General features: G+C 37.0%; 1 protein-coding gene across 1 annotated transcript; it reads left to right on the forward strand.

The window, feature by feature from the left end:
- Positions 1 to 52,432: 52,432 nt before the first annotated feature.
- LOC131074136 (V-type proton ATPase subunit c''2-like) lies at positions 52,433 to 111,062 on the forward strand (the record flags this gene model as incomplete). The annotated part of the gene is made up of 4 exons (XM_059218896.1): positions 52,433 to 52,569; positions 52,676 to 52,753; positions 110,275 to 110,445; positions 110,698 to 111,062. Coding segments are annotated over 4 exons (558 nt in total), but the record flags the coding sequence as incomplete, so codon positions are not given.
- Positions 111,063 to 144,179: the final 33,117 nt, after the last annotated feature.

Below are 144,179 nucleotides of genomic sequence, written 5' to 3' on the forward strand. Positions count from 1 at the left end.
CTTATTTTTTTCTAATTTTTATATCCATTATAGATGACACACACACACACACACACACACACACACACACACACACACACACACACACACACATATATATATATGTATGTATATATATGTATGTATGTATGTATGTATATACTGCATGAAAAAATAAAATTAATTTTTGATGTATATTTTCTTTATTATAGCTTTTGGAAGTCAAATATGCTAGAATTTGATAGTTTTTGTCTCCCACCACAATTTGTCTATTCAATTTATGATAATTGAAAAACTAAAAATACTCTTTTGGAGAAGACTCTCTTGTAGTGAACCATATTTTTTTCAATTTTTTTTGAAGTGATTCGATATTTTTTTTCTTTTTCAAACCAGCCTATTATAGAACAAAAGAATACCTAGTCATAGTATTTTTTATTTTTTATATATTAAATTTAATCAAAACATTATAAAAATTATATGAGTAGAATCATGACTTCGATCTCTACAAAGGGTATTGTATGGGATTGTGTACATCTAGAATCATAAGGTCATTGACAAGTTTCATTCACCAACCCAAGGAGCACCAACCCCTACACCGAGCTTCAACTCAGTGATTACAAAATCATATTTTTTATACACAAGTTATCTTCTTGTTACAAAAGAACTTTGTAACTCTCATGCATGTCTCTCCATCAGTTCTCATCGCTTCATATCTTTGTCGGTTCTCTCTTTGCCTTTTCTCTGCAGGAACCTTATCTTATGTTGCAACCCACTCTCTCTTGCACCTTTCTCTTTGTTGTGCCTTTGCTGATTCAACCTCTTCTTCTTCTTTGTTGGTTCTACTTTATGTCAGTTCTTCTCTTTGTCAGTTCTCTTTTCTCTCTGTCACACTATTGTTATTCACCATCGGCCTTAATAACTTAGTCAGATGTCTACCATCTGATTCCTTTCGGTTCTTATCCTGCGTTCACTATAATCTTTTACAACTCTTCTTTGTTGGTTTGGTAATGGTGGAAGACTCATTTGTCTAAGTGACAAACCCTTCACTCATCATCTGTCTCGGTAACTCATTATGTCTTCCAGGCTGATCTGGTGCACATCCCTGATCTCATGCACCTAAGGCAACTTAGTGTTTTCCCAGTTCATCTGGTGTGAGCCTTTAATCACCTGCCTTCTACTCTTCTATGTTACCTCATAGGACTATGATGCATTCCATGCATAATAGGAGATAAACTCTATTTACCGGTGGGAGAGGATCTTTGTCATATGCTCTTGACATTACACCAATGTGGATTCCCTGTTTGAGCAGCATATCTTCAAATAGGAACATGTGATCAAGTTGGGCATACTCACTGTCAATCATCTCTTCATTAGGTGACTACAACATTATCCGGTGGGAGTCCTGTAGATTCACATCCACACATCATACCCGTGGCCTGCACATACTTCACCTCCAGTGTTGATACAATTCTTGATAACATTCCCCCTCTTCATCACAATCAATATCCCAAGATCTCCTCCACTTACAAATGTCATCATTTATCGTATGGATGTCATCATTTACTGGTTGTTATATCATACCGGTCTCCTATCCATATATTCAACACAAGTCAAACACTAACTTGTGTACTAGTGACTCCAATGGCCATTGTGATAGGTGACCTTCTCTTCCTTGTCGATAACACAACATTTCCAGTATTCATCAATGCCAGCACTGCTCATCAATCTCCCATACTAGTTGCCATCATATACCAGTCGACATCAATGACAACTCAATGCCAACATAACCCAACACTAACTACAATTAAATTTTAACTCTAATAGCTTGTGTATATATATTGATAATTATAATAAAAAAGATAGCTCAAAATAATTAGCCAATATGATGCATCTTGAACATTCAGCCTCACAAGCAATCCTAAATCGAAACAAAAACAAGTTACATATTCAGGTATTTTTTTATTGGTGTAGGTTGGGGCTTCAAGAGCGACGTTTGGATTGTTGAAAGTTAAAATATTTATTTTATCAATACTTGGCTTTCATTGCAAAAATTAGAGCAACATAGGGTGTGTTATGTGATTTTAAAAGTATAATATTATTCAATATCAAAGTTTCAAGGATTAAAGGGATTCATTGACATATCATAAATTGAAAATGAATTGAATAGGATATTTTTAATAAGGAAAGTGACATTTGGTATGTTGATTCACCCAAGAGATTGTGTTTTAATCCAAACCACAAGCCTTCACCAAAAGAAATGAGAAGAAATCATAAGTTATATCACTTGTCAATGTACACAATTGATTGATAAGAATGAGATGTTTACAAATGTACAAACTTGGTGCTTATAAAGAAAAAATTGAGAGATTAGAATACAAGTCACGAGGACAAATATCCAAATCAAGAAAAAGAGTAGGTATAACCACTATGTCACAAAGAATGATATACCTAATGTATGCAATTGTATGCATCTAGGTAGAAATGCTAATTCCTTTAAAGTAAATTTAATAAATTGTGCACAACACAAAAGGCATACACCAAAACCCCAATTAAATTTAACTTGGAGAGAAATATGCAAGAGCTACAATTAGAGAATGAAAATGCAATATGCAATATGAGATGCAAAATGGGTATTGGCCACATTGTCATATTAGGTAACCATGTACAAATAATCATGCAACTAATCTCTTAGAAATGGATAAATGAATAAAAAGTGAAGGGACAAAACTCCTCTAAAAAAAAGAGACTGCAAATAAAGATAAGTGATAGAATGAGTGATGAATGGATGCCTCAACATTGATACCCCTCAAGAACTACATCCATCATGAAGATACAAATGATGTCCCCCCCCATAGGAGGAAAGGTGAGAGATTGTGTAGTCCCTCCATATTGAAAAAACACCTAGAAGAATGGTAACTATTTGTAATAAAACAAGATCCAATTTTTACAAACCACGTGTCTCCCCTTAGGAAGAAAAAAAGCAATCATAAATGTAGATATGCTTTCCATTTTGGATAAAAATTGATAGCAAGTGAAATCCAAATGTATGATGGCATCTCAAAACACTTCTCATGTGTCTCCTTGTCCATGAAAAATGATGATGCCACAACTCATTCAAACAAATAAGAAGGTGATAAATTGAAACTAACAAAAAAATGATATAAGACTTCTCCTATTTCAGTGTCATAAGATAGTTTCTTTGATAGTAAAGAGGGAGAAATTTTTAATAAAATGAGAAAGAATGATGGGGATAACAAAGATTCTCTAGTGGGCCCATCCCTTAAAGAGGGTGATTAGGAAGGCTTGAGGTTTTCATTAGATTCTCACCTTGAGACAGGACATGATGGGAGGTCCTCCTTCCCTCATGCCTTGAACCATGATTCCAACATATTAAATTTTGATAGGGAATACCCTTCAGACCTTCTACTTGTGGCAAGGAATGTGGTTGTTGATAAATTTAGACTAAAAATGTTTTTCTTTCATGAAATTAATGAGATTAATATTATTATTCGAGGTGTCAAGAATAAATTGGACAACTTGAAGGACTTGAATTTGAACTGGCTAGAGAAGGAAGGAGATAACATGGTTGTCTCCTTGCAAAAAGATGTAAAGGATATAGAATATATGAAGGAATATTTTGAAGGGAGAATTATGAGACTGGAAACAAACTACAAGAATATTAATGATAATGTAATTACATTTGTCAACTTTAGCTATAAGGTTATCAAGTCCAGTGCTAAAAGTGTTAGAGTTATGATAGAGAAGCTTGAAAGAGCTCAAGAAGCCAAATCTTTCTTCATTGATATTGATGATGTTGTGAAAGGTAAGCAAGCCACTCAGGTTGAGTGTAAAGGCTCATGTACATGTACTAGAGTGAGGAAAATAAAGACAGTGGACCAAGCAATGCAAGATGTGAAAGATATGAAGAAGTTGTCGATGAATTTGTCTTAGCTTGAAGTGGAAGCAAGCCCTTAAGAATTTGAATTAGTTGTGTTGTCTTTTTCAATTTTGTTGTGTTCTTTTTTGGTCTTTTGTTTGTCTTAGCTACTTGTTTTCTAATGGTTTACTTATGGTTTTTGGATGGTAGCTTTTTGTAAAAAAGGTTTTGGGCCCCTTCAAAACCTGGTTGACCCCTTTAATCAAAAACAAAAAATAGATATGGAGCAAGATCCAAAGATGAAGATGAAGATTCCATGAAAATAGGAATGCAATGACTATAATCAAAGAGGAAATAAATCCCCTCAAATGTGTCTCCCAAAGTTGCAAAATGAGACTTGAAAGACAAGTTTTAATACCTTCCAAATGCTCATCCAACAAGGAAAGATTTAAAAAACTAATAATGCATCTTCCATCCAAGTCTAAAATACAATTATGTTCCTACTCATCAAAATTGATATAAGTCTCAAGTCACTTTGATGAATAATTAAGAACCTCGGAAGCAACCTCATCCTCATCTAAAGTCTCAAAATGCTCCAAAGTAGAAAATTCCATAATAGTAGCATAATTAGAGGGTGTATTCTTTCAAAAATGAAGAGGCACACTGCAATCTGAAAGAAGATAATTTGGGAATAGCCGAAAATCACAATCTCTATATAAATCCTAAATTATAGTCTAAAGAGCATGAAGACACTAAAAGCCAATAATAGACTCTAAGATGTCATCATCTACATGCATACCAAAGAATCCTTGGACATGATCCCTTTTTCTATTCAAATCAAATCTCTAACAAGATGTACAAGGTGGAGGAACAAGGTCATAGAAAAATGGAAAAAAATTAAGCCATTGAAGATGGGTGATAATTCCATTTCTTCATATAACATAGTTTCTCCTATTCAAAACAATCAAAGATGAATGGAAATAAAACACCACTTAAAATGATGATGCTTCAAAAAATGCTCAAAGGCAAAGCCATCGCAAGAAATTGAGAAACTCCCAAATGCAATTAAACTTTGGTGAAATAAAAATTTTAATAAAATTTGAAATCCCAACAATCGACCTCATCTGAAAAAAGGTGGTGTACGTGATAATGTTAAAAAAATTTGAGCAAAAATATGGGGCCCTTGATAGGGGATGATGGCTTGAAGTGTTGTAGTTTGAGATTTGGGCACAATGGCAAACATTCCAACACAAAGGTGGTGGGTAAACTGCACTGAAAATCACCAAATGTTACACCAAGAGACCGGCCAAATCACATGGTCAATGCACCATGTAATTAGGATCCAAGTCAACTTGGCACCAACCTATGTCCAAACTTGTCAACAAATACATAAATCACTAATGACCAAACTAATGAGAGAGAGTGACTCAAAGATGTATGTGAGCCTAAGATCACATTACAAAAGGTGAGAGTCGGGCTATATGAAGCCCAAAATACTTTCTCATGCCTTAAATGTGGGATTAGAATCCCTCAAGGCAATGTCAAATCTCTTTCAAAAGGGATGCTTACAAATGTAATACCTTGATGCTTATAAAGTAGAAATCGAGAGAGTATAATACAAGTCACAAGGAATGATGTCCCAATCAGAGAAAAGAGTAGGCATAACCGCATGAGCACAAAGAATTGTATGTCTAACTTGTATAATAGTATGAATCTAGAATAATTCTAATTCCTAACTAAAATTAAGAACTTGTGTAGAACATGAAATGCATACACCAACATGGCATTCCATTCTTCTATTATTATTTCACTTTAGGTGCCTAAAATAAAGGGAAAATGTGGTGATTTTTGAGAAAATAATTAAAAACTCATTAAGTTATAAAAGAGCACAACTTGGCTCTTATTTTTATTCATTTTTCAAAGGCACAAATATTTTAATGGCATCATATATTGTGCAATTATCTTGGGTCATATTTAAAATCATTTTATGATGAATTTCAAAAAAACAATTGGAGGTAAATGTAAGAACAAATTCGGGTGCCTCTTTATTGTGCCCCACAATGGTATTAGCCTCTATAAAAAAGAGATATATTGCTATTTAGAGAAATAGATAAATAGAAGCAATTTTGGGGAAAGAAATTGTAGGTTGCTCTGGAGAATCATATAGGGAAGAGTGTAGGCAATTAGCTTAACAATAAGCTTGCCAATAGGAGAAAGACAAAAGAAGAGAAAGAATAATTCATATGAATGGTTTTTGTGTTAAAGTAAGCCATAAGAGATTTAGGATGAAGAAAAATATCACATTTCAAAAGAGGAATGAAGCCAAGAAGATGTGAAGGATTGAAGATTCAAAGACTTGTAGGCATGAAATGCTAAGAAATATTATAAGACTTTTTAATTTTATCTCTTGTTGAAATCGTTCATAAGTGTTATTGTTAGTGAATAATTTTATCATATGCATGCATATATGGAGGTTGAAATAAAGATAAGTTTCATATTTTATTTCAATATAGTGTTTTAGATGAGATATTATGTCCATATGATTCAGTAGTTTGATAAAACTCCTAATCTTGTCTTTATGAAAAGGTATCAACAGTAGAAGATTGCTAGCATGGTGAGAAGTATGATAGAGAGAGATAGAGGGAGTTGTGAAAGATTTTTCTTGCTATAGGAATGAAGTAATTTGTTGTTTTCAACACGAGAGTGAGTCTGTAACTTCTATCCTCTAGTAGAGTTAAAGTTAGGTAGAAGGTGTGCAAAAATTTTTGCCATAAGGGAGTTGGTAGAAGGGGTTTTGTTAGATACATATTCTAGAATAATTATTGGGTAGAAGGTAGTGTAATTTGATATTTTTTATTTCATGGAGGACCTATAATTGTATAGGATGAAGGAGTATTTAAGGGAATTTTAAAACTAGAACTGTATGTGTTCAAAAGTGAGGATGAGATGGTCATGAAGACACCCATGACAATTTTGTTTTTGGAACAATTTTGGAAAGAAGAGAGAGAAGAAAGTCTCCATGAATAATTAAAAAAAGTCAAATAAGAATTAAAGAAAATTGAAGCAATATTGGTTACCCTTGAAAATGGGATGAAAAAGAAAGTTATAAATGAAAAAGGAAACGATGTTAAAGAAGAGAAAATCCTTAGGAGCTTTGAGGGTCCTTGTGACTTTGGCAGAGCTACTTGTTTCAAATCCTTTCCCGAAAATGCAACTACCTCTCGAATGACTTAAATCAATTTGCACCTTATGAAACCCTTTGCCCTTTTTTGTTTCAATCTCTAGATTCTCTAGGGTTTCCTTGTCCTAATCTATATCTACATAAATTTTTTCTTTTGGCTCCAATTTTCTAAAGAAAAACTCCTCTACTCCTAGAAAAGAACCCAACACTTCATCTATCTTGATAAGAGCCTACAAATTCCACTATTTAGAGAGTAGGTCCTCTGACCTTATCCATCACAAGAATTTTCTCATTTTGTGTTTCCGTAGATCAAAATTCAGTTCCCAATCCATGCAATAGAAGCTAAATCCCTCAAAGAACATGGGTTTTCCAAAAATGATTTCTTGTTCTAAGAATTTGTCCATAGATTCTATGAGGAAAAAAACCATTAGAGAGTGATCTGATACTTACCCTACCACCATAACTTCTAATCCATCAATATGTGATCCGCTTGAATAGGCAGCTCATACCATACTATTTTGCAAAGAAGGTGTATTTGTTGAGATGATTCCAAGTTGGTGCTAGGGTTTTGGGTCAAATGAAAAAATCCTTGCTCCATGTGAGAGCATGTTTTTACCAGCATTATTATTTTAATAAGTACACATGAGTTTTTTGTATAGGTATGGAGGATATTTCTCTATAGGTATGCATGAAAAATCATAGGATATCATCCATGTCATCATATCTTGGTTCTAGATAATCACTATTTTTATTTTATTGCATATCTTACTTTAACATGCATCTTTCATGCAATTTCATATGCAGTCCAAAGTGGGGCAAAACATAAGGGATTAAAATGCATACCCCACACTTTCACAACTTTATAATACACCACTTTAAGTAATATCATAAGCACATAGAGTGACACCAATTTTGAAGCTAAAACTTAAAATATCCTTATCCATTGCCTCAAACATGATCATTTTGATCCCATAATAATTTTTCCTTTCTAAGTTGGGCCACGAGCATGACCCTATCCCTAGATTAGGATGTACCCCATAACTTAGTCCACTAAATTCAAACTTGAAATCTCCTCCTCTTTATGTCACTTTTATAAAATTTGTTCATTACCTTGTCAATTGACATGAAAAATATCTCAAGTTGAGAGATTAAGATCACACATTTATAATACTCATAATCCATCATTAAAATAAATAATTACTTACAATTATTTAGTAAAAAATAAATAAATATAAAATATAAAAAATTTAAAAATCTATAAGAAATATAATGTTCCATAATAATAAGAGATGCAAAGCATCATGTTCCTACCATTAGTTTACAGTAGATAAAAGTAGAGATACAAATAAGAAGATTAATAGAGAGAGAGAAAGAGGTAGAGGGGGAGATAAAGGTATATATATATACATATACATATATACATATACATATACATATATATATGTATATACATATGTATATATGTATATATACATATATATATATATATATACATATGTAGATATATATATATATATATATATACATATGTGTATATATATGTATACATATACATATACTTATATATATATATACATATATATACATATATATATATATGTATATATGTATATGTATATCTACATATGTATATATACATATGTATATGTATATGTGTATATATGTATATGTATATGTATATGTATATATGTATATGTGTATATATGTATATGTATATGTATATGTATATGTGTATATATGTATATGTAGATGTACATATACATATACATATACATATATACATATATATATGTATATGCATATGTATATGTATATGTATATGTATATACATTTATATGTATATATATATATATACATATACATGTATATATGTATACATATATACACATGTATATGTATATATATACATGTATATGTATATGTATGTATATATATATATATATATATATACAGAGAGAGAGAGAGAGAGAGAGAGAGAGAGAGAGAGAGAGATATGTTATTTGATTTTATTTAAATAACAATAGTGAGTGGAGGAAGTAAGGAAGCTCATTTGGTAAATAGATTTTTATATGAACTACAATTTGTTAATCTTTTGAGATGTTAAGGCTATTGTTTTATTCATGCATATTGTTAGTTGTTCGGTTGCGTCTCATTATATAATTTTTTCCTTTGCTTAAAGTGTCAAGTTGCTGCCATTAGTGTGGTTAGTTTAGAGTAGGTAAAAGTAGAGATCAATATAGAGGAGGATAGGAAGAGGGAGATAAATAGATAGAGAGAGATAGAGATAAAAATAGAGATATAGATGTGTTTGAGCTCAAACAGGGTTTAACCCAACAACTTTCCTAATATTATAAGCCTAAAAACATAAATATAAAATCATTCATTTTTCTAACAAATATAGTTTAAAGTAAAGTGTAGATATTATTACACCCTTGAATTGTATTTACACTTTGCATTACATTTTTTTATATTAAAGAATTTGTATATTTTTGTTTTCTTTTAATATAATACTATCAAATATTCTTTAAATGATAATTGATTTCATAAGATTGTTCGTGCAGTTATATAAATCCAAGTATGCTAATAAAATTAAAGAGATGACCATCAATTATATGAACATTCCCTTTCTACATAAAATGCATGATATAGAACATACAATTGATAATAATACTTTAAACATAAATATTAAAGAAGACTAATGAATTAAAATGTATGAATATTTTAAGGTTAAAAATATAAAAAAGTATGCATATTAAGATCTAAGTAATTTAAATATTTATTGTGTCATATTTAAATTTAGGAGATAATGAGTTTTGAATTTTAAAGGATGAAGTTAAAGACATTAATTTGGAGGATAATATTGAGGTTGTCCAATTATAAACGTTTAATTTTGAATAATATCTTAATAATGTCATCTTGCGTCTACATTATAACCTCTCAACTTTAAATAGTAATAAAAAAAAATTAACATTATCGAAAGAATTTTTTTATTATAATTTTAAATATTAAAATATTAAATAAGTGATCAACAATATTTCAATGTTTTTATTTTTTGGCAAAAGTGGACAAGCCACATATATATATATATATATATATATATATATATATATATATATATATATATATATATATATATATATATATATATATATATATATATATATATATATATATATATATATATATATATATATATATATATATATATATATATATATATATATTATAATTATAATAGACTTGTTCAAGAGATCCTAGAGGAAAGAACCAGCTAAGAAAACCTCCATTCCTCCCTCAAGATTACAATGTATAAAAGGAGGCCAGCACTAAGGGTGAAGACTGCATATCTAGCTATATAGAAGTATAGAACATCTGAAGAAACCTAGATGATGATCAAATTTTTACCTGAGTAGCACCAAAAATATCAATATATCCAAGGACTAACACAGTCCAAACATTACAATTCAATAGTGATCATGAGTTAAACAGCCTAAGTAGACCATTCTAAGACCATAGTAAAAGCACCAGATATTCTGCAATTCTAACATAATTAATATTTACAAATATTATCTCCCTTCTTCATACTTAGCAAGATTGGGCTATCGAACAAAGCTGAGAATAGGCATAAAATATAACACAAAAACTATATGAAAACCAAGATTACTCTTCCATAGGCTTTATGATATCAAAGTGGTGGAAATTCATCATGACTAAGAAAGAACTTCTTGGGGAATAAACCTCCAACTTTTGCTTGACCATTCCCTAGATCATACTAGCGAATGGCTTCCAAAAGTTGGTTATCATCCAAAAAATCTATGTGAATCATTTTATGGATGATGTTATTTAAGGGAACCCATGACTGCAACATATCAACTACATTGGAAAGGAAGATAGAAACCAGTTGGGAGGGAAAAATAAACCTTCTCTCTTGCAAATACAGGATTTCTTCACCAATAATCCTCTTAATGTTGCATTTGCAATGTTGACAGGAGATGTTGAAGGCGGTTCCCAATTGGTCCTCTGTGATATGATCCATAAACATCATCTCCCAAGCAATGACTTTCAAGGGCACTCTATAATTTCGTGGAGAAAACTCCATTGTGCATCAAAACAGGTCAAGCTACAGAAGAAAAATGAAAGTATCGACACTTGGCAAAAAGTAGTGGTTATCTTGAAAATAACATTCCCTACCAAAATCATTACAAATCTCCATATGATGTGAAATGATTAACTAGTTTGAGCGACATGCGTGAAGCTGGGTTTTGTAATTATATTGCAAAGTATCAGGTGATGCCGCATGTGTGAGATCAAATAACGTTGATCTCATGAGGCTCATATGATAGGCCGCCATCATACTGCCAGCAAGGAGGATGAATGAAAGAGTGACACTCACCAATTAGGCCGCCATCATATTGCCAGCAAGGAAGAGGGATGAAAAATCAAGCAGCACGATGTAATAAAGGCAAACATGGCATCTGTCTGTAGGCTCATGAGGCAAAGTGATAATCTTTAAATCAACATGCTGCAAATTGAGAATCATCATTATCTGCTCACTTGAGTAAAAACAAAAAGTTAATTCATTATGTAGAGATCTTGAATAATAAAATGGAAAATGCTCCATTCATTTAAATATTTATTTTTTTAGCATTGACAATGTTTGCTAGTTGAGGAAAATTTTCCATATTAAAATTTGGAAGTGAAGAGTCCACTTCCAACTTGTCACAACCCAAATTTGCTAAGACATTTGTTGCTCTATTACCTTCCCTGAATACGTGAGAGATTCAACATTCCTCAAATGACTCTAGTTACAACCATGCTTGATTTAAAATGTAGGAAATTTTCTAGTTAAATGAACATCTGGAAATGCACCTTTCACTATAATAAAAGAATCTCCTTCTACATGTATCATAGAGAACCTTAGTTTTTTTGCCAATGTCAATCCAGATAATAGAGAAAGAGCTTCCACTAGATTATTTGTTCCAGGAGGAATAGGAGAAGATTTAACTGCCACGAGAAGACCTAAGTGATCTCTAATACAAACTCTAATCCTTGAATAACCAGGGTTTCCTCTAGATGAACAATCAAAGTTTAATTTGACAAAGCCAATTGGAAGATGCCATTTAACTAGATTTATGTTGATTGAATGATTTTCCTGGCCAAATGTAGCATAAAAAGAAGGAATAGTTACACCTTTCCAAATCTTGATAATACGACCATCCCAAGATGAAAAATTAAATTCGCTATTTGTGTTCTTGATATAAGCATTAACTTGTTTTGAAGTATATTTCTCAATTCCTTCTAGAACCAATTGAATTGGAGATTCTATCCATCTAAAAATTCTTTTATTTTTTTCCCATCAGATTTACCAGATGACTATTTCTGAAATACATTTCCAAATGCTTGCAAATAAAGAGTTTGTGAATAAAGTAGGCCAGGATTGGAATAACTCCCATAAAGTATAGGACAACGACATAGATAGATTCAGTTTTTCCAAAACATGAATCCAACATTGTTGAGCAAAGGAACATCTTAGGAGTAAATGATCCACAGTTTCAGTTTCAGCTTTGCATAATACACAAGTGAAAGAGTTAGCAATATGTAAACTTTCCAATTTATCACTTGTTAATATCCTCTTTCTCAAAGCTAACCAGGCAAAGCAACCTGCTTTAGGAAGCATGACACTATTCCAACAAAATAAAAAGGCTCTACTCTTAACTTTTTGGTTTTTCATATGTTGGGTGGCCACATAACCATCTTTTACTAAATATTTACCATCATGAGCTAGAGCCCATAACAATTTGTCCTCTTGATTTGAAATATACACTCTTCTTTTTGTCAATATTTCCTGAAAATAAATCCTCTGATCATCTCTAATCGATAGATCCAAAGGGTCTTTCCAAATGGCTTTCCCTAAAAATATTTCCACACCAATAACATAATCTATCCAAAAAGAGCCCCAACAATTTATTATAGTTGGAATAGCATCCATTAGAAGCTTTGAAAACTTTAAAGGAGGCAGACCATTCCACAAGTCCCCCCAAAATTGAATGCTCTCACCATTGTGAACCTCCCAAGATACATATCTTGTAATAACCTTCCTACAAGACATCATGAAGTTCTGAACAACTGACCCTTTTGGAGGATCAAGAGTTGTTATGACTCAGGAAGGGTTTAAAGAATCCAAGTATTTTTCCTGCATGATTCTGCACCACTTAGTGTCTGGTTTGGAAACCATTTGCCACACAAGTTTACCCTCAAAGGCAATGTTTCTTTTAGATAAGTCATGTAGACCGACTCCCCCTCTCCCCTTATCATGTGCCATTTCTTGAATTTATATAAGTGGGATCTTTTTTTCTTCTCACATATTGTCCCTCCATAAGAAACCTCTAATGAGTTTCTCAATCTGTTGAATGACTCCAACAGGGGCTTTGAGGACTGACATGTAATAATTGGGAATGGCAGACAAAATTGTTTTTATTAGAAGTAATCTACCTGATAGGGACAACCAATGGTCCTTCCATGTGGAAATGACATTCTTAATTCTGTCTATAATAGTTTTCCAATAAGATGACTTATTAGCACCCACAAAAAAAGGAATGCCAAGATATGTGGTGGGAAGGCATTCTTGTGAGAAACCCAGAGTATCAACAATTTTCCTTGTGACAACATCATTTGTATTAAAAACATATATCTTTGATTTATGAGCATTAATTATTTGTCCCGAAACTGCCATGTAAAGATCCAAAGTTCGTCAGATCTGCTTCGCCTACTGAACATTTAATTTTCCAAACAACAGTGTGTCATTAGCAATTAAAGCATGTGTAACTGGCACAGATGTTCCTTCAATATGAGAACCCCTCCAAAGGCCTTGACCATGTTTAGACTTAATGATTCTGTTAAAATCTTCCACCATGATTATAAATAGAGATGGGGATAGGGGGTCTCCTTGTCTCACACCTTGTGAGGCAACAAAGAAACCAGCAGGAGCACCATTAATTAACACTGAAAAGTGAGCTCCTGAGATACATGCCGATGTTAGATTGTGAAAAGACAATAAAATATATAATGAACTAAAAACTCTTTATTTAATCATACACCTTCATCTATTTCATATATAATATTTATAAAAAAATATTTCTTATAATAAAAACAATTTATGTACTTTTATTTTATTTATTATTTTAAATATTTAATTAATATGACGAAAAAAACTTAGTGTGTATATATTAACAATAAAACTAATTATTTTGGATGATATTAAATAATCCATCATAAAAAAATTAATGTTAACCTAACACATTCTCTATACATAAAACTAGTATGAGTCACTTAAGTGCTTGTAAAATGCAGTCTTAAATTTATCTAGTAACTTAACTCTTCTCGATACATAAAACTAGTATAATATATGATTTAACGAATTTTTAACTAATATAATTTCAAGATTATATTCAGTTAAAACTGAAACGATTTTTGCAGTGAAGTTATTAGGGCCTTAAATATAAAACGCGAGCCCATTATTGTTTTGTGGGTCCGTGTGGGAAAAAATCAATAGAAGGAAAAGTTGTTTGAGATGAGAGGTCAAACCGTAAAGTTTTGGTATGATTCCCATTTCAATTTCATCCAAATTCGTCAGTGTTCAATGTTACCTCAATGGTCGCTGCTGTTAATTAAGCCGAGAGGCTTCCTACAGTCATATATATGGATGTCAGCCATGTTGTTAATTAAGCCGAGAGGCTTCCTACAGTCGTATATGTGGATGTCAGCCATCTGTGGACACACTTTCATCTCCTTAAACGTCACCGATTATATAGAATGGATAGCCCCATTCATCTAATAAATCGTTCAGAAATATTTGCCACCATTCATTTAGCAAAAGCATTCATAACCAAGCGAGCAGTTATTAGACGTGGCAATAGAAGTGCTTATTTGGAGAATGTCATTCTGTAATTCAAGCTAAATAATATTTAAGCGGTTAATTGGAAAATGGGATAATTACGGCATATATTAATTTTAGCAGCTAATAAAATTTCAACAATGCAAGTTGTCTGTCGTGCTATAAAATAATAATACAATGTAACATGAAAAGTGGGTGATTACTTAAATGTTATTTAATAGTTAACCGCTTTATAGATACTATAATCTTGGAACCACTTTTCAAACGGTTTACTTAATACGATATAAAGAAAATGTCTTCAATGTGAATTGTTAGATAGTCCAGTGATAATTTTTCTACAGGTATTTCTCATTAGTTTTCTTCGCAGTTGTTTCTAGCTTCAAATTCTTATTGTTGTCTTATAAAATTTGCTTCAGATTTGGTATTTAGATTCAATTTCTGCAACATTTAAGCTTTTTCTAAATGTGCATCCTTTGATTTTGAAAAATGTTGGGGTTTGAAAATTCTGTTTTTTTGTTTTTTTTTCCGTTTCAGGATATTTTGCAGTTCCTGTTCTAATCAATTTGTTGTAAAGTTCGCTTTAGATTCTCTTTCTTTACATTTTTTTCAAACAATGATCGTTTTATTATTTGCAAATGACAATTATCGTAATTTTTGTAAACAATAGTTTGTTCCTTCCAAATAATGGGTACAAGAAATGATGAAATAGTTTTTTTGAGAGAGGTTTTAATAATATTGTGCAAGCTTTCAGTGAAATATTCAAAATATTTGCTATGGTTACTGACAATTTTTTGTTTCCTTCTGTTTTAGACAGACCGTATTTGTTTGGATACGCATCCTAACAGTGGAAAACAACTCAATTGAATGGCTTTAGTACTGTATTTGATAAGAATTGAGTATACAACGGACTGGTAAGATAAAAAAGGAAATACGATTCTTCAGGTAGACTTCATAGTGCATGTTTCGGATTAAATAAACTTTCTTTTAGGGTAACTTTACAATCACGAAAGCAATATTTAGTGAATGAACTCACTGTCACCGAGCGCAACTACTTTTAGTAATAGTTATATTGCAGCGTTACACATTCCATTTGCTCATATATTTCGTGAGATTTAGTGAACTGCGTGCAAGAAAAGAACTGCTAAAAATATTGGGGTTTAAGAACTACTAGATTCTTGAGCATTTGTGGGTACAATTGTTCTCACATTTTATATTTTCTTCCATGCTTAATTTTTTCTCTTTGGAATCTCTAAGCAACCGGATCATTTTCTGTTGTTTTTTATTTCATTCTAAAACATTTCTTCTAATCTTTCCCAAAAATTATCAACCAAAGCACAAACGAAAACAAAACAAAGTATGCATTTCTTCATATCTCTGGCTTTATCAATTTTGTGGTATTTAATTTAAATGAAACCTGTGGATATTGTTGTAGTGCTTGGCACCAAATAAGCTTGTTTCCAATAATCTTAATAATTTATTCAAATCCCATGGCAGAAATCAATGAAGGCAGTTCAAAAGTGATTGAGATTTCTTGAAAACCATTATTTGATATGCATGAAAGAGAAGTGTCCTCAACTATTATCCAAACATTAATTATATATTCATTTGAGAACTGCATTAACCAAAATGTAATATGCCAATTTTAATCAGATGATCTTATCTATAATTTCTCTTAATGAATTTTGTCTACATTAGTATAGTCACTCATTTTGGTTACATGGGAAGGTATTTTCACTCTGTGTCATTATATAATATATAATGAAGGCAATGGAGCCCCATCATTCAATTTAATATTTTGTTATTTTTGTTAATAATCTAAATAATTTATTTAAAATCTCATAACAGAATTCAATATTGTCATGTTTCTAATAATCTTTCAATTTTTAAAATATCAATATTATTTTGTTAAAATAACAAGGTTGGTATATTTTATTAATATACATCATACAACATATACAAAAGTATAAGAAATATGCTTGAATGTAAAACATCATCATGTCCATTGTCCATACAACTAAAATTATTAGGAAAACCAATAAGACAAGAAGGAATTAAAATGTAAAAGATAGGTCTAATTGATTAATAACATAATACAACATGTACCATCAATATCATTTTGTAAAAAGCAAAAGGTTGGCATATTATACAAGATGTACCATCAATACCATTAAAAAAGAAAAAGGTTGGCATATTTGATTAATATACATCATACAACATGTACCATCAACATGAACCAAAGTATAAGAAATATGCTTGCTTGACTATCTTCATAATTTGGTTTATGTTAAATTTTAATTTGGTTCATAATTTGGTTTATGTTAAATTTTAATTTGGTTTATAATCCCAACGGTAATTCTGGGTCTCTATTTGATTTCCTGAACTAAATTGAAACTCAATGTTGAACATAAATTGTTCACCCAATCGTCAATAATAAAGCTAATTTCATAAATTGTTCACCAAAGCTAATAGTAAAGCTAATTTCAGTGAACCCTGACCCTAAACCTAATTAAACATATTAACCATTGACTAGGGTTAGTTTTAGGGTTCAATCAAGATTATAGATTTATAATGGTTAGATTTTTCTTTAAGTTTGCCTTTAGTGAGGGTCAACCTAATTTTTTTAAATGTTGAAGTAATCTTATTGAACATAAATTATTTAGGTTAAAAAAATTACTACATTCTATTAAATTTAATTTAAAAAATTTATATGACATTTCTTATTAATGTTAGAAAAGTATTATTTTTATTATTTGTTAATTTAACATATAAACATTTAATAAAGTTTAATTTAATTATTAAAGTTACAAGAATATTATTGTTTTAAATTGAATTTTCTTTTAAATAAAATATTTTTTCAGTTATAAATTATTATATCATTATAATCTATTTAATTTCTTATGTATTATTCTAAAGCTAGCACTAAAAAAAACTTAATTAATAATATAATTAATTGATCAATTATTTTTTAATGGTTGAGATTAAAATATCATAATAAATAATAGGGGTTATTATTTAATCGGGATTAATTCTTTTAATGTCAACCCTTACTATATTCCAAGTTGAGCCCTAAGGCTAATCCTTCCACTAAACCAAATTGACCCCTAACACTAAACCAAATTAAATCTATATCTTAAATCAAATGAAAGCTAACACTAAATAAAACTAAACCCTAATACTAAACCAAATTGAACCATGATTCTAATCCTAAAACAAATTGAATCACAACCCTAAACCTAAACCAAATTGAATTGCTTTAGCATTAGTGTTCAGTATTAAACTTAATTGAATATTAAACTAAAATTATACAAAATTAAAATTTAACCTTGAAGATAATTGAACACTAACCCTAAATAATAATAATAATAATAAATAATAAATAATAATAAAATAAAAATAATAGGAATAAATAATAATAGATGAAATAATTAAAGTGTAAAAGAAGGAAAAACTAAATATAAGTTATAATTATAAAATGTATGCTAAGGTAAATAATAATTATGGATATTAATTAAAATTCAAGATGAAATATAAAATAATTATCATAATAAATAATAGGGGTTATGATTTAATCAGGATTAATTCTTTTAATCTCAACCCTTACTATATTAAGAGTTGAACCCTAAGGCTAATCCTTCCACTAAACCAAATTAAATCTATATCTTAAATCAAATTGAAAACTAACACTAAATAAAACTAAACCCTAATACTAAACCAAATTGAACCATGATTCCAATCCTAAAACAAATTGAATCACAACCCTAAACCTAAACCAAACTGAATTGCTTTAGCATTAGTGTTCAATATTAAACTAAACTGAATATTAAACTAAAATTATACCCTAAAAAACCATATTGAATCTTAACCCCAACCCTAAACCAAATTTTACCATAAACATAACACAACCAATTTTACTGATAATCTCAAATCAAAGTAAACCCTAACACTAACACTAAACAAAATTCAAATTTAACCTTAGAGTTAATTCAACACTAAACCAAACTTTTCTCTTACCATAAACCTAATTAGCCACTATACTAAATTGAACCCTAAACCTAAAATTAATTAAATCCTAACCTAAACACTAAACCAATATCCTAATTGAATCCTAACCCTGAACCTAATTGAATGGAAGACTAGATTGAAATTACCCCAACCTAGACCAAATGGAACCCTAACCTTTATATTAAACCATTTATAACCCTAATTGTCAACCTAATTAAACCTCATCTATAAGAGTAAACCTAAACACTCAACCAAATTGGATCTCAACCCTAACACTAAACCAAATTGAACCCTAACCTTAAACCAAATTAAGCCCTAACGCTAAACCAAATTGAATAAATCAAAGTAAACATTAACCTTAAATCATACCTAAACCTAATTAAACATATTAACCATTGGATTAGGATTAGTTTTAGGGTTCAATCAAGATTATATATTTATAATGGTTAGATTTTACTTTGGGTTTGCCTTTAGTGAGGGTCAACCTAATTTTTTAAATGTTGAAGTAATCTTATTGAACTTAAATTATTGAGGCTTTAATTTTTCTATTATTCTAATAACTTAACTTTATTGCCAAAAATTAAAGCTCGATATCTCTCGCCTTACTTTATATATATAATAATATATATATGCTAGTGGTATTCAACAAACTTAATTGTTTATATAACAAGCAGTAAAAACAAGGTTACCTATTCAGGCATAATGGAAGTTGAGACAGAAATATAATTAAAAAATCATCCCTCTAATGTAAAGCTTTTGATGGGAATGAAAGTCAATGTAAGGAGAGTGATATATAGCATTAAATGATGTACTATTGATTTGATTGTACATTAGTGTTGATTTATATTATTTTTTAAATATTTTATGTTAAAAATTTTACATGTTAATTTATGAAAAGTTAAAAATTTATTTTAAATTGAAAATTTAAAATTTGATTGGTTGACAAAGAAGTGATTAATAACTATTTAAGTTATTTAAAGACATGATAAATGCATTAATATCCTACCATAACCGAAACTAAAACTAAAACTAAAACTAAAAATAAAAATAAAAATAAAAAGCAATATCACATAACTGTTAACCATTATTTCCTTAGCCGATATTCATACAGAAGTTTCCTCAAACCACGAACTACAATCACATTCACGTTAACTAACTGTGTGTTGTTTAGAGCAGTAACCTGAAAAGATTTGCATTAGATTTGTGTGTCGCGCAAACCTCCTGGTCGAATTTGGTACTTACATTTTTCTATTTTGTGATTGGCTACTTTCATTTTTCCCGGAGGTTTTCTTTTTTCCCATTTAGTGAAAATCGTCCACGATTCCAAGGCAGCCATTTTATAATTTCGCTTGCTGTAGACGTGCCTCCTGCATAGGGATGTTGTTGTGGATGTGTCTCCTGCAGAGAATTTCTTGTGGCGTTTTGCAGAGTAATAAACGTTTCTGCTGATCAGGTTCATCGATTTTTTTATTTTCTCTCTTTCAGAAACAAAACTATAATGTGCTTCGTGGAGGATTCTTCAGGCTGAGCAAAAGAGGGGCAACCATTCTTCTAGGTGATCTCCAAGACAACAGAAGAGAACGACAGAAATCCAGGTATGATTTCTTTATCGTTCAAACACTTTCTGTATCTGGCTCTAGCTAGATATCCAAATTTAGTGAATTTTTTATTTGGCTGTTTCTGAAATCCCATCTGACTTTTTCGTGCCTTCTAATGAAGATGCCTCCTGAAACCCTTGTTGTGACCATTGTTGTTCATTTGTCACTTCTCCCAGTGAAGATGCATGTTGTTGCTTTTTTATTCCTTTTTCTGGTGAAGACGGCTCCTGGAACCCTTCTGGGTCTTTTGTCCCTTCATCTTGTGAAGACAATTCAACAGAACCCTTTAGCTTTCTATGCAGTTGATTTTCTCCAATTGGCAGACAGGAACTAAAAATTTGAAAAAAGCTACAAACCCACAAAACAAGGATCCTTTCTCCATGCTTAATAACCCCTGGAACCAGTTAAAGAATCGCAGAAGACAAAGCATGTTCTGCCAGTGCTGATGAGCATATAAAATACATTGCCATTGAAACGTAAAAAACCATGTTGAATACATGTCTGAACCATAGCTCATCGTGGGCATGGCATAGGCAGTTATGCCATCTAATGCTCTCAAATGCACCAGTAACATTGGAGCCCATATTCCATATATCTCATTCTGGTGTAACTGTAAGGCCACGCTGTGCATGCAAAATGTTAGGGTAGGTTTTGTGATCTCCCACGTTATTGTTACACATCCAATTCTGCTCAAATATTATACACCAGAGACAACTCATATCCACTTTTCAAAGAAAAGCTATGCAATAAAATTGCGTAAAATGAATCTTCCCAAGTGGATTGCATATAAACAGAATTACCAAGTTCTGAATGCTAGAGTAGTATGGTGTGGTTGGGACATCAGAACTAATAAGTAGAAAATACATTGCCATCATTATTCACTAGTACTAAACATTGAATTACAACAATCTTGTGGCAAGTGCACCATAGATGAGAAAAGCCAATATTGCAGACGCCCAAATGCAGGTAAATTATACCAAAACCCATTAGCACTCGTGATTAAAGAATTATGTCATCTGTGCTTGCATATTTTGCCCCTGACCTTTTGGGACATGTAAAAGTCCATTTTCCTGCAGATAGAGACAACCAATACCAATTATCATTTGATGATTCAAAACCTTTGCTATAGATTTTCGAATTATAGGGTTTCACATATATCGATGTTTCTTCAATTTCAATCCAATAGTTACATCTTGCGCAAGAAAGATCCTGAGATTGAACCATATAGGCTATCAGGTAACAGAACAGAAAACGACTAATCAATAAATAATAAACAAAGGCGCCACGGCCCTCAAATTCCTAACCCTTAAAATTAACTGTCTGTATACCAAACACAAGAAAGCAATAAATAATTTAATTTCATAAGCGCTGAGATTTTGGCAGAAAATATAGAATTTAAGCGCTTACCCTTCTTTGACGACTTTAACATTGGGAAGCTGGGAAGATTTCATAAGTCTTGATAAGAAGTAACATAAGATGTCGATCAAAACCATAACCACAGACAGAGGCACCAACACCCAATTTCGTTTGTTAAACTTTCCCTGATCATATTTCAACATCATATGACAATTCTGAAGCATTTAACTATGCTACAGCTGCAGCAATCTACCAATCTATTCTAAGCCTCAAGCCGTGTATGACCAGACCCTGCATCTCAAGCTATATAAAGATTGTTGAAAAAAAAAAGCTGCAACGTACCTCTGTCTCTGCAAAAGATTGTAATGGTATGAAATTGGTTGATAATGTTTTAATGTTGTATTATAATTGCCAATGCACTTAGAAACAATTTTTGATATTTTATAAAAAAAACTAATAAACAAAATGACAGTGATGAACTCACCAAACTGATGTAACCAAGGCAGTTACTGTGTTGGCCAAACAAATATTGATCAATATATTACGAAGTGATACGACAATAAGCCTGTGTTAACATTCTTAAAAACTGATAAACTAAATCAGAGGGATGAACTCACCAAACTGATGTAACCAAGGCAGTTACTATGTTGGCCAAATAAATATTGATCAATATATTACGAAGTGATACAACAATAAGCTTGTGTTAACATCCTTCTTTCATTTTGATTCCTTTCACTATGACAATAAGTTTGTATGAATATCCTTGTCCCATTTTGATTCCATTTACTATGACAATTTATAGTTAATAAGTATTCTACTGTAGCCTGTAATGAGTAGAGAATTATCCATCTAAGCATTCTACAGCTTGAATGAATTCTGCTCTGCCTTATTATCTTCAGTGAAAATTAATTGGTTGCCAGAACAATATAATAGATATAGGCATAGACAAGTGGCTTAGGTTAACGATAAACGTATGCTGAGACTCAGAGAACTTTTTCCTTGAAGAAACGTTATGAAGTTATCATTCTAAAAATTTCAGAGAGGTTGGAATAGAAACCAATTCGTCTATTTTAATTTCTGTATAAATTGTTGAGTAAATGATGTCTATATAAGTTGTCAATAATAATTAGTTTATGGCCTATTAATTTGTAATAACAAGAGGACTCAGTCAGAACCCTAACCCTACCAGGAGGTCTGTATGGTTGTACTCTGGAGAACTCGAAGATAGCATAGGCATCATTAATCACAGTACCGAGCAAGGAATGAATAAGATAGAAGCTTAATTGTTAACAAGTGTAATAGAAGCAACATTTTTGAACAAATAAGCCTCTCCATTAATATAACCGTTCTGTGTATAAGGATATTGTAATGTAATTACGAGAGTAAATAAGTTTCTCTGAGTTCTTATTGAAACTTCAGTGTATCTTGTACCGTGAACAAAATTTATACACTGTTTTCCTTTATGTGTATGCCAGTTGATGTAAGTCAAGATCTCATATCAATCTCCCCCAAATCACCCAATACCCAATATAGAATTGGCATATGTGATCATAATGGTATTGATCTAGGTTGACAATCTACTCAAGGTGGCCAATACTCATCAATTAGAGTTGCTAGCCCCTCCTAGTCAAACATAACACAACTTTCTTAAGAGGAAAAATTCGATAGATCTATAGCTTTAGTAGCTAAAAAATCTCTACTTTATTTTTCTCTTGATAACAATGTTAGATCACCACAGTATTAAACTTTCTAATCCATAGCAGCATTTTTTCTTCAATAGATCAAACTTCAAAGCTGCTAGTTCCGACAAAACTCTTATTTCAAAGCATTAGTAATATAATAACAGTCCAGGAGTCCCTTTCAGCAGTTATAATTTAATTTCCTCTAGGGTGGGCTAATATTCATCCTGCAAAGAGTGCCTCCCTCTCAACTGCATAGTTTGATTTGAAGCCAAGATATCTTGAGATGCTGATCACAAAAGATCCAGACACAACTCTAACCGCATATCCGGCACTCACTGAACCCGGCTAACCATGTGATGTGCCATCAAAGTTAAACTTGACTAGCCTGACTGGGTCTTTCAACCTTCTAATGTGAGGTGCACTTTCCCTATTTATTCTTCTATGTTATTTTTTTTTCTAATATGTTTATAGATTTTAAACACCAATACAACAAAAAAGTTGGGAGTCCACTTACCATGACAAATAAGTGCCCCAATCTTTGATTGTGATTAATCACTAATTTTATTATGATTTCTGAACAGCCAAACTGATTGCAAGAGCACAAGCAATTTTATTTTTGCAGGATTTTTAACCATGTAAATAAGTTATCTCTTTCATGACCAATTTGTGTCAGTAGTCATTTCTTTTATGACCTGTCTCTCATGTACAGTGGTAACAAGCACATAGCATGCCCCATGAACATACAATCTGCTTTAAGTACTGTTAATATGAGAGAAAAGGAAGGTAGTAACGAGTAAACCTGGTAACCTTGAACCCCAGCCTGTTTCAGATTTGCAATGGTTTTGGTGCATGTAATTATTTAAAAGCTTTTCTTCTTTCACAATTATTATCAATGTCATATAATCACAACCTGAAGTTTTATTAATTTTCAATGAGTTGGATCTTCCACGCTCAACTTTTATCACATTTTTACATTTGTTTGGTTTTTACTTGTATATATTAATTCATCTCTTTGATTATCATTTTTCTTTAGAAGTGATTTCTTTTATCATTTATGACCTTTCTTATGCTATAAAAAGAGAACTCACTGATGGTTAAAAATCCAACAATGACAAAAATAACTAGTAAAAGCTGACGGTGGTACCTCCAATTGGCAATAAATTAAAATCATAGCCATCACTAATTCTTTCTATCTAATAAAACCTCAAAAATGACTCTTAGAACCATAGTAAATTAGTCAAAATCCAATTCCTAAAAGAATTTATGTGAAAGTTTATCAAAATGAATTTTCATACTTATAATGGTCAGTTAATAATATACCTTCTAATACCAAATCAAATTCTTGTTCCTTGAAGTTTGAGAGACAGATAAACATCAACGTTAACAATTAACTGCCTCTTAAAAGCAATTTATGTTTGTCTTTGAAACGACCAGCAGAAAGATATTGAAATCAGACATGTACATGCAATGCTTCCAATGCAGTTTATAAGGAAGTATAAAGTAAATTTGTTCCTATTTTTAACATAGCCAAAATTATGTAGACTGATGATATGCAATATGCATTTAAGTTGTCCCCTAAAGTTTGGCAGAAACATACATATCAGTAATACTAATGAACATCAAGGATAAAAAATAATACATACGCAATGCCTGGGCAAGTGTAGTTGCAATTTGTATCCTCATCCCCCAGTCTAGGCTCCTACCTCCTTGTGGAAGGTGATGCAGCCATCTGTCCAGAGGGTCATTCGCTACAAACTCATAAACAATATATCGTTCATTATGTTCATAGCAACATCCTTTGATTGCGACAAGGTTGTCATGACAAAGGTGTGCTATCCTTCCAATTTCAAACAAGAACTCCTCCTTCAACTTTTTGACTGCTACTAGTGAGCCATTAGGCAGGACACCTCCGTATGTTCCTCCTGTCTTTGTCATTGCCTCAATTCTCATGTTGTTCGCTTCTTCTTCTACAATGATTTTCCTCTTTATGGAGCTAGGTATTGATCTATTCCTTCTGGAACTGACTTGTGTGTGCCCTGTTCTCCCATTCTGTAGCTTCTGCATTTCTTTGTTGTAGCTGCAACATATCTCTGTCTCACCCAAAGTAAACGTTCTTTCTTTTTGTCTAATTTGCCTTGTTGCTCATACATCACCTATAATTCAACTACTAGCATTCAATCTATATCAGAGAACATGACATAATAGAAAAATAACAAAATAAAGACTGGTAGAGAGTATACCCGATTGCCCGAGCATAAAGAAGTTTCCATTTATACAGAGGTAAATGTATTTTTTTGTGCCCTAGATTAGTAATCAGATTTATATCCTTTAATTATGCCCTAGATTGTAATCAGATTTATAACATTTTAGTAACTCATAATTCAGTAAACTCAGAGATGGAGGAAGTAAACAAGAGACAAACACAAATACCCTGGGAAAACCTCCAAGGAGGAAAATCCCAGCATTAAAGACCCACAGGTCAGATTATATATTCTCCCTTAATAACACAAGTACAATACTTAGCTTCCTTGACAAATCTGAATCCTTCTTGAATGACAGATCTGCACTTCTAAGCTCTTCAAGTCTGCACCAAAGATTGCCTTTGTCCTCTAGAACAAGTTCGCATAAGTCTGGACAATTTCGCACCCTCCAAGTGTAAGTTCGCACTTTTCATGCAGAGTGAATGAATGATTTGTCTTTGCAAAGTATCTTTATTCATATGCATCTTAACCTTTATTATTGCAAGTCGGCCTCCTTCCTTTTTGGCGCCAATATTGTTATTGTGGCGTGGGGTTTTAGGATGACGTGCAAGCATAGGGCTGGGCTTAATCTTGGGGCACGTTACCCTTTAGGATAGAGCCCAGTCCTAAATGGGTTCGGATAACCCATATATTACCCTAGTTACAAACAACACTCCCTCTTAACTAGGGAAGAAGAGAATACATAATCTGAACCTTTAGAGTTCCATCTAGCACACAAGCATAGAATTACATCTTCCACCTAGCACACAATCATAGGATGGTTCTAGCACACAAGCATAGAAAGTGTAATACACAAGTGGGTCTTTACATAATTACAATTATCTATCTAGCACACAAGCATAGATTGGACACAATTCATTCTTACACACAAGCAAAGAATGATTCAAAGTACTGTAGATAGAGTCACTGAAATTGGAGCTCCCTCTCAATCAGGGTTCCGTTTTCCACAACACCAAGTCTGTCTCTGAAGTATTCGAACTTCACTCTAGATAAAGGTTTGGTAAGGATGTCCGCAATTTGTTCATCCGTGTTAATGTACTTTAGATGAATGGCGCCTCTTTGCACCATGTCCCGAATGAAATGATAGTATGTTTCCACATGTTTGGATCGGTCATGGAATACGGGATTTACTGACATCTTTATACAACTTTGATTATCACAATGAATGGTGGTAGGACCACTAGCTTGACCAAATAATCCAACAAGGAGCTTGCGAAGCCACACTGCTTCTCTGGATGCAACAGATGTGGCAATGTACTCAGCTTCTGCAGTGCTTAATGCTACTGAAGATTGCTTTCTACATGCCCAAGAGATCACTGCAGAGCCCAAGTTGAAACAGATACCTGAAGTACTTTTCCTGTCCTTGACACTTCCTGCCCAATCTAAATCTGAGTAGCCTTCCAAGAGGATTGAGGTATTAAGTGAATACTTCAGCCCATAACCAATCGTGCCACGCAGGTAACTTAGAATGTGCTTGGCAGCAATCAGGTGAACAAGTTTAGGTAAGCTCATGAACTGACTGAGGGCATTCATAGCATAACAGATATCTAGCCTGGTATTGACTAGGTACATCAAGGAACCAATCAATTGCCTGTACTCAGATGGATCTGCAAAATCAGAGTTAGCTGCAGAAACGCTTAACTTCTTTAAGTTAGATTCCATAGGAGTATGCATAGGTTTACAATCCATCATTCTAAATCCTTTCAAAATATCAATAGTATATAGAAAAATTTCATTGGGTTTTTGCCATACTTCTAACCCTAGGAAGTAATGCATTAGACCTAAATCCTTCATTTCAAATTCTGAGGCTAGTTCTTTCTTACATCTTATAATTAATTTATTTTCACCAGTGAGAAATAAATCATCCACATACAAAACCAAAATAAGCATATCATCATTATAAACCTTTAGGTAAATGTTAGCGTCAGCATCATTCTTACGAAACCCTAAGCTTAGTAAGTACTTATCAATTCTTTCATACCAAGCCCGAGGAGCCTATTTGAGCCCATATAAAGCTTTCTTCAATTTGCAAACATGAGAATCTCTTTTATGGATTACATAACCTTCTGGTTGCTCAATATAGACTTCCTCCTTAGTGACACCATTGAGGAAGGCTGTCTTAATGTCCATTTGATGCAGCTCCCAACCTTTAGCTACAACAATAGCTATTATAGATCTAATAGAAGTATATCTAGCAACAGGGGCAAAAGTTTCTTCATAATCTATTCCTTCCTTTTGAGAAAAACCACGAGCTACAAACCTAGCTTTATATTTTTCAATACTACCATCAGGATTATGTTTAATTTTAAACAACCATTTAGAGGAAACAACAGACTTACCTTTGGGTCTGAGTACAATGTCCCAGACATCATTCTTGATGATAGACCCATACTCTTCATCCATGGCAAATTTCCAAGCATGATGGGACATAGTTTCTTCGACATTGTGAGGTTCAGACTCAATGATATTACACATCACATAAATGTAGTTGGCGTGATTTTGGAATCTCTTGCTATCTCTAAAGGTTCCTCTGGGAGTAGCAAATCCTTCAGCATCTTGAATCGTGTTTCTAACCCAAAGTGGTCTCTTCTTGCAGACCACAATATCCTGAGGTATATCGGTAGAGTGCATAGGTTCTGTTGGGTCATTCTGAACTTCCTGATACGGAAGGTCAGTAGACTCCTCCTGTATCTCAGGGTTAGCATCAACTATTGAATCTTGATTTTCAATCACCATATCATTATTGTTGGATGATGAACCTTTAGATCTTTTGAAAGCAATATCTTCTTCAAAAGTTACATCTCTACTTACCTCAACATACCTTTGACCTGAAATGTAGATCCTGAAGGCTTTGGAAGATTCGCTGTATCCCACTAAGATGCCTTTCTTTCCAGATGGATCCAACTTGGTTCGTTTTTCTTTAGGCACATGAACATACACCGGGCTCCCGAATATCCTTAGGTGGCTGATGTCAGGTTTGATTCCTGTAAAGGCTTCTTGAGGAGTCACATCCTTTAGGGCGCGATGAGGACATCTATTCTGAATATAGACTGCTGTTTTGGATGCTTCTGCCCATAGAAAAGGTTGCAGGTCTTGATCATGGATCATGGCTCTTGTAGCTTCAACAATGGTCTTGTTCTTTCTTTCAACAACTCCATTTTGTTGAGGATTGTAGGGAACACAAAACTCCCTCTTAATTCCTGCATTAACACAAAAGTCATAGAAACTACCTGAGGTGTATTCACCTCCATTGTCAGACCTCAAACATTTAATTCGATTTCCTGTAGTATTTTCAACTAAGGCTTTGAATTCTTTAAATCTGTTTAGGACTTCTTCAGACTCTTTAGATTTAAGAAAGTAGATCCATGTTTTCCTAGAGAAATCATCTATGAAGATAACATAATATAAGAAACTGCTAGGAGATGCTACAAACATAGGACCACATAAATCTGAATGAATAAGTTCTAACTTTTCTTTAGCCCTACTATCGCTTTTATGAAAAGGATTCTTTACATTCTTACCCATTGCACAACCTTTACAAGCATCATCATGAGATAAACTGAGTTTAGGCATACCTTTAACCATTTTATCGAGAGTGGGAAGAGCTTGAAAGTGTAGATGTCCAAGTCTTCTATGCCATAGCTCGCATGGTTCAGAGGCCTCATGAATGAGAGCTTGAATTGGATTAGTTGCAAGCTTATATAAACTATCACATCTATTTCCAATAATACGAGCAGTTTTGAAATTAGATTTCTTAGACCAAGCGAGTACTTTCCCTTCAGAAAATGCTATTTGCAAACCCTTATCTTCTAAGGCAGAAATGGAAATAAGATTTCTTTTAATACCAGGTACAAAGAGAATATCACAGAGTTGTAAGGAAATACCAGAATCTAGTTTTAAAGAGGTAGTACCAGAACCTTTTACCGAGTATCGAGCATCATCACCAATTACCACATGACGGTTGGTGTCCTTTTCAATCAGATCTGAGAGATGCTCACGAAAACCTGAGATGTGTCTGGAGGCACCACTATCAAGTATCCACGTATCGTTGTTCGTAGGAACATCGCTGGATAGAGTAGAGATAAGAAGATAATCTTCACTTTGTTCGGCAACTTCATTTAAATTGACTTCCCTTTCCTTTGGATCATTTTGACAATCTCTGGCATAGTGACCATACTTATCACATCTAAAGCAACGAATGTGAGAGGAATCTTTTGACTTCTTCCTTGGATCATAGGAGGAGGATCTAAAATCTTTGCTTCTCTTTTCTTTCTTCCAATGTCCACCTTTCCTAGATTTAGCTAAGAGAACATGATTATCTTTGTGAGAGTTCTTGAGTTTTCCTCTTACCTCAATTCGAGATTCCTCTTCTATGCAATCAGATTGAAGACACTCAAAGTTGGGACGATCGGCTCTTCCACCAATGCTACGAATGAATGGTTCCCATTCATCAGGTAGACCATTTAATGCAATCATAACATGATCTTTATCCGAGATTTGGCAATCAAGAGTACTTAGCTTGTCCTTTAGTTCATTGATCTTCATGAAGTAGGCTATGATTGAGTCTTCTTCTTTCATTTTCATGTGAAGCAGCTGCTGTCTTAGAGCAAGAGCCCTGCTGAGGTTGTTGACTTCATACATCCCTTACAAGTGTTTGATCATTTCCCTGGCAGATACAAACTTTGATATGATAGTGACAAGATGATTCTTGACGGACTCAATTATGATCTTCCTAGCCTTGAGGGAGTCTTTCTTGAACTGTTTCAGCTCTTCAACATCTTCTGGAGGGGACAGCCCTTCTTCTTCTACGAATTTCAGCAGATCATTTTCTTCAAGGATCAATAGAATACGGACTTTCCAAGCAGCAAAATCAAGGGCTCCATCAAGTCTATCTTCAACCCTCAAATCTGACATTTTAATTTGAAAACAAACAACAACTATATGCAACAAATGATTCACTAAAATCAGAAGTTAGAGACACCTTAGCTCTGATACCATGTGATTTTTTTGTGCCCTAGATTAGTAATCAGATTTATATCCTTTAATTATGCCCTAGATTGTAATCAGATTTATAACATTTTAGTAACTCATAATTCAGTAAACTCAGAGATGGAGGAAGTAAACAAGAGACAAACACAAATACCCTGGGAAAACCTCCAAGGAGGAAAAACCCAACATTAAAGACCCACAGGTCAGATTATATATTCTCCCTTAATAACACAAGTACAATACTTAGCTTCCTTGACAAATCTGAATCCTTCTTGAATGACAGATCTGCACTTCTAAGCTCTGCAAGTCTGCACCAAAGATTGCCTTTGTCCTCTAGAACAAGTTCGCATAAGTCTGGACAATTTCGCACCCTCCAAGTGTAAGTTCGCACTTTTCATGCAGAGTGAATGAATGATTTGTCTTTGCAAAGTATCTTTATTCATATGCATCTTAACCTTTATTATTGCAAGTCGGCCTCCTTCCTTTTTGGCGCCAATATTGTTATTGTGGCGTGGGGTTTTAGGATAACGTGCAAGCATAGGGCTGGGCTTAATCTTGGGGCATGTTACCCTTTAGGATAGTGCCCAGTCCTAAATGTGTTCGGATGTTGCCTTAAGGCAATCCAAACCCATATATTACCCTAGTTACAAACAACAGTAAAGACATCCATAGGTAACCTAATTAATAGCTGAGAAGACCAGCCTTCAAGGTCAGAGGAGTGCAACTAAAATAAATGTACCTATAGACGAAAAATCAGTATCTATCTCTGGTAGGACATACATTGTTCTAAATTTTAACAATGTTGTGATTTTGTCAATGAAGCTGGAATATGTGTGCTCTTTCCTAATATGCACATCACTTCTAAATTACATTCTTTGTGGATTCAACAAAAATTTCTGTAAGAGACAAGATATCTTGATGAAATTGTTTAGCTACAAAAACTCTTCTTGGTACACCATCAGCAGGTTTGAGATACACCTTCTAGCTCCTGTGCCATTAAAGCCTAGCATATAGACTTTGCATCGACATTTTTTTTTATTTTTTCTTCTGAGCCCAATTATTTCAACTTCCCCATAGGTTGCTATGCTAATTTTTGCTCTTTTGAATCAACTTAACCCTCGGTAGTCCATTAATCTTGTAGTATGATGAATTGCACTTAAGCTTATTAAGTTTAGTTCAAATATTCATTGCAAATATTTGTTGCCCAATAAGTTCTAAGAGAATACAATTTAGCAGGTTGCCTTTGGATAAGGTTATTATCCAAAAAGCTTTGGAATGCCCAGATTTGTCAATCATGAGCCATGCAATTTTCCTAACCGTATCATACCATTGAATTGATAAAGAGAACACCAAAGCAGATCAACACATACAATAGAGAACTTAGCCTTTAAATTAAGTGAATGGATGGTAATAGAATTTTATGATAGCTTTCTAGAAAAACATGGTAAGAGATACCCCATTAAACAAAGATTGGATAATTTGTTAAGTTCTTTCAAAATTCTGTGATCAAAATAGAAGAGATAGAGATATGATCTGAAAGTTGTATTTTATCTGCTATAGCGTGTTTTAAAGATGCACCACACTCATCAATTTCGGTGTGTGCATCCTCCTCAATGTAAACATGCTATATAAGTGGATGAGGGGTTACGTAGTGAAGAGATATGTCTTCCCACGTGGGAAGACACATCTCTTCCCTACGTACCTCTCATCCACTTATATAGCATGTTTACCGTTTACTTACCCGATCGGAAGGAGTGCGACTTGTTTGAGAATCGCTTTACCACCCGATACCATGAACGGTGTAACCGTTGGTCAAACGCGATAAGTTAACTTTGGTTTTATTTATCATTAGTTAATGTTAACATATTAGTATATGTAATCAAATATATATATATATATATATATATATATATATATATATATATATATATATATATATATATATATATATATATATATATATGTCAGAAGCATGAAATAGTACGACCGACGTTACAAAATTAACACTCCCTCTTAACTAGGGAGGACACATTTCATGTTAGAGAAAACATCACAATTCATCCATTGATTGTGAAGAGAGGAGATATCACACCATAGTGATATTCAGAGATATGGTTCGACAATGAATATCAAGTCTCATGATACTCACCATAACTCATAGTTATCAAGTAAGGTATGTGCACTGGCATCAAGTCACATGATGCCTACCATACTGATAATGATTTCATGGCATGTCCACGAATATTATGTTCATAATATTCACCATGAAGATCTCTATCATAATTATGGTTTATTTAATGATATCAACCAACAGATATTTACCATAATGTCTCAGAGATATATATACTATCATGACATGTCCAGAGATATCAAGTCACATGATATCCATCAAGATAGTTAAATTGATAATTGTAAAATCGTCACCTTACAATATCAATTTGAAACAAGTGCTCATTATTGAAAAGTCGTCACCCTTCAATAATGTTCACAGAAGGCCCATGCAGTCATGGAGTCACACACATGACAAATAAAAGAGTTTACACACTAAACATCTTTAAATATATTAGTATATTAGAATAAATGAGACTCTATCTCAAAATTAAATAACATTTTCAACCATACCAAGTTTATCTCTAAAGTGTTCAATCTTGATCCTAGAGAGAGACTTGGTAAGAATGTCTGCAATTTGATCACCTGTACTAATATAATTCAGTCGGATCACATTCCTTTCCACCATATCTCGAACATAGTGATAAGGAATCTCAATGTGTTTAGACCTGTCATGAAATATTGGATTCATTGAAAGCTTGATGCAACTCTGATTGTCACAGTAGATGACAATAGGATTTAAGGGCTGACCAAACAGTCCTACAAGCAATCTCCGGAGCCATACAACTTCTCTTGCTCCTATGGAGGCTGCAATGTATTTAGCTTCTGTAGAACTTTGAGCAACTGAAGACTGTTTTCTACATATCCATGAGATCATTCCTGATTCTAAACTGAAGCAACATCTTGATGTGCTTTTCCTGTCAACTATGCTTCTAGCCCAATCAGAATTAGTGAAACCATGTAGGTCAAGTTCTACATGTTTATATTTCAAACCAAAACCAATAGTTCCTCGAAGATATCTCAGAATATGCTTTGCAGCAACCAGATGTATTTCCCTGGGTTCACACATGAACTGACTTAGTGCATTTACAACATAACATATATCAGGTCTTGTGTTTACCAAATACATCAGAGATCCAATAATTCGTTTGTAGAGTGTAGGATCTGCAAACTCAGATTCGACAACTGTTTCCTTTAGCTTGTGCAAATTTGTCTCCATAGGTGTGGTCATGGATCTACAATCCAACATTCTAAATCTCTTGAGTATATCAATGGTGTATTTTCCTTGATTAAGGATTATACCATCTGCTTGCCGCCAATCTTCCAATCCAAGGAAGTAGTGAAGAATTCCTAAATCTTTCATATCAAACTCAAAGGCTAATTCTTTCTTACATCGAGAAATACAATTATCCTCTCCTGTGATTAGTAGATCATCAACATAAAGAATAAGAATTAATAATTCACCATTGATTACCTTGTAGTAGAGATTTGGATCTGCTTCATTCTTGAAAAACCCTAATCCCAAGAGATAGTGATCAATTATTTCATACCATGCTCTGGGGGCCTGTTTCAGTCCATAAAGAGCTTTCTTTAATCTGCAAACATGTGATTCAGCCTTATGAATCACAAAACCTTCAGGTTGCTCCAAATAAACTTCTTCAATCTTACCATTCAGAAAAGCAGTCTTGACATCCATTTGATGGACTTTCCATCCTTTAGATGCTGCAATAGCCAAAACTGCTCGGACAGAAGTGTATTTGGCAACAGGAGCAAATGTCTCTTCATAGTCAATACCTTCTTTTGTGAGAAACCTTTGGCAACAAACCTTGCTTTGTGCTTCTCAATGCTGCCATCTGCTGCATGTTTGATTTTGAAGAGCCATTTAGAAGATACCACAGATTTTCTTTTAGGCCTAGGCACAATATCCCAGACATCATTTTTCAGAATTGGCTGATACTCTTCTGACATAGCATCTTTCCAAACTTGATGCTTGAGCGCATCTCCAACACAGGAAGGTTCTGCATCAATGATCTCACTCATCAAGGCAGTATAAATGGAAAATAGGTTAGGTCTCTTACTTTCTCTGAAGGTCCCCTTTGGAGCAACATAATTTTTAGCTTCTTGAAGCATCTTTTTAGCCCAAAGTGGTCTCTTCTTAGTTTCAGGATAATTTTCTTCTAAAGGTAAGCTTTGAACTTCATGCTCAGCATCTTCAGGGGTCTCCCTCTGAATCTCATGGGTGGAATCCTCATCCAAGCTTGTAGGAGGATCTTGGTGTTCTAATTCATTAGAGCTTTTGGACCTCCTGAATTCTATGTCTTCCTCAAAGATGGCATCTCTTCTTAGTTCAATTTGTCTTTGACCAGGTATGTATATTCTGTAGGCTTTAGAGGTTTCACTGTACCCAACAAATACTCCTTTCTTTCTAGAAGGTTCTAACTTTGACCTCTTTTCTTTGGGGACATGAATATAGACTGGACACCCAAAGATCCAGAAATGACTTATGTCAGGTTTGTTGCCAGTAAAGGCTTCTTCAGGGGTTTTATTGTCAAGAAGAGAATGAGGACATCTATTTTGAATGTACACAGTTGTCCTTGATGCTTCAACCCAAAATGAGGTTTCTATATTTTGGTCAAACAACATAGCCTTAGCAACTTCTACTATAGTCCTTTTCTTTCTTTCAGCTACCCCATTTTGTTGTGGGTTATAAGGTACAATTAACTCCCTCTTAATCCCAACATTTATGCAATAATCTTTAAACATATTAGAAGTGTGTTCACCCCCATTGTCTGTTCTTAAGGTTATGATTTTCTTACTTGTCATATTTTTTGCAAGAGCTTTGAATTCCTTAAATTTAGAAAGGATTTCTTCAGACTCTTTGTACCTCAGAAAATATATCCAGGTCTTCCTAGAATAATCATCTACAAATATTACATAATATAAAAATCCCCCTAATGAGGGTACAGACATGGGTCCACATAAATCAGAATGAACTAATTCTAATACATTTTTGGATTTACTGTTGCTAGAATCAAAAGACCCTTTAGTATTCTTTCCCAAGGCACACCCTTTGCAGGGTCCTTCAGATTTTTGACTTAGCTTGGGTAAGTCGATCACCATCTTCTCTATCTTAGGTAGGGCATGGAAATGAAGGTGCCCTAATCTTTTGTGCCAAAGTTCATTCAAATCTGGAGTCTCATGAATCAAGGCTAGAGGTGGAGTGGTGCAAAGTCTGTAGAGGCTCCCTTGTCTTACTCCAATGGTGTGGGCTTTCTTGATGGTGGAGTTCTTTGGCCAAGCAAGTACCTTTCCTTCCATAAAGGTTAATCTGTAACCCTTATCTTCAAGTGCAGAAACTGAGACAAGGTTTCTCTTTATACCAGGTACAAATAGAACTCCAGTCAGCTGTAGGGATATGCCTGACTTTAGGTTGATATTGCAGGTTCCTATTCCCATAACTGGATAATTTGAGTCATCACTAATTGTCACTTCTTCATTTGAACTTTCCACAAGTGTATCTAGGTGCTGACGAAATCTAGTGATGTGTCGAGATGCTCCGCTGTCAATCACCCATGTGTTGAAACTGGAGGTGACTTGACTAGAGAGGGCTGAGTAGAAGACTAGCTTCTCGAAATTACTCCCTTTCTTAATTTCTGCCATTGAAGCTTGTTGTTTGATCTTGTTTGGACACTTCATTGCATAGTGCCCGTATTGTTCACATCTGAAACATTATACTTCAGAAATGTCTCTCTTCTTCTTTGAAGACCTCTTCCCATTTGAGCTGTTGTCCCTCTTTCTCTTAAAGTTCTTCTTCTTTCCTTTCTCATGGGAATTAGAGTTTAGAACTTGAATGTCTTCATTTCCATTGTTTTGTTTTATTCCTCTTGTGACAAGCCAAGATTCCTCTTGAATGCAATCGGTTTTCAATCTATCAAACTTAGGAAATTTAGAACGAGCACTGATTCCTTGAATGAACGATTCCCATGAGGTAGGAAGTCCATTTAGGGCCATCATAGCAAGTTCTTTGTTGTCTACTAGATGTCTAATAGTGGATAGTTGATCCTATTGTGACGTTTTCACACATCGCCCCATTGCAAATGGGGACCCCCTACTTTTTAGGCCCTCCTGGTCTTTTGGCTTGCGTTTTTGGGGTCTTTTCGCAGCAGTCTTGTCAGTCTCTCTGCTTTGCAAGTGTTTGGGGGTCATATTGATTAAATCTGCTTTTCGTTTGAGCGAGTTTGGTGAAGTCGAGGGCTTGTTTTGTCCTTTTTTTAGGGTTTCTGCCTCTTGTCCTAGATTTTAGGGGTTCCTGTTAGGGTTTCGAGAAAGCTAAACATACGACTGGAATCAGGATCCTTCAAGGGACCTCCCAGTAAAATTTGAGCCCAAACGGAGCAACTTTCTATTTTTAGAAAGTCCCTATTTTTTAGGGACTTTTCCGAGTCTCGGAATGTCGCCATTTTGCCAAATATCAAACTTACTATTTTTAGTAATTTCTATTTTTAGTAAGTTTCTATTTATAGTAAGTCATTACTGCACCCTGTCTAGGGATCTAATGCTCACACCTGGAAAGTTTCTATTTTTGGAAAGTTATTACTGGTAGGGTCAATCAGCCAAGGCGACAAGGATCAAGCATTCACAGACAATTCTAATTTTGGAAAGTCAGACAGCAGACAGAGAAAGCCAAAAATGGGTCAAGTACTGAAAGTCCGTGCCCAAAATGGAAAAGGCATTCACAGGAGGAAAAATCCATGAATCCATGGACATGGTGAAAATGCGCCCAAGACTGGACTGGGGCACCAAAATGGAAAAGGCATTCACAAGTGGAAAAATCCGCGAGTCCATGGACAAAGTGAAAATGAGCCCAAGACTGGATTGGGGCGCCAAAATGGAAAAGGCATTCACAGGTGGAAAAATCTGCGAGTCCATGGACAAAGTGAAAATGCGCCCAAGAGTGGACTGGGGCACCAAAACCAAGAAAGCATTCACAGGTGGAAAAATCCGTCAATCCATGGACAAAGTGAAAATGCACCCAAGGCTGAATTGGGGCGCCAAAACCAAGATGCCATTCACAAGTGGAAAAATCTGTCAGTCCATCGACAAAGCCAAAATGCACCCAAGGCTGGGTTGGGGTGCTGAATTCAAGAAGGCATTCACAAGTGGAAAAATCCATGAATCCATGGACATGATGAAAATTCTGCCCAAGCTAAAAAATTGAAATTTTGCCTAAGGCATGGAATCCAAGGAGTCAAGGAGGAAAAAAAAAAAAAATTCCCCTTGGGCAAATTTTTGAATTTGCTATTTTTAGACACCGAATCTCGACAGAGTGTGGAAAATTTTATAGATTCGGAATTGTGGCAGAATTCTCCATCCAATGAACTGACTCCTAAATTTTAGGAGGATCCCTAAAAAATAGGGATGTTGAAAAGGAGACATGGACAATTCACAAAACAATGAATTCCTTCCTTCAGGACAAAATTCCGAGAAAGATGAAAATTTGGCTAAGTAATGGAAATTCCTTCCTTCAGGACATAATTCTAGGAAAGGTAAAAAATTGACTAAGTGTTGGAAATTCCTTCCTTCATGATAGAGTTCTTGAAAAGGTTGAAAATTTGGCTAAGTGTTGGAAATTCCTTCCTTCACGACGGAATTCTTGGAAATGTGAAAATTTGGCTGAGTGTTGGAAATTCCTTCCTTCAGGACAGAATTCCAAGAAAGATGAAAATTTGGTTAAGTATTGGAAAGTCCTTTCTTCAGGACAAAATTCCAAGCAAGGAAGAAATACACCCAAGGATGAATTGAACATAAAATTTCTAAGGCAAGGAAGGAATCAGGGATGAACTGAACAAGAAATTTCCCCTCCAGGGGAAAAATTTGAAAAATCCATTCTCGGGCATCAAATCACATCCAAATTTCAAAAGTTTTACAAATTTGGATTCGTAAGAGAATTTTCTCTCTCCTGGACCGTGGAACCCTAATTTGGAAATTTTCCTAAAAAATAGGAAATGTGCAGAATTGATGAAAAACCTTCTTCAAGCAAGGAAAGTTGAGGAGACTTCAAGAAAATTCTTCCTGAATCAAATTTTCCCTCTCCAACAATTCCAGATGTGTAGGAGCAGATATACGATAGCAGAGTCCATTTGCATGGCGAGGATCTATTGAACGCATGGCAGTATGGTGGCGCATTTATTGCCGGAATATTTGACCAATTGGCAACCTGGTCATTGCATGTTGAATTTATGGCAAATTCCTTTTGCATGCAGCCGCCGCATGTGGAAATGATGGAGCATTTATGACATAATGGGGTGATTTTTGCATGGATGAATATTCAACGCATGTTGGGCGAATTTGAAGGAGGTGGTGCATTTAATGCACAATGGATGCTATTTTGGGTACTTTTGAATTAATTGTATATGGGCATGATGGTTTATTAATTGGAGATTCCCACCTTGTTGCAACTTGAGTGGAGAATCTTTTAGGGAAAACCCTAATTAGGGTTTTGCATGTAGCCAGGACTTGAAGCCTATATAAGGGGTGATCCCCCTCATTTGTAAAGGAGGGAGCTTTGTATGAAATTGTTGCGATAAGTTTTTGAGAAAATAATAGTGAAACATTGTTCTCTGATGGTGTCCACTTGAGTTATTTTTTTTCAAAACTTGCATGGTTTCACCTTCCTCACTTAGATTAGAAGTAGTAAAGTGCTTTGATTTCAATGGAGAATGTAATGGTGTGTGATGAATTTCCATGGTTGATACTTTTTTTATCTTGCTGATTGTAAGTTGCAGTGTAAAGTTAGCCTGAGCCACTAAACTTGTGCTAAGTTCGGTTGTGGATAGTCGTTTGGATTGCGCCGTTTTGGGTATTCAGATGCACTTTCTCGATTTGAAAATCTTTCAATATCCTCAGAAGATTGCACCAGTTCTTGCGGAGTTGTAGTTGAACTTGGCAAAGCAGAGCTTGGTTTATTTGAAATTTGTCCACCAAAGCACTATTCATTGTTATCACTGCCCTTAGGAGTAGATTTAGATCCTTCTAACCCTTTCCCCTTTACTTTCAGTTCATTTTAATCCTTTCAAAGCAATAGCATTGCAAAATTGCCATATCCGATGATGGAGTTCCAACCACAACAAAGAGGTGAAGGAATGAAGCAAACGTAAGGCCCCTTGGATTACCAGCAATCACATCAGCCAACTGAGTCACGTCCATAGCATAAAGGAACCTTGGAGTCGATTGTTTGAACTTCTTGCAATCTTAGCATGCAATCGTACTTTGATCAAGAGAGAGTGAAGTGACCGTTAGGCAACTTTATTCTGTGTTAGACGCTGTCATAAAAAACATGTCAACAGATCCCTAAGCTCAGTGATCCTCAAGAAATAGGATGTAACTATTTCTCCTTTATTCATCTTTATATGGTGTAGTTGATTCTTTAGGGTGAGAACCTTGCTAGTGTTGTTGATTTCATAAATGTCAGTTAGTGCTTTGAACATCTGAAAGGCCGTCTCATATTTAGAAATGACTAGTACAATGTGGTTTCTTATTGAATCCACAATTATCTTAAGGGCCTTCTCACTGTCCTTGCTCCACTGAATTTTCTCTATATCATCAAAGGGTTCAGGAATTTCACTTTTGACATGGGAGTCAATTTTATTTTCTTTCAAAACAAGCATGATCCTGAATTTCCAAGATACAAAATTTGATGCTCCATCTAATCTATCTTCAAACCTAACTCCGATTGCCATTAGGATTATGGGAATGTGATCTTAGCAAGAGCCTGGTGAAAGTTTATGAGATCGTTACAGAATTTTAATATGATCTTCCTTAACTTCGCTCTGATACCATGTTAAGTTCTTTCAAAATTCTGTGATCAAAATAGAAGAGATGGAGATATGATCTGAAAGTTGTATTTTATCTGCTATAGCGTGTTTTAAAGATGCACCACACTTATCAATTTCGGTGTGTGTAGGATTTTGCCAAAATCAAGGGCACAATGAAAAGTATAAAAGAGAGACAATAGAATGACAAGAACAAATTGTATTCTCATCAATATGCAAATGATCAACTGGATTCATCAATACAATGAATATAGGCCTGCTTATATAGGCAAGGCCATATGGATGTACGAGCACACAATTATGACATGTGGCTCAATGAGAAATAAGGGTAGGTAAGAAATACTAGGGGTAGGTAGGAGAAATAATATAATATTCCACAAGAGGTGGATGACCCACCGAATGTGGAGTGTAACAACAAAACAAGACCACAAAAGGTGGAATTTCTCCTACAAGCTCTATCCCTATGTACACTTCCCTAATTGTCTCAAATCCAAACTACGAAGAGATGCATTATCCTAAGTTAACTTAAGTAAAGTGTAATAATATCCATAATGAATATTTATTTACACCAACACCCCCCCTTAAGTGCAACTTAGGGGAATGAAGACTCAAGTCAACAATGCAAGATGGGTCCCGGCTACTAGGCCATGATAGGTACCCATGTACAATATGCAAATGCAAACAAAACTATGCAAAACAATCTCTCACAAACAGAGAAAGGGAGAAAACCCAGTGGGAAAAAACCCCCCCCCAAAAGAGAGATGAATGAACAAAAGACTCTCAAAGAAGAAGGACAAAACTTCAAAGAGGAAAAAATCCCCCCCCCACAAGAGAGGAAGGAGAAGTCAACTGACCCCCCCTAATGACACATCCCGCACCCCCAAGAGAGCTCGCAACTGCTGGAATTTACTCTCGGTGAAAGGTTTGGTGAATATGTCAGCAACCTGCTCCTCTGTAGGACAATAATGCAAATCAATGACCTGCTCCTGAATCAGCTCTCGAATATAGTGCATATGAATCTCGATGTGTTTGGTCCGCTGGTGCTGGACCGGGTTCTTCGAGATTTCAATAGCACTCTGATTGTTGCAATGTAGAACTGTCGCCCATGGAGTGGTGAATCCAAACTCTGTGAGAATCTGCTGGAGCCAAATGGTCTCAGTCGCTGCGTTAACAACGCCTTGATACTTAGCCTCAGTCGAAGAGAGAGCATTAGCATGTTGCTTCTTACTTTGCCAACAAATGGGGCCTGAACCAAGGTGAAAACTGTAACCGGAAGTAGACTTACGATCATCAAGATCGCCAGCCCAATCGGAGTCTGTGGAACCAACCAAGCGAAGTCCTATGCCTGCTGCATAGTGAATCCCATAGTGGTGTGTACCTTGGATGTAATGAAGGATGCGTTTGGCGGATTTCCAATGAAGCTCATGTGGTTCCTGCATGAAGCGGGAAACCATGCCAACTGCAAATGAAATATCAGGGCGTGTATGGATCAAGTAGATGAGACTACCCACAAGCTGACGATACAAAGTGGCATCAATTGGTGGAGAACACTGAGCCTCAAGCTTGACTCCTGAAAGAAAGGGAGTCGAGGCAAGCTTACAATCAGCCATATGAAAGCATGCAAGTAGATCAAGAGCATACTTGGGCTGTGATAGTGTAATCCCAGAAGGTGACTGTGAAATCTCGATCCCGAGAAAGTAGTGCAAAAGACCCAAGTCAGTCATAGCAAATCTGTCATGCAAAGCAGATTTGACCCTGCTAATGATGGATGCGGTACTCCTTGTAATGATCAAGTCATCAACATAGAGCACAAGTATCAAGTGAGAGTCATCCTGTCGCAAAATGTAGACATTCGGATCGGAATGACACCTGGTGAACCCTGCTGAGAGAAGAAAGGAATCCATCTTGGCATACCAAGCCCTGGGGGCCTGCTTAAGGCCATAGAGAGATTTCCTTAGTCTGCAAACCAAGGAAGTATCTTGGATGAAACCGTGTGGCTGCTCCATATAAATCTCCTCATCAAGATCACCATGAAGAAAAGCACTCTTCACATCCATCTGATGTACAGCCCAACCATGAGCTGCAGCAATAGCAAGTGTCAAGCGAATGGAGTTCATCTTGGCTACGAGCACAAAGGTCTCAGTATAGTCAACACCTGCAACCTGAGAGAAACCTTTCGCAACAAACCGAGCCTTATACTTATCCACACTACCATCCGCTGCAAACTTGGTCTAATAGATCCACTTACATCGAACCATCTTTCTCCCCTTAGGGAGATGGACTAAATCCCATGTGTTGTTCCTCATCAAGGAACTATACTCTTCCTCCATAGCTTGGTCCCACTCAGGAACCCTTGATGCTTCCCTAAATGTCTGTGGATCGGAAGCGGTAGCAATGAATGCATGTGGTAGATCCTGATGCTGTGATTGAGTTCTTCGTGTATCTGAAGGATCCCCAACAAGAGAACCCGCGGACTCAAGTGTCTGTTGAGCCCGACGAGGTCTAGGTGGAGGTGGAGAAGGAGGCTCCTCAACTACAAGTGGACCCTGCAGAGGTGTAACCCTGCGAGTCGGAGTTGAAGGAGTCTCATCATCTGAATCACTAGCATCACTAACCACAATGGAGGAAGGTGGAGGAGGTAGAGAGGCTAAGCTAGGAGAGCTTTCCTCAAAGTGAACACTCCTCTCAATGAACACCTCATGTGTCTCAGGATCCATCAATCTATATGCCTTAACACCCTCAAGATATCCAACAAATATGCAAGGCCGACTCTGAGGTTCTGTTGACATGTATTTTGTACACTATCAAACACAGAATAAAATACCTAAAGGTACCTTATCCTCTCTTGAGTAAAGTCTCCGAATGCTGAAGATATCGCGAAAAGGATCAATCGGGATGACTTCAAGGTTCTTGTATGTAGGATCTCTACGTGTGGATAAGCTCTCTGTGGTATGATGTGATTTGCTGGAATCACAAGGGGGCTTACACTTGATGCCTGAACTTCTGATTTGCTTTGAATATTGCTAGAACACAGGATCTTACTAGCTTTGACTTGAAAAAAGGAAAAAAAGATGAGGGCGAGGAAAAGATCTAATCCTAATACTAAGAATGTAAGAGTAATGAATGATCTTTGATGAAATTCTAACTAAGTCTTGTTTTGACATCCCAGGACCATCTCCACAAGGTTAGTGCGATCTTCAAAGGAAAGCTTTATGATGTTCAAATCATCACTGCAGGCATAGACACCATCAAGTTGATGCATATCGATGAAGAAGCGACAATTGAAGTTGAGCTTAAGCTGAATGATTCTAGTTGACTACGCAAGGCAAGTCTGCAATCAACAAACTGCTAGTAGTATGGATATACGAATTTCACCATCAGTCAAGCACATTTCTTCCACTCATCTAATAACATGAAATCAAATATGAGAAGTATAAAGACCATGCAAATTGTTGAATCAACCCATAAATTTCACCATTTCTTCAATGAAGTTACAAGTCTCTTACAACAACATCTTGGCAACAATCTTTGTCTTCTCTCTCTACTCTACTCTAATTGCTATTCTATCAACTAGCTAATCACCTTCTAACTACTCTCTATCTGTCTTCTATTAACTGCCTCTAACTATATTCTAACTGCCTATCCCCTTTACAAAATGAAGAGTCGGGGTTTATATAGTGCCCATAATACAATTCGATGGCTGAGATCAATTTGAGATCAATGGCCAAGATTTTACAATGAAAACCCTAATTAGGGTTTGTTACAACCATTACATAACATTTAATGCTTGACCAATGAAATAATTGTATTGCTTGGACACATGTCCTCTCTGGAAAAATCGACCAATGGATAGCCGAGGTAGGTACATTGGAGTTTGTGCCACCTTCCATGAGTTAGGTACATTGAATCTGGACATGCTGAGGTGGACCACACTGACTGGAGAAGTGATGACTAGGATGCCACCTCGTCTGACACTTGTAACTTGGTAAATATTCAACTTGATGTTGTTGAGAAGCTAGCTTTAATTAATTCATCTGGAACTATCTGCTTCTTCAACGAACCCTTGTTCTAACTTCTTGTGTCCTTGATGTGTAGGATGATTGATGTACCTCGCCTCGGAATATTGGATTGGAGAAGTCGCCCTTGATGACGTTAGTCCAAAGAAGGCCGTCCTTGTCGATGCTAGGCTGGAGGAGGTCGCCCTTGTCCTTGCTTGATCGTCCTTGATGAGAACCTGCCGACTTGTAGATCCTCTGGGCTTTGGAGTCGCCATCTTGATACCTACACAACATTTCAAAATTAGTAATATATCTTGAAATCTAAAAATTAAACTTTAAAAGGAAGATTCAAGATTTTAATTAGGAAACTTCATGATAAATCTTGAGTTATCATTTCCTAATTAACTACGCAATTTTCAAAACTTGAAGTTCAAAATTCAAAATTTCAACATTAGGACTAGGATGATCTCGCCATACCTCCACTTGAGAATTAATTCTAAAAAAAGATGCAAAAAAAAGGTGAATTTGCTAGGCAAAATGTAGATCAAGACTCCCTTTAGTAAAATGCGCCTCCTTTAGTCTTCACAAGCATCAACTCCACCACCTTAAGTCTTCAACACTTAAGGAAAATTTGCTCCAAATAGGCCAGCTTTCGCACTTCTTCTTTGCCCTCCAAATCGCACTTGAAATAATGAGTGAATGATTTGAATAATGAACAAACACACCCAACTATATAGAGCACTCACCATTTCATTTCCCATAGGCCGACTTGACAAAATAAGCCAAAAAATAAAATATAAAAAACACTAAGAAGAAGGCCGACTTGATAAATAAAGACAAAATAATGCCTTGTGCGCTCAACTTTTAATTTTTTATATCACAAAAATTAATTTTAAATGCCTTTATAATAGAAATTCGATTTTTTGAGGCCCAAAATTAATTTATTAAATGCCAATTTAATTAATTTCTTCAAATATTTCGAAGTTGATGATTTTGGCATTTCATGCGATTTGGAGGATATTAACGCCCAAGTAGAAAATAGTAAATGCCAATAACTTCGCTCTAGTCCCTTGGAGAGGGACAGGAGCGCCTTTTCACTTTTGTCCTCAATCCTTCATTTTTTAATTGCCAATTCACATTTTGGGGCTAGCAATGATCCCTTTTGTCCCTTCAGTGCATGTTCAACTCGTTTTTTGCAAGGCAAAATTGATGTTCTAGAGATTTTCGCCCTGGTCCTTCAGTGAGGGACAGGAGGGCCTTTTGCATTTGGCCTAGGATCATCAAGTTTTTGGAGTCAAACCTTTGTTCATCATGATTTAGAAGAGCTTTCCAATCTTGCTCAACTTTGCCTTAGCATAATCTCGGAGGGAAATTGTTGATTTTATAAAAATCGCCGTGGTCCTTTAGTGAGGGACAGGAGCGCCCTTTGCATCCATTGCGCAAATTCTTGATCATATCAACCTCAAGGCATTTTAAACATCATTTCAAATTCGTGCCTTGGCTTAGATTTGTCCAAACTTGGCGAGAAGGACTGGATATTAGGTTTTTCGCCCTGGTCCCTTGGAGAGGGACAGGAGCGATTTTGCAAATCCAAGCTTATCCGTCCTTTGTTAGCCTTCCAAATTATATTCAATGGATAAATCATGTTTTCCTTGGTCTCTTCAAATCATAAAATTGTCTTGATCCTGCAAGAACAGTGCAAATTTGAAATTCAAGCTCCGGTCTTTCAGTGAGGGACAGGAGCAAATTTTGTCTTCTAGGCCAAAATGCTTCACTTTTCACCATGAAATGTCTTGGCCAAGGAAGATATCATCTTGTTACACACCATGAATAAGAGTTCAAGTCTAAGAAAGGTCTAAAAATGTGTATATAAAGAAAATCGCTCTGGTTCCTTGGTGAGGGACAGGAGCGCTTTTACCTTTGTAGACAAAAACTCCATCATTTCATTGTCTTTGATCAAGTCTGGATGCTCTATCATGCTCATTTCGTCCTCCACCATGCCTTTGATGTTCCAATCTGACCAAACAAGGCCAGGAATGACTCAAATAAGCCCCTTTCGTCCTGGTCCCTTGGTGAGGGATAGGAGCGCTTTGCCTTGGTCCCTTGGAGAGGGACAGGAGCGAAATTCGCTCTGGATCCTCAGTGAAGGACAGGAGCGAAATTTGACTTTTTGAACTCTCTATCAGGATAATTTTTATGGAATATAACATTTAAGTATAAGAAATTTTCTTCTTTCTTATACTATAAGTTATATTCCATATATACTTTCAGGATGTTTGAGAGTGGTTTCAGACCTCTAGGAGTTATATTGCAAAATCTAGTTTTTTGAGGTTTTTCAGTTTCCAGACTTAGTCAAATTTCAGGATCAGGACATTCAAGACTTAGCCAAATTTTTGGATCAAGATTTTCAGACTTAGCCAAATTTTCAGGAGCAGGACTTTCAGACCAGCAGGACCTGCTATCCTATTGATCTCCCCAACAACACTCAAAAATGCAAAAGCCAACTGACAAAACCCTAAAAGACCTAAAAAAAAAAAAAAAGCCAAACCCTAAAAAGCAAAAAAAATAGGGGTCCCCATTTGCAATGGGGCGATGTGTGAAAACGTCACAACAGGTTCCAATGCCTTGCGTTTCTGCGGAGGCATGCGAGCCCATGCTGGACACCCAAAGACTTTGAAATGTCTCACAATTTGTTTCCTACCAGCCCAAGCTTCAAAAGGAGTAATACCTTGCAAAGCTTTGTGAGGAACCCGATTCTGGATGTGTGTGGCACAACTGATAGCTTATGCCCGAAAGGTGGGATCAAGAGAACGTGCATGTATCATACAGCTAGCCATTTCTTTGAGAGTTATATTCTTGCGTTCTGCAACTCCGTTCTGCTGTGGAGTGTATGCAACAGAATGCTAAAGATCAATTCCCTCAAGTGTACAAAAATCCTCAAGTCTTTTGTTCACATATTCCCTTTCATTATCTGTGCGAAGAATCTTCACCACTTTCCCAGATTGCTTCTCCACACGAGTCTTGAAGTCCTGAAATCTGACAAATACTTCACTTCTATGAATGAGAAAGTAGACCCAAGTGAAACGGGAGTAGTCATCAATGAAGGTGAGGACATAGCGGGCCTTACTAAATGAAGGTGCTGGAAATGGACCTGCTACATCGCTGTGAACAAGTTGAAGAACTTCCAAAGCTCTCCAAGCTTTCCCTTTATCAAACTTCTCCTCAGGATGCTTGCCCATGGAACAACCTGAACATACACCCTCTGAAAAACTGATTCGAGGTAGACCTGTGACCATGTCTTTAGTGCTGAGTTGCTGAAGATAGCGGTAGTTGAGGTGACCAAACCGCTCATGCCATAGCTTACTTTCTGAATTTGAATGAGTAAGCAAGGCCCTAGAAGGTGAACTTGGCACAAAGTGGGAGAATGAATAAAGCCTTGAGTTGTCATTGACTTGTCCCACTGCTACCAAGGCATCATCATCAAGTTCCTTTACCACAACTGAATCTGGTGTAAACTCAACCTTTTTCCCATTCCCATAGTGAGTGATTTGGTAGATAGAGAGAAGGTTGGTAGACAAGTTAGGAACATAGAGAACATTCTCAAATGTTCCATCATCCATGTCAACTGAACCTTTCCCTTCAACCTCTACTTGTGTATCATCACCTATGTAAATGTGAGGTACCTTAGATGGCTCCAATGAAGAAAACTGCTCCTTTGTAGAACCCATGTGATAAGAGGCACCTGAGTCAAGTATCCACTGCTGTGAAGAACCTGTAGTAGCCACAAATGCTTGCCCTTTTCCCTTAGACTGTGAGGAAGAGGAAGGAGTTGAATCCTTTTTTGTGTAGGCAGATGGCAAGTTGATGTTGTTTTTCTTGAGAAGATTTGTCAACTCATCAACTTGCTTGGTGTGGCATCGATGCTCATCATGACCATACTTCTTGCAATATGCACAAGTTGGTTCATCCTTCTTAGGTGGTGTCCCCTTCTTGGAAGAGGATGAAAAATCGCCTTGAGATGGAGAGGATGATTGTCCTTTTTCTTGCTGTGGTTGTGACTTAGATTGCTTCTTCTTCTTGTTGGAATCTTTGCCTTGACTTCCTTGATTCCCTTGATTAGCCACCAAACCCTTGGACTTTGAAGACTTGAGAAGCCCCATGTTTAACAACTTAGATTGTTCCAATATCAACATTTATGTGAAAGCATCAAATGAAGGTATAACATAGGAGCTCCCCACTGTCAAACGATGAGTTTGGAAGCTAGACACAAATGCTGCATATTCTGGTGCAAGCTTGTCCAACAAGTTGAATATCAACTGAGCATCCTTTTTGTCAATTCCACAATCCTTAAGCTTTGCTCTTAGCTCATTTGCTTTGGTGACATAATCTTGGATTGTATCAAAACTCTTGGGATCCAAGTTGGTGAGCTCATTGTCAATCTTATACCCTCTGATTTCATCAACTTGACTATACAATTTTTGAAACATATCCTAAGCATCTTTGATTGTAGTACACTTCTCAATATGAAAGATGAGGTCATCTGATACATACTTGCGCAAAGTTCCAAGAGCCATGCAATTCTTAGTGAGCCATTCTAACTAAGCATTAGGATCAGCCTTAGGATCAGGTGCTGCTGCTATTGTTCTATCTATGTAATGCGTGAGACCTTTTTCCATTAATTTGCTCCAAACTTTAAGTTTCCATGATGCATAATTATGTGGAGTTAAAGGTGGAAATTTATGAGGACTCATTGCAACAAAAATGAAAGAGCACAAGGAAAGAGAGGCACAATCACACAAGACACCCCCCCAAATTCACTCAATCAAAGAACCCCCCCAAAAGTACAACTTCTCAAAATCTTTGAAATCTGATCATAGATTATAAAAGTAGATGAAAAAAAATGCACTTTAAAAAAAAAATGGCACCTAAAAAGGAGGTCGTATGAGCTCAAATTAGGCCTTTGAAGTTGCAACATTGGGGATTGGACAGGTACAGCTGAGAGAATCAAAAAATTCCGAAAAACCTGTGCACCAAAATCAAAAAATAACCACACCACTGTGAAGAGCACGAAAAATTAGCCCAAATAAAAAAAAATTGCACCCAAAAAGGAGCAAAATTGAGCAAGTTATGGGCCTCCAAAGTTGATCCAAAAATTCAAACTGCTCAATGGAGAGGTCTAAAAATTTTCAAAGAAAATGCTGACTGGGCAAATGCTGACTGGGCGCTGCTGACTGGGCAAACGCTGATTGGGCACTGCTGACTGGGCAGAAGGTATGATTCCAAAAATAATTTTCAAATTTTTTTTTTTTTTGTTTTCAAAAAAATCTTTTCAAACTGGAAAATAATTTTCAGAAAAAAACTAATTTTTTTTTTAAAAAAAAACCCAAAAATTCCGTACCGTACCGCCCGAATTGGGCAGAAAATTTCCTCCACACCCAAAAATCGATTTTCGCCAATTTAGGTTGAATTTATACTCGATTTTTATGGAAACGGCCTCTCGGACGCAATGGTGAGGTCGAAAACGCTCTAAGATGCCTCCAAAAAACGTAGTCCCTCAGATCCGAAAATAGAAGCCTTCCACGATGTCTCCAAAAACCAATCAATGAAGCCCCAATGGCTCTGATACCATGTAGGATTTTGCCAAAATCAAGGGCACAATGAAAAGTATAAAAGAGAGACAATAGAATGACAAGAACAAACTGTATACTCATCAATATGCAAATGATCAACTAGATTCATCAATACAATGAATATAGGCCTGCTTATATAGGCAAGGCCATATGGATGTACGAGCACACAATTATGACATGTGGCTCAATGAGAAATAAGGGTAGGTAAGAAATACTAGGGGTAGGTAGGAGAAATAATATAATATTCCACAAGAGGTGGATGACCCACTGAATGTGGAGTGTAACAACAAAACAAGACCACAAAAGGTGGAATTTCTCCTACAAGCTCTATCCCTATGTGCACACTTCCCTAAGTGTCTCAAACCCAAACTACGAAGAGATGCATTATCCTAAGTTAACTTAAGTAAAGTGTAATAATATCCATAATGAATATTTATTTACGCCAACAGTGTGTGCATCCTCCTCAATGTAAGTATGCTATATAAGTGGATGAGGGGTTACGTAGTGAAGAGATATGTCTTCCCATGTGGGAAGACACATCTCTTCCCTACGTACCTCTCACCACAGTATATAAACTAGTTACCGTTTACTTACCCAATCGGAAGGAGTGCGACTTGTTTGAGAATGGCTTTACCACCCGATACCATGAACGGTGTAACCATTGGTCAAACGCGATAAGTTAACTTTGGTTTTATTTATCTTTAGTTAAGTTAACATATTAGTATATGTAATCAAATTAATATATATATATTGGAAGCATGAAATAGTACGACCGACATTACAAAGTTAACATAATTTGCATCTTGATTGTGGATGCTAGAGAATCGCTTGCTTATCATGCTCATTATTAAAATCTAATAGAAGAACAAACCAAATATAGACCAATTCTGTGAAACTGAACATTCACAAGCTCTCAGCACAAATCGAATCTGCATAGAGATTGATCGACCAACAAAAAAGAATGAACGTTTTTAAAAGGCTTTTATGAAGGAAACAAATTTAAAATGCGAAATTGTAGTAGTACCGTGTCATACTTCTTAACAAGTATATTTTTTAAGTGACATGTCTGACTACACGTGTAACTGTGTGCTGTGACACATGTTTATGTAGTGTTACGCATATTCTGTTTTTATTTTGTTAATGAATTAGCAATTATAAAAGCAATAAACACATGTATTCCATTAAACTTAGTCATTGTTTATGTATTTCATTAAATTTAGTCATTGTTTCAATGAATCGTTGCTTGGACCATGAAACTTGTCCGTGTCTAGAAAAAATCATCTACTTTGCTTCTTGTTATTCATGCCGTGCATCTATTTATAATTCATATTTTCAATAGATCACATGCCTCTAATTATAATCCTATTTTATTTATGCGCTTCATTTCAGAATATAAGTTGAGGCACATTTAAATTTTTTACATACTAATATATAAAGATTACATTTGACATGGAAATTCATATAGTAGTAAAACCTGTTTGTTCTACATTTTTGGGTTCTAAAATGTTTTTTTTTTTCATTTTCTGTTACACATCCATACTAGGTACTTGTCTCCAAGCATAAATGATTATTTTTTAAATATTTAAGGTCATATTTGTATGCACTTACTATTTGCAAAATATTTATGTGTATCAGCTATAAAAGAGGTGCTTGAATGATCTGAATGTTTTTGTCAAAGTAACTGTTAAAAATGTAGTTTATTATTTTGACATTAGAAAATGATCTAAATTTACAACATTTGCAAACTTGACCATTAAATTCTACACTATCACATTGTATGCAAACTTGACCATTAAACTCTAAATCGTGAAAAAGTGAACAATTTCAATTTGACTATGTGTTTACAGTGTAGTACTGTATAATTATACATTAGCACAGCTAATTGTAGGGCATGCCACGAAGTTTGGATATTCTGCCAAAATGATATTTCTTCATTTCACATGTCCTTTTCTCCTAGTGCCCAGAATCACTACCTTTCACTCACCAGTTTTTAGCATAAGGCAGGGGCTACAGCTGTATCACGGCTCTTGTTGATTAATAGCTGAGAAGTGAGATTCAAGCAGGCAATGTGATTGATAAATCAAGTTCGTGGGTGCACGCGCTGGGACATATATCTCCTTACGCATATTCTGCTGTGGGCATCGGCATTGCCATTGGGATTTCTGTATTGGGTGCTGCCTGGTATATTGCTTTTCCCTCGCTTCCATTATTTTTATTTGTAAAGCTTTTCTGCGTTTTGTTCTATTTTGCTGCTGATTACGGGCCTGAATTGATGATTTACGATCAGGGGCATATTTATAACGGGGAGCAGTCTTATTGGGGCGGCTATCAAAGAACCTCGCATTACATCTAAGAATCTGATTAGGTATTTTTGTTTTTTTTCTCTGTAATTATTTTTTAGGCCTTTGGCAATTTTGTTTGGGGATAAAAGTAAATTCAGTATCTATATCAGGTTAACAAATTGTTGAATAATGAAAATATTTCTCAAGACTCTTTAATTTAAGATCTTACAGATTGTTCAAAGTGCAAATAAATCTGGACTTTTTGAACCTTAAACTAAGCCGTATGCTGGAAAGATTTTTCTTGGATTTGATCCATTTTGGCTCCAATATTGTTGAATATGTTTCAATTCTGTCTTGGCACTGTTCTGTCTAAAGACATGTTTGAACTTGATGTAAGTGCGGAAGGTTTTTGTTTAGTAACATGCTTGAATTGAATATTGGAGCTGGCCTACCTCCCACTACACTTTACAGTTTTTGTCAGGGTCTTCACATCAAGGATATATTGAAAGACAATTTCTTCACCACATCCACAAAGAGGAATTAACATCAAGACCTCTTTAATTTGGGATCACGTTTGGTGCTTTTTGAACCAGGTTCATCACTTTAATAGGTATCCTTCTCAGCACTTACTACAATTTAGTGTACTTCCCTTATACTTGTTGTCACGAAGATTGTACCCATGTTGCTTGAGCTGTAAGCTCAGAAATCTTGTGAAACATGGGATGATTTCCACGCCTGTGGGTTGTCTATGATGGAAATCAACCTCTAGATGAAAGGCTGGTTCCCTGATGAATACCTCCTACAAACTTAACTTTTGATGGGAAAAAGGATAGAAAGGCTGCTTGAAATGAAACCTATCCTAAAAGGAGGTGATGCACCAAATGCTAACTAAGACCTGCAACCTGCTTAGCTCACAAAATCCTTAACAAATAGACCTGAATCTCTCATAACTCAACTAAACATGTGATGCAGAAGTGTTTCCTAGAAAGGACTGAATTCAAAGCTTGCTTGAAAGAAAACAATGTGTTTTCACAGCTACAAACTATTAAAATCATCTCTATGACCTGCACCTACCATGTATCCTTTTACAACAAACTTTGATTAAATGAGACAAATTAAAGGATTTTGAACATAAATCACAAAAACTCATCAAATCATTCATCAATAACATGATACAAGAAGTATTGAGAAGGAATAATGCTGCTATTTTATTAAAAAATAAAGGAGTTGCTGCTACAAAACTCAGAAATTAAGCTACAATGCTTCATGCCCTCTGAAAGCAAAAGGTAGAGAGAAAATAACTAGGAAAAGATAGAAGAAAGAAGAAGTCATGTAGAATGAAGGCCTTGAAGACAAGTGAAGACGAACTGGCTGTCTCTCTTTGATCTCAGCTCCAACTGATGGTCTCCACCTTGGAATCATGTCCAATCTTGCATGAAATATCGTCAAGGGTCGAATTTGATAAAGAAGCATGTGTAAAAGCACCTCAAACTACTGCAAACTGGCTGCTCGTGACCTCAAAATGCTCCTTGACTGATGTTTGACCCATGAGGGAGTTCAAACTGAGGTGGAACCACTGTCTTCTTCTTGAAAACTCCTTATTGTCAGGCCTTGAACTGAAAGACCCACCTTTTGCTCCTTTAAGCTGATTGTGAATTGGTTGGCATGAAGAGTCAACTGATCGATGATCCCTTAGAGCATTGGGTCAGATGTAGGCCTTTATATGCCAATAAAGCCTATGATAAGCTTCAAAACTAAAACATTGTGGCTATAAACTGCTGTTATGATATATGTCAACCCATAAGGTGCTCTTAGTTTATAATAAAAGTCATTTTTGGCCTTAATCTTTCGTTTCACTGCTCATTCTTTGAGATACATAGCCAATACTCACAAACCTGTGACTGTTATTATTGTAATCCTGATCAAAAGGACTGCTTTATGAATGTAACCCGTCCACAGTGATGCTTAATAACTGCTATAATAGTATACAGACTGTCATCTTTTTGCCCACAATAATGTTGCTCTCCTCCTCTCATGTTCTATCTATCATCATTACTGTTTATATTCTACATGCCTTCATTACTCTTGACAAGAATGGTGTCTTTTTGCTTGGTGTGCTCTGTCCTATGGATTGATGTTTTCTTTCCTTTACTGGTTATCTCTCTTAAGGGACTATCAACAAATCAAGGCCTCTGTCAAAACTGTGCATACAATCTTCCCTTGGACTGTTGACGCTGTTCTTATAGCTTTTCATAGATGAAGACTGCTCTATGTCTCATTCCCTATATAACATGACTGTTATTCATGAAATAAGAGGCCTTTTTGGTCTTCACTGTTAAATGACTGTATCTTGGCTTTGACTTATTTAAGACTGTTGATCATAATCTGCTGATAAACTCTGTTTACTGCTGTAGCTTTTCTTGCTCCTATCATAGGTTTCACTAAATAGAGATGATAATCATGGTCTATATGGGACTGCAACATGCACTGTCCCTTTGACATGATAAGACTGTTGTCCTTATTATCCATTACAAGGCCAATATTGTGTTGTTTGGATGTCTCACTAATCTGTTCTAGCTCACTGTCATGTGGATTTGACTTGTTCTTCTCACTGTATGTGCTGCAAATGTGAGTTGAAGCTCCTATCACTGTATTTACTGTATTTGTTTCTTCTAGTTTGCCATATGATTGCATCTTTGACTGTTTATAAGGACACTGATCTCTTGTAATGCTGATGCTGCAAGCACAGTGATCCTCCATCATCCTTATTTGCTTTTAATCTGAGCTCATGATAGTACCAATAAAACTATCTTCAGTATATCATTTTGGGCTAGGGTTTGTGATTTCAAAAGCTTTCTGAGTTTGCATTTTGCTGAAGATATACACCCTTAAGTCTTTGTTTTGATAAGACAATTGACTGTCTTAATCATGGTTATCTTATTGAAACTTAGTAGGGACCTATCAATTCTTTTACATATCTATCATGCTCACTGTGTCCTAACCCCGCTCTAGGGTTAGATAATGTCTCCTTAGCTCTTGTGACCTTGACATTTTACTGTTACCCTCACTTACAAACCCTCTTAATCACCTTTCACAGTATTATGACAACTGTCACAACTTTGTCAGTGATCTTTGTTGTTCAACCCATGTAAGGAAATCTCCATCTTTCGGTGGCTGGTCTCATATTTGTTGATGTTATATAACCATTGGCATCCCAAGACGATTTCCATGTCCATGTCAATTATATAAAAGTCATCCTTTAATTTATATTCCCTCATAGCCAACTCCATCTGGGGTACCCTCTGAGTGCATGGGAGAGTAGTTCCTAGCCACCTTTACTTACCCTTCAATTGGAACTGTGTTCAGACCAAGTCTTTTAACTACTGCTTCATTAACATAATTATAGGTAGCTCCACTGTCAATAAGGATGATTAATCGCTGCCCTTTCAAGACCCCCTTTAGGTGGAATGCACTATAATGTGGTTCTCCCATAAGTGCAGCAAGTATGCCTCCCTCAGGTGCCTCAATTTTTTTCTGTTTCATTTTCAGAAACTGCCCCATCACTTTCCGTAGCATCATCAGAGATCACCTCAATATGATGTACTTGCCACTTAGCTCAACATCGATGCCTAGGCTGCCATGGTTCTTTATATGTGAAACACCATTTCCTTCTCCTCAATTCATTCATACTGATATCCGTTGGCTTGGATTTCAATAGAGGTATCCTAAGAGGCATTGAATTCCTTTGGAAAGGTTTTTTGGGTTGGAAAGGTATTGCTGCCTGAACAATAATCGAATGAATTTTATTCATGAATATACAACATATATAAAGAGAATTACAAGACTGTGTTCTAAAAAGAACAAACCATTCAACTAAAGCTTCAACACGAAGCTAAAAAGCCAAAACGCTTTAAAAAGATAAAAAGCAAAAAACTAAAAAGCTAACTACGCCTTCTAATATAAAAAGCAGTAGTTACACTAAACGAACTAAAAAAAGACAACTAAGTCGACAACTAAGATGCCAACTAAGATGACTATTATAGAATAAATATAATATTATTTCAATACCCTCCCTAATAGTCATCGTGCTTAATACCCTACAGAAGACATTGTCATGTCCCCACGTCAAATTTACAAATTGTAATTGTATTCATGAATCACAGTTGTCACAGATTACATATATTGATTGTATCAAATCCTACACACAACTATTAATTTCACTTATTATTGAATTCATTTTATTACAACAGGAAATAATTATTAATTATATATATCCTGGGAAATATTAAGATTTTGATTAACTCGAATCATTTCTAATTATCAATTATTAATACAAGGCCAGAAAATTAAGAATCGTTAGTTAAACTTATTAACCACATTAATAAACAGTTTCTAGTATTCTTGTTCAAATCGCACTAAGGGTCACGACTTCTTTAAGAGTCACGTCCCCTGGCGTGATGTTAATGGGAGGTCATGACTCCAGTCAATCACGTCTTTTCTATAGCGTTGTGTGCAATAGTCACAATCCATGGAGGACTATTTATGTGGCTATTAGACTTCTTTTTAAGGGTGCGATATATTTTGGAAAGAGAAGAACGGGTGTAAGGGATCATAACGAAACCGGGAGAGACGGATCAGGTATGTTCTGCATACTCAGACTATCCGGAGATTACTTGATAAGCATGAATACCCAAATCTGTGAAATAAGAACATTCCAATTTAAGTAAAATCCATTTCTTGTTAATTTCAGTATTAAATGGACATGAAACTAATGTTCTTAGGAATTACTCTCAAATCGTATCGATCTAGAGTAAATGAATTTCAATTCACATTGAGTGACAATTATTTTCTGTAGACATACTATTCAATATATCTTAATCGATTAAATAGGAACTGATGTCTATTCTAATTGCTTCCGCCTATTCTTCTTATAATTATGAAATTGTTCAAACATAGTGAGAAAACAATCCAATTACTGTTAAATATAAATATGAATAAATCGAGAATGGATATGGTAGTATAGGAATAATTAATTCCACAGTAGAATAAATTAATGAATTATATGGACAACTCTAAACATTTATTATAGTAACAATAACTATAAGCACATTCTGTAATTAATGACAGTCGAGGGAGAGTGTGGGGTTTGCAGGGGAAAGTGATGCACGCCCAAGAAGGAAACTACTGAGTTATGTCAGTAGCCCAGAAGGGCAAGTGACTGCTTTTGGGCTTGGGTCTGGCATAGTAAGTCGCCTTTGCCATCTTCTAACTCTCATAGTGAGAAAACAATCCGATTACTGTTAAATATAAATATGAATAAATCAAGAATGGATATGGTAGTATAGGAATAATTAATTCCACAGTAGAATAAATTAATGAATCATACGGACAACTCTAAACATTTATTATAGTAACAATAACTATAAGCACATTCTGTAATTAATGACAGTCCAGGGAGAGTGTGGGGTTTTTAGGTGGAAGTGATGCCCGCCCAAGAAGGAAACTACTAAGTTATGTCAGTAGTCCAGGAGGGCAAGTGACTGCTCTTGGGCTTGGTTCTGGCATAGTAAGTCGCCTCTGCCATCTCCTAACTCTCTGGGTTGGAATTAACGACCAAAAACTAAAGAACCGGGTATGCACTAAGGGAAAGACCCACACCATGGGGGAAGCCAGGAGGGCTAGTGACTGTTCCTGGGCTTGGCGAAGGGCATATGACTGCTTCTGATCCCCTGTGGGACAGCTGGGAAAAATTCCAGTCATACCGTACATTTCTTACTAACTAAAATAAATCAGTTCTTAAGATAAATAAACAATGGAGTTCATCTTATGTTTTGTTTAATAATTTACCATTATTTCTCTTATTCATTTGTCTATGTGCTGCAACTGTAAGGTTATCTCTTCTTGTTCCGATTTATTTCTGTAAATATCTCAGGCAAACTTAATTGGTATCACTACACTAAGTAGGGGACATTACAGATATTGCAGGTCTTTTGATCACAAATGAACAAATGCAAAGAACTCTCTGATGCTATGGAGACCCTCCCAGGATCTGCAGAATGTTAATGACCAAGAGTACCAGAAGCTGTCCAACCTGATGTAATCCTCACATGCGAATTATAGAATGATGACGCGCAAATTATTGAGCCCGAAACAAAGATTTTGAGGAAAAATTGGCAAACCCTCCAAAGAGTAACAAACACGATTTTAGCAAAAAACCACGAACTTTTGCAAAAGAGTACTGAGCATTGTTTGCTCTAGGAACTCCAAAACATATTGCAGGATACCACAGTTGTAGATGTTCGCCCCAGCAACTCCAGGTGCGACCCAAAATAGATTGCAACAAAGCACAATTTTTGTCCAAAAAATCGTCAAGCCCTGAAAATTGGATTTACAAATCATCGTTTTTGTGGAACAAATGGTAAAACCCAGATAACAAAATCTCATGCGAACATTGCAAATTATAGATGATAATTTTTCCTTAAAAATTATAAACTCTACAAACAATTTTTGAGGAAAAAAATTGTGAAAACCCAAGATGTCACGCCGCAAAAAAGCAAACATCACATGAAAAAACCTTGATTTTGAGGTAAAAATCAAGCAAAACCCTCCTGTGATTTTTTGTGGAGAAAAATCAGAAAACCCAGAAAAATAATTTGTGGAAAAAATTAATAAAAGATAGAAGTAATTTTTTTAAGGGGCAAATTATAAAACCCACCAAACAATTTTGTTGGAAAACATTATGAAAACCCAAACAAATTTTTTGAAGGCCAAAAAATTGTAAAACTGACATAATTTTTTTATGGGAAAAAATTATAGAACCCTAGCCAAAAATCCATAGGGCACAGAAAACTGCATTGAATAACGCAAAGATGAAAAAATCTTAATCGGCAATAAATCTTCTGGCCCAAAATTTTTAAAAAATCGGGAAATAATGGGCAATAAATCGGCAAATTTATCGAACATTTGAAAATATATAATTTTTTAAAATATTCTTAAAAAATATAATTTCTTAAAAAAACACACATATACACTAAATTTATAAAACATAATAACATATTACTGGTTTTCATCATATATAAATAGACTTTTGGATTTTATAGATTATATATGAATCAAAGAATATGAAGTCTAGGATGCCATTCAAAGCATTAAACCATCTCTTTCTCATTCGACTGAAAACATATATATGAGACTGTTGCTATACCCATCTAGTAGGTTATTGGGTATGATTAATGTTTCTAACAAAAAATATTGTAATATTCGTCCAAGTCCTATGTATTATTATTTGTCTTGTAAGAAGGTCGTATAGAAGCACTTGAAAAGGCAAGTAAGATGAAGAGCGAGAGAAGTAGAGCCATGAGCACAGTGGTGAAGGAAACGCAAGCAATGTCTTGGAAGCTTCCACAACCTCCATCGACCGTCATGTCTTCAGTCGCGCGCTTAGAAGAAATAAAATTGCCTTGTAAAAAAAAGTCGCTTTTTAGGTTCACAATAATATGTTTAAAAAACGTGATTTTTTAGGGTTTGGCTCTTGATTTTATTGCTGCTTAGATCGCGATTTTAAAAAAAAATCTTCTGCGATTTATTAGACGATTAGATCGTCTGCAAGTTCAACTCGCAATTTTGGCGATTTTTAAAGATTTTTTCATTTATGGAATAACGTGCCCTAGCCGCTGTGTAATCTAGAAACACAAAAAAATAGATTGTGTGCCCAAAATTTGTGACTTGGTTTGTTTGTGGGTTTAGAACCCGCGAGAAACACAAAAGACGAAATCCCATAAACATGCTGATGTTGAGAAATTCATGGCACCAAATATAGGTAAAAAAAAGATGTGCCACTGCAAGAAAGTCAAACATCGCTCGGAAACAAAGACAACCATTGGAAGAATCGTGAAAAAAAAATCATGGGCTGAATAAAAGCATTGAAAAAAAAAAACATGCCGCCACAAAAAAAATCCGACAAAACCCCAACTTAAGTAGAAAAATGATAAATCAAGCGCATAGAAAAGAGATTGCGTTGTGCATCCCACAAAAAACGAAGTGGAAAATCGACTGTAGAAAGCCATTGAAAAACACAGACAAAGGACAAAGGTACCTAGAGAGAGGAAAACAATCGCGGTGATTAGGCTCTGTGCGGCGGACAAAAATAAAAATCGCGCCGCCTAAATTTGGGGAAAGCCACAGCCACGAAAATCCACCCACAAACCCTACTCGAATCTTTCAGAAAACCCACGATCTGAAAAAAATCTCTTAAAAAAAATTCTTGGAATATTTTTTCAGGAGGAAGAGGTCACGAAATTCGCCAATTTTTGAAACACCCCATCGACCCACTCTGATACAATGAAAAAAAATCGAATGAATTTTATTCATTAATATACAACGTTTATAAAGAGAATTACAAGACGGTGCTCTAGAAAGAACAAACGGTTCAACTGAAGCTTCAACACGAAGCTAAAAAGCTAAAAAGCTAAAATGCTGTTAAAAGATAAAAAACTAAAAACTAAAAAGCAGTAGTTACACTAAATGAACTAAAAAAAACAAATGAGTTGACAACTAAGATGCCAACTAAGATTACCATTATAGAATAAATATAATACTAGCACTTGCACCAAAAGGAGGTGCAAGGGTTACGTTGATAGTAAGATATAGATGAATTATTTGAGATGAAGATGTTGTTGTCATATTCATTAATTAGTAAAGTGAATAGAGCTAGTTTATTGATTTTCTTTTTATTTTTTATGATTAGGATTATCCTATTTCTATTTATTATATTGATAGTAATCTATATTTGCAAACTAAAAGTTTTTAGATCATATTTGTTTTTCCCACATATTTATGATCCAAGCTTCAATACAAATTTCGTAATGTCCCCACTTCTCTAGTTGCTATCCAGATACTTAAATCCACCTGTCACCTATCTCCACAAGTGAAGTGCAGTGTTGGGAGATGATGGGTTAGCCAAAGGGGACCTATACTTAGACAAATCTTGCTTTGGTGGGCCTTAATACTAAATAATATTATAAAGTTACTTTTTCTAAATTTGGAAAAGGTAAATAAAAGTGACTTATAAGTTACTTTATCTTTTAATAAATGACTTTATATTAAAAGTCCCTTGCAATCCGAACTTATGAGGAGAGAAAAGATTCTAATGGAATCTTCCTATGATGTCCAAGGTGGATCGAACTAGGGCAAGAAGCATAAAATAAGACTTGGCGGCTCACTTTTGCATTATGTGATTGAGAATTAATTGAGAAGAAAACTATTTTGCAGGTTTGAAATGAATTTTGCAAGTGTGTGGATTGGAATTGGGGACGGAGGCCTCCATTTTTGAGAGAAAGGACGAAAACCCTTTCATATTTTGTCAATTTGGAAGGCTGGGAATGCTTATATCTATCCAACAAGGGGATTAATCGGAAGAATTTTGACACTTAGAGCAGTAATTGAATATGAGAATCAGATCTGAGCAGTTAGAGGGTAGATTTTGGTGAAATTTTGCAATTTGTGGCCAGCCATGCCTCTCCCAGCCTAGCCGTACACTTCTAGCTTGCTTGGGGTTTCAATAAAAAATAATTTGGAGGGTTTACATCTGTTTTTTTGGTGCAAATTTCATTGTTAGCATTAGGAATAAAGAATAAAATCATTCTTTCAAGTTTATGATGTCCTTGGAGTGAGTTATGAGCAAATCAGTGGGGAAAATTGGTCATTTTCAGTGAAGTCTCCTAGGAGCTTGAAGGAAATTGCAGCAGCTTCATCTATTCATGCAAGATTTGTCTTTGATAATCACTAGTTAGGAGAATTAAACTCAATGGAAGCTCCTGTAACAACATCTGGATTCATTTAAGTCTAAGTTACCAGGTTCGGCCCCCTTGAACCCCTGGTACTAGTCCGATACGGTCCGGGTTCGGGGTTCGGGTTCGGTTCGCCTGTGGTTCGAACAGGGTTCGTGGTTCACAGGCCTGGTTCGAACTAGGGCGAACCCAAGAGGACCCAAGGTCGAACCCAAGAGGACCCAAGTCGAACCCAGGGGTCTGATAGCCCAAAAATGGATTTTTTTTTTGCAAAATTTAATTTTTTTGAATTCCACCACATAAAAAATTAAAATTTCAAGAGAGAAGAACAAGTCTGTACGAAAGAACAAGTCAGAAAACACAATTCCCGTACGGGAGAATGCACCTTGATCAGAATTTTGACTTCTTTGGCGTTGTTCCTGACGTTTTAAAAAAGCAGAAAATTAATGCACGCCATGCTGCCTCGGGACCCTGCGAGGGGCGCTGCCCCTTGACCTCGCTGGGGGCGTGTTGTGACGTTTTCACACATCGCCCCATTGCAAATGGGGACCCTTGCTTTTTTGCTTTTTAGGGTTTGTTTTTTGGTCTTTTAGGGTTTTGTTAGTTAGCCTTTGCATTTTGAGTGCTGTCGGGGAAATCAATAGGATAGCAAGTTCGGCTTGAGTGATGTCCTGATCCTGAAAATTTGGCTAAGTCTGGAATGTCCTGATCCTGAAATTTGACTAAGTCTGGAAATTGAAAAACCTCCAAAAACTAGATTTTGCAATATAACTTTGGAGGTCTAAAACCACTCTCAAACATCTTGAAAGTATATATGGAATATAACTTAAAGTATAAGTAAATGTTATATTCCATAAAAGTTATCCTGATAGAGAGTTCGAAAAGTCAAATTTCGCTCCTGTCCTTCACTGAGGATCCAGAGCGAATTTCGCTCCTGTCCCTCCGAGGAGGACCAAGGCGAAGCGCTCCTGTCCCTCACCAAGGGACTAGGGCGATAATACTTATTTGAGCCATTCCTGACCTTGTTTGGACGAATTGAGACATCAAAGGCATGGTGAAGGGCAAAATGAGCATGATGGAGCATCCAGACTTGATCAAAAGCAATGAAATGATGAAGTTTTTGCCTAGAAGGTCAAATTCTCTCCTGTCCCTCACTGAAGGACCAGAGCGATTTTATTCATGTGCAATTTTAGACCTTTTTTTGGACATTAACTTTTATTCATAGCATGAGGCAGGATGATATCTTCCCTAGCAAAGACATTTCATGGTGAAAAGTGAAGCATTTGGGCCTGGAGGACAAAAATCGCTCCTGTCCCTCACTGAAGGACCGGAGCTTGAAATCCAAAATTGCCTTGTCCTTGAAAGATTTGAACGATTTCGCGAATTGAGAAGATCAAAGGAGATACATTTTATCAGTTGAATATAACTTGAAAGCGCAATCATGAGGAAAATTGACCCTAGAAGCACAATCGCTCCTGTCCCTCTGCCAGGGACCAGGGCGAATTTAAGTGATAGCTCCCGTCCCTCTCTCAAGGACCAGAGCGATTTTCCCTATAAGACACGTTTTGGGCGAAGATCAAGTAAGTCTTAAGTTTGAGGCAAGCAAAGGAGGCGTAACGAGTCCGTTGAAGATAATTTGAAGATTGCAAAAACGCCAAGTGAAGCCCGTATTGTCCTAGGCGCTCCTGTCCCTCTCCCAGGGACCAGAGCGATTTCTTCCTTAGACAAATCTCTCGCCAAGATGAAGCAAATTACATGTCAAGGATGAGTGAAGGGAAGCATCGCGGATCCATTGAAGATGGTTTTAAAAGTTAGCAAAGCATGATTGAGCCTACAAGTGAAAGTTCGCTCCTGTCCCTCAGCCAGGGACCAGGGCGAACTCAAGGTTATTTAATATTCCCTCCAAGCTTAAATCACTCCAAGCTGAGACACAAAGGGGCAATGATGTTTGGAACGCCTCGGAGAGAAAGTAAAGCATCAAAGACCGCAAAGGTGATGGAAATGCCCAAATTCGCTCCTGTCCCTCACCAAGGGACCAGAGCGAAATGTTCAAGTGTGTCCAAGTTTAAGTTGCCACTCACATTTCAAGTGTTCAAAAGGGAGTAAGGAACATCATTTTACACCGTGAAGACAGTTGCAAGTTGATATAAACAAGGATGAGCACAAGGAACAAAGGTTCACTCCTGTCCCTCACCAAGGGACTAGGGCGATATTCACTCAAATATCAAATTTGCATTGTAAAGGACGAGTAAAGTTTGCATGGAATGAATGGATAACATTGTTACTTGCCTTGCGATATAAATTGGTGATTAAAGAGACAAAGACCCAAGGAAAAAGGCAAGTTCGCTCCTGTCCCTCACCAAGGGACCAGGGCGAAAGTACTTTAAAGCGCACTCCTTCCACAAAAGGGACAAATTAAGCTCAAGATTCCCAATTAAAATGCTATTTTGGACGTCTAAGACATGACTCTGAACGTGAAAAACAAGAAAAACAAGGCCAAAATGAAGGAGCGCTCCTGTCCCTCTCCCAGGGACCAGAGCGATATGGTTAGTGTCCCTTATTCCTCCCATGCTTAGGCGCCAATATTTTCGAATTACATTAAAATGCCAAATTCGATAAAAATGTGAAAGATTTAATTAAATTGGTATTTAAAAATAGCGCATGGACATTCAATAATTAATTTAAAGCCTTTAAAAAATCGAGGTTTTTAATTACAAAGACATTTAATTAATTATTATTAAATTAAATTTTAAAAAAAGGGAGCGCTTGGGGTATTATTTTGCAAGGTCGGCCCCCTCTTTTATTAAATTTTATTTGTTTTTTGGGCCTATTTTCCAAGTCGGCCTAGGGGCAATTATCAAGATGAGCGCCTATATAAGAGGGGTGTGTTGAGCATGTTAATCCATCTTTCAATCATTTGTCCAAGTGCGATTTTGAAGGAGCAATAAAGGAGTGCCAGTTAAAGGCTAGAGGTGGAGCGAATTTTCCTCAAGACGTTGAAGGCTAGAAGTGGTGAAGTTGATAGAAGAAGCACATTTTGAAGACTTTGATCCACATTTTGCCTAGCAAACTTGCTTAATTTTGCATCTTTTCTTAGAGTTAATTCCCAAGTGGAGGTATGGCGAGATTCTCCTAGTCTCAATTTTGAATTTTCAATTTTCAATCTCAAGTGGCTTAGTAAATTTAGGAAATGATAATTCAAAGATTTATCATGAGGTTTCCTAATTTAAAACTTAAATCCTCTTTCTAGTCTATATTTCCACGTTGCAAAATATATTACTAATTTTGAAATGTTGTGTAGGTATCAAGATGGCGACTCCAAGCTCGAAGGATCTGCAAGTCGGAAGGTTCTCCTCAAGGAAAATCCAGCCAGATCAAGGACGGTCTCCTCAAGGACGATCAAGCAAGGACAAGGGCGACCTCTTCCAATCCAGCGTTCCAGGGCGAGGTACATCATCATCCTGCAAATCAAGGACACAAGAAGTCAGAACAAGGGTTTGTTGAAGAAGCAAATAGTTCCAGATGAATTAATTAAAGCTAGCTTCTCAACAACACCAAGTTGAATATTTACCAAGTTACAAGTGTCAGACAAGGTGGCATCCTAGTCATCACTTCTCCAGTCAGTGTGGTCCACCTCAGCATTTCCAGATTCAATGTACCTAACTCATGGAAGGTGGCACGAACTCCAATGTACCTACCCCGGCTATCCATTGGTCGATTTTTTCAGAGAGGACATGTGTCCAAGCAATACAAATTTATCATTGGTCAAGTATTAAATGTTATGTAATGGTTGTAACAAACCCTAATTAGGGTTTTCATTGTTGAATCTTGGCCATTGATCTCGAATTGATCTAAGCCATCGAATTGTATTGAGGGCACTATATAAGCCCTGGCATTTCATTTTGTAAAGGCATTAGGAATTAGAGAGAATAGGTTAGTTGGAAGAGTTAGAATATAGTTGATAGAATAGCAATTAGAGTAGAGTAGAGAGAGAAGGCAAAGATTGTTGCCAAGATGATGTTGTAAAAGACTTGTAACTTCATTGAAGAAATGGTGAAATTTATGGGTCGATTCGACAATTTGCATGGTCTTTATACTTCTCATATTTGATTTCATGTTATTAGATGAGTGGAAGAAATATGCTTGATCGATGGTGAAATTCGCATATCCATACTACTAGCAGTTTGTTGATTGCAGACTTGCCTTGTGTAGTCAACTGGAATCATTCAGCTTAAGCTTAACTTCAATTGTCGCTTCTTCATTGATATGCATCAACCTGATGGTGTCTATGCCTGCAGTGATGATTTGAACATCATAAAGCTTCCCTTCGAAGATCGCACTAGCCTTGTGGAGATGGTCCTGCGATGTCAAAACAAGACCTAGTTAGAGTTTCATCAAAGATCAATCATTGCTCCTACATTCTTAGTATTAGGATTAGATCCTCTCTTCGCCCTCATCCTTTTTCCATTTTTTCAAATCTAAGCTAGTAAGAGCCTGTGTTCCAGCAAAGCAGATCAGAAGTTCAATCATCAAATGTAAGTCCCCTTGTGATTCCAGCAAATCACATCATACCATTGGAGCTTATCCACACGTAGAGACCCTACATCGAAGAACCTTGGAGTCATCCTGATTGATCCTTTTTCGCGATATCTTCAGCAATCAGAGGCTTTACTCAAGAGAGGATAAGGTACCTTTAGGTATTTTATTCTGTGTTTGATAGTGTACAAAATACACGTCAATAGGGTGCTGCCCCCAGATCCCCGCAAGGGGCTCTGCCCCTTGACCTCGCTGGGGGCGTTGCCCCCAGACCCTCGCAAGGGGCACTGCCCCTTGACCCCGTTGGGGGCGTTGCCCCAAACCCCCATTAGAGAATCCATTTAATGATCAAACTTTAAATTGTTGAAAGTTGAAACAATGATACTTGAATATTTTATCATTTTGATATTAAACTTGATGTATATGATGCTGTTATGGTATGATCATGATGCTATGATTACAAGTTTATGTTGGTTTTGTTGTTTATATGATGCTATGAGACATGCTAATCTTAATTCATGCTTATAGGCTGCATATATATATAATTTACATGTTTTTGTACTAACGAACCCAAACGAACCCAAACCACTTTTCAAAATTTTGCCATACCGGCGTACCGGGTTCTTCGAACCCGAACCGGTGCTCAAACCCGAACCGGTAACTTAGATTTAAGTCAATAAAGCAACCCTCCAGGCAAGGCGTTGGACTCTTGGTAGGCCAATTTTGGCATATAATTTTTGAATTCCACTATTTATTGGCATTTGTTAATTGCTGTTAGAAAATTAGTCAATCTGAAATTTATTTCCAGTCATTAGTTTATGTTTTATTATTGTTGTTCAATTGCATTGTCAAAATTAGAAGGCATATATATTGCAAAAGCACAAAAGAAATGTATGGAACCAAATTTCCATATCGCTGGCCAAAGAAATCAGAATCAGAAAACTAAATCAAATTGCTACATCCAGTAGTCGACATCTTTTAGTGGTATCAGAGCGATGATCTTGCCAGCTTGAGGGTCATCTAAGAAATTCTATGAATTGGGGCAGATTTGGTACCTACAGGTTTTACACACGTAGGAGACCTAGAGTGGATTTGAATTTTGTCACTGAACCACCATTTGAGACTAATATGGGTGATATTCCAGAAGGACAAAGGAGCCCTCCCAAACAGGAAAGACAAAACCCACTCAATCCTGATTAGATCATGAGGAGCTTGGCTGAATCACAGCCAAGAATTGTTCAGGCAATTAATAGGTTACAAGACACACTGGATAGGATGGATTTAGGGAATCACAAAGGAAGGCGTAGGAGTCGTAGCAGGATAGTTTCAGCTGCAGGGAGTCATGGCAGCAATAGGACTCCATTTTCCCTGGGAAGCGCATCCATCTCACCACGGAGAGACAAGACCCACATGAGGACAGTTGACAGGCCTATGCTCCCTCGGTTCACTCCCAAAGATGAACCTCCCTTGGCTGATCCACATAATGGAATCACTTTCTAGGATACAGTTATGGCTGCCAACGATAAGTGGGCTCGACTTCCAGCACATGTCAGAGATGCATTTCCCTTGCATCAATATTGTATGCAATGTCGTGATTCTATGTGATGCTTTTTCATGTGATGATTAGTATTTTCTGTTAAGTGGTAATGGATGCTGATCCAGTGGTCTTTATATTTCTGATGTATTACTTGTTTATGCATATGGGTGAAGTGGAAAGGAGATATTAGGTGTGGTGAAGATCCAAGTGTTACCGGTTTATGTCTTTCACAATCATACTGTGTTTTACCGGTAGTACCTTGTTTTAGATCGGTGATACTGTTTACCAGTTAGTTCAGTCTTTGCAGTCAAAGTGGTTTAAGGAAGTTTTTGTCTATACTGATTCACCCCCCCCCCCTCTTAGTATCTGTTGAGTACTTACTATTCATCATTATTCATCATACAGGACACTGATGATGAGGAAGTGCATGTTGAGCTGCCACAAATAGAACTTGATTCTACTGATGCACAGGCTACGACCAATGTCACCATGGCCACTCTCTCGAGTTATCCTAAGTTCCATGCCTTTAGATTGAAAGGAACTATTCAGGGGCAGCATGTAGTGTGTTTAGTAGATATTGGAGCAACCCATAATTTTATTGGTCAGCACTTGGTAGAGAAACGTGGGTTGCAGATAGAGGAATTCTTAGTATTTGACGTGAAGGTTGCAGATGGTGCAGTGTTGGGATGTACGAGGAAGATTCCTCAGCTTAGTATCCAGATGGGAGACTACACGTTGACAAATGACTTTTATGTTTTGCCATTAGAGGATTATGATGCAGTCAGTGCTATGCAGTGGTTACAAGGGATTGGCAAATATGTCATTGATCACCGCAGGATGCAGTTGGAGTTCTAAGCTGATGGTAAGAAGAAAATATTGAGGGCATTGTCAGATGGAAGCCCCAAGGAGGTTTCTTCTTGTAGGATGGAGACTATCATCAGGCATAAAATATCCTTTGAGCTACACAGTGCTTTATTTTATCTAAAGCACCTTCATCTTAGGATGGCAAAACTTATCACATTGATATTCAGTAGATTTTAGATAAGCATGGGATGGTGTTCGGTGATATACCACCTGGTGTACTGCCTGATAGAGGCTTTGAGCATGTGATAGAATTAGAAGAGGGAGCAAAACCAGTCATGACCACTCCCTACCGCCATCCTAAGGTCTACAGAGATGAGATAGAGAAAACCATTAGGAACTTATGGACATGGGATTCGTTAGATCGAGTTCTAGTCCGTTTGCTTCTTCAGTTGTGCTGGTGAAGAAGAAGGATGGGACCCTATGCATGTGTATTGACTACCTTGCACTCAACAAGAAAACCATTAAGAACTGGTATCCCATTCCACGCATAGATGAGTTGTTGGATGAGCTTCATGGCTCAATTTATTTTTCGAAGATTTATCTTCGATCGGGGTACCATCAGATTAAGGTGCACGAATCAGACATTCACAAAACAACTTTCAAGTACCATTACGGTCATTATGAGTTCTTAGTGTTGCCTTTTGGTCTCACTAACGCCCCTGCTACATTTCAGTCATACATGAACCACATATTTAATAAGCATCTGCGTAAATTTGTGTTGGTGTTTTTTGATGATATCTTGATTTACAACAAATCATGGGAGGAACGTCTGAGGCACTTAGATGAGGTATTGAGCATTATGGAATCTTAGTAATTGTATGCTAAGATGTCCAAATGTGAATTTGGGCTCACTGAGATTTTATACTTGGGTCATGTGATAGGAGTTGATGGAGTTAAAGTCCATCAGGAAAAGATCCAAGCTATTCTTGATTGGCCACCCCCCAGGAGCATTTCAGAGTTGTGTAGTTTTCTTGGGTTATGTGCTTATTACAGGAGGTTTGTTAGAGGTTATTCTCAGCTTGCAGCACCTTTGACAGATCTCACCAGGAAAGGGGCTTTTAGATGGACTCAGGAGGCACCAGAGGTATTTGATAGGCTTAAGTAGGTGATGAGCACTTGTCCTGTATTGGCACTTTCTGATTTCACCCAACCTTTTGTGCTTGAAAGTGATGCTTCAAGAGAAGGTGTGGGTGCAATACTTATGCAAAATCATCATCCTATTGTGAATGAGAGTAGGAAATTGAAAGACAATGAAAAACTATACTCTACATATGATAAAGAAATGTTGGCTATTATGCATGCTCTCACGAAATTCAGACAGTACTTAGTGGGAAGGAAATTCATTTTTAAAATTGATCATAACAGCCTTAAGTACATTTTAGATCAAAAAGATCTCAATGAAAGGTAGCAAAAATGGGTCAGTAAGATCCAAGCATATGATTTTGACATTGAATATGTCAAGGGGAAAAATAATGTAGCTGCTGATGCATTATCGAGGAAGCCATCTATTGTTGCTCTTTGTTCATTGAGTGAGATTTCAGCTGATTGGAAATCTCAAATTTTGGTAGAATATTCCAAAAGTCAACATGCTTGTGAGATTATGGATGGAATCATTCAGGATGATAGGTACACGGTTGTGGATGATGTGTTTACTACAAGGGAAGAATATATTTGGTTCCGGAATCTAAACTGAAAAATCAGATTTTACATGCTTTTTATGATACTCTTGTAGTAGGACATCAGGGGTATGGTAAGGCTTATAGGCAAATTAAAGAGAAGTTCACTTGGAAGGGTCTCAAAGATGATGTTTTACTATTTTACAGCATGTAAGGGAATGTATTACTTGCCAACAAAATAAAACTGTAAATACATACCCTGTTGGTATGCTGCAACCATTACCCATTCTGGAGCAAAAGTGGACAGGCATTTCAATGGATTTCATCACTGGACTTCCCAAAGTGCAAGGGAAAGATTGCATATATGTAGTTGTGGACAGGTTGACAAAATATTCTCATTTCTTTCCCATAGTAGCAGATTATACAGCTTCACAGGTTGCTGATCTATTTTTCAGAGAGGTATTTTGGCTCCATAGTCTTCCAAAGACCATTGTCAGTGACCGTGACAATAGGTTCATGAGTTCTTTTTGGCAAGAGTTGTTTAGACTCACTGGCATAGAGTTGACACCTAGCACTAGCTACCACCCTTAGATCGATGGTCAGACTGAGATTGTGAATAACTGGATTGAGGAGTATTTACGCAACTATGTGTCAGGACAGCATCGTACATGAGTTCGTTGGTTGTACTTAAGATAGTTTTGCTACAACACGACACATCATATGTCTATTTATATGTCTCCTTTTCGTGCACTATATGGTTATGATGCTATGACATTTATGGATTTGGCACTTGGCGATAGTAGAGCACCATTGGCACAGGATTGGCTTCAGAAGAGCCAAGACATTCTTAAGGCACTTAAGGAGAACATTCAACGAGCCCAAAATCAGCAGAAGGTATATGTTGATCGCCATAGGATTGAGAGATCATTTGAGGTTGGAGACATGGTGTTCTTGCGCCTCCAACCTGTTGATGTGTATTCTGTACACGACCAAACACAGAATAAAATACCTAAAAGGTACCTTATCCTCTCTTGATTAAAGTCTCCAAATGCTGAAGATGTCGCAAAAAGGATCAATCGGGATGACTTCAAGGTTTGTTGTTGTAGGATCTCTACGTGTGGATAAGCACCAGCGGTCGTTGTATATGCTGTTTCTTCAAGGGGCCTTACGTACTTTCAGAGAAAGCTTGTCCACGTTACTTTCTTTCCAAATGCAGGAACAGGATTTTCCTAACACTAACAGATTTTCAAAAAATGTCAAAAGATAAGGGTTTTAAAGAAGAAATACTTGAACCGATCCTAAGAATGACTCAATGAAGACTGCACTTGATAAGATTCTACCAATTTCAGTTTCGCCAAAAAATTACAACTCTACTCGAATTGATGCGATCTTCTAAGGGGATTCAATAGTTTTTCAAATCATCAAGGATATAGATACTATCATAGAGATACATATCAATACTTCCAGGAATGATTGAATTCTTAATCAATCTCAAGGTTTCCAGTTGACCACACAAGGCGTCCTTACAATCAATAAGAAGCTAGTGGTTTGGAATATGAATCTTATCAAAGATCAAGCACAACACTTCGTCTTTCAAACTCAAAACTTAAATGCTACTTCAACTGAGAGTGATTCAAGAAAATAAACAATCATGAAGATAGCCACAAGTATTGCAATAAAACACCATAACTTCAATATTTTATTGATCTCATAGCCAAATGGACAACAATTGTTCAAAATTCTTTCTTCACTACTCAATCTTGCTACAACAATAACTTTCTAACTTTCTTCTCTTTAAGCTCTCTCTCTTCTATATCTTTTCTAACTGTGTAAAATGAAATGAGTGAGGGTATATATAGCATCCTCAAATACAATGAATGGCCCGGATCAAAAGAAGATCAACGGTTGAGATTTTGACACCTAAACCCTAATTAGGGTTTGTTACAAAAAAGTCCCCATTTAGATAAACATCAACAATCCATAGCCAATAAAGAATTGGCACAAAAACCGAGGAGACATAGACCAATAGGAATTAAGCTGCCACATCATCCTATAACAACTTTTCATCTAGAAGGTTGTTCCCTTTCCTATGCTCTTTCTTAGCATATTCAATGAATCTGGACACAATTCCCTCAACCTCAGCAATGGGAATCTTAGGAAGATTCTTCATTCGTTCTTCCAAGTGAAGGACTTGATCAAAAGCAGTGAGAAGAGCTGTCTCCCATCCAGGTTCAAGTTCTTTGGTCTTCTCAATCAGGAACATAGTAGTGTACATCTGATCTCGTTGCTTATCTGTGATGATGTTCTCCTCTTTGCAAAAGATGACCTTGATTCTATCCTCCAACTCTTGGATGTCCACATCTGTCTCGATCTCGATCCACCTGTCAAGAATGGTACACAACACCTCAAACACCTTATCTTGAATTGGATGAATGATACCTTCAACTCGACTGCATCTGGTGTTGATGTCTTCAAAAAGGACCTCTTTCATCTGGAGCAGAGCTGACCACTGTAGGAGGTTATGGGTTCCTCCATCCATTATCTTTTCTTGTGCCAGAATCCGTCTTGGTGTTTGTCTTATCACTTGTAAGACAGGAATGATAACATCTCTAGTGTGAGTGAATGCAACTACAATTATCATTAGATTATGGATAATCTCAAGGACCTGGATAGCTCGATGAACTGTCTTCATCATTCTTGTTGTAAATTCAACGGCTGCCGTGTGGGATTTATCAATCCAAGAACTTATAAGTTGAAAAAAGCCCTTCACCCTTTCTGCCTCACGTACTGATTCAAGAGGGAGTGCTTGTAAAGGAGATACTGTTGGATCCTGACGTCTCAAGGGCTAATTAAGGTGACTAAAATAGCCTCCAAGCACTGACCTCCCTTTCAAGCTTCTTATTCTTTTCCATTTCTTCTTTAAGTTTGTCTTTAAGTGCTTCAAATGAATCAGTTGCTTCTTCCATCGCTTGCTCAGAGGTAAGTGGACCAAGCTCAAATGTTTCTAAGTCATACTCTTCTGCAAGAATCTCATCCTCATATTTGTCCACCACTAGTGTAGCTACCTGCACTTTTCTGGATCCTGTCTCATCTCTAATTACCTTAGACATTTTTGTGGCCTTCTTCTCCATTACCTCATGAGAATTTCCTATAAGGCTTTCCAAGTCAAACACATCTTCTTCCTCTTCAACCACAACTGCCCTTGTCAGTCTCTCTTTCATCCAATCAGGGATGGCAGATCTTGTTTCCCTCACTTGTATTTCTTTAGGTAGTGGCCTATCTTCCCGGAAAGGAGATGTTGCTTCATCATCATTCTTTTCTTCGTGTTGCTCATTAGCATCAACTTGGGGAGATTGACTTGATGAATGCTGAGGTGTCTGTCCTTTCTCTTGTTTATCATTCTGTACCATGGACTCCATAGATTCGTCAACTTCATATACTATCTGTCTCTGATCTTCCCCTTGACTTGCCTCCTTTTCATGCCTAGAAGATGTGCTTGGTGGGTGATCAGGGTTTGTTTTCTGCTTCTTTTTGGAAGGTTCTCTCTTCTCAGGTCCTTCTTTCCTCTGAGCCTTTGGAATGAGAAGTATTCTCACTCACACTTGCTTCTCCTTCTTTTGGCCTTGCCTCCAAAGTAATTGTCATTGATACATTCTGCTCCTTCAATTTTTGATGCTGTACATCCACCCATCTGCAAGTGCAGGATAAAACAGGAGCTATCAAAACTCTCAAGTCTAAAACCTCGGGCTCATTCCAATCTACCTTCACTTCTTTGTCCTCTTTCTCATAGGATGACTGGAGGTATCTACCATTATCCTGGGCTTGATCGGCTACTCTATAAACTTTGCATTTCCTGATGAGATCTAAGGGTAGCCTGGAATGCATCTTTCTTTTAACCTCTAAATCACCTGGGAGATTCATCCAAAAGTCCTCCACTTGAAATTCATGCTTGTACTTCCTGCCGACTGTCTCTTCCATGTAACCATGAGGATCAAAATTCTCTCGTGAGGCAAAGGATGTGAATGAGTATAAAGATAATTCCTTCTCTGCATCTTCCGTGGCTTGAGTATTAGGACACACCTCAACTGAGCTCCCTAGTATGATGGGCACAGGAATCCCATTTCCATGCTTGTGTCTAGATGCCTTAGCATAAGCTGCCAACTGTCTAGTCACCTCAAGTAGTACTATCCTGTCTGTTGGATATCTTGGCAACATGTAAGGAGGTGAAGGACACCTCTGAACTCTGATGTAGGTGAACTTTTGAAACTGGATGAACCATGCACCATACTTCTTCACAAGCTCTTGTGCATCCAGAGACAGTCGATTGTGAATTCCTCCTTGCAATATCCTGGTAATGTTCATCGTGAAGGTGTCATTGACTAACTTGTAGTCACTTCTAGGCGGATGATGCAGATGAACATAAGAATCACAAACTCTTATTTCTTCGGGTCCTCTTCCAATCACTCCTCTGTGAGGTAGCCCTGCATACTTGAAACTCCTGATCAAGGCATAAATAACATATGAGCTCATGTGGAATGATTTGGTGGGTCTTAGCCTTCTCAACTGTACGTCCAAACAATTGCTAATGATTCTTGCCCAATGAAGCATTCCTTTTCCTTGAACTATCACTTGTATGAAGAAGAACATCCACTTCCCGAAGAAGAAGGTTTGAGAAGCACCTGTAACTCGATTTAGCAAAGTTATCAAGTCTGTATTCCTCCTGAAAGTCGATCCTATGTGGTGTATTGGGAATCTTGTTCAGACGAGGCCGACTTTTGAGCAACCAATTCTTATTAATGAAGTTCAAACAAGACTCAGGATCATCTTCATAGATCGACCTTGCTCCTTCTAAGCTTTTGTAAATCATGTCTTTATGGTCCGGAAGATGAAGAGCTTCGCCTATAGCTTCCTCTGAAAGGTAGGCTAAGATGTTCCCGTCTTTGGTTACAATCGTCCTTGACTGTGAGTCATAGTGGCGGGCACACTCGATCATCAACTCATGACACTTGACTGCTGGAGGGAAACCTGCCGCCTTGATGATGCCACTCTCGATTATCCTCCTTGCAACAGGTGATGGCTTGCCAATGTAGGGGACCTCTCGAAACTTCTTCACATTGAAGTTTCCTAAGTTGGTGTCTCCGATATTACTCCACTTGGACACGATCCTAGTCTCCAATTCGTCGCTTCTCTGATCTTCCTTGATGAGAGCCTGCCGACTAGTAGATCCTCCGGCTTTGGGGGTCGTCATTTGATGCCTACACAAAAAGTTCAAAATTAGTCTTTAAGTATCATACCTTAAAGCATAGAACTTAAGACCTTTCAAGGGAATAGTTCAGAACATTAATTTGAAAATGACATGATAACTCAAGAATCATGAATTTTCAAATTATAAATAAAAATCAGATTGCACAAGACTTAGATCTTCAAAGGATTGCTATGAGATCAAAATAAGTCTTGAATATAAACTTCAAAAGGATTCTTCATGCCTTCTCCTTGACTGCTTAACTATAAACCTTGGAAAATGGAAGAAAGAAGATTAGATTTTGCTGGACAAAAATCTAATTTCTGGCCCTCCTTGGATGAATTATGCCTTGATTAACCTTCAAAAGAGCTTCACCTTCTTTAGCCTCCAACACTTAGAAAAAATTCGCCTCTAATCTGCTGGATTTCACCCCTCCAGTCTGCTCCTCAATATCGCATTTAGAAGGAATGAATGAATGATTTGAATTTTGAAACAACACTCCTGCTTTATATAGGGCGCTCACCCTAATTTCCCTCAAGGCCGACTTGGCAAATAGGGAATAAAATAAAATAAAAACCACTAAAAAGGAGGCCGACTTGCTTGTAAAGGCAAGTAAATATGTTTTGAGCACTCACCTTTATTTTTTTTCAAATTTTAAAATTAATTTCAATGCTTCCAAGGTGGATTTTTCAATTATTTCAAGGCCTAAAAATTAATTAATTAAATTGCAAATGCTTTAATTCATGCGAATTTAATTCAACCTCCCAAATGTCTTGAATTTTACAAATTTGGTGAAATTTTAGGAATATGGAGGTTTGATTGAGGTTTAATGAAGCTTCCTGATGATTTCGCCCTGGACCCTCTCAAAGGGTCAGGAGCGATGTTTTCAATTTGGTCTTGAATCTCTCATTTCTGGACTCCAAAATCTCCTGGAAGGTGAGTTCATATGTGTCTTGACCTAATCAAGTTGTTGCATTTCAATTTTTTATCATTTCTCATGAGTAATTAGGTGAAAATGTAAATTTTGCCCTGGACCCTCTAGAAGGGTTAGGAGCGATTTGTTAATGCATGGTAGCTTATGCAAGATAAGATCTTCCTAACCTTCCTTATTTTGTTATTTATCTACATGCTTCATGTCTGATTTATATTGCATATGATTATCGGATTGTACAAACATTGCTTATCATTATGCTATCGGGCTAACAACCCGATAGCATATTAATGCCAATTAACAATTGGCATTAATATGCTATCGGGGTATTAACCCAATAGCATATTAAATGCTATAAGTTATCGGGTTAAATTCACCGATACATACTTGCTATCGGATGCATAAACATTGGCACCGATTCACATCTGTTATCGGGCTTAATTATATCGAGCATATTTGTTATCGGGTTTAATGAATACACCGCTTCATTTGGCATTAACATTGGTTAACAAATGCACCGGTTGAATTATATTCATGGTGCACTTTGAATCATCGGTGTTTATATGAACTGATTCATTAAATTGATCAATTATTATATTATGATATTACAATATGCTATCGGGGGGTTTTTGAACCGATAATCAGCATTGTGTTAATGGTATAATTGTAAAGGCACCGATCAATGGGTGCATTGATCGGTCATGCCTAAAATGCATGACCGGTCAATACACCTATTGACCGGTTGCCTAAATAATATATATGCCAATTGAATTCATTTGGAGAAGACATAGAAAATATTAAATGATCTCTCTCCTTCAGACCTGCAGATAAAAAAATCAGAATTATTAGACATTGACATAATTCCTCATATCCATATATAGCATTCATAGTTCATAACTTGTTCTTTAATTAAAATTGAAATAACTTTACATGGTATCAGAGCCAAGGTAATCGAACCTAAGGCTATTCAATTTTGATAAAATTCAAGGACTAAGTTACAAACTACATCACATTTCCATAATGGCCAACGCTATCAGATTCGAAGATAGACTCGGAGGTAGCGAAGATTTTTCAGCTTGGAAGTTTAGAATCAAAATGATTTTAAGAGAAAACAAAGTTGATTCATATGTCCAAACTAAAAGTGCACAACCAGAAGATGAAACCGAGAAATCCACATGGATCGAGGGAAATGATAAGTCTATTAAAATAATAGTGGATGGGGTAAGAAATAATATAATGCCCATCATTAGAAAGCAGGAGACGGCTTATAAAATGTTCAAGGCACTTGAAAGGACATTTGAGATATCAAATGCAAGTCGTACTCTGGCATTAAAATGAGAGATCAACCATATCAGTATGAACAAAGGGGAGACAATTAACTCCTATTTCATGAGGATATCAAGCTTAAGAGATGACCTAGCTTCCCTTGGATACGACATCCAAAGCAAAGAGTTAACACTCATTGCTCTAGATGGATTGCCTAGTGGATGGAACACATTCGTCCAAGGCATCAGTGCTAGGTCCAAATATCCTAAGTTTGAAAGACTAAGAGATGACTGTCTACAAGAAGAATCCCGATTGAACAAGGTAGGAATAAAACAGAAGAATATAGATGAAGACTTGCAAGTCCTAAATACAAACATCAATAAGAAGTACAAAAAGAAGCAATTCAGGAAAAGAAAAGCTAAACAAGGCAAGAACACTTCTAAGAAAGACCTATCACATGTTCAATGTTATAGGTGTGACAAATTCGGACACTATGTTGCAAACTGTCCGGAGAAAGGGAAGCAAGCCACATTTGCAAAAGTGAGGAAATCTAGAAGAGAAAATGACTCCAAGAACTATGTCCTCTACTCAGCACTTACAAGCCATGCTTCAAACAAATCTAACTCATGGGTGATCGACAGTGGTTCATCCAGACACATCACCGGCTTTAGAGAAATACTAGACTCCATGATAGAGAAAGATGATGAGGAAGTAACCATCGGAGACGATTCTTCACATCCAGTCAGAGGAATTGGAACCTGCACCATCAAACTGAAGACAGGCATGTCACTACGACTTGAAGAAGTACTATATGTTCCAGGCATCAAAAGAAATCTAATCTCCATATCAGCACTAGAAGATCAAGGATACAGAGTGACCTTCATGGAAAACAAGGTGTTGGCTTGGCCAAAGAGATCCTCCATCAAAGACGCTAAGGTCATTGGTCGAAGACAAGGCTATTTGTATGAGCTATGTACAGAGCCCAATCTAGCACTGATCCATGAAGCAACTAATGCAAATGAAGTATGGCACAGGAGATTAGGCCATCTGAATTATAGAGCTTTGTCAACCATGGGAAACCTTGTCACAGGTCTACCTAAGTTGAAGCAATATCATTCAGAGGCATGCAAAGAGCGTGCCTTAGGTAAAAATACCAAAAATGCATTTGAGAATAATACTAGGAAAACTAGCAAAGTTTTGGAGTTAATTCATTCTGATGTATGTGGACCTATGTTCGTACCCTCGCTAGGGGGATTTTTGTACTATGTAATTTTTGTTGATGACTACTCTAGGAAGACGTGGATCTACTTTCTGAAATGTAAAGAATCAGAAGAGATCCTAAGTAGGTTTAAAGAGTTTAAAACATTAACAGAAAATCTCTCTGAAAACAAAATTAAAACCTTAAGAACTGACAATGGGGGGGAATACACATCAGGACTATTTAAAGACTTTTGTAAAAATTCTGGGATTAAGAGGGAGTTGACAATACCTTATAATCCACAACAAAATGGAGTAGCTGAAAGGAAAAAGAGGACCATAGTAGAAGCTGCCAAAGCCATGATACTAGATCAAAATCTAAACTTGAACCTTTGGGCAGAAGCAACTAACACTGCTGTGTACATACAAAATAGATGTCCTCATTCACACCTTGAAGATAAAACTCTTGAGGAAGTCTTTACCAAGACAAAACCAGATATTAGCCATCTTAGGATATTTGGGTGTCCAGTCTATATTCATGTACCTAAAGAGAAAAGACTAAAACTAGAACCCTCTGGAAAAAGGGGAATACTCGTAGGATACAGTGAAACTTCTAAAGCCTACAGAATCTGTGTACAAGGGCAGAGAAATATTGAACTCAGTAGGGATGTAATCTTCGAAGAAGATTTAGCCTTCAAAAGGGCCCAAAATACAATAGAACCTGAAATTCATAATTCTACTCCTAACCTAGAAGAAGAACCTACTCCTGAGCTTCAGTGGGAGTATCTTGAGGAAACTATAAGTGAAACACAAGACCCACCTATAGATAATCGCAAGAAAAGACCACTATGGGCCACCAAAACTATAGCAGAAGCTCAGAAGTTCGCTGCTCCTTCAGGAACCTTCAGGGAAAGCAAGAGGCCTAATAAATTCATCAACTATGTTGCACTTATGAATGATCTCTCTAAAGCTGAACCTAACAATGTTTCAGATTCACTCAAACATCAAGTATGGATAGATGCCATGACTGAAGAATATCAGTCCATTATGAAGAATGATGTTTGGGAGATTGTTCCTAGGCCAACCAAGAAGTCTGTCGTGTCTTCTAAATGGTTGTTTAAAATCAAGCATGCTGTAGATGGCAGTATTGAAAAACACAAGGCCAGATTTGTAGCTAGAGGGTTCTCACAGAAGGAAGGAATAGATTACGAAAAAACATTTGCACTTGTTGCCAGGTACACATCAGTAAGAGCTGTCCTAGCCATTGCAGCAGCAAAGGGGTGGAAGGTACATCAGATGGATGTTAAGACAGCATTCCTAAATGGCGAGATCGTGGAAGAAGTCTACTTAGAGCAACCTGAAGGGTTTGAAATTCATGATGCAAAGTTTCATGTGTGTAGACTCAAGAAAGCTCTTTATGGGCTCAAACAGGCTCCCAGAGTTTGGTATGAAAGAATTGACACCTATCTCTCAAAGCTAGGTTTCTCTAAGAATGATGCAGATCCTAATCTCTACCTCAAAAGAAATAAAGGTGATATGTTAATATTAATTTTATATGTTGATGACTTATTAATTACAGGAGATGATCACCTGATAGATCAATGCAAGAAAGATCTATCCACAGAATTTGATATGAAAGACTTGGGGCTTCTTCATTACTTCCTAGGATTGGAAGTATGGCAGAGTTCTGATAATATTGTACTGAACCAAGGGAAGTACACCTTGGACATATTGACAAGATTTGGAATGCTAAACTACAGACCCATGACCTCTCCTATGGAAACCAACTTCCATAAACTTAAAGAAGTAGCAGCAGAATCAAGACCTACTGACCCCACTCAATACAGGCAGATGATTGGGTCCCTGATGTATCTAGTAAATACAAGGCCAGATATCTGCTATGCTGTTAATGCCTTAAGTCAGTTCATGTGTGAACCTAAGGAGATACACCTGGTTGCAGTAAAGCATATAATGAGATATCTACAAGGTACCCTAAAGCTTGGTCTTAAATATGAAAAGGTTGACATAGATCTACATGGATTTACAGATTCAGATTGGGCTGGCAGTGTGACTGACAAAAAGAGCACTTCAGGGTGCTGCTTCAGTTTAGGGTCAGCCATGATATCCTGGATCAGCAGAAAACAATCTTCAGTAGCTCAGAGTTCCACAGAGGCTGAATATATTGCAGCGTCAATGGCTGCCCGAGAAGCAGTATGGCTAAGGAAATTGCTCGTGGGATTATTTGGAGAACCTATGAAACCTACAGTCATTCAGTGTGATAATCAAAGCTGTATAAAACTCTCTGTAAATCCAGTATTTCATGACAGGTCCAAACATATTGAGATTCCATATCACTATGTACGAGATATGGTTGACAGGAATGTGATAAAGTTAGAATATGTGTTTACAAGAGATCAGACTGCAGATATTCTGACCAAACCACTTTCCAGAGTGAAGGTTGATCACTTCAGAAAGGGTTTAGGTATGATAGAAAGGTAATCTGCTTTGTAATCTATACTTACATATATTTAAGATGTTTAAGGTGTAAACTTCTTTGTCATGTTTGGACTATCTCTTGGCTTCTTGCCACCTGTGTTCATATCTAAGAGGTGACGATCTCTCAGATACTGAACACTTGTATGTAGACATCATAAGGTGACGATCTTATGATAGTCAAACCAGTAATCATGTTGGATCACTGGTAAGTCATGGATGTGCCATGACTATGTTGTGATACAATATTTGTACAAATGTTATTGCATTATCACAACTTGGATATGATGAGAACTTAAGCACTTCTCATATGGTTATCCTTGTATTGCGTGTTAGGCAATACTGATATCACGTGTAGGTGATATCTCAACCATTGATCATGTTGGATCTCTGGTAAGTCATGGATGTGCCATGACTATGTTGTGATAAACATTTATAAATGTTATTGCACTTATCACAACTTGGATATGATGAGAAACTAACCTTTCTCATAGACTTATCCTTAAGTATCGCGTGTTAGGCAATACTGATATCATGTGTTAGGTGATATCTTGAAGAATCTTACAGATCACATGTTTTGGTGATTTCTCACATGATCAGGTGATGATTCTCTTACTTTTATCACATGTTAAAATAATACTTTATGTCACATGCTCAAGTGATGTTCTTCTATTTTGTATCATATGTCTTGATGGTACTTCTCATGTATAAATGATTTTTGCTGATTGACATTATCTTAGTTATGAAAAGGAAATGTGATGCAGGTTGCCTTATCTTCCAAAGCTAAGAGGGAGTGTTAATGCATGGTAGCTTATGCAAGATAAGATCTTCCTAACCTTCCTTATTCTGTTATTTATCTACATGCTTCATGTCTGATTTATATTGCATATGATTATCGGATTGTACAAACATTGCTTATCATTATGCTATCGGGCTAACAACCCGATAGCATATTAATGTCAATTGTTAATTGGCATTAATATGCTATCGGGGTATCAACCCAATAGCATATTAAATGCTATAAGTTATCGGGTTAAATTCATTGATACATACTTGCTATCGGATGCATAAACATTGGCACCGATTCACATCTGTTATCGGGCTTAATTATATCGAGCATATTTGTTATCGGGTTTAATGAATACACCGCTTCATTTGGCATTAACATTGGTTAACAAATGCACCGGTTGAATTATATTCATCGTGCACTTTGAATCATCGGTGTTTATATGAACCGATTCATTAAATTGATCAGCTATTATATTATGATATTACAATATGCTTTCGGGGGGTTTTTGAACCGATAATCAGCATTGTGTTAATGGTATAATTGTAAAGGCACCGATCAATGGGTGCATTGATTGGTCATGCCTAAAAAGCATGACCGGTCAATACACCAATTGACCGGTTGCCTAAATAATATATATGCCAATTGAATTCATTTGGAGAAGACATAGAAAATATTAAATGATCTCTCTCCTTCAGACCTGCAGATAAAAAAATCAGAATTATTAGACATTGACATAATTCCTCATATCCATATATAGCATTCATAGTTCATAACTTGTTCTTTAATTAAAATTGAAATAACTTTACACGATTTTTGCTTATTAGGTCAAAATTCACCTTAATTTGATCGTTGACCTCCTCCAAGGCAATCTCCAGGGTTTATTTCTCTCCATCACTGGGTTAGCTCATCAAAACTTTGAAGGAAATATTGCATTTTTGGGAATTTCGCCCTGGACCCTTTGGAAGGGTCAGGAGCGAAATTCTCTTCTAAGCTCAAAATTCTCATTTTTGAAGGTCCAAAACCTCTTCAAGGCATTCCAAATAGGCTCTTTCATTGAATTCCAGGCTTAGTTTCATTCAAATTAGGAGGAAAAAGGTGATTTTAGGGTTTTTTTCCCTGGACCCTCTGGAAGGGTCAGGAGCGATTTTTCCTCCTTAGGCTCACTCCTTCATCAACTTTTGTTGAATCTTTCACTCAAAACTAGGCAATGGTCTTCCTCATTCACTCCACCCAAGTTTGGCTTGTTCTTGCAAGGTAAAATAGGGGTTTTTTAGATTTTCGCCCTGGACCCTCTGGAAGGGTCAGGAGCGATTTTCCCTCTCTGACCTAGAATCATCAACTTTTGAAACAAACATTTACTCGTAAGTAGTCTTAAAGGTCTTTTCTACCTTGGTATATCCTTGCCTTAGCACAAACTTGAAAGGAACATGTTGGTTTTATGATTTTCGCCCTGGAGCCTCTGGAAGGGTCAGGAGCGATTTCTTGGTTTTAGGACAATTTCTTCATGCTTTTCAACTTCAAATTACTTCCAAGGCATAGAACATCATGCCTTCCTCCCTTTTAAGTCCTGAAAACCAAAATTTCATCTTGAAATGCAAGGAAAACAGGAGGAATTGGAAATTTAGCTCTGGACCCTTTGGAAGGGTCAGGAGTGAATTTCCCTCTTGGCTTTAAAATTTTCATTCTTAACAATCCAATTTCACTTCAAGGCAATTCAAAAGTCTTCTCAAACCCATGTCTAAGCTTTTGGTCTAGTCCAATCTTTGGAAGAAAAGATGTGTTTTAGGATTTTAGCCTTGGACCCTCTGGAAGGGTCAGGAGCGAAAATCCTTTTCTAGGCTTGATTGCCTCTCCTTGACAATTTCAATTATCTTCAAAGGTCAAAACATACCTTCTCACACCCATTCAAGCCATAAAATCTAAAAAGTTGCCTTGTCCTTGCAAGAAAACAAGTGTTTTTAGAAATTTCGCTCTGGACCCTCTGGAAGGGTTAGGAGCGAAATTCACCTTTGGGCTCAATGCCTTCACCTTTTGACGATTTCTTCCAATCTCAACTTAATCCCAGGGGCAATTCCTTCTATGTTTCATCTTATCCCCTACTTAACTTAGCAAAATTTGATAGCAAAAAGTGTTTTTGAGAAAATTCGCTCTGGACCCTTTGGAAGGGTCAGGAGCGATTTTCATCATTTTGACCAAAATCCTTCATTTTCCACCTTGAAACTTCTTTGCTAAGTGGGATTTCACCTTTCACTATGCTAGGAATAGGATTTCATATCCAAGAAAGGCTAAAAATGGGTTTACAAGGAATTTCGCTCTGGACCCTCTGGAAGGGTCAGGAGCGAAATTGCCTTTCTTGGCTAGAATCTCCGTCACTCAATGCTATCAAACACTTCTCAAAGCAAGATCATGTCCATTCCTCTTTTCAGCAGCATAAGCGCTATCAACTATCATTATTAGTTCATGTGCTCAAAACACTTATAAGGATGCAAGATACCCAAATATTGGGATTCAGGATAATAACTATTTATCTCACAATTTAATGTTTTCAGTCAAAACTCTAGAAACTACAGAAAAATAGGAAAGAAAGTACTTTAAAGAAAATCTATTATATACAATGAGTAAATTAACTCTAAGTCTCTAACTAACAGTGACTTAAAAATAGACCTTGATCCTCTATCTGCAAACAAAACCTCTGGAAATGACAGCTACTATAAAATGTACAAATAACCGTGACCAAAAATAGCAAATTGATGTTTAAATCTCCATGGTGATTTTAAAGCATCTCCCTGCTTTGAAACATGATAGATATTCTGAAGTTTAAAAAATCCTAACTGCTATGAAACTTCACCAATCCCACTTGGTGACTCAAATCTGATACCATCCGTTGAAAAAAATAAAAATTTATTACTCCAAACCCTATGTTGCATTGTGGAAGACTTCACCAAACTTAACTGATCCATAAACTAACTGGAAACCATTGTTCCATGGTTTTCTCAAGGCTGAAAACTTTGTTAAAACATGGAGACACCCTGGGATTCTAGTCTTCAGCCCATTTTTAAACAGTAATCCTTAAATGGCTGTATATATTCATTCACCTGTACCAAACTCTAGCACCAAACATATTAGAAGTTGCAAACCTGTCATTGTTTACATTAGCAAAACTCTTAACACCAGAAATTCATAGAGAAAATACCCGTGCCTTTATTGATTTAACTTTTAGGCCAATGATAAATGATTGAAATCAGGGGTATGATTTCTGCCATCATGCGTAAATGAAATGCCCCTTCTATTGAGACCTAGAGTTAGCTGGTTATTACTGCACAACAAGAAAACACAGGGGAACTTCTGGGAATACAACTTGCCATTTATATTGATATTTCAACCTTTCAGTATTTGAAACTCATGATATAAATCTTACAGCAACTCGAATATTATAATATATGTAGAGAGAAGCTCTTTGGTGAGTGGATCTGCAGATTTGAGGTGTGAATTCCCTCATGAATAGCTCCCGACCACCCCCAATCTTGGTCACAGTGAATAGTCTTCAAATGTAGTGCACCTTTCAGACTTGTCACCTTATATGCCCAGGCCTCATGGCACATTATGAAGAGCACACGGTTATACTGAGAAGGGGGGGTGTTTGTGAATCGGTATAACAACAAATTTCACAAACTTAAACTTTTTCAACTTCAATCACAAGTATATAACTTATCTCATTAACATATTCATTGGATACCAACATTCATATGTGATTTAACTAATATGAAGACAAGTAGAACACAAGATATATACGTGGAAACCCTTATGGGAGGAACCACAGCAAAAGAATGCTTTTATATTTCTTCTTTTACAATGTTCGTAGACACCAATCTACTAGAGGCACCAACCCCTAGGTTTGTTTGTGAGCACCAACCCACTGGAAGCACCAACTCCCAAATCTGATTTAGTGAGCACCAACCCACCGGAAGCACCAACACATTGGAAGCACCAACTCCCACTTCAGAATTCGTGAGCACCAACCCAGTTCACATAAATCTGATTTTCCACCTTTACAATGTTGCTATAACGACGGATTATGGACATCTAATTTCCTTCTTTATTCTCTTACTTCTCATTTATAGGCTGTTCTATTTCCAGCATTTTTCACCACACATCTTCCCTTTATTTGTACTTAAATTTTCTTCATAAAATCCGCCTTCTCTACTTTTGGATCTGCATATACTTCTTTTGGATCTGGTTTATATCTTAATCTGATATATCCTTCCTTTTAACATAATTCACCACAGGTATAAATATGTTGCAATACACAACTTATTCTCAACTGTCAATTTGTACTTTTTTACAAACCCTCTTTATAGACTTATCAAGAAGGGTGACTTCATGAATAGATAACCTCTCAAAAGGTTACGTCTTCTTAGATGATCATTTTGTTTATTAGAAACAAATCGCACGTCTTCATTATTACAAATTATTCTTATCTTTACTCCCCTATTATTAAACTTTTTAATCACTGTTTCTTTATAATCTGTTGGACTATTGCATAATTACTTTTACGGTATTAATATGTAAACAAATAATTGCCTTTGCCATAATCGCTGCCACTTGTCATGAATGCCTGTCTTCAATGGTTTGCTGATTTGTCTTCTGAATATACAACATAAGTCTTCCCCCTAATATCAAGGTGTTTGTTGAACTTATATATACCCAAATTTGGTCTAAGGCCTTCTGGGAACTTTATATATCTCTTCGTATGAACTTGTTCGCCTATTCCTGAAAGATATGATTCACACGGTGACTTTGTTGATTGTTGACATTCCAGTATATGAACCAATCGCACAACTGGACCTGTTTTCATCTGAGGATTATTGAGTGCCATCCATTGTCTGGAATTGCCGTATGTTCAAATTGGTCACTTGCCTTAGCTTTCTCAAAATAGATCATTTCATCAATCTTTCTACATGGATGATTATATTCATCTTCATTTCTGAGCTTTATGAAACGAATTGTTACCTTTTCATGAATTCTTCTTCGACTTTGAATGGCGGTTGCTTGTGAACAATGCTGGTCCATGCTAAGCACTGAAAGAAGGATAAAGATTGTAAATGTTGATGGAAAACTTGATGAAGCACAGTTAGGGTTTACATCCTAATCTTGCAGGATGACTGAAGGCTTCGTTCAAAAATAAGAACTCACTTCTCAATAACCAGAAAGAAATTATGTTTCAGCTGTAAGGAACCCAGAAAGAACTCAGAAAGAATAACTCACTTCTCAATAACTGTTCTGAAGAGGACCTGACTAGGGCCCCTGCACCAGCTAGCCCTGAATTCCCTCTCAAAGCACTATCAGAGATTAAACCTAAGCAAATCATCAGGAGGCTGTTTACATGATCCATTTGATCATGATACTCCTTTTATGATTACTTGGTCAATACTTGGCAATAAAAATATATTATATATGAAAAATGTTGTTACTACTTAATAGTCTCTTATTAAAATCACTGTTTTTGTTCAGAGAGTCAGATCATTGATGGGTGGGAAAGAAGGCTGTATTACCATGCATTGAGAACACTGATGAAAGAAATGCAGAAAATCTTCTCTAGCAGGCTAAGGGTAGTCCCATGCTATTGCTTCCTTATATGAGCAGAATTTCAGAACAGGTGGTCATGCTCTACTCCAAGTAGAACAAACATGTAGAGAAGATAAATAATGCACAGAAAACTAAGGAAAAGGGGTATAATTGTGAAGGAAACTAGATTTCAGGAACTTACACAGGACATGTGAGTTATAGGTAGAGTGATAGTTTATCAGGAGAAAATTCTTCAGCCATATCACTGCAAATAACGTATCCACTTTTGTTGACTTAATTTTCATGGTAATAATCTTTATTTGTAGTTGGTTTTTTTATCATCTTTGACCATGGAGTCTTGTATCTGTACATTTTGTTCCCCTTACTGTGTCTTTCCTGTGTTCCCACAGTTTAGACATGTACCCATGATTTTCTCAGGATGGGGGATGGGGACATGATGTTCCCTTATTTTTTGCTGAAATTGGGGATGGCCTGGCATCCTGCTGATGTCACCTTTTAAATAGCTAAAATGTAGGAAGGCTTCTGTGAGCTCATTTTGTCTGAGTTCAAACCGTTTTAGTTATAGTAAAGAGGAGGGTAGGAATCAAGGTAGCCTTCCAAATTTGGCTCTTGGAAATTTTCACATGTGATTCTAGTCCATTCACATGTTTTCTTATTTTGTGCTGAAATTGAGGATAGGCTGGCAGCATCTTGGGGATGCCACCTTTCAAACTGAAAATCAAATGGAAGAACTCCATGAGTTCATTGTGTCTGAGATCAAACTGTTTTAGTTAGAGCAGAGAGGAGTGTAGGAATCAAGTTAGCCTTCCAGATTTAGCTCACCTGTTGGTAATTTTCCTAAGTTACCGGTTCGGGTTTAGATTCAGGTTCGGATTTGGGTACGGATTTGCGGATTTGGTTTTTTTTTTCTTGGGTACGGGTACAGGTTCGTCCGTACACACACACACACACACACACAGAGAAATATATATATATATATATATATATATATATATATATATATATATATATATATATATATGTTTTATATACATATGCCATATATTATATATATGTTCAAACATCAAAATTATAAATATATATGTTCACAGTTCAAACTTCAAACTACAAATATGAAACATACAATGTAACTTTCCCATACAATGATACATTAATGATAACAGATAAAATCATAAATCATAAATCCTTAATTGCCAATGCCAATAAATATTCTGATATTCATATATCGTAAATGTAATATCATATTCATAATTTGCAAAAAAGATAATATTCAAGTTTCAAGTTTCAACTGATTCAAATTTCAAAATGTGAAAATGTCATGACACAATAAAGTATAAAGTTAAACATTCAAATTACAAGCCATCTATGGGATTTAAATTCCATATTCATCTTCATCTGAAGCATTGTTGTGACCATTTCACACATCGCCCCATCGCAAATGGGGACCCCCTCTTTTTGCTTGTTTTTCGCTCGTTTTCGCTTTCGTTTTTAGGGTTTTGTTAGTTAGTTGGTCGTCTGGATTTAGGGCCAAGCCTTAGGGTTTTAAATTTTGCCTTTTCAAGCCAAAATCCAGTCGTTTTTGAGAGCTTTTGAGCTTCCTTTTCTAGAATGCAAATTTTGAATGCAATAAATTCGCCAAAATGGTCTAATTCTCAATTGGAATGTTAATGCAGAGCTTAAATTTGTCTAAGTGTTGACCATCAATGTGAATTTTTTTTTGTCCGATTGAATATTTTGACCAAATTTTGACTTTTTCGAATTTTGATCCTGGGCATTGGAATTGATTTGTTTTCGCCTCGTGAAGTGTTAAAATGTGAAAAATCTTGTTATTTTGGCCTGTAGGAGCAAAATCGCTCCTGTCCCTCAGTGAAGGACGGGAGCTCATTTTCAAATACCTCATCGTCCTTGCAGAGTCCAGACAAATTTTACGTTTGAAGTAATGGAGAACGACGAGATCTTTCTATTGAATATAAATTGAAGATTTTTATGAGCACAGAAATGCCTCCAGGAGGAAAATCGCTCCTGTCCCTCAATGAAGGACCGGAGCTACAATTCAAATTTCGCCTTGTCCTTGCAAGATTTCGAAAGCTTAATGATTTGAGGACGTCCAAGGGAGAATGCTTTGCCAAATGAATATAATTTGATATGCAAAAACGAAGGAAAATGACCTATATTGACTAAATCGCTCCTGTCCCTCTCCAAGGGACCAGGGCGAGGTACCTTGTAGCTCTCGTCCCTCTCCCAGGGACCAGAGCGATTTCCTTCATTTTGCAAAATCCAGACAAGGGTCAAGGCAAGTTTACGTTCAAAAACAAAGGAGAACATGAGATGAACGCATTGAATATAAATTGAAGATTTTTGGGACGTCCATAACGGTGTTAAATGCCTAGTTCGCTCCTGTCCCTCAGGAAGGGACCAGAGCGATTTTGATATAATTGCCTTTTTTTGCAAAGTTACAAACGATGTCAAGGCATGAACGAATAGAGTGAAGAAGGGCGAGTCCGTTGAATATAAACTTGGAACCGGGCAAAGTGAGATGAAGGCCACAAGGGGAGGATCGCTCCTGTCCCTCTCCAAGGGACCAGGGCGATACAATGGTGATGATACTTCCTACGCAAGTTCAAGGTCGTTCCTCCAAAGTTCAAGGTTGACACAAGTCAAGACAAGGTGGCGAGGGACGTTTCAAGGCATTTTCAATCAAACACAAGCATCAAGGTCGTCGCATTGAAGGGATTTGCACTCTAAGACCCCGGATCGCTCCTGTCCCATGGGAAGGGACCAGAGCGATATTTCCATTAAGGCATCGATTTCAAAAGACAAGCAAATATCAAGCTACCCCAAGGATCGAAAGGACGTCATTACACGCGTTGAAGATAATTGCAAGTTGATAAAAACAAGAACAAGCTCACAATGTTGAACTTCGCTCCTGTCCCTCAGGAAGGGACCAGAGCGATATTGAGTGTATTGATCAATTCATGCAGAATTACGTTGAGTCAAGGCTTCACAACGTTGTAAAGGGTTCAAGACGTCTTTTGAGGATAACATGCAAGAGTTTTGAACGTCCAAACATTATTAATCAAGCTAAGGAGTCTATATCGCTCCTGTCCTTTGGACAAGGACCAAGGCGATTATTGCAAAAACACTCATACTCCTTCAAAGGCAAGTCAAAGCGAGGATGGACGAGGTAAAGGAGGTTATTTCGAAGGCAATAAACAATGAACCAAGGTTAAACGTTACCAACTTGAGCTCAAAATGGAGAAAAAATATGGATCGCTCCTGTCCCTCTCCAAGGGACAAGGGCGATGATCCTTATAACATCGAAGGTACCTTGCAAAAGCAAGTGGGACGTGCGTGGAATGGACAAGCAATGATATTATTCGCCTTACAATGGAAGTTCGAAAGTCAAAGATACAAGATGAACGTGAAGACATGGAGATCGCTCCTGTCCCTCTCCAAGGGACAAGGGCGATGTTAGGCAAAACACATGACATTCTTTGAAAATCACGTTAAGACAAGGACGCACAAGGTTTTAAATGGCATTTGGAAGATGGTACAAGGAAAGGATCGTATCAAAATGGAGAATTTCAAGCAAAAACCTTAGGATCGCTCCTGTCCCTCTCCAAGGGACCAGGGCGATAATGGTCATGAGATGCACTTGCTCGCACAGGAATGAAATTCAAATTTGAAGGACCCAACAAACATCGCAAAATCAACATGGAGATGAAGGAGTTGAACGTTGAAAACGCAAGAATCATGACAAAAATGGTGAATCGCTCCTGTCCCTCTCCAAGGGACCAGAGCAATGAGGTACGTCCCTTTATTTTCATATTTTGGCGCCAAATTAAACAATTCAAAATTTCCTTAAATGCTAAATCGATTTTAAAATTTGAAAATCTTATTTATTTAGCATTTAATATGGCGTTAAACATTTATTAATTATTTTGCCTTTATTAAAAATCGAAATTCTCATTTAAAAAACGCAAGGCATTAATAATTAATATAAAAATCGATTTGAGCGCTCAATTAGGCAAGTCGGCCTTGTTATGTTATTGCAAATCATTTAAAAAATGGTTTTATTTTTATCAAGTCGGCCAAAGGGGTGAAGGATGAGACCGCTATATAAAGGGGGGTAAAAACTATCATTTCTACATCATTATTTTACTTTTCTTCATGCGAATTGAGAAGAGGCGAATATAGTGCGAAGTGTGTTCAAAGGTGGTGCGATTTCAAACCAAAGGTGGCGCTAATATCATCTTGTGTGGAGTGCGAATTGCGTTGAAGACCAAAGGTGGTGCGAATTTGAAGACCACGTCAAAAGCGATAATTGAAGATCACGTTCTCTCCAGAGGTGGCGAAGTCAATTTTGAGGAGATCATATTGAAGATTATCTTATACCTCAAATTTTGCCTAGGCGAATTTTGTTTTTGCATTCTAGAGTTAGCTCTCTATCGAGGTATGGCGATTTATTATTATTGCTTTATTCATTCATCGTCATATTTCAAATTTTGAAATTTTGAATTTTAAATCTCTTGGCTCAATCGTTGTATTTTAGGAAATGATAACTCTAGAGACTTATCATGAGGTTTCCTAAAAATTTATCTCTCTTATTTACGTTATTTATTGCAAAATCTATTTCTTATAATGAAATGTTGTGTAGGTATGGCGACCCCAAAGGCGGGAGCATCCACCAGCCGCTCGGCTCTCATGAAAGAAGATCAGAAGACCGAAGAAGTGGAGACCAAGATCGTGTCTAAGTGGAGCAACATTGGAGATACAAACTTGGGGAACTTTAGCATGAAGAAGTTCCGAGAGGTCCCTTACATCGGCAAGCCATCACCTGTCGCCCGGAGAATAATAGAGAGTGGTATCATTAAGGCGGCCGGTTTTCCTCCAGCCATTCAGTGCCACGAGTTGATGATCGAGTGTGCCCGTCATTACAATCCACAGTCCAGGACAATTGTGTCCAATGAGGGAAACACTTTGGCGTACCTTTCAGAGGAAGCCATAAGTGAGGCCTTCCATCTTCCAGAGCACAGGGACATGATATACAAGAGCATTGAAGGAGCCAGATCAATGTACGATGATGATCCAGATGTTTGCCTAAGCATAATCAACAAGAACTGGCTACTCAAGAGTCGTCCCCGTCTGAGCAAAGTACCGAACACACCACACAGGATTGATTTCCAAGAGGAGTACAGAGATTTGATTACCATGCTCAACAGAGTTACAGGAGCACCTCATGCCTTCTATTTTGAGAAGTGGATGTTTTACTTCATCCAGGTGATTGTTCAAGGAAAGGGTACGATACATTGGGCTAGGATAATTAGCCATTGCTTAGACGTACAGTTGAGAAGACTCAGGGCTACTAAGTCCTTCCACATGAGTTCATACGTCATCTATGCCTTAATTAGGAGCGTTGAGTACGCAGGACTACCTCACAGAGGAGTGATTGGAAGAGGACCCGGCGAGGTCAGAGCTTGTGAATCCTATACCTACTTGCATCACCCACCAGGGAAGAACTACAAATTAGTCAATGATACTTTCACGATGAACATCACAAGGACGTTGCAGGGAGGGATTCACAACAGATTATCTCAGGATGCCCAGGAATTCATCAAGAGGTACGGTGCTTGGTTCATTCAGTTTCCCAAGTTCACTTACATTAGAGTGCATGGATGTCCTTTACCTCCATACATGTTGCCGAGGTACCCGACAGACAGAATTGTGTTACTCGAAGTAACAAGGCAGTTGGCAGCATATGTGAAGGCATTCAGACACAGACATCAGAATGGAGTTCAGGTACCTATTATTTTGGGTAATTCAGTTGAGGTATGTCCTAATGTCTTAGCCATGGATGACGCAGAGAAGCAGTTAGCCTTGTATCCTTTTTCATCTTTTGCTTGGAGGAATAGTTTTGATCCACATGGACATTTAGAGGAGACGGTCGGTAGAAGATTTAGACATGAGTACCAAATTGAAGATTTTATGATGAATCTCCTAGATGATCTCGAAGTGAAACGAAAGATACATTCTAGATTGCCTTTGGATTTCATCAGGAAATGTAAGATTTACAGAGTGGCCGACCAAGCTCAGGACAACGGCAGGCACATCCAATCTTCATATGATAGAGAAAGTAAAACAATTAGTTTGAATTGGAATGAGCCCGAGGCCGTGGATTTAGATGATTTGATGGCACCAGTCTTGTCTTGTACTCGCAGATGGGTAGACGTTCAGCATCAGAAGTTGAGAGAACAAGGCATAGCTATGTCTTTTACTTTGGAAGAAAAACCAGTTGAAGGTGGAGCCAGTGTTAGTGAAGGCAATCCTAATCCTAGGAATTCAGGTGAAGGTAACCTTCGATGTGCCAGTGAGGGCAATCTCCATTCGAGAGGTTCGAAGAGAAAGGAAAGATCAGAAAAGAAAGAGTCTTCCAAGAAAAAGCAAGGTGCCAACAAAGATCAAACACCAGGTACTTCTTCCAGACCAGAAGATAGAACAGTTCGAGTGGAAGAGTCCATGGAATCGATGGTACAGAATGATAGACAGGAGGAAGGACAGGCACAGCATGTTTCGTCAGATGGATCTCTCCAAGACTATGATTTAGATAATGATAATGAAGTAACATCTCCTCCCAGACAAGAAGAAATAGTACATAAAGAAATTCAAGTTCAAGAGACAAGATCAAATATCCCAGATTGGTTGAAGGAAAGATTGACTAAGGTGATCGTAATTGAGGACGAGGACAGTGCAATTGATTTGGAAAGCCTTGTTGGACGTTCACATATGACAACAGAGAAGAAGGCGGCTACAAAGATGTCCAAGATGATTCGAGATGAGACTGGATCTAGAAAACTGCAGATAGCTACACCGGCAGCAGACAAATATGAGGGTGAGATCCTAGCAGAAGACTATCATATACAGACTATTGAGTTAGGACCATCCACAGCAGAGCAGACTTTAGATGATGCCACCGACACATTTGAGGCATTGAAGGACAAGCTTAGAGAAGAAGTGGAAAAGAATAGAAAGCTTGAAAGAGAGGTCGGTGCATGGAGGACGTATTTCAGTCACATCAATGAACCTTTGGGACGTCAGGATCCAGTTAGATCACCATTGCAGGCATTGCCCCTTCAATCAATCAATGAAGCAGAAAAATTCAGGAACCTGGTCCAACGTACATGTGGTTGGATGGATAGATCTCACACGGTGGCCATTGAGTTTGTTACAAGGATGTTGAAGATCACCCACCAGGCTATCCAAGTTCTTGAGATTATTCACAGATTGATGGCAACAGTAGCTGCGTTTGCCCATACCAAGGACGTTGTCATCCCTGTCTTGAAAGTTATAAGACACACATCCAGAAGAATTTTAGCACAAGAGAGGATCTTAGAAGGTGATTCTCACAGTTTGTTTCAGTGGTCAACCTTACTCCATATAAAGAGTGTTCTCTTTGAGGACATCAGTGTTAGATGTAGTCAAGTTGAGGAGGTGATCAATCCGATCCAGGACAGAGTATTTGAGGTACTTCGTACCATTCTTGGCAGAAGGATCGAGGTCGAGACAGATGTCGATTTACAAGAATTTGAGGATAGAATCAAGATCATCTTTCGCAAGGACGCAGATGTTACAGATGAGCAGTATGATCAGATGTATGCCACCATGCTTCTGATTGATAGAACAAAGGAACTTGAACCTACTTGGGACACAGCTCTTCTAGATGCATTTGATCAGGTTATCCACTTAGAAGAGAGTATCAAGAATCTTCCCGAGATTCCAAGCACAGAAATCGAAGGAATCGTGACAAAATTCATTGCATATGCTAAGAAAGAGAATTGGAAAGGGAATAAGATTCTAGATGAAAGGTTGTTACAGATGACATGACATCTTATTTCTCATTGGTTGATACCTCCTAGATTTTTGTGCCAAATTTAATATTTGGCTATGTATTTAATATTGTTCAGTAAAAAGGAGGTCATTTGTAACAAACCCTAATTAGGGTTTAGGTGTCATGATCTTGTCCATTGATTTACTTTCAATCTGGACCTTTCATTGTAACTGGGGATGCTATTTATACCCCCATTTTTCATTTCATTTAATAATAGTGAATAGTGTAAGAGATAATAGTTGATGTAATAGAGAGATTAGAGTTAGAAGCAATTTTTATTTTGTAGCAAGATTGAGTCTTGAAGAGAGAAATTCAAGCAATTGTTGTATATGATGACTTGGAAATCAATAAAATATTGAAGTTATGGTGTTTTGTTGCAAATTTCTTAAGTTATCTTCATGGTTGTTGGATGTACTTGAATCACGCTCAATCAAGGTAGTTTGTTAATTTGAAAGACTAAGTGTGAGATTCGATATTTGGTGGGATTCGCAATCCAAACCACTAGCTTCTTGCTGATTGTAGGAACGCCTTGCGTGGTCAACTGGAAAACACTTTGCGTCCTTAACCTTCAAGCATTTTTGTATCTAGGATATGTACCTTCATAGTAGTGTCCTTGGTCTTTGATGCATTGAACACCATTATTACCTTAGAAGATCGCACTAATTTCAATTGAGTTGTTATCTTATGGCAAAATTGAAGTTGGTTGAGTCTTGCCAAATCTCATTCATGCTAAGTCGTTCATAGGGTTAGGCTAGATTAGACTTCCTTAAACCCTATCCTTTTGCTATTTTTGAAAGTTCCTTTTTAGATTAGTAAAATCTTCGAACCTTTGGAATCCGTAAGACGCCTTGGAGGAAACAGCAAATCACATCATACCACTAAAAAGCTTGTCCACACGTGGAGACCCCACTAAAAGAACCTTGGAGTCCATCTAACTGATCCTTTTTGCAGATCTTCAGCAGTTAGAGACTATTTTCTCAAGAGAGGATAAGATGCCTGTCGGTATTTTATTCTATGTATGATGGTGTACAAAATACACGTCAACAGAATTGGCGCTAGAAGGAGGGCCCTTTAGTTTCAAAGTTCGAAGTCCGAAGATTTTGAAAAGAGAAAACATTGCAAACATGATCATGAAGTACGATGGTGTTGCCGAATGAAGGACTGAATCAAGTGGTACAACCCAATTTGCAAGTAGGCAATACCCAAGAGGACATCATTTCCGAATTGAATCAAGTAGCTTGGAACGCAAGGAGAAGTCAAGACGAATATAACCAAGTCAGGATCATCTTAGAGCAAGAGGAAGATAGAGCCGAAGAACATCAAAGGGTCATAGCTAGAGATCTTCGCAATCAAAGGAACCCACAATAATCCTTGCAAGACTTCACGCTGGATCGCATTGGTTCTTTCTCGCCCGAGAAACATCAAAGGTTGTTGAGGTCCACACCAGGCATCAAAGATCTAAGTGAACTTCAGTTTACTTCCAAAGCAAAGCGAGTTAAAAGAGAAGACACTCCCAAGGAGTTCGAACTAAGATTGGAAGGATCTCCTGAGTCATCACAAGTTCTTCAAGAACAAGTCCAAGCGGCGATCCAATCTAGTATCCAGGCAATTTCACAAACAAAGAGCCAAGCTAGTTCATCAAGTCCAGCTTCAAACAGTATAATGGCACAACGTGCTCCACCTCCACCTCCTCCTCCTCATATACTTAATGGTGCGACCTGGCTAGTCAACAATCCATCACCTTTGGAATTTGCAGTTTATCATGATATGCCGAAGAATCCAGAACACTTTTGCTCCAAATTCAATGTTAGTGATTTCCATCGCACGGCAGAAGATCACATCAAGATGTTCGAGGACCTTCTTCGTAACAGACAAATTGAATATGGAGATGTGGCATGTAGGCTTTTTCCCTACTCATTGGGGGAAGAGGCATACTTTTGGTTTATTCATTTGCCTACAGGGTCCATCAGGACTTGGGACGTGATGAAAGACGCATTCATTGCTAAATTTGGCATCCCAACTACACCAGCGGAGTTATACAGACAATTTGTTGAGGTTCGAAGGAGAGAGCATGAACCTATTACTTCCTTTAACAACAGATTTCACCGAGCATACACAATGTTACGTCCTCCTTATCTTATTGCAGATCCAAGGGAGATTTATTATGGAGCCTTAGATCATCTCACAGCTATGTTTGTAAGAACACATCCTACTCCGAATGATCTAAATGCGGCCTATGCAAAGGCCATTGAAGTGAGTAAGCACATGGGACAAAACATCACTGGACCACTACTACATATGGGACCTGTCGCAGCACCGAACCAGATGCAGGCAGTTGGCACGGCTTTGGCCAACCAAACTCCAGTCATGAATCCAATTCCGCAAGCGACCTATCCAAGCGTACAGCCGGCAAATCAGTTGGTCCTTCACCCAGGAGCTCCAATTTCTCAAGCCCCACCCGCTCAACCTGTGTACCTGCAAAACGCTACAAATTCGTCAAGGACACAAGAAGAGAAAGATGAAATGAAAGAGTTAATTGAGCAAGTCAAGAGGCTATCGACCGAGGTAACTCACCTGAGGAATCAGAATAATCAACTCCAGAGCATGCAGAGGGCCAACCATGGCCAACACACGAACAATCAGAATTTCCAAGGGAATAATAATCAAGGATTCAGAAACAATTATCAAGGAAATAATAATCAAGGTTTCCAAAGAAGACCATGGAATACAGCTCCAAACAATGGAAATGTGGTGACGCCTTTAGACAATCCACCAAATGCGCAAAGTCAAGAGAACCCCTCTTCGAGCAAAGTGTTTTTAGCCGAGGCAGCCTTGTCCAGTTGGTGCAGACTCCACAACACGAACCAGCATTCCGAGTTGCAGTGTCCTGAATTCAAAATTGCAGCCGACATTTTCCAACAGGAGATGCGTACCACCAATCCACCTGAAAATCCTCCCACCACAGGGTACGAAATTGTTCCAACCACGCAGTATGGTCAAGCTATGATCGTTGAAACCTGCAGTTATTCACAAGAAGAAATTGATCAAGTACAAAATGGGAGATTTCCTCCAGAATCGGCCAATGGACCGATGGTACCACCAGGATCTCAGTTTCCGCCAGCATCTGCAAATGGACCTGTAGAGGATTCAGAATACTATTTCCCACCATTGAACGACAGTGTCTTAGTAGAGGGAATAAAGGAAGTGTTCCATCAATCATCAGGAGGAGTGAACCAAAGAGTTTATCACAGGAATCAGAAGAATCCTGAACCTTTAACAACATCGATTCCCCCAAACAATTTTTCAACTCCGCCAGATCCCCAAGCCAGCAATGTTCCAGAATACCCGCAAAACACCCAAGAATACAGACAAAGAAATATTTCACCTCCCGCGGGAAATGAAATGAAAAGATTGGCCGCCTTGGTGTTAGATGAACTTAAGAAAGTCAAGGTAAGTTTACCGCTCTATGAGTTGCTCAAAGTGTCAGAAATTAAAGAGGCAGTGATTAATAGTTTGAGTGAACCTAGTGCAACAAGGTCAAATGTTCAAGCCACTATCAATATGACTCAAGAGGAGGCCGATTCTCAAGAACAACCCGAACAAAATGAGTGCATGGTTCAAACTATAACCTTCCCAGCTAAAAAGGAAGATATGTTGGAAGGAAAAGTATTACTTAAAAGAGGCGAAACAAAGAAAGCTCAGCCTACAGTCAAAGAGAACCTCACCACTAACTTGGTTCTTCCCGAAAAGGAAGTCGCAATCAAGAAAGATGTTGTTAAGAAAGGAAAATCTGCAAGCAAAGCCAATCACTCGAAAGAGGAGAGCCCAGCAAAGGATGATCACTCAAAGATTAATCAAGTTGAACATCAAGAATCAAGTGAAGAAAATTCAGCTCCTTCTCAAGGAAAGGACGAACCGGCCCCGTTCCTGTTATCAGTCAGAATATTTGGAAAGCTATTACACAATTGCCTTTATGATTCCGGAGCCTCAAGCAATGTCATGCCCCTGGCCGTTTGTCAAAGGCTTGGAATAACTCCCGCACCTACCAAGAGAAAGGTCACTCAGCTTGACAAGACAGAAGTTCCAGTCATGGGAGAGTTGAACAATATTCATATGCAATTGGCCGCAGACCCAAGAGTCCAGAATTTTATAGATATATCAGTAGTGGATATTCCAGATTCATATGGAATGCTCCTGAGTCGAGATTGGTCCCGAAAATTGAATGGATATGTATCGACCGATTTCGCACACATGTGGCTACCATGGAGAGGAGTCCCGAACCAGATTAAAATTGATAGCACCCCAAGGTTGAGGTTGATGATAACTGAATATGGGGAAGACAATGAAGTCCTATTTTTAGAGTCCGACCTAGGAACATACAAGCCAAAAGTGGAGGAGATCCTGATGATACAAGATATGCGAGATGAGGATACCCAGCAAGAGGTCATGGAATCGACGGAGATAGTCATTGAAAGCGATCAAGGATCCGACCAAGAGGACGAAGGCATGTTCGAAAACTTCAGGAGGTTCGTACAAAGAAACATCCAGCAAAGTGTACAACTTGGCAACCTAGCATCCGTTCGAGATTTGCTTCTTCCGAATTGGTGTAGAATTCACAATGCCGTCCACTCAGAATTTTCTTGTGCTTTATGCCAGACCGCATTGGAGCAGGTAAACAAAAGAGTCCCGCAGACACTAATTATAGAAGAAACTCAAGATTCAGAGAATGAGAGTTTTACAGAGACCGAGAGTTCTGTGGAAGATGAAGTTTTGTCTGACACACCAAATGAGAGTCGTGAGAGTCCAGAAACAGACGATCAAGAAAATCAGATATGGACATTAAGGTTCGACGGATCTAAGTCCAAACAAGGATTCGGAGCCGGATATGAATTGATTAGTCCTAAGGGAGAAACATACCTTGCCGCTCACAGATTGCAGTTCCCTTGCACCAACAACGTAGCAGAATATGAATCTTTGGTTCAAGGATTATTATTAGCCATCCAAAAGGGGGCAAAGATACTGCAAGTATATGGAGACTCAGAAATCGCAATAAGGCAAATCAGGAAGCAATATGTTTGCCATGACAAAAGATTAACCAAGTACAAAAATCGAGTCTGGGATCTAATTGAAAGTTTTGATGCTTTCAATATCAATTCGATTTATAGACATCAGAATCAAGTGGCCAATTCACTTGCACAGGCCGCGAGCTCATTGATTCCATTAGCAATGGAAGGATTAAAGAAGTTTACAATCGAGTTAGTATCAGTCCCTTCGGTCCCAGACAACATTACCAATTTCCAAGTTTTCGAAGACGACAAGCACATCCTAGACTTCCTAACCAGCACGGACGTCTTCTTAACACAGATCATAGATGAAGATGAAGTAGGTGAAGCTGAGTTCGATGCCGAAGGAGTCCTGAACTTAAAGACAAACACTATTCCGAAAGGAATGGTTGAATTAGAAAGGATTTTTGATCCTGACAAGTTGAAAGAAAAGAAGAATCACAATGTAGAAGGCAATATGTGCGACGCGATCAATCTAGGTGATGAGACACAAGTTAAAAATGTTTTCATCGGAAAGTCCTGCACAGCGACTGAAAAAGATGGAATCCTAAAGAGCATGAGGGACTTCCCAGATGTCATCGCATGGAGCTATGAAGATCTTAAGACCTACGACACTGCAATTATCACTCACACAATCCCGTTGAAGCCAGGAAGTAAGCCATTCAGGCAAAGACAAAGACCAGTTAATCCTTTGTTGGAACCACTGATATACCAAGAAGTGAAGAAGTTACTCACAGCTAAAATCATCTTCCCAGTAAGACACTCGACGTGGGTCGCCAACCTGGTACCTGTTAGAAAGAAAAATGGAGAGATCAGATTGTGTGTTGATTTCAGAAATCTTAATAGAGCATCAGAGAAAGATAATTATCCGCTCCCATCATTAGATGAAGTATTGCAGATTGTCAATGGATCACAGATGATGTCCTTCCTAGACGGATACTCAGGATACAATCAAGTCCTAGTCGAACCTGAAGATCGACTGAAGACTGCTTTCACTACCAAATGGGGAACATTTGCCTATAAGAGAATGCCTTTTGGACTTATAAACGCCGGGGCCACATTCCAGAGAGCTATGGATATCGCTTTCAGAGATTTAATTGGTAAAAGCATTATTATATATATGGATGATATCACAGTTTTCTCTAGGCAAAGAGAAGATCATGTGAACGACTTAAGAACAGTTTTTCAAAGATGTAGAAGATACGGTGTCTCCCTTAATCCAAAGAAATGTATATTTGGAGTCACAGAAGGAAAGCTTTTAGGACATGTCATTTCAGAAAAAGGAATATCTATCGATCCTGAAAGAGTGAAGGCCATATCTACTATCAATCTGCCAGCGAGCAAGAAAGAACTCAAGTCATTTTTCGGCAAGATCAACTTCGTCCGAAAGTTCATTACCGGATTTGCCGAGATTGTCAGACCACTGAATGAAATGTTAAAGAAAGATGCAAAGGTCGAGTGGACTCCACAAGCCAGAAGGGCATTTGAAGAAATAAAGATCGCCATTTCAGGGGCGCCAGTGTTGATCAGTCCTGATTATCTCAAACCATTTTATTTATATTCCTTCGCTTCCGATTACACTTGTGCCGCCATTCTCACCCAAAGAAGTGAAGAGAGGGATGAAAACCCGATTGCTTTCATGAGCACCCCGTTGAAAGATGCGGAACTCAGATATCCAAACGTTGAAAAGCAAGCATACGCATTAGTAAAGGCAGTTAAGAAATTCAGACATTACCTCCTGAGAGCCAAGATTTATGCAATAGTGCCTGATGCGGCAGTCAAGACTCTTCTCATGCAAAATGAATTAGGTGAAAGAAGAGGAAAGTGGGTCGCCATTATCCAAGAATTTGATATTGAGATACAGCCCATGAAACTTGTCCGAGGACAAGCTTTGGCGCAGACATTGGCAATAGATGGGCCAGGATTAGTCCAACAAATTTTAGAATTAGAGAGAGATAGTATAGAAATAGTTGAAAGTAGTTAGTAGATAGATAGTAGAATAGGAGGACAAGGCAAGAAATTGTTGCCATTGATTGTAAACAAACTCCATTTTCATTGAAGTAATGGTGAAATATGTCGTTTTCTTGCAATTTGCATGGTTTCTTGTTGAAGTCTTCAATCTTAGATGGTAGATAATTAGATGAATGGAGGAAGTGTGATTGATTGATGGTGGAATTCGTACATCCATACTACTAGTAGTTTGTTGATTGCAGACTTGCCTTGCGTAGTCAACTGGATCATTCAGCCTAAGCTCAATTTCAATTTGTTGCCTCTTCATTGATATGCATCAACTTGGATGGTATCTATGCCTGCGGTGATGATTTGAACATCATAAAGCTTCCCATAGAAGATCGCACTAGTCTTGTGTAGATGTTCCATTGATGTCAAAACAAGACCCAGTTAGAGTTTCATCAAAAATCAAATCATTGCTCCTACATTCTTAGTATTAGGAATAGATCCTCTCTTCGCCCTCTATCCTTTTTCCATTTTTTTTTAATCTAAGTTAGTAAGAGCCTGTGTCCAGCAAAGCAGATCGGAAGTTCAATGTAAGTCCCCTTGTGATTCCAGCAAATCACATCATACCACTAAAAAGCTTGTCCACACGTGGAGACCCCACTAAAAGAACCTTGGAGTCCATCTAACTGATCCTTTTTGCAGATCTTCAGCAGTTAGAGACTATTTTCTCAAGAGAGGATAAGATGCCTGTCGGTATTTTATTCTGTGTATGATGGTGTACAAAATACACGTCAACAAGCATCCAACCCAAGCCCAAGGTCATCAATTAAAAAAGCTGTTTTTTATTTGTTTTCTGACCCGTGGGCCCCATTTTTGGGAACCCATGGGTCCTGGGCAATTTATGCAAGAACCGTTATCTGAGAAATTTTCACATGTGATTCCAGTCCATTCACATAAGAACTGGGAAGATTGATTTTCACAGATAAATTTCAGTTGAGCCAAAAATGCTTTAATGAACAAAATGGTAAACCTTAATTCCTTGGCAGCCATTTTGCCATACAAAAGCAAGAATGCAGACAGGAGGCTGTTGCTGATCAGAAGCAAGGAATAAAACACAGCCATTAATGAAATCTGTGGACCTGTTGAATGGAAAGCGAATTCATAGTATTATCTTATTGGGGGTAGATGGATTTCTATTCAAATGCCAGCTAAGAGCCTTGGATTCTTTTTTATCTGATTGGTGGTGGTTAAGAGTTATATACTTCGTATGGGCTAATGCTTATATTTTCAGCATACGTAGTTAAATGTGCATGTTTCAAAAAATTTGTTTTTAAGAGTTTGTTTGTCATTTTTAGGTATTTTAGTTTATTTGTATTTTAAAGATATATATTATTTTACTAGTCATTGCAATGTGTTCTGTTGTGAGATATTCACACATCGCCCCATTGCAAATGGGGACCCCCACTTTTCGCTTTCTAGGTTGTCTTAGAGTCTTTTCTTTTAGTCTTTGCATTGAAGGGATAAAGTTTCTCAAGTATCTAGAGGGTCATCATGTCAGGTTGGTCTCCTGAGTGGAGTGAAGTAAGTCGCGAAGCATGTGGCAAGAATGATTTATGCGTGAAAGACTTGAGGATTGAACAAACTGAGCAAAGTTAGGTGAAAGGACTAAGTCAAGAGTCTTTCCTAAGGATGCATACCTTGCTCCCTCATTGGAGCGAAATTTGCCCAAGTACCTTGACTCCGTACCTTGCTAAGGACATGAGACCTCGTACCCTGCCAAGGACATGAGACCCCGTACCTTGCTAAGGACAGAGATCCCTGTAGCTTACCAAGGTCATAGAGCGAATTTTCCATCTAATTGATGTCCTTCCGAAGGTCTTAGGGTGAACTTCATGCCTTGTCCTTACTAAGGGTCCAGAGCGAACTTGGATATGTGTACCTTGGAGATGTCTTAAAATGAATCTTTATCTTGACCTTGTCCTTCCAAAGGACAGTGAGCGAATTCTATTTTTAGGTCTCGTCCTTGCAAAGGATAGGGAACGAATTACATTTTGAGTCTTGTCCCTGCCAAGGTCAGAGAGCGAATTTCATCTTGTCCTCACCAATGTCTTGGAGCGAAATTCTTATCAAGGACCTAGAGCGAACTTATTTGTCTCGACCTTGTCCTTGGTGAGGACATAGAGCAATTTTCATTATAGGTCTCATCCTTCCTAAGAAGAAGAGCGAATTCTCAGTATAGGTCCCGTCCTTCCTAAGGACGAAGAGCGAATTTTCATTATAGGTCCCATCCTTCCTAAGGATGAAGAGTGAATTCTCATAATAGGTCCTGTCCTTCCTAAGGACGAAGAGCGAATTTTCATTATAGGTCCCGTCCTTCCTAAGGACGAAGAGCGAATTTTCATTATAAGTCCTGTCCTTCCTAAGGACAAAGAGGGAATTCTTATTTTAGGTCTTGTCCTTGCTAATGACATGAAGCAAACTTTTAACTTGACCTTGTCCTTCCTAAGGACAGAGAGCAAAATTTTGATTTAGGTCCTGTCCTTGCTAGGGACAGAGAGCGAATTTTTGATTTAGGTCTTGTCCTTGCAAAGGACATAGAGCGAACTAGTAACCTTGACCTTGTCCTTCCTAAGGACATGGAGCGAATCATGTAGTTAACTTGCAAAGGACCCAAAGCGAAATTCATCAAGGGCAAACATTTTGTTGCCAAGATCAATTCAAAATTCGAATTGCTAAGAGGGAGAATTCTAATCTATGAAGTCGGCCAGCATGGGAAAGGTGATTTGTTATTTTAAAGTGAGTCGGCCTTATATTCAAAAGACATGACCTTTACCCTAAGTGCCTATAAAGGAGAAGTTGAACATTCATTCTAACCATTAACTCAAACATTCTCTTCTCTTCAAATGCAAATATAGGAGCAGAATTAGCGAACTTCAGCAGAACATCAGTGAATTCCATCAGCATAAGGTCAAGTTTCATCATTGGAGATGCAGGTCTAATCTTTTGGAGCAGGCGAGATTCATCATTTGAGCACCAAAGAGAAGCAAATTTGCTCAGACAGCAAGCTTATCAGCCAGCGAATTCACCTAAAGACAGCCCAGATTTGCTCTAGGACATTAAGTTTGCCTTCCACACAGCGAATTCATTGATTACTGTCAATCCTTTGATTAGATTTAGAAAGAAATCATCAAAAAATCAAAGATTAGATCAAGCTGTATATCATGTGTGTTTGACGTGCAATTGTTCATTTTGCAGGGGGTAAGGAAAGAGATCAAATGGGCCAGGTTGAAGGAAGATCGGAACAAGGATCTCGAGGAGAAAATCTCAACACCAAGGACAAGATACAAGGAAGACCTCTTCAAGAAGTTTCATCAACATCAAGAACACCTCGAATGCATGAAGAAGATTCAAAGTGCTAATAGATTGAAAAACTTCAAATATTCAGCAACTGGAAGCAGTAGAGCGGGATATCTTCAAGGTTCTCATTCTATCATATTGACATGGAGAGATCATAAGATGGCAAAGGAGAGATCATACAATCACTCCAAGGCAAGCAAGCAAGGATGGAAGGACTCAGTTACATCAATAATTCCCATCACCACTACTTTGAGTGAGCTAGATAATGTTGAGTATCAAGAGATATCTCTTGATATCCCTTCATGATGATGAATCAAATCAAGACTATGAAGTGCAAGATAAAGGTGGAATCCTAGTCATCATCCTAGTCATTACCTCCACCAATCAGAAATGTTCTACTTCAACATGTCCAAGTTCAATGAATCAAGCTCATATATGAAGGCACAAACTCCAATATACCTACCTTTGATATCTATCGGTCCATGCTCATTGAATGTAATTTTCTCATTGGCTAAGGAGAGTTTGTTGTAACAAACCCTAATTAGGGTTTTATTGTAAAATCTTGGCCATTGATGAAGATTCAATCATGCCCATTCATTGTAAATGAACTCTCTATATAAGGCTCAAGCTCTTCATTTGTAAAGGTTAATAGTGGGAGAATAGTTAATAGTGAATAGAATAGTGACTAGCTAATAATTAGTGAATAAGAATAGAATAGAGAATAGAATAGAGGATAGAATAGAAGTAGGTTAGGAGAGGGAAGAATTGTTGGTATGACTTGTAAATGAGATACTCTTTTCATTGAAGTTATGGTTAAATTTGTTATTTCAACAAGCCTCATGGTTCTACTTCTCAATTTATTTTCATATTGATTAGATTGAATGGAAGAAATTGTTGGATGCATTCATGTGGAATCCGTTTAGTCCATACCACTAGCCTCTTGCTGATTGTAAGTGTCTTGCGTGGTCAACTAGAGTGATATGAGCCTAACTTCGAATCGTTATACGTCCATTGCTTATGCATTAACTTGGATGGTGATCAATGTGCGATGGTAATTATTTGAATATCTTTGAAACGTCCTTAGAAGATTGCACTGATCTTGTGTCAAATTGTTCGATTTGATGGTGAGACCTAGCCCAGTAGGATTCCAGCTAATCATTCAACTATCTTCTTACATTCTAGGTTTTAGAATAGACTCTCTTAAACCCTTCATCTTTTGCCTTTTTTTTCAATTCAAGCTAGTTTAGGATCAAAAGCATCACCATATAGCAACATTAGATGATCGAGTTCCAGCAAATCAAGCATTTAGGCATTCAAATGTAAGTCCCCTTGTGATTCCAGCATAATCACATCAAACCAATGAGTTTATCCACATGCAGCGATCCTACATTCATGAACCTTGGACTCTTCTTGAATGATCCTTAAGCTAATCTTCATCATCCGAGAGATTTTGTTCAAGAGAGGATAAGATACTTGAGGTATTTTATTCTATGTTCTCATGTGCCTAAAAAACACATCAACATGTTCCAGCGCAATCCCAAAGTCTTTGGAATTTTTTTGCCATTGTCTGCATCCCCAAAACTCGGAAAATTACTGTTTTTTTCCAATCTCGCAGGATTCTTATTATTGGTTTTCACAATTTTCCATCATTTTCGTTCATTTGATTATCTGTTATGTTCAGCTCTAGGTCTATGCTTTCACCATGGGCTTAACAGTATTCAGTGAGATACAGCAGTGTATAATATTTATTAAGTGATTGGTATGCAGCATGAATGCATTATTGTTTATTTATTTATAAAACTGTTGAAAGCTTTAATTTATTTATTGAATTGAATTGCCGATTCTTCAGGATATATATATTAGTAATTTATCTATTGGATCTAACAAGCAATCACTTTTGGAATCAATTTGAAACATATGACGGGGAGATGCAGTAGTACTGGTTCCCTCATCAAATATGCTAACCCCAAGATGGATTTCCGATTTGCTAATAACTGGGGCCAAGGCGCTGAATGTCTCGAAGGCTCATTCCATGCCCTTGGGCTTGATTGAGGAGGACAGGCTCTCGACGCCCTATCATGCTTCCCCATTGAATTTCATAATCTTGCTGCTATTTTCATACATGAACCATGAAAAAATGAAGGCAAGAAAAGAACTTACCAAACAAAAAGTTGAAAAGACAATGGAACTACAATAATGTTATGTATGCATTTCATGTACGATGACATAAAATTCTTCTTTCAAAGACCACCTCCTTTAATGTGATGTATGTTATACATTTAGATGATAGTGAAATTCTTAATTAAATTTCAAAGAATATTTTTTGTATGATATGAAGTTATGAACAATAACTTTGGATGCTTAATAACATATTACAGTCATGCTTAAAGATGATACTAGCTTAGATATCTTAAATACATATATCTGTAAGCTATCAATCATGAGGTGCCCATCTAACCTATTGGTCAATTTGATAAATCAAATATAGGCACTTGAGACTGACATCTCTCGATGTTGGTTAGAGAGATATATATGGAGGTGTCTATGCTTGTAGTTGATAAAACATTACTTTTAAATCATTATAAATGAATATCTATGTTCTATACGGTCATTTCTTTTTCTTTCTTTTGTTGCTTCAGAGACATCTAATTTGTCATTTCCAGAAAAGCAAGCAACATTTTGAAACTATCAGAAGTACACAATTCACTTTCCTCAAGATCTTTTTAATAGTTTATTTTTTCTTGCGACCTGAAGGATCGCGTCTTCTGTCTATATCTGCCTGCTCCAACTCTTTATTGTTGTGTTTTTTATATGATATATAATATCCGTTTGTGTCAAAAAATCAACTTTTGCTTTGTGCAGCTTAGATTTGTTAGCTAATGTTTGTCTACTATGCTGGAAACAAACTCTATTTGATAGCATTAAAAAGGTTAAGAAATGTGACGGCAAGTTTAGAAGTTTAGAACTAATGCTTGTTAATCTGTAGAGACAGAAGATAGTAGTTTTAATGCCTCTTCAGCTAATATACAGATATTATGCCCAAAGATTTTGGTCAACTAAAAAATATTTAGAAATTTTATATAACTAAAACATGGAATTCCACACTAGAATAGCTATTTAAATTAAGTGCTCACATTCTTGAATCGTTCTTAACCACATATGGAATTTTACTGTCAGCACCCTTCATTGATAGGGTAATAGAAAGTCATTGGTCTTGTATCAAAAGTTCGTCCTTCAGTAATTTTCATTCAGCACATTTAAAAATTCTTGTTATGTTTGCTGCTGCACTGCATACATTTCACGTGTTCTCAAAGTCATGCAGAGTGTTTAGTTACCCATTCAAGAAAGTTAGAATATCGATAACTATTAGTCTCTTTTCTTGAGAATAATTAAGTATATTTTTGGAGGTAGGATATTGCTTCCAAGATTCAGCTATGCACTGATAATATACAAGAATAGGAAGTCCAAGAAACTAATATTGGGAATGTGATTTGCAGTGTAATCTTTTGTGAAGCTGTGGCTATATATGGAGTTATTGTGGCTCTTATTCTACAGACAAAGCTAGAGAGTGTTCCATCTGCAAATACATTTAATGCAGAGTCTATGAGAGCAGGGTTTCCTATATTTGCATCTGGCATCATTGTGGGTTTTGCCAATCTAGTTTGTGGGTATGTTTAAATATCCTCATTTTTGGTTTTCAAACTTAATGTTAGGTTCTTAGGTTGAAAATGCAGACTTGGTTATGTGTTAGACCTAATGTTGCACTATGTAGTAGTATTGCAAGTTTTCAGTTTAAAACAATGGATGTAAAGGTGATCTAACTACTTGGTTTGTTATCTTTGTGTGGCACATTCTTAAAACATTCCCTCTTGTAGTTAATTAATTGTCGATGTTATTGATTGTGTGATATGTTTTTGCAGAGTTTGTGTTGGCATAATTGGAAGTAGCTGTGCCCTTGCAAATGCCCAAAATTCTTCACTATTTGTGAAAATTTTAGTAATTGAAATTTTTGGAAGTGCACTTGGGCTGTTTGGCGTAATTGTTGGAATCATTATGTCAGCTCAAGCAGCATTTCCAACAAAGGTTCAATAGCAACGGTTTCTGCTGTGAAAGTCTTCTTGGAGGGCAGTGGTTTTCATGCACCATGTTTTTACATTGCATTACATTAGATAAGTATGTACTGAAATGAGTTGATTATCTCTCATTTATGTGTACAATCATGGCAATCATAATATTTTAATTTCATCAGTCACCAGCCCCTAACTTCCCATTAAGAAGTTAAGCATATGAATCTAGCATTCTTGTGTATTTGGTAGTGTGAAAATCAGATTCACTAGTAAAAAAATTCATTCATCTTAACCGAGGAAGGATTACATTATATAAAAATTACAAAATATTGTAGCTATTAATTAACTACCTACTTCTAACTACTTGTTACTGTAAGACATTATTGACCATTAACAGTAATAATATTAAATATTATTCTAACACCCTCCCTTAATGGTCAATCTATCAAAAACATCAAGTTAACCCCCAAATTTTACAAACTTATCCGGGCTCAAAGACTTGGTGAGAATATCTGTAGTTTGATCTGTTATCGGAACATACTACAATCGAACTAATCCGTCTTCTACCAGCTTGCGGATGTAGTGACAATGAAGCTCGACATGCATTTTAAGTTCATGGAAGATTGGATTTTTGACTAGTTTGAGCACCCTTTGATTATCAGTATACAAGGGAGAAGCACCTGTTTGCGACATCTGCATGTTAGAGAGCATCCTCTAGAGCCAAATTGCCTCACATGCGGCCTTGACAGTTCCCTGATATTTTGCTTCAGTCGAGGCAAGAGCCACAACCTATTGCTTCTTTCTGCTCCAAGTGACGGCCCTTGTACCCAAACTGAATATGTACCCAGAAGTGGATGTTTTGTCATCCACTAATCGTGCCCAATCTGAGTCAGTATAACCAATCAACTTTGTATCGTTGCACTTGCTATACATAATGCCATAGTCAGAAGTGCCTTTCACATATCACAACACTAGTTTCGTTGCAATCCAATGGTCAACTTGAGGGGTTGTCATGAAGCGAGAGATGTAGCTGACAACAAAACAAATGTTAGGTCTAGTGGCAGTGAGATAGATGAGGCTACGTACTAGCTATTTGAATTTTGTTTGATCTAGTACAGGTGAATCAGACTTGGCTGATAACTTCAGCCCTTTCTCTATAGGTGTGGAAGCAGGTTTACAATCATGCATTCAAAGCTTATCCAACAAACTGCGGGCATACTTGGATTGTGAAATAAAGATATTGTCATTAGTTTGCCACACTTCGACACCTAAGCAATAGTGGAGAAGCCTCAAATCTGTCATGTCAAAAGCTTGACACAAGTCCTATTTGATTGTGGCAATCAAATGTGCTGAATTTCTAGTAATGATCAAGTCATCCACGTAGACAACAAGAAAAAGGATCTCATCACTGTAAAGTTTGACATACATATTAGTGTCAAAGGGATTGCGTTGAAAACCATGCTCAACCAAATACTGATCAATCTTGAATTACCAAGCCTGAGGGGCTTGCGTTAGGCCATAAAGGGCTTTTACCAATCTTCAAACCTGATGTTCCTTACCAAGAACCTTGAAGCCAGGAGGTTGAGTCATATAAACTTCTTCCTGTAACTCACCGTTGAGAAATGCACTCTTAGCATCCATTTGGTGAAGTTTCCATCCAAACTAAGCTGCAATGGTGAGAAGGAGACGAATGGTACTAATCTTGGCAGGAGGAGCAAAAGTCTCCTTGTAGTCAATGCCCTCCCGATGCGTAAAACCTCGGGCAACCAATCTGGCCCTGTACTTATCTAAATTACCATCTGCTTGATACTTGACTTTGTAAACCCATTTACAACTGATAGGTTTCTTCCCAAGAGGCAAATCAGAAAGAACCCAAGTGTGATTCTTCAGGATACTATGGGATTAAGTCTCCATAGCCTTTTCCCGAGTCTCCATAGCCTTTTTCCACTCAGGAATGCCTTGAGCCTTAGAATATGTCTAGGGCTCATGGATGTTATGAATGTTGGCCATAAGTGCAAAGTTGATTGTATTTTGTTGCTTTCTCTTTCTGCGAGCGGATCTGCCCTCAATCTGCATCAGTATAAGCTTGCAAAGAGAAGTCTCCTTTCTTTGGATACCACAGGCCATACCTGATAGTTCCTTGCAGATATTTGAAGATTCTTTTGACTGCATTTAGGTGAGATTGTTTAGGAGCAGCTTGGAATAACATGCTCTGGGAACTTGCTTCAAACCATACAAAGCTTTCTTCAACCAACATACAAAACTCTTATCATCATGTAAAAGATAACCCTCTGGTTGTTCCATATATACCTCTTCTTCAAGGTTATTATTCAAAAATGCAGATTTGATGTCCATTTTATAGACTTTGTAACCTTTATAGGCAGAGAAAGCTAAAAACATTCTTATCGCCTCTAACCTAGCAACTGGTGCAAAGGTTTCTTTGAAGTCAATACCTTCCACTTGAGCATACCCTTTGCAAACTAACCTTGCCTTATGTCGGATTATCTTGCCTTCTTCATTCATCTTATTCCGGTAGACCCACTTGGTACCTATGACATTCTTGTCTGCTGGTCTAGAAACAAGTTCCCATGTTTGATTATTCTCAATTTGTGTCAACTCTTCATCCATGGCATCTACCCATTTCTCACTTTTGCTAGCTTCATCAAAAGTTTTGGGTTCTAGTTCTGTCATGAGGTAGAAATTTACCTGCTCATCATTTCGGGCTAGTCTTCTTCTAGTTTGCACACCATCATTTTTATCTCCCATGATTTGTTCTTCCGAATGGTTCTTCTGCACATACCGGTTGGAGTTCTTGCTTGGTGCTTCCTCTGCTAGTCCATTTTCAAATTGATCTTCATGCTCGTCATCTGAAACATCAATATAGTGTGTCGGTGCAGATTCTTTCTTATGTAGGTCTTCAACTATTCTCACATTTATACTATCAACCACTTTTCTCGAATTCTTGTTGTAGCATTTGTAGGCTTTGCTTTTGGTTGAGTAGCCCAAGAAGATTCCTTCATCACTTCTGGAATCAAAACTTCCTAATCCATCTGTATCTCTCTTGATGAAGCACTTACTTCCAAACACTCTAGAATGCTTGAGTGATGGTTTCCGGTTGTACAATAACTCATAGGGAGTCATTCTACTGTTCACTCTTAGTTGTACCCGATTTAATGTATAGACAATAGTATGAATTGCTTCCTTCCAGTATGTATCAGGTAAGCTAGCCTCATTCAACATTGTTCTAGCCATTTCTTTTATTGTCCTATTCTTCCTTTCTGCCACACCATTCCGCTGTGGTGTTCTTGTTGTTGAATAATGTCTTTGGATTCCATGTTTCTCACAACAGTCAATAAACTCATTTGAAGAATATTCTCCACCCTAGTTTGATCTTAAACACTTCAATCGGTGTCCACTGTCATTTTCAACTATCCTTCTGAATATCTTGAATCTTTCAAATGCCTGTGATTTTTCATGCAAAAATGTCACCCAAGTCATCCTTGAGTAGTCATCAATAAACATCATGAAGTATCTCTCACCGGTCAGAGCCCTTGTCCTTGATGATCGACACAGATCTGTATGCACTAATTCTAGAGGTCTTGAGGTATTGTACTCTTTTGTTTTGCAACTTACTTTGATTTGCTTACCTCTGATACATTCATCACAAAAAGTACTTGTTGGTTTTGTTATTTTTGGAATGTTTCTTACATACCGGTTCTTACTTATCTTCACCAAATTGTCTAAGTTCACATGACCTAATCTCCGGTGCCACAACCAGTTTTCATCAATTTGTCTCATCATGCATTGGGACTCATAGCATTCCTTCAGATTGTAAAAATTACCATACGTTCTCTTTCATTTTGCCACAGCTTGACTGGTACTCCGATTTCTTATCTAACAACCGGTAGAGTCAGATGTGAACTTGTACCCTTTGTCACACATCTGACTTACACTTAGTAGATTATGCTTCAGTCCTTCCACATAGTACACATCATGAGCCTTAACCTTGCCATCAATATTCAATGTACCACGACCTTTAATCTTGATGGAGTTGTCACCAAAACGGACGGAACCACCATTCCAATCATCAAGCTTGATAAACTTTTTCTTGTCTCCGGTCATGTGATTTGAGAAGCCACTATCAACTACCCATAAATTCTTCCTTTCAACATGTAGAGCAGTTTGCACAATCAAACTTCACTTTGTCTTGCTCTTCTCCTTCTCTATCCAAACTTGTTTCTCTTCTTTTTTCTCCTCTTCTGTCATCTTGAGTTCCGGCTTAGTCGTTATCTTCTGATCCGGTACTGTTTTCTTTTGCTTGTCAGTTCTCAGCTTACGATGCCTTGCTATGTGACCAAAATTTTGACACTTCTAACATTTTACATTAGCATTGAAATATGTATCCAAAACTTTCTTGTAAAACATCTGCACATTTCTCCTTCACTCATAACTCTTATGACCAAACTCATTACAATTATAACATGTGACATTTGTACTTTGTAATGCAACAAACAAGTTTCTACTATCAAAATTGGGGTTCACATTCATTTTCCTACAATCTACCATTTTATGACCGAACTTATTACACTGGTGACAATAACCATGAAAATTTGAAACATACCAGTTCGATTGTCTTGGTTCTGCAGATGATTGCCTTATCGAGGGTCTTCCTTTCATGCTGCTAACTCTGGTGAATCCCTCATAATCAACTCTTGCATTTCTCCTTGGATCTACATGTTGGTGCATTGAGTATGGTCTCCGGTTCATTGATTGTGTATATCGGTTTGTGTGGCAGTTCTTAACAACATCTGCATATGTCTTCTTACTGATATCCTTGCTTACCATGAATGTCTTCTTCTCTTCACCTTCATTTGAAGATGTAAACCGTATATCTTTGCCTGATGTATCTTTGCTATTTGAACTTTGACCATCTTCAAATCTTAAACCACCGGTATCCTTAGATTGCTTCTATTTGCTCAACATCTTGTCTAAAGCTTCGGTGTTGACTTCATATTTGCTTCTCACTTTCATTTCTTCCTTGCTTTTCTCTAATTCCTTCCGGAGCTTGATAATTTCTTCTTCTAGGTTCTGATGCTCCTCCTTTTTACTCAAACCGGTTCTAGTAACTTCACAGATTCTCTTGGCTTTCTCTAATTGAAGTTTTAGATCTGCAATTGTTTTCTTGGACTCTTCAAGAGTTTTCTCCAACAACTCTTGTTCTTCAGCTGCAGCCTTTTTCACCTTCTTTAAATCTCTTCTTGTTTTCTTCAGTTCTTCAAAGGCATTGATGAGCTCTGCTTCAAGATTTACTTCTCCTTCTTGCTCTTCCTCTTCTTCTTCTTCAGGTACCGAAACCTCTTGACCCATGAAAAGGGTTGCATTGATATCATCTTCACTGCAACAATCATCTGAGACACTCTTCACTTCTAACATACCGATATACATTATTTTTCCTGTCCTTATCGTATGATCTGCTACCACTTGGTTGATCATCTTCATTCTTATCATCATAGGGACATTTTGTAGCAAAATGTCCAATCTTTCCATAGTTGAATTTCAGGGGCAGTTTGCCTTTGTATTTCCCTGAACCCGTCTTGAGTCTTTTGATAAAGTTTGCCATGATATCATCAGAGTCTTCACCACTTTCATCATGAACATACTCTTCTTTTCCTTTTCTTGATGTTTTAAAAGCAGCTTGTTTCTTCTCAGCCTCAGTACTGATAGTCCTCATTTCATAAGCAGTTAGGGAACCATACAACTCATCCATTGTAAAGACTTTTAGATCTTTTTCTTTTTCTATTGCTGAAACCTTTGTATCATACTTAGGCGTGAGGGATCTAAGTACTTTCTTTACTACCACCTCATCTTTTATTTCTTCTCCAAGCCCTCTAATGGTGTTTGTTGTTTCATCAATCCTTTGGAGATATTCAACAGTCTTCTCTTCATCTCTCATCTTCAAACCCTCAAGTTGTGCTCTCAATGTCTGTAACTTGGCTTCCTTGACTTTAGCATCGACTTCAAATATCTTTTGCAACTTATCCCAAGTTTCTTTGGCAGAGGAGCAGTGCATGACTTTAACAAACTCATTATCAGATAACCCACTAAGAATGACATTTTTAGCTTTAGCATTGTTCTCATATTCCTTCTTAGCATCTGGATTAATGCATACTAAATGTGTGAAAGGATAAAACAATCTGAGTGCTAACCGGTAGCCCAAATAGTGCATACTAAATGTGTGAAAGGATTTTCTATAACATCAACATAACTCATACACAAGAATGCATCACACAACACCAGATATACGAGGAAAACCCAATGTGGGAAAAACCTCGGTGAGAATAGCTATTGGAGATCTTCTACTCCAATCTAGCCTCACAATGTAAAAGTTTTGATTACAATTTTAGGGCACCAACCCAAGGAGCACCAACCCTTGATTTATGAGCACCAACCCCTAGACAATTTATAGGCTACAACTTAAAGGAGCTACAACTCCTGCACTAAGCACCTGCTCAGTGAAAACAATATTTAAAACTCAATTATACAAATGAGATCCTTGCTGCAAATGAAGTTTTGCAACCCTTCAAAGTTCTGCACTACTCGTTTCTAACTTACCAGTTTGTATCAGCTCAATACACACTGCAACTCAGCCTTTCTATTGATTCTAACTTTGCTTAATCTTCTCTTCGTCTGTTCTGTTGAAATCAAATCACACTTGATTGCTCTCTATCAGATATTGCATCCTTTAAATTTTCACCTCTGCATTCTATGCTCACGCTGTCCGTTTATTCCTTACATCGGATTACCCTACTTCTCCTTACCGATACAGTCGTCACTCATAAACACTTCAAGCGTTTATCTCTACAGCTCTCAGACAACAATTTCACACTCTCCTTCACTCTTTAGCAACAACACTATCTGTCTTAGGTCGCAATATTTAAACTCAAGCTTTCCTACCAAAAACCAATTCAAACAGAGGGTGGCTACGATTTCCTTCTACCCACCAAATCTGCATCCAATCTGATCTGATCCGCCTTGGCTCGCACACTTGCATTGGAGGAATAAGCCATCACACGTTTTCCATCTTGTCCAAAGTATGTTTGCCAAAAATAGCAAACCCGACCATGATTTGCAGCCTTGAAATCTGTCAACCCATTTATGATCCAACTGTTTCCTTCTCGAGGTCCTCTTGTAATCCAATTTCTTTGCTTCGATCTAGGCGCCAACCACTCCTTGATCTTTCTTTTTCGTTCATTCTTCCTCGAGCCGCATTGATCTGTTATCAACCCGTGATTTGTGGCTATTTCATTTAATGTCGACTAACCACTCCAACAACCATATCGATAGACACTTCACCGAATTCTACATGCTTGCCACCTCAACTCCATGTGGCTTCACATCGGCATACACTCAGCTCACTGACAAAAGGTTGGTTTAAACTCGAACATACAATAAAGTCATACCGACACAAGCCCTTACCGGTGAGACTTCCTTCTGTTAACCGGTAGTGCACACTACACTGGTAACACAACTTCACTTCTAGTGGTTTGTGATCTCTTTGTCATTCTACCTCTTTATCACAAACATTATCACAAGCGAACAACCAACCTTTATACCGGTTACAACTGGTCATGCAAACACACTACTTCATATCATCTTTTACCGATGATGTCACTGACAGTCCCAATATCTACTTGTCATCCACCATACCGGTTGACAAGCCTTCATGTCAATCTCCCTTATGTCAGTTCAATCTTCTTCATACCAGGTTGACAAACCCGACCGGTAGCAGTCTGCAATGCCGATTGACATCAATGACAACTCAATGCCAACATTTTCCCTTTCAATTATGAAGGCAAACACAATCGAATAATTGGAGGGATATTTATTGTTTCAAGTTCTTGGGGCATGGCGATACTAGACATGAGTACAAGGTTAGTCGAAGGTTTCAAATAGCCCCTACTACTTGTACCTTATTTCTAGCTAAATGCATGACTCACTATCTAGAGGCTCATATCGTAATTTTATCAAGTATGTAACTTGTTTGGCATAACTATGGTGCTATCCTAGAATCAATTATGGAATTAAGTAACAACTTGTCTCCTAAAATGAGACTCAAGAGAAAGGTGGTTGGTTTAGGCTTGGTTACTTCTTCTTTTGAATTTGTGAATGCTAGAGACACTTGACCTTGCAGTCCTTTAATTAGTTCTCTATATTTTGTCTAACATCACTCTAAAATAGGCTCAACTGATGCTAGTTTTCCATGACCTTTGAGGTCTTCTCACAACAAGGACTTTTGCTCTGGGATTGCCAAGATGTCCCATAATGATACATTGGTTCAAGCTTTCTTCAATTGCTCCACCACATTGAGTGATCTCAAGAACTAAATCATACAAGCATTTTCTTTAACAAGAAAACCTCTTTTTGTTTTAAAAATTTTTAGGCCAGTTGTTGTGGGCTAGGATTCTTTTCACTAATAGGGGTAAGTTGTTACTTCTAGGGTACTTGTTCTCTAGCAATCCTTCTCTTAGAATACGTATAGTCGGCTAATTGCAATTTATGAGCTTTTGTTGTCAAAGCCTCATTAACAAAAAATGTGTCCATTGCATGATAAAAGAGCATTTTCTAGTGAATTTTTCCTTCTTTCTCAAGAGACGTGCTTTACACTTGAGCCATTAAACTAGTATTTTTGACTCTAGGGGACTAGTAGACATAAGCACTTGCATCAGGTCCCTTGGCTTTATTGTGTTGTTAACTTCTACTAAATATTACCCCTATATAAATTGTGATACCCATGTGCATCATTCCATAAAAAAATATGATACATTTATATCATGTACTAAGTGAATGTTGGGAAAAATGGTGTCTCTGTCGGTGTTGCCACACCTGGATCGACGATGGACTGGTCCAAGAGGAGCCAGTAGCTCAGTGGTAGAGCACTCCAACAACGTATGGAAGGTCCTAGGTTCGAGTCCTAGCTGGTCCATATCTCAACATGGTATCAAAACTATAGTAAAATCGAACCTGCGACTTTTCAATTTTGTGTTAAATTCAAGTCAAGAATATATCCAACATCACATTTTCTCCAAATGACCAGCACTATCAGATTTGAAGATAGACTCAGAGGAGGCGATGATTTCTCAGCATGGAAGTTCAGAATCAAGATGATTCTAAGAGAAAATAAAGTTGAATCAATTGTAAAAGCTGAAACTATAGAACCTGAGACTGAACCTGACAAAGCAACATGGATAGAGGGAAATGAAAAAGTCATCAAAATCATAGTTGATGGGGTGAGGAATAATATTATGCCCATCATAAGGAAACATGAAACGACCTACAGCGTGTTCAAAGCACTTGAAGATGCATTCGAGATATCCAATGCAAGTAGAAACTTGGCTTTAAAGAGAGAAATAAATCATACAACTATGATCAAAGGGAAGTTAGTCAATGCCTACTTCATGCGGATATCAACCCTAAGAGATGAGCTAGAAATCCTTGGATATGAGATCCAAAGAAAAGAATTAACACTCATTGCTCTAGATGGGTTGCCTAGTATATGGGAAACATTCGTCCAAGGCATCAGTGCAAGGGCTAAATATCCAAAGTTTGAAAGGTTAAGGGCAAACTGTCTCCAAGAAGAATCAAGGTTAAATAAGAAAAGGATCAAACAAAAGAATATAGATGATCTGCAAGTCTTAAATACAAACTCCAATAAGAAAAGCAAGAAGAAACAATTTAGGAAGAGGAAAGGTCGTCAAAGCAAGAATACCTCCCAGAAGGATCTCTCTCATATTCAATGTTACAAGTGCGACAAATTCGGACACTATGTTGCTAAATGTCCAGAAAGAGCTAAACAACAAGCCACATTTGCCAGAACTGGAAAATCAAAGGGAGGAGATGACTCCGAGAAGTATGTACTCTACTCGGCACTAACAAACCAAGCATCAAACAAGGTTAACTCATGGGTGATCGACAATGGCTTATCCAAACACATTACAGGGTTTAGAGAAGTGCTAGACTCCATGGTAGAGGAGAATGATGAGGAAGTGACTATCGGAGATGACTCTACACATCCAGTTAGAGGAATTGGAATCTGCACCATCAAACTGAAGTCAGGAATATCATTGCAGCTTAAAGGAATACTATATGTACTAGGTATCAAGAGAAACCTAGTCTCCGTCTCAGCACTAGAAGATAATGGGTATAGAGTGACCTTCATGGACAACAGAGTGTTGGCTTGGCCAAGGAATTCATCCATTAAGAAAGCTAAAACCATTGGTCAAAGACAAGGCTACTTATATGAGTTGTGCACAGAGCCCAACCTAGCCTTAATCCATGAAGTTGCAAATGCTAATGAAGTTTGGCATAGAAGACTAGGTCACCAGAATTTTAGAGCTTTATCATCAATGGGAAGCCTTGTCACAGGTCTACCCAAGTTAAAACAGTATCATTCAGGGGCATGCAAGGGATGTGCACTAGGTAAAAATACTAAGGGCTCTTTTCAAAATAGTACTAAGAAAACAAGTAATGTTTTAGAATTAGTCCACTCTAATGTATGTTGACCTATGTTTGTATCCTCTTTAGGGGGATTCTTGTATTATGTAATATTTGTTGATGACTACTCTAGGAAAACTTGGATCTACTTTTTGAAATGTAAAGAATCAAAAGAGATCCTTAATAGGTTTAAATAATTTAAATCACTAACAGAAAACTCTTTAAGAAATAAAGTTAAAACCTTAAGAACCGACAATTGGGGGAATACACCTCAGATTTGTTTAAAGATTTTTGTAAAAATACTGGGATTAAGAGGGAGCTTATTATACCTTATAATCCTCAACAAAATGGGGTAGCTGAGAGGAAAAATAGGACAATTGTAGAAACTGCCAAAGCTATGATCCTAGATCAGAACCTCAATACCAATCTTTGGGTAGAAGCAACCAGCACTATCGTGTATATACAAAATAGATGTCCTCACTCTCATCTTGAAATAAAACTCCTGAGGAAGCTTTTACTAAAGTAAAGCTAGATATTTGCCATCCTAAGATTTTTGGGTGCCCTGCGTATTTTCATGTACCTAAGGAGAAAAGATCAAAACTAGAGCCTTCTGGAAAAAAGGGAATACTTGTTGGGTATATTGAAACCTCCAAGGCTTACATAATCTATATACTTGGTCAGAGGCATATTGAACTTAGTAGGGATGTAATTTTTGAGGAAGACTTAGCCTTCAAAATAGCCCAAAGTTCCATGAAACCTGAAGTCCATGTTCCTGCCCCTAGCATAGATGAAGATCCTACCCCCGAGCTTCAGACAGAAAATCTTGAGGAAAATGAAGGTGAAATACAAAACCCACCTAGAGAAAATCTCAAGAAAAGACCACTATGGGCCACCAAAATTGTAGAAGAAGCTCAGAAGTATGTTGCACCTTCAAGAACCTTCAGAGAAAGCAAAAGGCCTAACAAATTTACCATGTTGCCCTCATGAATGATCTTTCAAAAGCTGAACCTACTAATGTATCAAATGCACTTAAACATCAAGTATGGAAGAATGCCATGTCTGAGGAATACCAGTCCATAGGAAAAATGATGTTTGGGAGATTGTTCCTAGGCCAGCTAGAAAATATGTTGTCTCCTCCAAATGGCTCTTCAAAATCAAACATGCTGCAGATGGCAGCATTGAGAAACACAAGGCTAGATTTGTAGCCAGAGGGTTCTCACAAAAGGAAGGAATTGACTATGAAGAAACCTTTGCACTTGTAGCCAGATATACCTCAGTAAGAGCAGTCTTAGCCATTGCAGCAGCAAAATGATGGAAAGTACATCAGATGGATGTAAAGACAACATTTCTTAATGGAGAGATTGCACAAGAAGTATATCTAGAGCAACCTGAAGGGTTTGAGATTCATGATGTAGAATCTCATGTATGTAAACTCAAGAAAGCTCTTTATGGGCTTAAACAGGCTCCCAGGGCCTGGTATGAAAGAATTGACACTTACCTCTCAGGGCTAGGCTTCTTAAATAATGATGTAGATCCAAATCTCTACTATAAGCAAGACAAAGATGATATGTTTATATTGATTTTATATGTTGATGATTTGTTAATCACAAGAAAAGATGACCTCATAGATCAGTGTAAGAAAGACCTTGCTAAATAATTTGACATGAAGGACTTGGGACTCCTTCATTACTTCCTAGGTTTGGAAGTATGGCAGAATTCTGATGGCATTATATTAAACCAGGGTAAGTATACCTTGGACATTTTGAAGAGATTTGGAATGCTAAATTGCAGACCCATGACCTCTCCAATGGAAACAAACCTTCATAAACAAGGAAGCAGCAACAGAATCACAACCCTCAGATCCTACTCTATACAGGCAAATGATTGGTCCCCTGATGTATCTGGTAAATATGAGACCAGATATCTATTATGTAGTTAATGCCTTGAGTCAGTTTATGTGTGAACCAAAGAAGATACACTTGGTAGCAGTAAAACATATCATGAGATATCTACAAGGTACCCTAAAATTTGCTCTCAAATATGAGAATTGAACTAGATTTACACAAATTCACAGATTCAGATTGGGCTAGAAGTATAACTGACAGGAAAAGCACCTCAGGATGGTGTTTCAGTTTAGGTTCAGCCATGATATCCTAGATCAACAGAAAACAAGCATCGATAGCACAGAGTTCCACTGAGGTCGAATACATTGCAACCTCCATGGCTGCTCGAGAGGCGGTATGGCTTAGGAAGTTGCTTGTGGGGTTATTTGGTGAACCAATGAAACCTACAGTTATTCATTGCGATAACCAAAGTTGTATAAAACTTTTAGTGAATCCAGTGTTTCATGACATATCCAAACATATTGAGATTCCATATCATTATGTGCGAGACATGGTAGACATGAATGTGATCCAGTTGGAATGCATTTGTACAGGAGATCAGATAGTAGATATTCTTACCAAACCACTTTCCAAGGTGAAAGTTGAGTACTTTAGAAAAGGTCTTGATATGATTGAAATTTAATTTGCTTTGTATTCATGTACTTATTAAGATGTTTAATGTGTAAACTTCTTTGTCTTGATATGACTTTTATGGGCTCCACCCCCTATGTACATTTCTAAGAGGTGACGATCTCTCAGATAATGAACACTTGTATGTAGACATTATAAGGTGACGATCTTATAATGATCAAACCAGATATCATGTGTGATTCTTGGTATATCATGGATGTGTCATTATTATGTTGTGGTAAAGACATTTGGAAATGTCAGTGCACATACCACAATTTGGATTTAATTACTCTTATGTATTTATCCTTAGTATTTCTTACTTTGCAATACTAATATCACGTGCTTAGGTGATATCTTGTCATCACAAGTTGATGTGATGAACTTTTGTATCACGTGTTTAGGTGATACTTCATGTCACGTGCTTAGGTGATGTGATTTCTTGTATCATATGATTGATGATACTTCATGTCATATGTCTAGGTGATATGATCCCTTGGAGAGTAAGATTATAAGACTACATAAGGAATACTGACCATCATGAGAAATGTGATGCTAGATATGTTGTCTTTCATTTACCTTCCCTAGCTAAGAGGGAGTGTTGATACATGATAGCCTTGGTAAGATAAATGATTGAATGAGAGATAAATGGAGTCTTTCATTCAATCATCTGTCTCATCGATAGACTATGATAAGACTTCATTTATCATTCCTTTGTTTGATGATTATTATAATTACTCTTCTATATGTTATTGCATTTTCGGTTTTTCTTATACCAATAATGATGATCGTATACATGATCATTCAAACTTATGTTGATATTCACATATACGATCTTGTTGTGTTCGTATTCCTCGATTTGTATATATATAACCTCGCAAACAAATCCTGATTAATATCGGGTTCTTAACCAATGCTTAAATACCGATTAGCATCGATTATAAATCGTAATGCACAAACACCGATTAGTATCGGTTGTATTTATTAAATACATTCACACCGATTGGTATCGGTTAAATACAATTATGGTTTTGAAAAGGCACGATCAAGTAATATCTTGATCGGTAGACATGACCGGTCAAGGTATTACTTGATCCCCTTTGCTTGCATGTATATATACCGATAGGTGAATGTTGGAAGATCATCGAAATTTATTAATGCTCTCTCAATCTGCAACATACAATATAATAATAAGATTTATTATATAGTGAATTGAAAATTACATGAAAATACAATAAGATTATATATCTTGCTCATTGAATAGAAAATTGAAACATTTACATGGTATCAAAGCCAGGTCCAGGCTAGGAGCCCCAAGCACACGAGAGGTGTGGCTTAAGGGGGGGTGTTGGTGTTGGAAATAAGCCACACCCGGACCGACGATGGACTGGTCCAAGAGGGGCCAGTAGCTTAGTGGCAGAGCACTCCAGCAACATATGGAAGGTCCTAGGTTCGAGTCCTAGCTGGTCCATGTCTCAACAGTCTCAACCTTGCATTTACACAAGGTTACTATTTATAGTAAGTTTTCATTTGAGCATGAAATGGTGCGAAATTCTCCCATAAGCTTTTGGTTGGTTAGATAAACATGTTGATAAAGTTTCGTCACAAGATTACAACTAGTTTTGAAGATATTAATGTTTCCATTTTGGAGGGGTGCAATTAAAGATTTAAAATTAATTTTGGGGCCTTTAGACCCTCTGAAATGCCCTGAAAAGTGGGCGTAAATGTTGTAACTATTTATGAAGCAATAGAGCACTTCACGATCTTTTTGGTGCTTCAAACGGTTCGTCAATCGGACACACGGTTCGCAAGTTATGGCCTGTGGAAGTTTGTACTCCTAAAATAAGAAATAGAATTTGTATCAAACACATAAATGAGTTGCAAAAGGGAGGGACACACGTTGATGTGTGTTTTAACACGTCATAGGGTATATAGAAGGGAGATAAGGTTGGCTACACCTTATTGGGTGGTTTTTGCCCATAGTTTTGTAATACTGTTTGACGATTACTTGTATTGTATCTCCTTTATATGAAGTGTGTGAGATATATGTTGTATTTAAGAGTCTTATGGCTATTGAGTTACCTCTGAATATTTGATTAGTGGTACTCCTATAAAGATATTTTTGATTGCTGAATAATATACTGGGCGACTTTTTGAGTGTGGGGTTTTTCTCCCGAAAGGGTTTTCCCCACGTAAATCACAGTGTTGTGGTATGAATGTTATTTATGAATATTTTTGTTAAGTTTCTATAACTATTGCGACTAATTGTAATTTTTTTAGCATTATCTTCCTCTAAAGGTTAGTTTAGGAAGTTGTTCTGCTACTTAACTTCCTTACAAGTGGTATCAGAGCTTGATCACCTTTCGTTTCAGTTGTGGGTTGGGTTTTTTGAACTAATCCAGATTTGAGTGAGAGCTTGTGTAGAACACTTTTTGATCTTGTTGTAGGAATTTTCAGATGGCAAGTTCGTTTGGGAAAAATAGAGGTGGAGAAATTTAATGGAACACATTTTGAGATGTGGAAGCTGAAGATGGAAGATCTGCTAATAGATTAAGATCTATGGGATGTTGTTGATGTGAATGTTCAAAGACCCTCAAATCCTACTGCAACGGCTTAGTATGATGTTATGCACTGAAAAGACAAGGGTTTAATTAGACTATGTCTAGCAGACTCTGTTCTGATCAATGTCCATGAAGAAAACACTACAAAGAAGCTATGGACTAAGCTTGGTGAAATGTATCAAGCAAAATCTTTATTAAATCGAATTTTCTTGAGGAAGAAATTATATTCCTTGAAGATGGAAGAGGGTGGATGAATTGCAGACCACTTGGAAGCATTCAATATGTTGGTGGCTTAATTAGTATTTGTCGGTGTTAAGATGAATGAAGAGGAGAAATGTCGGATCTTGCTTTGTTCTTTGTCTGATTCATGAGATTCTCTTGTTATAGCTATCGGTAGTACTTCTATTGTTTTGAAGTCCGAAGATATGGTGGGTGCCCTACTTGGTGAAGAGATGCGGAGGAAGGTATCCCTTAGTTTGAAGGAAGTCCTAATTGTTTGGAAGACCTAAGGAGAAAGACAAGAAGAATGAGAAGTGTGACAAGTCCAAATCGAGATAGATGAAAATCTCTTGGAAAGACCAAAGTCATTTGCTGGAATTGCGGTCAACCAGGTCACATCTATAACAACTGCAAAGAAGAAAAGAAGAAGAAAAATAAGAAGGTTGATTTTGATTTCGAGTCCCAAAAGGAAGATGGTGATGCATTCATTACAACTTTGGCGACTCATGCAGGTAATGATGCTTGGTTAATTGGTTCAGGTGCATCTTTTCATATGACTGCCAATTGAGATTGGTTTTTTGAATTTGAAGAATTTAATGGAGGTAAGGTGTACTTGGGTGATGATTCACATTTAGACATTGTTGGTCGAGGTAAAGTTAGAATCAAGTTTGTTGATGGTAGAATAAAAATGATTAATGGTGTGTTGCATATCTCTAGTTTAAAACGAAATCTGTTATCTCTGAGAAAACTGATAGATGTGGGTGTGCAGGTGGTCTTTTGTGAATCAAGATGCAAGATGATTAAGGGTGCTATGGTAATTGCTAAAGGTGTCAAGTTTGACATTTTGTATAAGCTAGACGCATACACTGTTGAGTGTAATAACACTTCTGTAAAAAGTAATTATGTGAAAGATTTGAGGGTTTGACCTTCAGTAGATGGAAATGGCTTCTGAGTACCTAAGGTAGCTCTTTCTTCTGAAAAAAAATTACCTACAGAGAAGACTATGTTATGGCACCAAAGGCTTCGCTACACTGGAGAAAAGGGTCTAAGGACCTTGAAAAATAAAAACCTTTTTGAAGGTTTGAATGATTGTAATCTTGACTTTGATTTCTGTGAGCATTGCATTTATGGAAAACAAAATTGCGTTCAGTTTTACTCAACTTCTCATAAAACTTGTGGTGTTTCGGATCTTATTCATTCTAATGTTTTTGGTCCTGTAGATGTTCTTTCGATCGGAAAATCCACATATAATGTTTCATTTATTGATGATTTTAGTAAAAGGAAATGGGTATATTTTTTAAAGAGTAAATCTGAAGTTTACAATCAATTTAAAAAATTTAAAGCAATGGTTGAGTTGCAGACTGGAAATAAAATTTAATGTTTGAGGATTGATAATGGTGGTGAATTTTGCTCTAATGATTTTGATAGATTCTGTAAAGACTATGGCATTAACAAACAGAAGACAATTCTGTATTCTCCACAATAGAATGGAGTTGCAGAAAGAATGAACATGACACTGATGGAGAAGGCTAGGAGTATGTTGAGTGGTGTGGGTTTAGAACAAAAGTTTTGGACTGAAGTTGTTGGCACTGCTTGCTACCTGATTAAAAAGTCTCCTACATCAACTCTTGTTGGTAAAACACCCATGGATGCATGGTCAGGTCACAAGCCTTCATTGAGACATCTTAGAGTTTTTGGTTGTGAGCCATATGCACATGTGTCAAAGGAGAAGCAGGAAAAGTTGGAGAACAGGGTTGTGAAATGCATCTTCATCGAGTACAGTTATGGTGTTAAAGAATACAAGCTTTGGGACCCTGTTGCACAAAAGTTAATTCATAATAGAAGTGTTATTTTTAGAAAAATTAAGTCTCCTTCTGTTAAATTTCAGTTAGATTAGACTAAAAATAAAGATGTGATTCAATTCCCTTGTACACCTGAAAGAGTTGAATCAAGACCCCTAGATAGGCAAGAAGTTGAGGAGAGCTCGTCTAGCTCTAAATCTTCAGAAGAGGAGGAAGAACCTCCAGCTCAACTCGTTCAAAGGACTACAAGACATAGACAACCATTTGGAAGGCATTCGCCTAATGATTGGAAATGTATTTTTGCTTTGAATACTAATGTGGATGAACCAAAATCTGTAGAAGAGGTATTAGGTATGAATGATACAAAATCCTAGAAGATTGCTATGGAAGAAGAAATGATAGATTTAAAAAAGAATGACACATGGGATTTTGTACCATTGCTTGAATGATGGAAACCTGTTGGTTGTAAATGGGTGTTCAAGAAAAAGATTGGTTCAAATGGGAGCTTTGGGAAGTATAAAGTAAGGTTGGTTGCAAAAGGCTACTCTCAAGTTGAGGGGGTTGACTATGGTGAGATATTTTCTCTTGTTGCAAAAATGACATCCATTAGATTTTTTCTTTCTATTATTGTTGCTTATGATTTAGAGGTTGATAAAATGGATGTGAAAACTGCTTTCCTTCATGGTGATTTGGAGGAGGATATTTATATGACATAGCCAGAACACTATGTGGTGAAAGGTAAAAGTAATTTGGCTTGTAAATTAAAGAAATCTTTGTATGGCCTCAAACAAAGTCCTAGGATGTTGTACAAGATATTTGATACATAAGTGTTGAGTTTGGGATTTGAGCATTCTAAATCAAATCACTATGTTTATTATAAATCTGATGGCGATCAATTCATGTATATTGCATTGTATGTTGATGATATGTTATTCATTGGTAAAGGGAAATGCATGATTTCAGAACTAAAGTCTCATCTCGCTGCTAAATTTGAAATGAAAGATCTTGGTGCAACGGAACACATTCTTGGGATGGAAATTAGAAGAGAGAGAGTGAATATAAAGCTATGGTTAGGCTAGAGTAAGTATGTGAATTTAGTGTTACAAAGGCTCAACATGTAATATTGTAGGCCATTGTGTTCCTTTTATAGTTGGAACAAAATTATTTGTTGTAGATTATCCTACATCCCCATCGGAGATGGAAGACATGAGAAGAGTGCCTTACCAGAGTGCAGTTGGAAGTTTCATGCATGCTATGGTCAATACTAGACCAGACATTGCCCAAGCAGTGGGAGTTTTGTCTAGATATATGTCTAATCCTGGTAACGTTCATTGGGAGGCAGTCAAAAAAGTCTTCAGATATTTGAAGGGCACCTCAGAGTATTCTTTTTGTTATCATGGTAATTTAGTTGGAGACGTGATTTCCCTTGATATTCATGGTTATGTGGATTCAAACTGGGTAGGTGATATTGATAGCAAAAAATCCACCAGTTCTTATGTGTTTACTTTATTTGGTGGTGCAATTAGTTGGATGATTAAGAAATAGGCTGTGGTTTCTTTGTACACTATTGAAGCGGAGTATATGGTAACTACTCATGCTTGTAAAGAAGTCATTTGTCTTAAGAGACTGTGTTCAGACATTGGAATAAAACACGTAGCCATGACAGTTTATTGTGACAGTCAGAGTGTGATCTGCCTAGCTAAAAACCCAACATTTCATGCCCGGACCAAGCACATTGATGTTCAATATCATTTTGTCAGTGATATGGTCGAAGATGGTAGCGTGAAGCTAGTTAAGGTAGAAACTTTGATGAATGTTGCAGATTCTTTAACTAAGGCTATGAGCTCAGCGAAGTTTAGATGGTATTTGGACTCTATGGGCCTTATGGCCCCTAGCAATTGATTCATTGTGTTGATACTCCCTTTTCTCTTGCAAGGTGTTCGACAAGTGGGAGAATGTTGGAAAAAATGGCCTCTCAACCTTGCATTTGATGATATGATGAATCAATAAGGATCCAGCCAACTACTGAGAGGGGGGTGAATCAGTAGATAGAAAACAAACTAAACTTTCACCAAACTCAAAACCCAACTCATATATCAATCACTGAACTAACTGGTTCAAACATTGAACTACAAACTGCAACTGCACTGTCAAGTTAACTAGTGGACTAGCATACCAAAATAACAGTATAACAGATCTGAAACTCTCAAACCATTTAACCAAAACATCAAACCATTTTACTAACAATAGTAAAAGCACATTTCAGATCACTGTTGGTCATCTTAACACATCTAAGTGGCTTTACCAGTTAAACAAATTAACCATATCAAAATATAACCACAAAAACCATTCACCACTTGACACAATGATTTTTGACGTGGAAACCCAAATGGGAAAAACCACGGTAGGGATGAATACCCCACAAGTATTCTGAACTCTTCTGAAGTTCACCTTGTTAGGAGCCAAGCCTTGTTAGAAGCTTTACAAAAATGTCTTGTTAGGAACAGATCCTATTAGGGACCACCCAGTTAAAGGATTGACTACAATGCCCTGTTAAAAGCAATACCCTGTTAGAAGTAACTTCGATAGAGGATTTAAAATCCAAGCTAATGGATCACCTGGTTAGAGGATTTAGAAAGCACTAAGCTTGTTAAAGCTTACCCGGTTAAGGGATTTAACTTTTGTAATTGTTAGAGAACAACAGGGTTTTGCTGATCTAGTAAATAGCACTACTCTGCTTGATCAAATCGTTTTGATGCTCCTATTTGCCTTCAAACATATTGCAGATACTCCTGGTTCGACAATCAATCACACTGACACTTAACCAAAATTGCGAACAACACAAAAAAACAACTCATCGACCTTATAAGAACAATAATAGGTTTGTAACACATCACACAACCTAAGATCTCATAGAGATTACAAACAAATTGGTTCAAACATGATTGTTGGATTACATAGCAATCATCTGCACATTGTACAAGACAATCTTGACCGCTCCTTGATCATCGCTCATCGAATCCTGTAACTCATCACGCAGTTTCCACTTCATGCTAGGCACTCACTCATTCCCAAGATAAAACAACTATTTCTACGTGCCAAAACCACTTTGAAACTCATCACGTGCATCATGCATATGTGTCACAATCATCTCCGATCACCATTTGATCATAGATCAACACAACCAATTCACCAAGCTCCATCGGTTAGGGTTTGACATATTAACAGGTAGGGTTACCGGTTGATCTCACTGCTACAATAGTTATACCAGTTTCCCTCACTTACTCAACTACCGGTTGCAATACAACTCCATTACTGGTTACAATTGACATCAATGACAACACTTAAACTTCATTAATGCAATCTTCATGAAAATGCTAAGAATCTCCCCCTTTGGAATTGATGGCAATTCAAATATCAATACTCTTTGATTGTGATAATTGAGAGTAATGCACATACACAGGTATAGGAATCTTGGTTTACATTTTACCATGTACTCTCCTTCAACTAACTCTCCATGTCTTCAGCTGGTAGCTGGCTACAGTTCATCTCCCTATCAATCATACATTTCTTCTCTCCCTTTGACAATAATGCCAAAGTGAAAGTAAAACATACAGTGTCATACTTCACTATTCTGCATCAAGATGCTCCCCCTATGGAGTAGCTCCACTCTACACCAATCCTACTTCAAGATCTTCAATAAGCTCCTTGAATGATGTCTCCCACATCTGTTCAACTAACCTCATGTAGGGGCACAACCCCTAGCTGACCTCTAATATACTCAAAAGTAGCCTTAGGAAGAGGTTTAGTAAAGATATCCGCTAGTTGGTCCTTAGTAGATACATGCTCCAGTAACACATCTTTACTCTGCACTTTCTCTCTCAAGAAATGATATTTCAACTCAATATGCTTTGTTCTAGCATGCAACACTGGGTTCTTTGAGATATTTATTGCACTGGTGTTATCACATAAAATCATTACCGATTCTATGATCTTCAACTTGAATCCTTCCAGAATGTGTTTCATCTAGATTGCCTTGGTACAATTCATATACGCTACAACATATTCAAGTTCAACAGTTGACTGTGATATACAACTTTGCTTCTTATTGCTCCAAGATACAAGCCTTCCATCAAGAAAGAATGCACCTCCGGTTGTGCTCTTCCTGTCATCAACATTTCCTACCTAGTCTGCATCTGTATAGACTTTCAAATCAAAGTTACCTGCATATGGATACCATAATCCGTAATCAATAGTACCTTTCAAATATTTGAATATCCTTTTAGTGGCTACCATGTGTGTTTCCTTTGGGTTCTTCTGAAATCTAACAACTAATTCAATTGCATGAGCAATATTTGGTCTAGTGTGAACAACATAATGCAATTTCCCTATCATAGACCTATACTCCTTTTCATCAACGGATGCAACATCATCCTCCTTAGACAGTTTACAACCTGTAACCATTGGTGTACCAACTGGTTTACAGTCTCCCATTCCAAATGTATTCAATAACTTTTTCACATATTTGGACTGTGTGAGTAAAATACTCTTCATCTGTTGAATTTGCAAACCTATGAAGAATTTTATCTCTCCTACTAGAGACATATCAAATTCACTTTTCATCTCATTTGCAAAGTCATCACTCATGTCATCATTGCCTCCAAAAATGATATCATCCACAAACACTTCACTAACCAGTATCTTATCTCCTTCAGTCTTAAGATATATATTGTTGTCTTCACTGGTTCTCTGAAACCCTATCTTCACCAAGTGTGAATGTAGTCTCTCATACCATGCTCTTGGTACTTGCCTTATAGTGCCTTGTGTAGTTTACACACCATATCCTTTGCATCAGTCAAAGCATAACCATGTAGTTGTTCAGTGTGGACTTCCTCTTCCAATATTCCATTTAGAAATGCTGACTTCACATCCATCCGATATACTTTGAATCCCCTATATGTTGCAAATGCAAGTAGAGTCCTAACACCTTCCAATCTAGCAATTGGTACAAATGTCTTGCCATAGTCTTCTCCTTCTTCCTGTGCATAACCTTTGCATACCAATCTGACATTGTTTCTGACTACTACTCCATCTTCATTCAGTTTATTTTTGAATACCCATTTAGTACCAATTACATTTTTGTTCACGGGTCTGGGTACTAAGGTCTATGTATTGTTCTTCCCAATTTGGTCAAGCTCTTCTTCCATAGCCTTGATCCAGTGATCATCTCCAAAGGCTTCCTTCGCTATTCTAGGCTCAATAGTGGAGATCATGCAAGAATTCTCTCTAATTCTTCTTCTGGTTAACACTCCAACATCTTTATCTCCAATAATCCGATCAGGATTATGATTGAGTCTTACATACCTTGGAATAACATGATCATTATCTTCAGGTTCTTCCCCACTCTCTTCATCTTCTATAGAATCTACCTATTCCGGTTGAACTTGTGCAACAACATTCATTTCACCAACTTCTGGCTTCACCGGTTCTAGCTCCAAAATCAGAATGTAAGGTTCATCTTCCTTCTTCTCCTCACTGGTTTCTCCTGTATCTTCTGGACACTCATTCACTCGAACATCAACACTTTCAATGATCTTTTGTGTCTGGTTGTTGTAACATTTGTAGGATTTGCTCTTGGTGGAGTAACCAAGAAATATGCCTTCATCACTCTTAGCATCAAACTTACCAACATAGTCACCTCTCTTGATAAAACATTTACTGCCAAAAACCTTAAAGTAACTGATATTAGGTGATCTACCATACCAGTATTCATAAGGAGTTTTATCCTTACCTCTTTTAATCAATATTCGGTTCGTAGTGTAGATAGTTGTGCTAACAGTTTTTCTCCAAAAAAATTTAGCTACACCTCCTTGTATTAGCATAGTTCTAGCAGCTTCAACAATTGACCCTTTTTTCCTCTCTGCAATACCATTCTATTGTGGTGTCCTAGGTGAAAAAAACTGCCTCTAAATTCCATTGTCTTCACAATATCTAGTGAATTCCTCTCTAGTAAATTCACCACCTTGATAAGTTATTAAGCACTTTATCTTGTTTCCACTTTCCTTTTCAGCTAAGGCCCTAAATGCCTTAAACTTGCTAAAGGCTTATGTTTTGTCCTTCAAGAATGTGACCCACATCATTCTTGAGCAATCATCAGTGAAGATCATAAAATATCGATCATCTTGAATACTTCTAGTCCTTATTGGTCCACAAGGTTTGTATGAACAAAATCTAGCAAATGTTCTCCTAAGAAATATTTTCTCTTAAAAGTTAAGGATGTCATCTTCCCTAATTGACATTCTTTACACAGAGCATTCACTGGTTTGTCCAACTGAGGCAAACCTCTTACCGACTTGGACTTACTGACTTTGACAATGTTATCAAAGTTTACATGACAAAATCTTCGATGCCAAAGCCAACTATCTTCTACTTTAGCAATTAAACAATTGTTGACTTTAGGATTAAGGTGAAACAAGTTACCTTTTGTCTTTTTGCCGGTTGCAATCAGTTCACCTTTGCTTCCATAGATTTTGCACATTCCATTATTGAATTCCAGTGGATAACCTCTGTCATTGAGTTGAACTACACTCAACAGATTGTGTTTCAATCCTTCAACCCAATAGACATCATCTGCATTTCTCTTTCCATTAAGAGAAATGGTTCCCTTTTCTTTTACCATGCAGGGTAAGTCATTTCCAAATCTCACAGCACCTCCATCAAATTCCTTCAAAGTAAGAAACTTACTCCGGTCACCGGTCATGTGGTGTGAGCAATCATTGTCTATAATCCAATCATTAGGACTATCCATGCGAGAGACTAATGCCTTCTAATATTATGTCTCATCTTTAATGGAAACAAAGACAATGTCTTCATTTGGATCTCCCTCAGATTCCTCATCTGTGATTCCTCCATCAATTGCAATGAGACAATCTCTTTTACCTTTTCCTTTGTACTTCTTATACTTCTCATGCTTATGCCCATTGTCTCCATTTGGACAGTTAGCTGCAATATGTCCAATCCAGTTACATGCAAAACACTTCAAAGGTATTTTACCTTTGTACTTACTGGTACCTCTGGGTAACTGTTTGACCAATAATGCTTCAAGCTCAATCAGACTGTCTTCATCATCAACTTCTCTGCTGGATCTTGACTCATGATTGTGACTAACATCTCTGCTTTTCCTTACAGGTGGATTAGAAACTGAAGCTCTAAATACAGATTTCGATATCTGAACACTTTCATCAAAACTATTTAATTCAAATGCAGTTAGTTTACTAATGATGGAGTCAAGAGTTACCTTTGTTTTATCAATAGACTTGAGTTGTTGAATGGCTGCAACTCGGATAGCGTAGACCAGTAGAAGGGTTCTCAACACCTTACTAACCAGTGTGGTATCCTCCACTTTACCACCAACACTTTTGATCTCACTGACTATCTCCTTGATCCTCTGATCATACTGTTGAATATTCTCACCTTCAGCCATCTGCATGTCATCAAATTTACCTTTCAGACTCTCCTCTTTGGCAATCTTCACATGCTCATCACCGCTATATATATCCTCAAGTTTCTTCCACGCATCATAAGAAGTCTCCAAACCATGGATATCAACATACTCTGAATCAAACAAGGAACTGACAATGGCCTCCAATGCTTGATTATTCTCTTGTTGCTCCTTTTGATCATCATATAGGATCCCACTAGGCAAGGTATATTTGGTAACAACATGTTCCCAATATTGACTTCCTAAGCTTTTGATATAGATCTTCATCCTATCACTCCATATTTTGTAGTTTTCCCTATTGAACTTCGGACCTTCTTTCTTCATCATGTTCTTCTAGATCTTTACCTCAAGTTGTTAGGCTTAGACACTAGAGGACTTGAAACGCTCTGATACCAATTGATGATATGATGAATCAATAAGGATCCAAACAACTATTGAGAGGGGAGGTGGGGGGGGGTGGATCAGTAGATAGAAAACAAACTAAACTTTCACCAAACTCAAAACCCAACTCATATATCAATCACTAAACTAACTGGTTCAAACACTGAACTACAAACTGCAACTGCACTATGAAGTTTACCGGTTGACTAGCATACCAAAATAACAGTATAATAGATCTGAAACTCTCAAACCATTTAACCAAAACATCAAACCATTTTACTAACAATAGTAAAAGCACATTTCAGATCACTGCCAGTCATCTTAACACATCTAAGTGGCTTTACCTATTAAACAAATTAACCATATTAAAACATAACCACAAAAACCGTTCACCACTTGACACAATGATTTTTGACGTGGAAACCCAAATGGGAAAAACCACAATGGGCATGAATACCCACAAGTATTCTGAACTCTTCTGAAGTTTGCCCTGTTAGGAGCCAAGCTTTGTTAGAAGCTTTACAAAAATGTCCTGTTAGGAACAGATCCTGTTAGGGACCACTCGGTTAAGGGATTGACTACAATGCCTTGTTAAAAGAAATGCCCTGTTAGGAGTAACCTCGATAGAGGATTTGAAATCCAAGCTAATGGATCACCTGGTTAGATGATTTATAAAGCACTAAGCCTGTTAAATCTTATTCGGTTAAGGGATTTAACTGTTGTAATTGTTAGAGAACAACAGAGTTTTGCTGATCTGGTAAATAGCACTACTCTGCTTGATCAGATCCCTTTGATGCTCCTATTTGCCTTCAAACATACTATAGATACTCCTTTTGGTTCAGCAATCAATCATACTGATACTTAACCACAACTACCAACAACACAACAAAACAACTCATCGACCTTATAAGCAAAACAATAGGTTGGTAACACATTACACAACCTAAAATCTCATAGAGATTACCAACAAATCGGTTCAAACATGATTGTTGGATTGCATAGAAATCATCTGCACATTGTACAAGACAACCTTGACTGCTCTTTGATCACCGCTCATCGAATCTTGTAACTCATCAATTGGTTTCCACTTCATGCTATGCACTTGCTCATTCCCAAGATAAAATAGTTATCTCTACGTGTCGAAACCACTTTGAAACTCATCATGTGCATCATGCATACGTGGCACAATCATCTCCGATCACCATTTTATCATAGATCAACACAACCTATTCACCAAGCTCCATCGGTTAGGGTTTGGCATATCAATAGGTAGGGTTATCGGTTGATCTCACTATTACAATAGTAATAGCAGTTTCCTTCACTTACTCAACTGCCGGTTGCAATATAACTCCATTACCAGTTACAATTGACATCAATGACAACAGTTAAACTCCATTAATGCAATCTTCATGAAAATGCCAGCAACATTTACACAAGTTTACTATTGATAGTAAGTTTTCATTTGAGCATGAAATAGTGCAAAATTCTCCCAGAAGCTTCTAGTTGGTTAGATAAGCATGCTGGTAAAGTTTCGTCACAAGATCATAGCTAGATTTGAAGATATTAAAGTTTTCATTTTGGAGGGGTGCAATTAAAGGTTTAAACTTAATTTTGGGTGCTTTAGACCCTCTGAAATACCTTGGAAAGTGGGTGTAAATGGCATCACATTTATGAGGCAATAGAGCACTTCGTGAGCTTTCTGACGCTTCAAACAGTTTGTCAATCGGACACATGATTCGCAAGTTATGGCCTCTAGAAGTTTGTACTCTTAAAATAGGAAATATAATTTGTATCAGACACAAATGAGTTGTGAAAGGGAGGGAAACATGTTGATGTGTGTTTTCGTCATAGGGCATCTAGAAGGGAAGTAAGGTTGGCTACACCTTATTGGGTGGTTTTAGCCCATTGTTTTGTAATATTGTTTGACAGTTTCTTGTATTGTATCTCCTTTATATGAAGTGTGTGAGATACAGATTGTGTGTAAGAGTCTTATGGCTATTGAGTTACCTCTAAATCTCTTATTAGTGATTTTCCTATGAAGAGCTTCCTCAACAAGTATATTTTAATATATTTTTTATTACTGAATAATATATTGGACGACTTTTGGAGTGTGGGGTTTTTCTCCATGTAAATCACTCTGTTGTGGTATGAATGTTATTTATGAGTATTTCTGTAAGTTTTTGTAACTATTGTGACAATTTGTAAAAGTTTTTGCATTACTGTCCTCTCAAGATTAGTGTAGGAAGTTGTTTTGCTACTTAACTTCCTTACAACTAATTTCACTAGTGAGGAATTCCTTGGATTAGGCAGTACAACCTAAAGTAGTGTAGGGACTTGTAGAATTTGATTTGAAGGCAAGTATTGATTGTTAGTTCTCATTCCTTGGTATTGGTTGTGCTAGAAGCAAGGTCCTTGTCCTTGATAATTTTGATAGGGAGGGTTCAAAGACATGGCTTATTGTCTTTTAAGGTTCATTATTTCATTTGAAAAGATTTGTAATAGTCCTTTCATGTTGTTCATTTTTGCAACTAATGGGAAGGAAGCACATGCACATGTCTGAGCATTAGAATAAACATACATGGATGGTGACATGGAAAATGAACTTGGAGAAACATACTCTTGAGGCCAAATTGGTATTTGAGGGAATACAAGCATGAGAGGTTAGGGAGGTATTTTCCCAAAATCTATCAGATTATTCTCAGCCCTTATGTCCAAGTCATAAGCCTCAAGCAGTGTATGACATCACACTGACTAGATCATTCTATCTATGTTTGAGTTAAATGCTTTCAAATAGATGAGAAATACCATATCTATTGGTGGTTAGGCCAATGCCAAGATTCTTTGCCCATTATTATGAAAACTATTATTAAAATAAGTTATAGCCTTTTGAAGATCTCTTTAAATGGCTATTGGTTGTTGGAGCAAGGATGATTGGCACCCTTTATCTATGAAATGATCAAAGAAATAGTCTTCGAGTTGGTGTAACACCCCACTAAGGAACCCCAGAAGACAACAAATGCACATGTGGAAGATAAATATTCACGTTTATAAACTAAGTCTTCTTGTGTGCTCCCTAATTTCAGTACTTATGCAATGCTTCTAAACAAGATCTAAGAATATTAAATGATAATAAAATATCATAACATTACACAATGCTAGAGCATACATATCTATCAATAAGTTCATTTTAAACACCAAACTAAGTTTTCCTATGATAACCTTTTTTGTATAAGAAATGATAATACATCCAACCACATAAGGGTAGCCAATACCAACACTGAACCACTTAACACTAATCTAGAATTACATTTCTTTTTTATTATATTTAAATACATTACATGAGTCTTCCTAAGGGAGTATCCAAAATACATTAATAATGACAATTACATTGATGTCCAATGATACATATTATTTACTATTACATCAATTGAATCACGAAATAAGAGATGGGAGAAAGAAGATACAAGATCCATCTGACACACACAAACAAGTCTGCCAATCTCCAATGGAGGTTGACAACAACCATTCGACCATTTGTAAACCTTAGGTTCACCCCACAAGGCTACAAGGCCACACACAACACAGGCAAACTAGGCCAAAAAAAACAACATCCAAGGAAACACAAAAGATACACATGGATAAACAAGACTCACAACAAGTTTTCACTTGAGGCTTCTATACACAACTACTTAGGATTGGGTCCTAGGGTACAAATAGGGAAGAATGTCATCACATGACACCAACATGAGTTTTCCTAGCAGCCTCTCAAGGCCTCAACACCCATTTGACAATACATGTGGAACCAAAAATCCTTTCATGGGGACAAGAGAGTTTGATCATGCCAAATGAACATCCCTAGTATAGAGAATCCTTCCCAATCCCATCCTTAGTTTTAACAAGCACTCAATTCCATGGGTGGTTAACCATTTAATTATTTTACTAATGTGTATTTCCCCCCTAGTTCATTTATTTAGATATCACTTGTTTAAGGAAACTCTCAATGAGATTCCCTAGCAACCACTTTGGGGCCCTAACATCTATCGAGAGACACTTTTCCTAACTTGCACCTAGACACCTCTAACCTAGGGTTTCATTTTAGGATATGATGAACATAAATGGCATAAACAACTCATATGAATCGTACATACTTTAAAAATTAGGAATCTAAAACATGCATAGTTGTCTCCCAAGACCTTCATTAAGATACATCAAATTGAACACACTTTCAAAGCAATAACAACTGAACTTCCAAGTATCGAAACATGGATAAATGTAAGAAGACATGTGATGTAGTGTCCCTCCTAGACTTGCATTTTGATTTGCGCATTGATAGACTTATTTAGACTTATTATAGTTACTTGGATGGTTGTTTATGACTCTTCTGCTATTTTGGGATGGTATCTATGATACTAGGACTTTATGTGGATTCATAGTAATTGTTATGACTCTTTATGATTGGATATTTTTATGATTGATGATGCGAGACTTATTATATGATATTTGATTCTTATGGATGTTGACATATGTTATCTCCTAGATGGATGGATTGATGACTCGTGGATTCACATATGATTATTGTTTATATGGATTATGAGATTGATGATGATACTAACCCTACTTCATGATGAGGATTCTATGCATTGTTTTGGAATTATATTGACTGAATGTCTTTGTGAGTAGAGACAATGTCCTATCACTCATTGCGAGCAGGATATGTCGTCGCGATTCTGTATCACTTGTCTATTTATTGTGAGGTATATGTATTATATATGTCATGTTGGCTTTTGATGCAGGTTTGTAGTTACTGGACATCGACTCCACCTGGCGCCACCAGTCTAAGTGTGTCTCTATCCCTATGACAAGTTGATGAAGATGACATAGTTTCCGTCACACACTCTAGGTCAAAGATGTATATCTTATTAGTTTATCTTGATGTCTTTTTCTTGGTTGAGCCTTCTTTAGGGTCAACTAAGAGATGTGGCGTATTGGTTAAGTCTCTTCCACCTTGTTTCATAGGTCACGAGGTCAAATCTCTTTGGCTCTGATTTTGATCAGTCGTGGCTTGATTATTGGCTTTATTGCATGATTGGATTATTCATTTTAATTAAGAATCTAATTAAGTAATTAATCTTTTTCATTTAATTTATTGAGATTTAATTGAACTTTATTTATTGTTTAATTATTTAATTTATTTGATTTATTGTTGAGATGACTTTTATTTATTGATTTTAATTTAATTATTTATTTGAGTTCCGTTTATTTTATTTTATTTAATTTATTGGTATTAACATTAATAATGATAATTAATTATAAATTATTATGTGGGAAATTATTTAATTAAAATATGGAATATTACTTGCAAATAATATTATTTTTACCTACCGTCTAATTTTGAGGAAATATTTGTATATCCCAATTAATTGTCATATCTATACTTAAGTAATTAAGTTTGATTTATTTTTACCTACCTTTAATTTTGATTGGTTGGCATAATTGAGGAGGTAAGAAGTATATATATATTTATATTATGTCTTTTTCGAACTTTGTGAAGGTAAGTAAGATATATGGGCTTTTGGAATTTTTCTATTAGTGGGAAGAAATGTAGTCTTAAATTTAAATTTTCTATTTATTTTGGCTTGCTGGTCTATGCACGGGTTAACCATCTGATAGATCATTGCAAGAGGATTTTCAAATTGGATTTGGAGATTGGCTTGCGATTTGGATTTGGGAAGACTTGGCAATTTCAAATTTCTCCTTCAATTTTGGTTTTGCGATTTGCAGGTTGGTGGCTCTTTCTTTTGCATTTCAATTCTAGAAAAGAATGTTTTCTCCATGTCTGCAATTTGAATTTTGATTTCTCTTGGGGGATTGATTTGATTGTGGAGATGAATTGTCTTGATGGATTTCAGTTTGTTGTGCAAGTTTGGGAATGAGAAAATGCAGATTTGGCTTCTTGGCTTTATTGTATTCTTTGTGACCTTTCTATGACTGTACTGTGAGATTGTGGATGCCTTCTTCTACTTGTTTGTCTGCATTTAATCCCTACCCAGCTTACTTGAATCTCCCTTGTTGATTGTTACCTCTCTCTCTCTCTCTCTCTCTCTCTCTCTCTCTCTCTCTCTCTCTCTCTCGTGGTTTTGGCTCCCATTCTTAGTTTATGCTCAGTAGGAGAGAGATTTTTTTTTGCAACTTCTTACTAGTGACTATGCAACGAGTATTGTGGTTGTCCTGGATGTTCTAGATCACTTGTGTGCAGTATGAAGGTCATTTTATACTCCTGAGTCTTCCTGAGACCCCTCTTAAGCTTTATGCCTTAGTATTGAGGTGTTCTCTGCACATTTACCACAAACGCTATGCAATCACCCAGGAACGCTACAGGATGCACCAGAAATGCCACCTTACATGCCAATAATACCACCCTATATGGAAAGAATGCCACTGTTCATACCATATGCTCTAACAAACTTACCAAGAGAGATGAGGTTTTGATTTGTAGATGCAAGCAAAATGACTAGAAACACCACCCTAGAGATCATAAATGTCATCATACCAACCAAAAATGCTATCATACATGCCATAAATGTCACCATACCTACCAGGAGTGTCGTCCTAGGTTTCAGGGGCACTAAGGTGTCCCGGGGGTGTCCAGAAGTCAGTTTTTAGCTTGTTTGAGTGTATCTTTGGTCTGTGTGAATTCTTTAGAGGCTTGTGTATTATGTATTAGAATTTTCAGATGTTGTTATGATGTTTCATGTTCTCCGATAAGAGGGTTCATGCCTTACCATTGAGGTGTTCCTATGTGATTTTATACTCCGGTGAGAGGGAGAATGCCTCGCTATTGAGAGATTGTTTAGGTGACTCCAGTGGAATGTGGTATGCCTCACTATTGAGGATATGATGCTATTTGGATCTCTTTTGCAGTTTGCATTCATGACTAGATTATCTTTGATGTTGCATTTGTGAAGGCCTCCTTTGAGTTTGAATCATGAGTCCTATTTGCTCAGTTAGTGCTCAGTTTGTTGAGATTGTTATTGTACCTTTTTTGGCCTTCATGATGATGTTATATGTATATTTTATATGTATTTCCACCCTATGGTAATGGTTCATGGTAGGGAGAGTGGGCCCTTGCATGTGTGGACCAGGGTCTTGAGCATTAGACCTTTAGGAGGGGGTCTAGACTTAATGGAACCACATGAAGGATTTGTTGTAATTGCAAGTGATAACTTAAATAATTGACTAGTGGGTTTGGGGTATTAGGAATTCACTAAACAAGATAATAATTGATTATGTGCCCCTCCTCATAGCCCTAGAAGCACACATGCTCGGGATTAGCTTGGGAAGACCGTTGTAGCAGTAAACCAATCTCTCTTGAATGGATCCAAGGTTGAGATGGTTCCACATGTCTATCAGGGTGAGGCTTGGCCCCTTCTATTATGGGGATAGCATGTGATGACACACTTTCCCTACATGAGTTTGTCTTCCATATTCCTTGCTTTATTGGTTATGCCTATAGAGGGTCTCTTGATGATTTCAACATTTTATTGCAGCTTTGTGTTATGATCTATGGATTGGAGTCTCGTTGAGTCTTGATGTACCCTTTGGTTGATAGGTGTCGGCTTAGGCCATGAGTGTGAGTTGGAACCTTTGTCATCTCCTAGAATGGGGGGGGGGGTTCCTTGATTGGTTCCACACGGTCAGGTGGTTGATTACCTTCTTCCATTGGGATACTCTCCTTGCTGTTGCGTGTGTGGATTGGATTCTTCATGAGATTGCACTATTGGTTTCCTATGTTCGTGAAAAGAACATTGTATCACAATGAAACATGTATGTAGAAAAAATGTTGTATTCTTATATTGTACTATCATGTATT

The sequence above is a fragment of the Cryptomeria japonica genome, chromosome 4 (genome assembly GCF_030272615.1).
Source record: "Cryptomeria japonica chromosome 4, Sugi_1.0, whole genome shotgun sequence".
NCBI classification, from domain to species: domain Eukaryota; kingdom Viridiplantae; phylum Streptophyta; class Pinopsida; order Cupressales; family Cupressaceae; genus Cryptomeria; species Cryptomeria japonica.